This window comes from Pseudopipra pipra, chromosome Z (assembly GCF_036250125.1).
Source record: "Pseudopipra pipra isolate bDixPip1 chromosome Z, bDixPip1.hap1, whole genome shotgun sequence".
NCBI classification, from domain to species: Eukaryota; Metazoa; Chordata; class Aves; order Passeriformes; family Pipridae; genus Pseudopipra; species Pseudopipra pipra.
In genome coordinates this window covers 23788547-23889767 of record NC_087581.1, presented here as the reverse complement: position 1 = coordinate 23889767, position 101221 = coordinate 23788547, and the positions used below count along the sequence as shown (strand labels likewise).

The following is a 101221-nucleotide window of genomic DNA, read 5'->3' as shown; positions in this document are numbered from 1 at the left end:
CCTGTACCATCTGCAGTATTCTTCCTTTCCCATTAGCTTTAGAGATATTTTGACTACAGCTGGGTGAAAGCAAAATGAGTGAATTCCAAAAAATAATGTGGAATTAAAAATGTTTCTAAGCAAAACACTAGGAGATGCAATTCTGAAGAATGAAGTCTTACTACATGGTTCTACATGAATGCTTGCTGATGTCTAAGTAAGTAGAAATTTGTTTTAGGTACTAGAGATCTGTTACTTGTCCCATGCCCAACAGGAAAAAAAAGAAAGGGGGCCATTGCCTTATCAGCAGTCTTAAAATTTGTCATTTTGTTTTTATTAAAATATATGACTTTGGAGTTTGTTTTTGAAAGAGCTGCAGAAGGAGACAATCTTTTGCTGTCAGGAGTTGGTGTTTCATTTGATTAAAATATTTGTCATGTTCTTAACTAAGATAGAGCTCTTCAGTCTCCCTGTGGATATGTTAGCAGGCATGACTTCATTCCTCACATTGAAAGTAATTTTAGATAGCTTGAAGTAATTTCCAGAAACTATTTTCTCTAAACTAAAGCAAGGTAAAAATAAAGAACAACCTGCTTACAACGTTCCTTTCTGTTTAGCAGAGCTTGGTGGCATTTCAGTGAAGTGGGTATATTTCTGAGTGATACTGTGACAGTTTACCTTACCAATTGCATCTCTTAATTTTGGAAACTAATACATGTTCTCACACTGATATATGTTTTGGACTGCATAAATGACAATCCTGCATGAAAATTTGTCAAATGATTACCATCAGTGTTATTGACTGAATAATAAGATCGTGTATGCGTAAAATTATGGATAATGCATTTGTATTTTTTGCTGTTCTTTTTAATTCTCCCATTTGTCATAGGGAAAGTAATCAAATACCTTCTATCTTTAGCAATGCCTCATGTAATTGAAGAACTCTGTTCTCTTTAGAAAGATTAGTCTCTGAAATGCCCAGCTATCATTAACTTTCTGTTTGAAAAAAAGTTCAGAGATTTAATAAGAAGAGCTTCAACCATGAGTCATAAGGGCAAAAGCCACTGTCATATTTTAGATGCTTATATTTTAATATTTACTTGCCAGCCCAACACTCCAACACACTCTAAAATTCCCACAATGACTGTCAGTACACTGGGTTATTTTTTTGTTGTTGTTGCTGTAGTGGGGCATCTCTGCAGCTGGAAATCTGTATAGCTCATCTTGATGCTACTCTTTCTCACTCGGACTTTACCTGCCTTGCTTGCAAGTGGTAGTGTCAGAGAATCTTTAGTCAATGTGCACAGCTTTGTCTCTGCTTGTCTCTTGTAAACTGCCTTCATATTTCCAGGGATCCCTTGGGATGGAGAGCAAGCAGCTCCCAGGCAGGGTGGGAGTATGTACGCCTCTTGTACTTGCTAGCTGACAGGAGGCCCAGTGCTTTGTCTTCCATTCTCTTGACACATAATGATACTGGTGTCACAGTCAAAGGCCTCACCTTTATCCTCTTCTCTCAAGAAGACCACTGTTTTCTTTTCTGGCATTTTTGTTTACCAGTGTTTTCCGGTCTGTTCTTCATGTCCAGCCTGGGGTCCTAAGTCTTGTTTAGCATCATGCCAAAACAGAAAGAGGAGGAAAGGTAAATGACAGCAGTAAAAGCTGCCTGCGGTGAACTGGTTGCAATATTTGTGTTACTGGGAGTTATGTCAAGGATGCCCTTCTCCAAGGAACTGGAATTGGTTTAAGGTGAGAGTGTGCAGGAGTGCAGGAGGCTGGAGGGGACAGGTTGGCACCACTCAATCCTGTCCTGAGGTTGTGGTGGCATGGTGGGGCAGCTCAGGGATGCTCAGGATGGGATGAGGAGGAGTCTGGTGAGGAAATGCGTTAGTATTTCTCCCCTTGCAGGTCCTAAGAGGGTCATAGCAGGGAGCAAGCTGAACCTTCTCCTAAAGAAGTGGTGGCCACCCACACCTGGGTTTACTTCCCAGCCAAATAACTCCCAGGATAATAGTGGTTTGTGCCCCTCTACCAAAACACATGAAGTAATAGGTACAAAATGATCTTGTCAACAAATCACACACATTTTGTTGCTTAGCAGAGGCATTTCTGTCCTAGAGGCAAATTGCAATGATTTGATAACCACTGTGTTTTCAAGAATATCAAATGTCTACAGAAATCAACTTTCCATAACAGTGTTTTTCTCCACAGTATTCTACTTTCCACATGTTTTTGTAAGCTCTATTAAACGTGAAACTAACAGAAATGTTGCCCTTTCACTAACTCTTGTGCCATTTGTTTATATCACCTGTTGATTTTAATCTTCAGGAATTGCCCAAGGAGATGGATGAGGTTTAATTTTTCTGTTTTATTATGCCCTTTAAAATTTAAGCATTTCTGAATTTGGTAGATTTGGCACTAGATTCTTACTTTTTAATCCTTATTTATAACCTCTCATTGCACTGGAGCAGGTTGTGCATGTCCCATCCCAATCCCTGTAGGCAGGATGTGGCTAGAGGAGACAGGAAAATTGGCGTTGGGGTCCCAGCCTCCTGCTGTCCCCATGAGCCACCCTGTTTTTCTGCTGCTGTGATCAGCCCAGGTGCCCTGCAGAGCCCACAGCAGCAGCACCTGCCTCCTCTCATGGGACACTCCTGCTACCAGGAGTGTTGGCCCAAGCAGTGTCCATTGTTTCTTCTTCCTCCCTAAAATCCAATTGGGCATCATTTTTTGTATGTTTGCTACCATGCTTTGCTGATCCTGCACTGTTCTGCAGCTTCACACTGCATCCAAATTTACTATATAAGTTATATATACATTATATACACTATATACAGGTCCCAGTCTGCACTGTTTGTAGGTGAATTGTTTATAACAGTGGCATTCCAGTGCCTGTGCCCCTTTCTTACTCGCCTCATGCCTGTACTCCACTACACCAGGTCCTTGTCTCTACTTCTGAAGGCCACTGATACTGTATCAGTCGTGTTTCTCTATCCTGCTTCATTGCGTTACAGCCATAAATACCTCATCCTACACAGAATGGCAGCTTATTACTGCTAGCTGTAAAAAACTACAGTTGTAACATAAGAATAAAAAAGTAAAACACATTAGCAATTTATCAACGGCCAGTTAGAGAAACTGCTGTCACAGTTTCTCTTTGTCACACAAAACTTTAGGCAGGTCAAGAAAAGATTTGCCAGACCAGATGTGACAAACCTCAGCCCTGATGTGCTGCACACTCAGTTCAAAGCTTATGGCCTGTTACTGACAGTGGCAGTGGCATACTACATGATGACAAAGTAATACCCCAATGCCCTACATGTGGTCCTTTGTTTTGCCAGCTGTGAACATGCAGGCAAGGGGAACAAAGAGGAAGTCCAAGTCCGGCTGTGGCCAGCAGCTTCACAAAGACAGCCTGCTCGAGGCATCAAGGCTCCAGTGCACCATGATCTCAGTCCTGCATCCACCAACATCCATAGAAATTTTGTGAAAAGAATGCAACTATAACAGATCAAGCATCAAGCAGTCTAGGATGAGTATTGCCTGTTAAGAAATGAAAAAAACCCACTTGTTGCTTGTATTTACTTATAAATATTGGTCTAAAATGTGGTTTGTATAACAACTTAATGCCATTCTAATGTTATAACAAGATGAAGGGACCTGATTGTTGTAGACTGATATTGCTGTCATCAATGTATTGGGGGCTACCTGAACCAAGACTGGACATTCATGTGACATTTAAACTGTATTTTCCAGGAGGACTCAGTTATAACCATAGAATCACAGAATTATAAAATAGTTTTTAAAAGTCATCTAGTCCAACCCCCTGCACTGAGCAGGGACATCTTCGACTAGGTCAGGTTGCTTAGAAATAATAGCCTGGATAAAGCAAGCTGCTTAAGTCATAATATTTTTATTTGCCTCTTTGTAAAAATTCTGCTACTTGTTCCCAAAAACACGCCTGTGGGATCAGCATTTGCCTTAGAAGGAATTGGAGGAAGATGAGTAAAAATCCAAACTGACGCAGTTTCTGGAGTTCCGGTTTGCAAACAAGACTATCAGAAAGCCTAATATCTCAGAGGACACCTCCTTGAAAGTTAAGACTGTAAAGCCACATGTTACCTGGGCTAAAAAAGAATTTACTACCCAGTAAGTAAATTTTACTCAATGAAGAACTGTTGTCTCCATGAGAAACAGAATTTGTTTCCAAATGGGGATTTATCCCAGCACCTCCATTTCTTTGCCTGTTTTTGCCTTCTAGTAATCGATCTGCTCACAGGTAGGAAAATGTCACAGTAAACGGATATTTGCTGTCATCTAGTGGTAACATTTATTTCAGCAACTGTTTGTTAGCTTTGCAATGATGTGGATTTAGTCTTCTGGGAAATTCTTTGTCTGATTTTCATGTTATGCCCTTTCTATATAATAAAGGATTTATGAAGACTAAAAAAACCTGTATCCCTTTACTGATGGTTCAGTCTAAAATTACAGTGAGATTTTTTTCCCTGCAAATTCTTTCCCCTTTCTTCTAAAATAGAGAGAATACTGACTACATTTTTTGAAGGACTTCACTGACATCATTACAAGATTGAATTTTGATGTCAAAGGTGCCTGAGAAAGTAAGCTTTAGCTTTCCACACCCCCCACTGCAGGAAGAGGGATAACTTTAACCATGTTCTTTAAAAACTGGACAGATGCTTCTCTATAGCATCTTTTTAGTTTATTGTTCTCCCCACTCTCCCCAGTTATTCCTGATGCTACAGGATGTACAGTGGCATATCATCTGTAATCGTCTGTACTCTCATCTGTAATATACTACTCATGATGTAGTGGTTTATAGCTCCTGTTGTTTGGTTTAGCTTTGCATATATCAATAAAGCTGCATCAGCTTATGCTCTTTGAAGAACTGCCAAATAAAGCACCCCTGCTTTGCACCAGTTAAAGGCAATTACACTGACAGAATCAGGAAAATCACAAATGTTAAACCTGGGATGCTGCATTCTACCCAAGGTTTGGCATGCAGGAAAGGATGCATACAGTGCTGCTGTGAAAGGGTAGGATGGATGAGAAATTATGCTCTGCCATAATGCACCCTTGATTTAGAGATTACACTAAGAAAATGTGTATGGGGTCCTCAAAGACCCAATTCCAAATTTATGTGAGCCTCTTTCCAACTATTTCTAACAATGGCTATTGTAAAGAAGAAATTGTCGTATGTTGTTAAGTATGCTTCCAGCACCTTCCACTTGAATGTGATCTTAGGAATACTGAAAGACAAGCTTGTAAACTTTGGCCCAAATCATGCCAGAAAAATTATTGTGTCTTGAGGCAGGGATAGCTTCAACACTGGAGAAAAACTAAAAATAAAGGCCCAGAAGCCCCAGTACATTGCCAGTCTAGTAGGTGTTTGCTCATTAATCATGTGGCCATGGAAGAGACTAGATGGGAATTGGCATTATCGACATAAACTGATTCAAAGTAAAACCTGACAGGCAACAGGGGTAGGGTGGGGGTGGGGGGTGTGCCACCACAAAAGGTCAACAAGAGCAAGTCAAACCAGCACCCTTGGTAAAAGAGGTAGGTAGAAATAACCCTCCACTTCTGGGCAAGAGGAGCATCCTGGGAAAAAGAACTGGTAGTTCTAGAATAAGTAAGCCAGCATGTTAATTCCCTAAATGCATTGTGGTCTAAACATGACAGACTCGTTCAAGCCAGTTCCATGACAGATTCATTTTTGCAGCAGTAGGTACTGAAGACTTCGACACAGGTGTGGACTACAGGTATAAATATATACATTAACTCAGTGTCTCTGGCAGTCTAAAGGAAATGCCCTACTTCACACCTGCAATTTATTATTTTACTTTAGCTATCTTTTTATTGCAACTGCCAAGTACAGCCACACTTATTTTCCACAGCACATAAAATTTTTTTTTCCACTTTCATGGAATATAAGAATATAAATAAGAAAATCTGAAGTTACCCTGGGTTTATCTGAGACTAGATGAAAGGTTAGGCAAGACCAGGAATGGAAGACACACCAAAACAAAAAGCTAGTTTGTCTGACAAAAGTTTCCAAAGGTGAACATTCAAATTATTATCCCTAACTGTGGCAGTAAATCTGCATTATATGAGAAACTGTGGTTTAAACATGTTTCAAAATGGCTTTTTGTATTTCTGCAAAGTCACTGCTCCTTCTTCTCAACACCCTCTGTGAAGGACTCTTATCTCCCATGCAGGAGTGCCCTGGGAAGATGTCCTGAGATGTTTCTCATTGGCCTTTGTTAACCCCTTCCTATTGGCTGTTAACTCTTTACCTGATTGGTTTTTCTGTAAGACTCTGAACCTGTAATTGGTCCCCTTTTAACCCTCCTAAAAGCCTTATAAAACCCCTATCCCCACAATAAACTTCCTCTTTTGTCCGTCTCTCCCTGGTGGTCTGTGTGAGCTCCTTATGGAATCGCCGGCCCATGTGGTGGTGGCAGGAGGGAAGAGCATTCACATCCAAGTAATGGGCTGGCACCCAGAGCCTGAAGGCTCCCCCTCCAACTAATCCGCCGTACCTAACCAAGCACATTTCCTGGCTTGCAGATAGTGAGAAGAGAGAGCAAACTTCTCAGAGATGAGCCAGAGGATATGGTACATAAGCGAAAATGAAATAAGTCTTTTCCTGTGGGCAGAGCCTCAATAGAGGTTGACGGAGAAGATATCCCCACAGAAGGAGACGCTGCTCGACCACTTTCCACAGGTCATGGTGGCACCTGCAGCCACGTGGGGTTTTCAGCTGCAAACCAGGGCTCAGACCCAAATCTCCCGAGGTATCTGGAAATTACATCTTTGACTCATTTTGTCTGATTTTTGTTTGGACCTTAGTTAGTAGTTCCTTTCGGATTATTTGTATAATTTTGAAGCACTGCTTTTATGTCTGTCTAACCTCATTGGTGGCCAGAAACAGACTCACTTGAATGTGGAAAGGTTATTAGCAGATATGGTGTGTTGCTGTGAGAAATTTTTCTTCTTTTCATCAGCTATTGTCAGAGGATACAACAAGTTCCCTGGCAAAATCAATTTCTCATGTAGAATTTAGATTATGTATGCTGAAAAATTACTTGACCTTTGACATGAGGCGGAGGAGAAATCTTAAAAAGAGAAAAATCTCACGTGCTTCGTCTGGGTCAGACACAGCCCATATAGTGAAGTTAACTATTCATTTTTCAGTGGGTGCAAAAACACCCAAAGCAAACAGTTAAGCAACTATGCAAAGTGATCAAAACCATAAAATTGAAACTTTTTAAGGATCACTGGAATTCTGTTTGGGAACCTTGTTTAAAATAGGGCATTTTAATCCCAAGGTCTCAAAGTGCTTTCTAAAATGCCAGTTAACTTGATTGGTAAATTGAGGGACTTAAACATATTGTGTCTTCCCCAAAAACTCCCAAATAAAGCTACTTTTAAAATCCTCCCCCATTCAAAGGAGCTGTTTTTACATACTGCTTTGAGTTCTTGTCAGAGACACTTAGACTCAGAGCAGGGCAATGGCATTTTGCTTTACTTACCTTGCTATGTTGTTGTAGAAGCTGGTATAAGACAAGGAATCCCTGAACCAATCGTTATGTTAAATGTGTATCTTCCTTCAGATATGTTTGTGAAGGGGTGTTATGGAAACATTTCTTCCTCTGCGTTTTTAAACTTCTTATAGGCTTTGACTTAATGTTAAAATCATGGGCTTCTAAAATGGATGGACAGTAGATCTCTACTATAAATTCAGTCTCTGTTTCATGTACTAATCTGTCAGTACAGCAAGAAACCTAGCAGTTTTCCTGCTACCTTTACTACTTAGCATCCCTGGGCTAGTAGGTAGATAGACAGGATGAATTTGAGAACGAGTGTCTCATTTCTGTATTATCACTGCCCAGGCTCCCAGGATCAAACAAATCATTGTGTCTCAGATGAGATTTTCATTCAGTAATTTTCACTCAGTAATTCCACCACTGAGAAAGATAGACATACATAGAGAATGTGCTCACTTGTAAGGAGTGGAGTTTAGACCTTGAAGTTATTTGTTTGCCAGGAATTTGCAGTGCACAAGTGGGTTACGATGTGGAAGAGGTGTCACAGTCTGATGAGACTGGAATGTTTACTAAAGAGGATGAGGTATGAGATAGACCAAACTTCTCTCTCTCAGCAATTGTAAATTCAAAATTAAGGGGCTTTAATCGAGGAAGTGTGGAAAAAAACCAGAAGAAATAACAACTCTTTATTAAAAGATATATGTATGTTGGCAAAAACAGTAACAGAACACAAAAAAAACTAGACAGTAATCCTAGAAAAAAACAAACAAACAAAAGAAAAAGTCTGAACACTTCTCTGTCTGTAGCGCAGTTCTAATCACGGCCGGCAGGGGGCGCTGTTGTGTCGCTGGAGGTGCAGAGCTGCCGTTCTCTGTGTTGGCCTGCAGGGGGCGCTGTCGGGCTCTGGCGGTCACCACACGGGGAGGGGTCTGGGGGTGGTCTCGGATCGCGGGGGAAGCCGAAAAGAAAATGGGGACCCTTCCCCTAATGGGAGAAAGGCAGAAGGGAAAGCAGTTCACCTCTACGGGACTCACTGTTCCCAGATGATGGCGTTCCAAGGCTCTCACTCACTGTTCCCAGATGATGGCGTTCCAAGGCTCTCACTCACTGTTCCCAGATGATGGCGTTCCAAGGCTCTCCCCTTCTCTCCCAGCAAGCACAGACCTCTCTGATGAAAAAAAAACCCAGTAGGTCCCGGCTGGAGTCACGAGGCAGTGGCGGCGCAAGGCCAGTGGTCAGGCCTCCCCAGGGCTCCCAGGCTTTTCCTCCAGAAATGCCCGGACACAGTCCCTGTCTCCATCCCGGAGAGAGAACTCCATGATCTAACCTGTCCTCTGTCCAGGTGGCCAGCTCCCCAAATCTCCAAAACCTTCCCCTCCTCACTCCAGCATTCAATGGGCCATTAGCATGGAATGCAGCCTGGCCAGCCATTTCTTTTGTAAGGCTAATTGATTCCCTTTCCCCTTCCCTATTCGAACTCTGTTTCTCTTACAGGGAAGCAGGGAAAGAAAAATTTCTCTCTCAGATTTATAACCTATAACAAGAGGCCATTCAGTTGGCAGCATCTGTAAGACATATTTTGTCATGGTTATAGAACATGATGCCATCTGAGCATTACAGCCTGGAAGGCCAAATCATATGTCACTCTTTTTGGATGCAGTGGTGAGGTGTTGGTAGTACCTATTTCTTGCACCTCTGAAAAATCAGATCTAAAATCTGCAGGTCTGCAGCAGTAGGAACAGTCTGTAGGTTGTGCTTTGTTTTTTCCACATTATGTGCTGGAATGCCAATCATATAGATAAAGTTTCTACTCTTAACTCATGACATAATTGGTAAATAACCACAAATGGAAGTGTAAGTCTTCCACAGTGTATATGAGGTAAGTTCCTCCTAAATCAGGCCTTGACAACATGGTGCTTACTTGGCAGTACAAACAGCCTTCTCCTCCAGTCAGAACCCCAGAATAATAGAATATTCCGAGCTGGAAGGGACCCACAAGTATCATCAAAGTCCAACTCCTGGCCCTGCACAGGACACCCCAAGAATCACACCATGTGTCTGAGAGAGTTGTCCAAACGCTTCTTGAACTCTGTCAGGCTTTCTTGAACAGAGTTCAAGAAAGGAGATCATGAGGCTGTATACTACCTTTCTGTCCCTAGCCTTTTCCTTACTCATTATAACTCCCCATTATAACTCTTTCCACCCTTGAATCATGTTACTTCCCAATCGGTATTTAATTAAATGACAGCAACAAACATTGCATGTGCTGATGGGTCATCATTCTATTCTGAACTTTCTGGTATTAATTTATTTTTAATCCCCACTAAAAAAAGATTAAAAAAAACCAACTCATGTCTGTGTATAATTCACAACATAAACTCAAGTGAAAAATCAGACTTTCTTCCCAGAAGATGCACTCTGCAAATGTCCTAAGTGGCTAGTGTGAGTCCAAACAATTATACAAATTTTACAGCTCATTTGACTGATTGAATCTAGCAGATCTTAAACAAATGTTACTGAACAATACCAGGAAAAACTTGAACCATATATTACTTACAGTATTTTTATCAATTAAGCATTTATTCCACCCTTGATCCCCTTGTGCCAATCCAGATGGTCTGCCTAATGAGAAGCTGTCCAGAAGCATATCCACTATGTCCTGGAGTTCAGATATTCAGCAAAAGTCATTGCACAGCAGTGCCTGGTTTGGTCCACTTAGCCATCTAGCAAATCTAGCACATGGAGTAAGACTTCAACTTATCAGTTTTTATTTTCCTTAACCTACAAAGAATGCATAACAGTAGTGGATCTAAGCAAGCTGTGTAAATAAGCAGAATGGTGCTCTTGCTAATAAGGTGACATATTCAGAGGAGAAGCATTGCATACCCCCTTGCATGATTGGAGAATGAGCTTACTTCGACTCCCATGAATTACATTTTGTTTTCTCTCCCATGCTGGTGAGTCACATTCCAAGCTGCTGTTAAGGCAAATTAAAGAGTCAGTTGCTTGCTCCACTCATGGCAGGACTAGAGTGAGGACAGAGACCATGGCTTGGGTCCATGTTCAGATTCTGCTTCTTCCCCACATTGGCCTAGCATTCAATGCCCTTGCATGAGTATTTCTGTGGAATTACTTGTTGAAAACAAGAGTGATGGGACTGGTCTGTCAGTAGCACTGGAAAAGAAAAAATTAGTCAGTGATTCTAAGATATCTAATTTGAGTGAGCATATTGTTGTAGTTTTGAAATGGACATTGGCCTTGATTTTCTCTGCTATGCACAAATTTATCTGAATAAACTTCCCGCAGTATTTGGACATTTTGGAGGATGTTCTTTTTGCAACAGTTGCTTTTTCTGTTAGGTTAATGATTGATGATTATCCTGTCTCCCTTCCTCAGTCCCTTCCTTCCTTCCTTCCTTGTTTCTCCTGATTAGATGAATAGTAACAGGCAATTTTGTAAGTTGGACCTGACTTATACAACATCACAGAGCAGTGATGTTGACATAGCATTAAATCAATTATCAGTTATCAGAAATATGTTTTCAGAGAATTTTTCTTGTTTGAGTTTTGTAAATCAATTTGCATGCAAGTTTCTGTGAAAATGTTCCTTTGAACAATTTCACAGTAATTAGAGACTTACAACTGTAGTGGTGACTAAGTAAAATTTCCAGAAAACAACCTGAATTGTGGTATCCATGAGATCATATTTCTCAATAAAGGTCCACTACTAGGGAACTAACTTTCCTATAAAAATGTAAAATACAATTTCTCTGCCTTTTCTAACAATAATAGAAAGGCTTGCATTGAAAGACTTTTATTTGAGAGCTGAAAGACAAGATAGATCAAGTCAGTCAAAATACCTACAATTTTTTCAATTTTTTCTCTTCTACATTTTTTTTAAAGTCTAAGTAATTTACATTTTGAAACAAAGGTCATTGCAAACAAAGTATTCACATGTAGGAAATGCCTCATTTAGAAGTACTGGGTTTTAAAACTGGTTTTGCTTTTATTAGCAAAACAATACATTAATTGTATTGTAATTCTTGGAGTGGTTTAGATAAGTCAATTTACTTCCGGAAATTTTTTGCAAGATGCTTTTTTCAATAGCTCAGAATCATCATCTTATAGTAAGTATATGCCATTCTTCAAATGATAACTGCATTATAAGAGGAACTGGAATATCCTGTTCAGTGGCAGAATGAGAATTTGAACTTCAAAATACAGCACCATGGGGAACGGCTGAATTAATTTTGAGTATCCATATTTCTATCTGAAAGACATTTTACATGAAACAACTGTAGAAATATGTTTTCATCTAAAACTCAGGTGTACTATACTAGTGATGCATTATGAGCTTAATGGTTAAACTGGAAGAGCTTGCTTAGTTAACTTGCTCAGTTAATGACTCTGGTTCAGTTCTGCTGCAACACTTGCAAGCTGATACAAAATATTTTTCCTTAACAGAAAGTAAGCTTCAGGTCCACAGCAAGTTCTGTTATATTGGCATCAAATCAGAGCTGGGCTGGGCTTCCATAATCTAGCTTTAAGATCCATCAGTAACTTCTGCCATTTTGCAGAGGGGACACCTCAGATCACCAGATCAACTGAATCAGAATTGTGTGGCTATAAAGGGGTTTTGTTGCTAGGGGACAGACTTCTTTCCTTCGAGTCAACACAGGCAACAACCCATTTCCCAGTTCAGTGCATGAAAAAATTGGACCTAACAGAACAAAGAAAGACACCAGTACAGTGTACTGGTGATAAGCAAACATAAAAATTGTAGCTCTTAAACTAATTAACATTGTCTTGTTATCACAAGACAAATGAGTTATGGTAAACATTTTAAGGCTCAAGAATTAAAAGGGGTGAAAATATTCCTGAACCAGACAGCATACGTCAAACCAAGTTTCTAAAACTGGCAGTCAGAAAGGTAATTTTTTACTTGGAAATGGAACAAATTTAATATGTATCTTATCATTAAATTAAGTTATTTTTTATTTTAATAACCTCTCAAAAACTAACTCACAACACACTATGGTAATATGAAGAATAAATTTAGCTGTTGTTTTCCAACAAGACATTCCAGACTTTTAATATCATCCCGCATTGATAATTAGTCATTTGTTAGAGATACACAGCAGTAATCACTTAATGCACTGCAATACTGGCCATTTACAGAGACCTTCACTTTTTAATGAAATCTGTTGAGAGTAGAACTGCTTGTGGGACTTGAGTTGATATAAAAGACAAATTGAAGCACTTTTACATGGATCAACATAATGCTACTCTGGGTACTGGGAAACTGAAGAATTTATTTTAAAAAGTAAGAATTTTTTTCTTCTTCAGCTTTTGTACTAAAATGTTCAGGCTCTCTACACTAACTTTTTCATGCTTTGTACTGTTACTGTGAAGGCTGGTAATTTTTTTTTTAAAAAACAAAATCTGAGCTCCTCCTGAAATAGCATGACTTTATGAAACTGAATTTTGCAAAGTATTACAGAAATCACAGTGAAAGAGGGGTGACGTATACTTTTGCTTGGGCTTATCTCAAGCAGAGCTTGAGATTGAACTAAAAAATTTACAGTGCTCATTTCAATAACCCATCACACTTCTGGTAGAGCCCTTGTCAAGAGAATGCTTGAAAAGACTGTAAAACACACTTTTCCATTATTCTTCAGCAATGTTTACATAAATGATATGAGTTGAGACAAGCAGTTCTGGAAAATTGTCACTGATTGTCCCTTTTAAATGTATATTCTGGGAATGTTTTCAGAATTTTTAACATTGATTCAAACTGATATATTTTCTTCCAAATGCTGAACACATTTCCCCAATACATATGAAAAATACAGTCTACTCTTTATTCAAAGACTATTGCATTTCTTTTTACTTTGGTCATATGTTTTCCTTTATTTCGCATTTGGATCTTATAATTTGTTCTTTCTAATGTTTCTGATCTTTGTTGCTGTTTCCTTGTTGGGTACTTGCTGTGGTAGATAGCAGTTATCCGATTCTATTTCAGCTTTCACTAATGCAGACTATATGTCATGGTTTCACTGGTGGCAGTGCCCAAAATTATTTGAGATATAGCAATCTCATCTATAGCTGTGCCTTGTTTACAGTATGAATATGAGATCTGGCATTTCCACAGGGCCGATTTGTTTCCTTTTGCTTTTTAAAATTCATTCTGAATCAGTACAGGAAGCCACAATCACGACTACAGGCTAGGAGGTCTAACAAAGAGAAGAGATTACTTCTTCCCTGTACGTGCTCTGGTTCTCTGCGAGAGTATATGGCCCCATATAGGAGCGTTCTGTCAATGGAGCTAGAATTCCTGTATCTGCTTCAGTGGATTAATTTATTTAAACTTTAAACTTTATTTAAATTTTTATTTAAAGTGTTGGGCCTTGCCTACCGTAGCATGCATAGTGTTCTACTGCAACGGCAGTGGTCCTGGCAAAGGGATGGATATGTAGCAGACAATTGTATCTGAAACTGTCACACTCTGTCTGCTATGAACCACCAAAGAGTCTGTAGAAATACAGGTCAAAACCATGACTGAATTCCTCTCGTTACCATTCATCAGGTGACGCTCACTGATTCCTAATGAGCTCTTAGTCTGTGTAAGAGATAAAAGCAGTTTACCCCATGTTTGCCCAGCCACCTCCTGTCACAGAGCTAACGTGTTGTCTTATTGGGCCATGACACTCTATTGGACTTATAAGAAGTTTATGAGCAGTCTCTTTCATAGAGAGCAGAAAAATGCCTTACAAAATTGCTTGTGCCTGCTCAGGTGCAGGTGTACACCAGGGATTTCTTTAACACAAGAATGACATCGAGGTTGCATGACTATTGTTTCCAGCTCTCCAGCCAACAGGGTTGTCCTGCGTGGGTGCAGTGTGAAACTAGCCTTTGGATGGCAAAATTCTGCGGATGTTTGACAGTTACAGGCATCTGTAACAGTTACGGCCTTTATACAGGGAAACGCCAGGCATCTTCACAATCACTAGGGCCACCACCTCTGCATTTAATTAAAGCAGAATGAACACATATGTCACTGAACTAAGCTTTGCCGCCGGCTGCTCTCCATGCCCGGAGGTAGGCGGCTGCTGCGGCTGCTGCGGCCCGGCGGCGGCCGGCGGGGGTCGGGGGGACGGCCCCAGCGCTGACAGACCGTGATCCCCCCGAGCAAGTGTGTGGCGCTGGCTCGCCCGCTCCTCGCTGCCTCCAATTACATCCCTGGCAGGAGACGCAGCTCTCGGCTTCGCTTTCCAAGGTTATTTTTGGCCGGGGCCGCCGCATGGTGATGGCAGCGGCCTGTCGAGCCGCGAGCACCCTCGCTGACGGCCAGGCGCCGGCGGGGGCCCCGGCGGGGCGGGCGGGGAAGGGGCGGTGCGCACCCCGCGCCCGCCCCGTCTCCCCCGCGGCGCCGGGCTCCCGCCACGGGCCGCCGAGGGCTGAGCTGGCCCGCCCCCGCCGGGGAGACGCCTGTGGGCTCCCCTCCGCCTGGTCGGCACCCTGCGCGAGGGCTGCCGCTCCCCAGCGGAGCCACAGCCGGGCGGGCGGCGGCCGCCATGGAGCGGACCCCCATCCCGGTGCTGACCGTGCAGACAGCGCCCTACGAGGACCAGCGGCCGACGGGCGGCGGGGGGCTGCGGCGGCCCACGGCGCTCTTCGAGAGCCAGCGCAACTACCTGCCCAACTTCGTGCAGAGCCTGCTCTCCTCCGTCGACCTTCGCGACCGGCAGGGCTGCACCATGGTGGTGGGCAGCGACGGCAGGTACTTCAGCAAGACGGCCATCGAGATCGTCGTTCAGATGGCCGCGGCCAACGGGGTAAGCGGCCCCCTCGCCCTCCCCTTCGCCCCCTCCCTGCAGCGGGACCTGCGCTGTGCCCGCACCAGCGGTCCCGGCAGCGGGAGGCGCGGGGCAGCCCCTGAGCATGGGGAGAACCTTCCAGTGTCGTCACCCGGACAGCGCTCAATATACAAATAAAACTAGGAGGAACTTCGCGTGCGGCTGTTTCGGCTCTCTACCCGTCAGGTGCCCGAGCCAGCCCGTGCCGGCTCGTGTGTCCCCTCTGCTGGGCTTTGGCATGAGTGGTGGCTCCGTCGGGGTTTGACGGTGGGGATGGTGGCACCCTCAGGAGACTGCCAGCTGTGCCGTGCTGTTTCACTTTATTTTAGAATGAGGAAGGAATGGCAGTTGAAACATAGGGTACACTCTGAAGGAGAAAATGTAGCAAGACTTAAAAATATGTGCGTGGGAAACAAAGGTATCAGAAATGTATTTGCTGCTCAGGATATTTTAGAAATATTCGAGGAAAATAGTGCTATTGAGGGAAGAGGAGTTCAGCATTTTGGCTGCATCTTAAGAAAATAATCATTCTTTTCTATTGTGCACTTGCAAACAAATTACAAAATGCAAGAAGACTGCAGTCGCAGAAGCCTTTGTGGCCACATGGGATACAGATTTCTCTTCTACAGTTTTGAAAATAAGAAAGAACTTGAGTAGAAAACTGTTGTCTTCTGTTAGATACATGCGCATTCGTTTGTGGATATATATGTACAGACAGCTGGAAATACCAGATAATGTAGGCTTGAAGTTCCCACTTCAAAGCAGAACTGAAGCTACTGTCTCTTGTTATGGTGGCTAAATTGATCCTCTAGATTTGGCAAAAGGAGTGATATGATTTTATAGATCTTTTGGTAGGGAATTTAATTTTTTTCAAAAGCTCATTCTTTCAACTTTGAAATGAATCTCTGTATGTGTCCAAATTTTTTCCTGCTGATTTGTTGTCACATACAAGCTATATAGACTACCCAGTCTGATATAAATAATGAGTATTTTAAAATTATTCCTAAAGCATGTTCTCAACACACTGATAGCATCGAGCTGATGCTTAGTGATACTGGGTATTTCAGAGAGACTGTTTATGTTACATGCTGGCTTCCTTGTGCAAAATAGCCATTCACACAGGGAGTTGGTGCAGATGCCAGGGTTTATGTGGCCCTGGGTGTGAGAAGGGCTGTCAGGGGACACTGGTTAAAGTGAGGACAGTGGCAAGGGTAGTACAGGTGGGATAAAGTGCAGCATCAATTAAAGCAAGAGTCTGGTGGCAAAAACTGCCCTACTGAGGGTGAGATCCTTGCCTGTCCTTGCACACTGGCAGGAGCTACAAGAGTGGGTTACAGCTGCAGGGTGACCACAAGGACTGAGGTACTGAAAAAGAAAAGAAATTTAGAGTATAGAACAGCAGGGGCTTCTCAACCAGGTTATGCTGACTAATTTTTTCTGTCAGCCTGCTTCCTTCCTGCTGCTTCTGTCACACTCCCCATCTTGCTCTTTCTTCCTTGAATATCTTTCTGACCTCAGGAGAGTTCATTTCACATGTTTCTGGCACCTTGCTATAATAATGATTCCACTTGCTTAATTTACTGCAACTTGGAAACAGTTTCTTACTAGTGTTTTCTGAAGCCAGTCCCCAAACTTTTGTGCTCACAGTTCCCACAAATATCTGAATTCATTCATGGTACTTTTACTAATGGCACAGTCCTCACAAATTTGGTAGGCCAGCTGGTGGGGAGCTACTAATACTGAAAAGACTTCCTATTTCCATCTGCTAATGTTTCTTTCCCTCTCTAACATCTTCACCCTGGTCACCCTCTATTTCTCTCAAGCACACTATAAATGCTTAAGCCTCACATTTATTTAGTGAGTACTATTGGTGTGTTTTGGTTTTTGGCTGTTAAAATACAGCTGGTGGGAAAATATCTAAACCTCCTTGATGGCACTGTTTAGTGCTGTGCTATGTAAGTTGGGAGAGAGGAAGGAAAGACCCATGAGGGCAAAGATCTCTCCCCTTGGATCGTATTAATGTCACTAGGAGGAATGTAGGTCCTATCACAGGGGAAGAAGTGAACTGAGGTAGGCAGGATTGGATGAAATGTGTGGAAGCCTTGAAGCTGCATTGAAAACCTTAAGCCACCCTGAGTTCCAGGAGAGGGATAGCCACATATTGCTGAGAAACTGAACTTAAATCTCCTTCCTGGGAGACACATACTGAGTGTAACTGTTAGTTGTGCCTGCTGAGTACAAAAATAAAAATGGCTTTCTATTATCAACTGTAAATGTATTGCCCTTTAGAGTTGCTAGGTTCCTCTTGTTCTAACTTGGTGACTCATCCCACATTCCCCCTGTGTTAACAGCCTAGCACAATTGGCATAGGCTCCAGTACAAGGAATGAGATGAGGTCCCCTTCCCAGTCAGCTGGCAGTGCTTGGCCTGCCTTCTCCTCATCCTAGATCCCACTGGCTCATGCCATCCACCTCGGGGCTGAAGGTACATGCTCCATAGCTATAGCCTGTGTAGACTTCCACTGGTGGCAGCAGCTATGGCCTGGTCCATGCTCTGCAGTTGCAAGCAGCACATGCGCCCACAAATCTTTCTGTTCAGAGCTGAAGGTGGCTAATCAGGGTCACCATTAAATGGGGCACACAGCTGGGGCTGGAGTAAACACATTCGGGTAAGGGACTGCATGTCATGGGAGGGTGCGGCAGAGTGAAGAAAGCCAGACAGAGGTTCTGTACCATTCTGGGTTACAACAAGCAGTTTTATAAAGTAGTGGTAGGACAGCATCTGAGGCTCTGTTGCTCTTTTCACCTGTGTCCTGCCAGTAGTAGCATCCTTCAGCCTTAATGTCTAGAAGAACTGAGGTAAAAAGCTCCATCAGTTGTAATACAGTTCCTCTACAACTTAGATGCAAATATTCCATTAGACCCACCAGCTGTATAGGGTGTCTCATTTTTGATGCAAAGTTTAGGATAGGTTTAAATGAGAAGCTGCTATTTGTGAGTCCCAGTGGCAGATCAGAAGCTGACGATCATCCACTGAATATGGAAAGTCATGACAACATGCTAGAGAGATTGTAGAGTAATGCTGTAGAAGTTTGAGATGGCAGAGAGTTGAGTTTTACAGTTGTATTCTATATAATACCATGTTGTTTTTAGTTTCCATGACCTTCCATGTGAATCTTGGCCTCCTTTCCTGGCCATGTGTGATTGATTTATTTGCTTCTACATTGATTGTAGTGCTCAGTCATCTTTAGAGTAGTATAGTAAATGATAGGAAGACACAGCCCCGTGTTGTTCAGGATGTAATTTGCTTGCTTCATGTTCTTTTGAGTATAGTTGACTGAGGCATATGAGAGATTACTTGAAAAAATAATTAAAAAAAGCATTAAGTGACTCCATGACAATCAACTGAATTGTCTGAAAATGCACAGCTGCAAGCGGTAATATTGCATAAAAATGTTCTTGTAAAGTACTTGTTATTTTATTCTTTCAGCTGTAACCATTTGCTGAGGATCTTTGTTTCTGCTGTTGCTACTAAACGTAGAGTGACAAATTATAATGTGGCGTGGGGACAAAGTATTAGAAGAGACATTACATGCCTGTGATCTTGTAGCCATGCAAGTTTTTGAATTCCAAAGATAATCTTTCAACGCTATGAAACTGTCCCAAGTTTTTCAGAACAATGTTACTAAAACTTTAATTGTGAGTCAGCGTGTGGATAATATTTGGTTACTGTTTTAGCCCAGATTGTGAGAAGTCTATAAAATCTGATATTAATTAAATTGATTAAAGAATTAACTAAATGTCCATTTAGTATTTGGTTCAGAGACAAAATTAAGAGCTTCTGAGCCAAGAGAAGATGACATTCTGCATTCTTGCCACCAAAACAAGAAAGCAGAGGAAGATGGGTAGCACATTTACACCTCTAAGATCTGCAGTGTCCTCAGGGAGTTTTGTAAAAGCACTGAAGACCTTAATATAAGGTGAAACTTTATAGTAGTCACTGCAAATAAAATACCGGTTTATCATTCATGTAATTTGACTTCAAAATCCTTAATTTGAAGTACTAAGTATTGCAGTATTTCTATAGTATAGAAATTAGTATAATAAATACTTCTAAGTAGTATAGAAATGATAACCTTCTGAAAAATGCTGAAGGCAAAACAAATTACTCATGTTTATATAAATATTTGGCATCCAGAAAAATGGGTAACCTAGTTTGTGTAACTCCAGTTGAACGGGAAAAATGAAATATGGTAGGTGCTAGGTAATTTATGCATTCTGAATAATCTGAGTATTAACTTTTAAAAATACAGTTTTGATGTGCACGAAGGCAAAAACTTAAACTCACTAGTTTAGAAGTACAGAAAATGTACTCATGATAAGCCTGTAGGCAAGTATAAATGCATTTATACTTGAGTACCTTGAGATAGATTTAGTTTTGTGGTTTTCAAGCATTATGTAAAATGTTATCACTGTCATATTCCTTTTGCTTACCCATACACAATGCTGTTTTAAGAGCTGGCACCCATTTCTGACAGCTGTGTTTGGAAGATTGAGTCATTGCTCTAGCTTTCTACATGCTTCGTAGTTTAAAAAAGGGAGAGACAATATTCAAAACAAACATTTTCAGTATTTATTTTCATCATGTTTTTCTTTCCATAATATTTTTTTTGTTTCTTAACTTTTTTTTTCCCCTCTCCTTTGGAATTGTTCCAACCTGGGAGAAAAAAAGACGGTGAAACAAAACATTTTTCTAATAGTAGTAAGAACAAGTCAAATGAACCTTGAAGATTTACATGAACTGTATTTATAATTTTGATAGCTCTTCTATTTTCCAGCAACAATCCATAGGCTTCAAAATTAGCTGCAAAAACTGTGAAAAGAAAACCAGGTGGACAATCAATCATTGTATCCTCAGATCTTGAGGTAGAAATCTCAGTTAATAGAATGCATTTTCTGTGCATTTTTTAAAAATTTGAAAGCAGATCTTTTCTCAGTGAAAGAGAAATGGCTAACCATAGCCTGTGCTTTGTGAGAGCTATCAAAAAGTAACTTGTGCTTACTTTAGAGGTTGATATTTCTTTGTAGAAATCCTATTTTTTTAAACTAAAATAGTTCACAAAAGCAGGCTGAATAAATAATCTATTAATCCTTTGCTTTTCTGAAATTATTTGCAACTGCACTTTTGAGTAATTAAGTGTTTCACATGAGTGACCGGAAGGTCATCTGTATGTGAAGGAACAGCTCTTTATGGAAAGGAGAAAAGTAGCACCTCATGTACTGCTGCTTTGCCACAGAGAGCTATCAAATCTCCTTCAAACTTGAGAACAAATACTGAAGTTAAACTCCCAGTCTGTTTTCAGATGGGGAGTGGGAAGAATTCAGTGTTCTGGCTCTCTCTCTGCCCCCTCTACCCACTCCCTGCCCCTTCCCAAACTACTACTCAATAGTGTAGGGGGTGGGGTTGTTTTTTATAGTGGTGTTATTAAAAAACCCTGAACTTTAGCGATACACTTTTCAGCTCTATATGCAGCTGCATCAGTTCTCATCTGTGACACTAACCTCCCCTTCTCTCGTTTTTTTTTTGTGTCTGCCTGTTTCCCAGAAATTGGAACTCTTTTGTATTTCTTTGTAAATACATTTCTGGTTGGCTTCTAGATTATTTATGTTCAGCTGAAGCTGTAGTATCTGTGTAGGGGATGAAGGCAAGGTTTTGAAATTGGAACCTTACAGTGGAACTGCACATAATACCAAACACATTGAGTCAGTGTTTAATAACACCACCTATAAGGTCTTTTTTAACTTTAAGAATGGTGGGAACTTCCCCTGCTCAGCTGTGCCCTGGGAAACACACCCTGTTCATTTGGAATAGCCCAGGAGTCACTGATGGCTGTAAGAGGAGCAATGCTTTCTGTGGAGCAGGACATCCAATGGTGCCTTGGCAATAGAGGTGTAACTGCAAGAGACTGCCGGTCCTAGTGTGTAGTGATGCTTGTGGTTGCACTGAAAGGCTGCTCTTTGAAAGGCTATTCTCTTTCATGCTGGTTAAAGCCCCAGACCTGAAAACTGCATCGACACAGTCAGCCCTAAACTATATTGGTATCTGAGGGGGTTTGCTGATTTGTGAGGATACCTAGAAAGGTTTGATAGCAGGATCATGGCCCAGTGCTATGCTTGGGAGCTTTGAAAATCGGTGTCATGACTGTGCTCTTGCTTTACTGTCAGTACACAGGCCACTGGTGTTTAATGTGCCAGGATACAATGTTTTTTGTCAGTGCTCCAGATTAGCATGCAACCAATGCATGTATGTATATTTCTCTGCAAAAGAACATGTTCCATACTAGGACTTTACCTTCTGTACATAAATGCCCATATGTGTGTGTTTATATATTAATTTTAAAAAATGTAGTACTTTTCAGAGTACTTTGGCTTTTTTTTCCACCTAGATCGGCAGATTAGTTATTGGACAGAATGGTATCTTATCCACACCTGCTGTTTCGTGTATCATCCGAAAGATCAAAGCAGCTGGTGGAATTATTCTAACAGCTAGCCACAGTCCTGGAGGACCTGGAGGAGAATTTGGAGTCAAGTTTGAAGTTGCCAATGGAGGTATGGGTTTAGCAACATACTACAACATTGCATTTTAGTATGCTGAAAATATGCTGACAAGGATAACTAGCTGCCTTTATGTGTTTTTCACTTTCTCTGTTAAAACTGTGAAGAACACAGGTGTCTCTTTTTTCTTTTTTTCGGTAATAGGGGTGTATTTGTCTGCATGGATCTGTACAAAAAGCATTAAATCCTTACTGAAGTCCTTGTAGTAGCTGTGAGATTTCTATAAACAAGAGGTTTGCTATCCTGTTTTTACGGTATTTTATGTAGTCTCCCCGATCACTGTAACAGTTCCGTATAAAGATACTTCTATAAAGATACTTAGGAGGGAGCTCTGTTCTGCTCATATTTGTGTTGCTTGTCTTGGCATTTACTTTAAAGCATGTAATTTCAGAAATGCTGTAAGCAGTATAACTCATTGTCTTGTATGGAAGAAAGTACTTCTTATGTTTACCCAGGAAGTAACTGGTCTTACCCAGGGAAAGGGTTGTACAATTTTAACTACTGCAGTTCCACCCCTGAATAACGGAATTTGGGTATATAGCTAATGTCCTGTTTTCCAAAACTGACAAGCTAATGCAGGTAGGTATGTTACACATTCAGTATGTTTTATATTATATATCTGTGTACACCCATAAAACATTATGGTGGCAGTTGCTGACACCTTGTATACCTCATACGTATAGAGTGTTTTCTACCTGAAAAAACTGATCTGAAAGTGTTTTTAAAATCTTTCCTTCCCCATTTTGGAAGTGGGTGAACTTGAGAAGAAGGTGCTTCTCCCTTGTCCCTTTTTCAAAAAAATGTCCAGGGTTAAATGAATGAGATTTTATAAACAGAATAGGCTTGAATCCCAGAGAGATTAGAGGGACTCCGTAAGGGCATCCAGTGAGAAAGCCAGGGTCACAGCACACACATACCAGAGCCAAACTGTTAGATGCATTAGCACTCTATAAACTTTAAAACACCACATATACCTAAAATCTCTATGATAAATGGGAAACAGTTGGTGGGGAAGTCTTTTTAGTGTGCATTGCCTTTTTAAAGAGAATTCAAAAAGTCTGTTAAGCTTTATATATGAAACACTCCTCAAACAAAAATCACAACGTTCAAGTATTTATGTTAATCATTGGGGACATAAAGAAAAGCAGTTAGTTTAAGTTACAGATGAGAAAATGTGGGCTGATAATTAGGTAAGGCTTTTGAAGTAAGAGAATGTCTAGACACAGCAACAAGCTCCTAGGGAAGGTTATCATTGCTCTATGTTATTTCTCAATCTATTGATCCAGGTCAAGCAGAAGTGTTTTGTTTCTGTAGCTGTACAAGAAAACGTAGGGTGACACTGTGGGATCTCCTTAGCTGGAAATATCAATAGATAAGACATCCATCTATCAAGGATGATCTGGAGGTAATGAAATCTGTCCTCACCCTTTGGATGGGTTTGAATTAGATGAGTAAGAAATAGTATTCTAAGCCGAATGAAGAGTTAAGTGACTGTTACTTATTGTATTGGTTTGGAACATCTGGTACACTGCATCTGAGATGGAACACACTAATTTACATGGCAAAGCTACACGGCATATAATGGGAAATTAGCACTGAGAAAATCTTCAAAGGCACTTTGGCACAGGGGAGAGAACACATAAAAGAGACTAAAGGAAATAATTTTTAGAGTGAAAGCGTGGCTTTAGTATAAGCTATGCAGAGTCAGATAAGCCAGAAAGGACTTGCACTACATATGGCATAATTCATCTAGTAATTTTTGCATCAAGCCTGCAACTTTTATTTGGCTAACAGTAAATCTTTAAAAGCAGAGCCATTTTTCAGGCTTTGGCAGTGAAAGTAATTCACAAGTAAGATATGTTTTCTGTTCCTGAATGACATAATTATTTCAGGTTGAGATTGCTAATTGTTGAGCAATTAAGGTATTTTAAATTCCAACAAAGATAAATTTCATTAAGCTATTGGAGGAAAACTGCAATACAGCACCACTGTCAAACTGCTAAGGCATTTAAAAGCGATCATTTTTTCTAATGAAATAATGTGGAACACCAAACTAGCAGACCTTCAGAAGTGTGCTTTTGCAGAAAGTGCTATGAAACAACAGAAACTGCTGCTGAAGGACAGGCTTTCCTTTAATAACTACATTGAGATTCCATGAAGAATAAAAAAAAGGCAGTCTTTGAGCAATAAACTCAAAGAAAGATGACTGTGTGTTTTTTGCTTCCCTCATCCTCCCTGCTCCTGGGTAATGATTGATTTAAATACTCTACGTAAATCAAAATGCTGTGTGTAACGCACTATATTTCCATGTTTTATTTTTACAAAAAACATTTTAAGCTTATGTTGTGGTGAAAGAACGGACCTTATTTACTGTAGTACTTTGTGTTTATTCAGTACTAACTCCAATATATTCTGAAAAATGTTTGCTATAGCACTTCCTTTTAAAATAGGGAACCTTCATTTAACAGAAATGACCCACCACATTATTTTCTCTTTTAGGACCTGCTCCAGATATGGTTTCAGAAAAAATCTATCAAATCAGTAAAACCTTGGAGGAATATGCAATTTGTCCTGATCTCAGAGTTGATTTATCACGCCTGGGAAGACAAGAATTTGATCTGGAGAACAAATTCAAACCTTTCCGAGGTAGCAATGTCTGCTTTTATGCATGCTAGATACATTGAGTCTAAATATTAGTATTGCTGCAGAATTATAATGCGTAATTACAAAAACAAAACTTTTGTTCTTCAAAATGCCTTACTAAAAGTTATTAAAATGAAAGTCAGTATAGAATCATAAAATGGTTTTTATTGGAAGGTACCTTAAAGATCATCTTGTTCCAACCACCCCTGCCATGGGCAGGCACATCCTCCACAGGTTACTCAGAGCTCCATCCAGCCTGGCCTTGCACACTGGCGGGAATGGGTCATCCAGAACATCTCTGGGCAACTTATTGCAGTGCCTCACTGCCCTCAATGTAAAGAATTTCTTCATAAAATCTAATCTAAATTTCTCCTCCTTTAGTTTAAAACCCTTCCATCTTGTCCTACCACTATTTGCTTGTGTTGAAAGTCTTTGTATAAGCCTTCCTTAAGATACTGGAAGGCTACTATAGGGTCTCCTCAGAGCCTTCTCTTCTCCAGGCTGACCAATCTTACCTCTCTCTCTCAGCCTGACATCATAGGAGAGGTGCTCCAGCCCTCTGATCATCTTCATGGCCTTACCTTGGACCTGCTCCAACAGGTCCATGTCCGCTTGGTGCTGAGGACCCCAGAGCTTGACACAGCACTCCAGGTGGGGTCTTATGAGGGAAGCATAGAGGGGGAGAATCACCTCCCTTGACCTGCTGGCCATCTGTCTTGTGATGCAGCCCTGGATATAGCTGGCTTTTTTTGCTGCAAGTGCACATTTCTGGCTTGTGCCCAGCTTTTTATCCACAAGAACTCCAAGTCCTCCTCTGCACAGCTGCTCTCAGTGAGTTCTCCCAGTCCGTATTCGTGTCTGGACTTTCTGAACCTCAGGAGGTTCTCATGGACCCACATGTCAAGCTTGTCCAGTTACCTCCACTTGGCACCCCTTCCTTCTGTTGTGTCAGTTGCACCAACCAGTTTTATGTCATCTGCAAAGCTGCTGAGGGTGCACTTGATCTCACTGTCAATGTCATTGATAAAGGTATTAAAGAGCATCAGTCCCAAGACAGACCCCTCAGGGAAACCACTCCTCACTGGCCTCCACCTGGACATAGAGCCAGTACCCACAACTCTCTGGTTGTGTCAGCCAGCTGATTCCTTGTCCGCTGAATAGTCCATCCATAAAATCCATGTGTCTCCAGTTCGGAGATAAGAGGTTGTGTGGGACTGTGTCAAAGGCCTTGAAAAAGTCTAGGCAGATGACATTGTTCTGTCATATATCATCTGAAAGATCAAAGCAGCTGCTAGAATTAGTTTAACATCTAGCTAGGGAGACTTGGAGGAGAGTTTGGAGTGAAGTTTGAGGTTGCCAGTGGAGGTAGTTGTTTTTTTTTTAAATAAAGCAAAGGTGTCGTCAGCAGACTCCGCTGATCAAGTGGCCTGTAGTAGACCCCAACCATGAAGTGTCCTTTGTTGGTCTGCACCTTGATTTTCAAGCCCAGGGTCTCAGTCTGTTCATGGCTGTTTCTCAGGGACAGCTCTTCGCAATCTTTCCCTTCCTTAACAGAGAGCGCAACACCCCACCCCTCCTTCTAAGCCTGTCTCTTCCAAAAAGCTTGTAGCCCTTAGTTGCAGTGCTCCAGTCATGTGACTTGTCCCACCATGTTTCTGTGATGGCAATTAGGCCATAGTTTTCTAATTGAACCGTGGTTTCCAGCTCCTCTTGCTTGTGTCTGATGCTCTGTGCATCTATAGGTAAGTGTTGCGTTCATTTTGCACATAGGGAATCCGAACTACAAACTTCAAGTGCATCAGGCCTCAGCTTTTAGCCAAATATCTTTGCCAAATATATGTGCTTATGCTTGCTAGTAGTTAAACACCAAACAAAAACTGTTTTGGACTAGGAATGGTTTGCTTATGGAAGTCTAATTGACAGAAGAGTTTGTGAGAATGTAAGTTTATTCATTCTTTGCTCACACTTTCTGAAAAGTTGTGGCACTGTGCATCCAGTGACTCTAAATCTAAAGGGAGTGCTGAAGCACGTTTAATTTTAAGCATGTGAATCCTTTTATGCCTACACTTGATTCAAAATTATCTAACTTGAAGGAGTCAGAAGCAAAGGAAGGGGTTCTGACATATATTTCAAATTTTGTATCTATTTCATATCTATTCCATATCTATTTCCTATATTTTAAATACTGTAAAACTCTGCATGGCCTCAAAAACTTTTGCTCGTTCCTGATGCCCTAGAATTAAAGCTAGTTTTTTTTTCCACCCAAACTTTACATTTGAGAAATAAAGTTTTTCATTAAAAAACCCATTCAGTTATGTTTTGTTTTATTTGGTTTGTGTTTGGGGTTTTTTTGTTTTATTTTGGTTTTTTTTGGTGTTTGGTGGTTTTGGTTTTTTTTTATTTTATTGGGTTTTTCAGGCAAACAAAAAGCAAAGAAAATTCAGCTCCAGCACCACTCTGGAATCAGGAAATTGCCAGAATTTTAAATTTTGGTTTTTTCAAGCTTTTTAATCTCTCCAAATTGTATGTTTCTAAATGAAAATGAGACAACCCTCCCCCACATTAGTATAAAAGTGCATACAAATAGTTGCAATTTTTCTGTATGTTTTTATGTTAAAAAAACCTTTCCCACTCTTGTCTTCTAATAATACATCAACCTGAGACAGTAGAGCTACCAGGGAACCCTGCTGAAGCAATGTAATTGGCCTATAAGTGCACGAGTAAGTGTAGTTTACACAGATTTGAATGCAGGTTGAAAGTGCAGAAAGAATGAAAGTAATTTAAAAAGTAATTTATGGTACTATCTGATGTATTTAAAACTTCTGCTTTTTCTGTTGTATGAACTAATTCCTGTGAATCAAGCCTACAGAGGTGTTGAAGCAACTGAGTTGGGTTTGATAGGAGCTAAAATGATTTTTGGACTTTAATCCTACATGCACTTTGTATTGACGTGTGCGAGCAGCTCCACTGCAGATGCACATTTGTTCATATGTGTAAAGCTTAGAGCCTACTAAAATACTGCTAGGAGCAGGGCATAGAAGATATGCAATAATATCATTTTAGTGAAAGCTCGAGACTTTCAACATATACCATAGAACTGACTAATTTTCAAGTAGGTTTTAGAGATTGTTTTTCATTCTTGAGAGCCTTTTTTTGTTTCTTCCTTCAAGCATATTATCACAATCTATTCTAAGTGTTTTGCTCAGACTCAAAAAATGTCTGTGTCATTTTCATGTTACCTGAAAGAAGAGCATTAGGGCAAGGTTAGTGTTTCTGAGCAAAACTGGCTGACATTCTAAGTAATACTTTAACTTGTAACTAAAATATTTTAAGATACTTATTTAACCAGATGAAAAGACATTTTTATAACATATGCTTTTTAATTTAATCAGGAAAAATAATTCATTCCAAGATTACTGAGAAGCATGGCTTTTGACAGTTGTTTAGTAACTGCTTTCCTTATGACGGACTTATTTTCATTGATACATTTTAGTTTAATGTTTTACATCCAAAAGAACTAGTAGTGCTCTGCTTATGAATTTAAAATTCAAGTTATCAGGGCCTTAACGAAAAACAGATGTTGTATCTGAGCCTTACTTTTCTAAATCAGTGAGGCATACAATGCAAAAGTATAATGTTAGATTGCCAACAAACTGGACACAGGTATTCCTGGTGCCAGAATTTAGAAGAATAGGCTGTATATCTCTCTTGATGGAATGATGCAGATAGATACTGCTATCAGAAGAATAGAATAGAATAAACCTATTTAGCTTGGAAAGTTTTTCAGTGGCTTAGTGAATGATATATAAAGAGTTTACTTTGATAGAATGTACTCTCTTTAATGTTCTCAGTGAAATACGAACTGTCAACTTACATTATCTCTGCGGTTTTTTAGCAGGCAAAACTGTTTATCTTTTCAGCTTAATGGTTGCCACACTGAAGGCAGCAGGAGTCTTTGCCTCTGTGGGCTTCAGAGCAAATCCATGTTATGTGGAGGTTGTGTGCTCTGACATCAGTTGAGTTACATGACTGGTGGAACTGTGCTGGAAGAGAGATTTTCCCATGTGAGAACTGTAATCACTTTTTTCTGTGTAATTTTTCTAGTGGAAATTGTGGATTCTGTGGAAATCTACCTCAGTCTCCTTCGAAGTATTTTTGACTTCAGTGCAATCAGAAATTTGCTGACCGGACCCAACCAGATTAAAATAAGGATTGATGCCATGAATGGAGGTATGAACTTAAGTGGCTGTCAGGACAGAAATAGTTTCCTGATAAAAAATGTTACACGGCAATGGTTTCTTAATAACAGTACAGCATATAAAAGTCAGACTTTTATATAATGTTAAGGGTACTAAGAAAGGATTTGAACCTTATACTACCAACAAAGGCAATCTTAACAATGGGTTAGATCGCTTACTAGGCAAAGGAGTTTATCTTACTTCATAAATAAGCAAAGGCATATGTATCCAATTAAAGTTCTCTTTCTGCATTTGGAAGGAAGCAGGATGAGGTAATCTTGCCATGAAGTACGTTGCAGTATCCAGTGACCAAGGAGGCTCTACTAAGAGCAAATTCTGAATGTTATAAATCTAGATAAGTCGGAATAAATTGTACCCAGAAGCCCTTACAGAGTTGGCTGAGACCTCTGTCTCACTAATTTCAGTGTACTGCCGACAAGTTGAAAATGTCACAGAAGACAGCAAGGGGACCAGTATTAAAAAAAATATAAGCTGTGTCACTTGGGAAGACATAGATAAGCATGAGATCTATCTTAGGCTATAGTATCAAAATGTAAGTAAAAATTTCTACAGATAATGAGTTGAAGGATAGGAGCATAAGTAAGAATGTTCAACATCATCTTATGGAAAGCAAATTCCATCAAACAAAACAGGTTTCATTCTTTAATGGGATTACAAAAATCAACCAATAAAGGGAGCTGTATAGACTTAGAAAACTTACGTAAAGCATTTTAGTCTTGGCCTCTAATACAGTGTGATAATCTTCAAAATATCATAGTGGGTTCACAGTCAGTGTGAACACCCAGTTCACAGGCCATGGCCAAGGATTACAGTCTGCATCCAATCAGTGTGAACACCCAGTTTTGCCAGGCTGTGGCAAAAGGGCAAATCGTGTCCTCGAACAATGTAGAGAGAGCAATAAGAAAGGCACTGCCTGCTGTCATGTACAGTACTGGAGAGAACGTTACCCAAATGCTTCGTAGAGCTCTTAGTCCAAGTCTGTTACTGGGTGTTAAAAGTTTTTACCTGTGGTCAAAGAGATGCATAGTCTGGCTTAGGGTTAGACAAACTGATGCAAACAAAAATTTTAAAGGACTGAGTTTGTTGAGTTTGTTTCTTTTTTACAAGGTAATGACGTTTATTTACAAGCTTTGTGACCTTGCATCTTGGTGCAGTAATATCCATACTGTAATATAAAGTACACATAGATTAAGTGTATACAAGACTATTTCTTTGTACAACAAAGTAAGTTGTTGGGGTTTTTTTCTGCAGAAAAATTATTGTTCAGTCTGTTATTCCCAAAAATACCAAAAAGAATCAATAGAGAGAGAAGTTGAGTCCAGGCAAATCCAGATTGAAATGTCGCTCACATATTCATGGGTAACAGTCAATAACCATTGGAGCAATCCATCAAAGGTAGTTGGGGTTTGCCCTTCTCTTGATGGCATGTGATCAGAAGACTTTCTGGATGAGATGCATTAGCCAAAAGTGAGTTACTAGCCACAGTGTAGTGAACATTAGAGAGGACCACATATGTATGTTGAAAAGCTGTCTTCTGAAATTTGTCTTCTATTTGCACCTCTGGAATGTGTTTTTATGCTGCAGACATTGGTATTTCAACACTGGAATAAAAAAAGAGAAATTTGTCAGGAGTCTACTTTTGATAAGAACCTGAATCATGGTATGTTATACAGAGTTAAATTTTCTTGAAAACAAGGTTCTCACATGGTTTTACCTTTGGTCACAGTTGTTCCAGTTAGCAAGATCTCAGAATAAGGTAGGAGGAAGAGAGGGCATGAGAGACAGACCAGTCACTCGTATTTTTTCACCTCTGAGGCACCTGTTCACAGAGTGCTCAGTTAGTGACTGATTAGTCGCCAAATGCATACAATACTTACGGTATATAATAGAACAAACTAGGGTCTTAATTGGCCATATCTTTAACAAAAAAAAAAGAAGTATTTTGGAGTTAGTTTTGAGAAAGCTTTTATTCATTATCTGCATGGTAGCAACTAAAATATACTAAAATTCTTTGATGTCCAAATCTATTGCAATTTTCACGTGAACGGGAACATTAAGGTAGGTGTATTTCCCATTTACATTCCCCTGCTGTTTACTTTTCTTGCTATTATGTGTTAAACTGTTGTTTGCATCCCAGGACACATAGAATAGCATCTTATTTTCATGCTAGGTGAGAAAAAACCCTTTATGCATATGATAATTTCTTTACTTAATGATGGAGAAATAAAAATTTCATCTTTCCCCATTCAGTGATTACTTTTTCGCTTCCTGTAGAGGTGAACTGTGTGTTTTATACTGAATAACAAATTAATTATTTACTGGAAGAACAATCACATACTTCTCTGTGAAATAAGAGTTTGGGTTTTGTTGTTCGGACAGATGTATAGAGTTGCTATGTAAAGTATGTTTTATATCAGCTCTCCACAGTGCTGTGAAAAATTTCAGTGTCAAGCATACGCTTTTGTGATTGCATGGCAGACTTCTGTTTTTGCAGTTATGGGACCTTATGTGAGAAGAATCTTGTGTGATGAGTTGGGAGCTCCTGCAAATTCTGCCATAAACTGTATTCCTCTGGAGGATTTTGGTGGACGGCCTCCTGATCCAAATTTAACATATGCAACTGCCTTGCTGGAGGCTATGAAAGGTGGAGAGTATGGATTTGGAGCAGCTTTTGATGCTGATGGAGTAAGTATTTTGATCTGTCTTGAGGTTTCACTATCGTTGTTTTGTCTGAGGTCAGATATGGGACATGTAAGTATAATTTATTTGCTTTTCAGTAATGGATTTAAGCTGGAAGTGGTATTACTTTCAGGTACAGATGGTAGAATTTGCAACCCATCAATCAGACACATATGTTGCAATTTGCCTCTGCAGATGATTGCAAATCAAGCAGGATTTGAAGGCAGAATTATTTAGAAAGAGACAGCATATATACATAATACGGATTTGTCACAGTAAGACCTAACAACGTTAAGTCCATTTTGGTTAGCATCATAAATTAAGGGATTTTTAGCTAAATAAAGCATTAAATCATAATCTCTGTTTATTTTAGTTTTAATATCATATTATCAACATTATAAACAGCAAAGTATTACAGAAACTTTTTGCCCTGAGAGAGTGGGAGAAGGTTGAAAAGGTTCTGAAGAGCAGAAGCTGTTTTCTATTGTCAGTAAACACAAAACACCCTCCTGCTCACCTAATAGTGTGTGTCATTGGCAAAAAGATTCTCCTACACAAGCATTCCCTCGGCAGGAACAGAAGTACTGAAGTGACATGTAGGCGGCCAGAGCTAGAGGCTGATCTGGAGCTTTGATTTGCAAGGCAGGAGGGAGTGATGGTGTGATAGTGAGATTGTAAACCTGCCAGGATGATGCCAGTGAATTATTCTGCCCAAAGAGGGATGCGAGTAAGCCAAAGCCTGTTCCTTTTTTTCTCTACCTGCATTGGATCTAGTAAAAGAAATTACAGCTCCACAATACACAGAATTATAATTTCTTTTTTGAATTTCTTTTCTTCTCCAGGACCGCTACATGATTCTTGGCCAAAATGGTTTCTTTGTGAACGCATCAGATTCATTGGCTATAATTGCTGCCAATCTGTCTTGCATTCCTTATTTTTGTCAGATGGGTGTCCGAGGATTTGGCAGGAGCATGCCTACCAGCACAGCCCTGGACAAGTAAGATGAAACATTTATTTGTATCACCTTGGTCATTACTTTAGTTATCTCTATTTTTATTACATAGCAATTCTAACATTGTGAACTCTTTTGATAAGAGCTTCTAATTTTCACCAGCTTTATGTGCTTTATGGTTTTAACTAGTTTGATGACATTTTGATTTTATCTAAACTAATTTTTCCCATCTTAACTTGCATGAAAAGAGTTTAATTCAATCTGGAAAAGAAATAAATAGGTTAAATCTAATGTACAAGTCTTTGAGTGGTAATTCCTTTTCCAAAAAACTTGACTCTTTTTATTAGTAAATAATGTTTTACAGTTTATCTGGCAACCCTTCTTATGAAAGTCATGAAAGTTTAAAACAGATAAAGTACTAATTCAGTACTCAACAAGTATTAAAAAAACCAAACCCCCTCTCTAATTATAAGATGTTGAAATATATAATCTGTTAGATTACAAAATGTCCCAGAAGTGACTGCAGGCAGTCATGAAATCCATTCCCAGTTTCAAGACAGATTAAAAGTATGTCTTAAGCTATTTCTGACAAGTCCAGTCTACTCTTTAAAGATTTGCTGGATGAGCATCTTGTGTTAGCAGCTGAACTTTGAACAAGTCTCACCCGGGCCTCAATTTTCTGTAAATATCAGGGTAAGATGATTAAGCTAAATATTATTGCTGTATAGGGGGTCCCCTTGGTGGTCTAGTGGTTAGGATGCAGCGCTCTCACCGCCACAGCCCAGGTTCGATTCCCGGTCAGGGAAACTCCCCCGGGCAGATGGAGCTCGTCAGCCCTGTAAGGCCATCCATCTAAGAGAAGGTCACTCTAAACAAACCTACGTCCTGAGGACCTCGCTGCCACTGTCCAAGCTCGCTCGGCCCCGGCAGCTGAACCTTAGGATTAAAGGGTGGGCTCAGTTCAGCGCACAGTGTGTCTCACCTAAAAAATCCACTACACAGGTTAATGACCTTTCCCAAATCTTCGCTCGCAAAGACTGGCCATACCTATTGCTGTATATATTCTGTGTGAAAAAAGTGTTCGCTAAATCCATTGTGTCTCTATGTAGATCTGATTGCATAGCTTTACTAAGACAAGAGTGATCTGCTGCCCCCATTAAATGTGTCTAATCAGGAAACAGTTATTTTAAAATTAAATGTTGCTTGTATAAAAAGGTTGATTGCTCTCTCTACAGTTTGCCTATTCAGGAAGTTTCTAAAAGTTACTAAATTCAGAGCTTTCAGCATCCTCTAATACTTGACAGTGTCTTCAGGAAAATGTTCCTTACTTGTGAGTAGATCGTCTAGTTTAAGCAAGTACTGTTAGGTCAGTGTATGATGTATTTTGTTTATTCAGCTCAGAGATCCAAAAATCTCATTGTTTAAGTGACAAAGATAATGTTATATTGAAATATGATATAAAATAAATAGAGTTCATTTTGTATATGAACACCATCATTTCTTAATTCCTGTTAGACTTGAAGGAACAATGACATTTATATATTTTAGTCTGTCTTCCTGTCATGAAGTTTGATAAATATGTCAGAAAGCATGGACTGGAGTCCTCTTCAATAACACTGTGACTGTTTGAATTATGTTCTTTACAATGTTTACTTGACCTTCTGGTGCAAAGATCGTCCTGTGATGATTACTGCCTTATTTAGTTCTGTGGAGCTAAGCCTGATTATTAAATAAAACTGAGCAATTGATAATGATGAAGGGATGTAAATATTTTCCCAGCTGTTTTTACAAATATTTATTGTTGTGAGGTTTTCAGTCTGTGTCCAGGACACTTGATTTTTTTTTTTTATTTCATTTTGTGATTGTCTTTGTTTTCTTGAAGCCTTAAAGTTACATGTTGTCATGTAGTTCACTGTAGACCATCTAGTTGCAACCCCTTGCCACAGACAGGGACACCTAACCACTAGACCAGGTTGCTCAGAGCCCCATCGAACCTGGCCTTGAACACTTCCAGGGATGGGACATCTACAACTCCTCTCGACAACCTGTTCCAGTGCCTCACCATCCTCACAGTAAAGAATTTCTTCCAGATAACTAATCTAAACCTGCTCTCTTTCAGTTTGATGCCGATCCCTGTCATCCTGTCACTACATGCCCTTGTATAAAAGTTCCTCTCCAGCTCTCTTGTAGACTCCTTTAGTTGCTAGAAGGCTACTTAGAAGTCTCTGTTGGGCCTTCTTTTCTCCAGGATGAACAGCCCCAACTCTCTCATCTTGTCTTCATAGGAGAGACTAGCCCTCTGATCATCTCTGTGGTCCTCCTCAGGAACTACTCCAACAGAGCCACATCTTTCTTGTGCTGAGAACACCTGAGCTGGACGCTCAGTGAAGTCTTACAAGTGCAGTGTAGAGGGTTGACCTGCTGGCCACCCTTCTTGTATTGCAGCCCAGGATACAGTTGTTTTTCTGGGATGCAAGCACACATTGCTGAGTCATGTTGAGAGTCTCATCAACAACACCCCCAAGTCCTTGTCCACAGGGCTGCTCTCATTCAGTTCTCCGTCCAGCCTCTGTTTGTTCTTGGGTTTACCCTGACCTTCATGCAGGACCTTGCCCTTGGCTTTGTTGAACTTCAAGGGGTTTGCATGGGCCCAGCTCTCAAGTTTGTCAAGGTTCCTAGAGGTGCCATCCCTTCACTCCAACATGTAGACCACACCACTGTAGTGGATTTCTGTGGCTGGGTTTTGGTAGTGGGGGGGGCGGGGGGAGGGCTAGAGAGGTGGCTTCTGTTAGAAGCTTCCCCTGTCCGGTAGAGCCAATGCCAGCCAGATCCAGGATGGACTTCCTGCCGCTGGCCAAGGCCAAGCAAATCAGGAGTAATAGTAATGCCTCTGTGATAACATATTTAAGAACAGAAGGTTGTTGCGCAGAAAGAATTCCAGCCAGGGAAGAGCAGAGTGAGAACATGGGAACAACAATGTAGACACCAAGGTCAGTGCAGAAGGAGGGGCAGAAGGTGCTCCAGGAGCTGGAGCTGAGGCCCTGCAGCCTGTGGTGCAGACCATGGTGGAGCAGCTGTGCCCCTGCAGCCCATGGAGGAACATCGGGGTGCAGAGACCCACCTGCAGCCCATGGAGGAGCCCCTGCTGGAGCAGGTGGATGCATGAAGGAGGCTGTGAACCCATGGGAGGCCCAAGATGGAGCAGGGTCCTGCTGGAGACCTGCAGCCCGTGGAGAGGAGCCCATGCTGGAGCAGATTTTTCCTGCGTAGGACTTGTGGCCCCTGTGGGGGACTCACGTTGGTACAGCTCACGCATGAAGGACTGCACCCTATGAAGGAGTGACCCATGTAACAACAGTTTGAGAAGAACTGCTGCCTGAGGGATGGACTCATGCTGAAGAGGTCCATCAAGGACTGTCTCCCATTGGAGGGACCCCATGGGAGCAGGGGAAGGGCTCCTCTCCCTGAGCAGCGGCAGAAACAACAATTAACCATAATCCCCATTCCTCTTTCCCCTGCACTGCTGTGTGGGAGGAGGGAGAACACGAAAGGAAGGGGAAGACTTCTTCCCCCCACGGATGGGGGAAAGACTTTTATTTCTCACTCTTTGGCTCTTATCCTGTTAGTAATAAATTTAAGTACTATCCCCACTTTGAGTCTGTTTTGCCTGTGAAGGTAATCAGTAAGTGACCTCTCCCAGCTGTTATCTCAAGTCATGAATCCTTAGCTGTTTTTTTTCTCTCTCCTCTGTCCAATTGCAGAGGGAGAGTGAGAGAGTGGCTTTAGTGGGTACCTGACATCCAGCCAGGGTCAACCCACTACAACCACACAGATTGGTGTCATCATGAACTTGCTGAGGGTGCACGCAGTCCCACTGATCGTGTTGCCAACAAAGCTGTTAAGCAGTGCCAGTTCCAAGACCAATCCCCAAGGAATGCCATTTGCCACTTCGACATTGATCTATTGATAACTCTTTGAGTGAGTATCCAGCCATTTCCTTATCCTGCTGAGTGGTCCATCTCTCAAATCCATTTCTTTCCAATTTAGAGATAAGGATGCTGTGCAGGACAGAGCTCTTCCTTTATCCACTAACACTGTAACCCTGTCATAGAAGGCCCCCAAATTTGTCACGCACAACTTGCCCTTAGTGAAGCCATGCTGGCTATCACCAATTGCTTCCTTATTTTCCATGTGCTTTAGCATAGTTTCCAGAAGGATCTGCTTCATGATCTTGCAAGGCACCAAGGTGAGATTCACTGGCTTGTAGTTCCCCAGATCTTCCTTTTTTACTTTTTTGAAAATGGGGATTATGTTTCCCCTTTTCTAGTCATTGGGAAATGACTTCACCAGACTGCCATGATTTCTTAAATATGATAGGTAGTGGCTTAGCAATTTCTTTCAGCAGTTCCCTCAGGACCCATGGATGCATCTCATTTGGTCCTGTGGACTTGTACACCTTCAGGTTCCTTAAGTGGTCTTGAACCTGATCTTCTCCTACAACAGGCAGTTCTTCATTCTCCAAGTCCCTCCCTTTGCATTCTTCAACTTAGGCAGTGTGGCTGGAGCACTTGCTGGTGAAAACTGAGGCAAAAATGTCATTGAGGACCTCAGCCTTCTGCATGTCCTGGGTAACCAGGTTTTCCATTTCTTTCTGGAGAGAGTCCACATTTTTCCTAGTCTTCTGTTTATCACTGATGTATATATAGAAGCTTTTTTTGTTGCCTTTGACATCTCTGTCCAGATTTAATTTTGTTAGGGCTTTAGCTTTCCTAACCTTATCCCTGGCTACTCAGACAATTCCTCTTATTCCTCCAAGGCTACTTGTCCCTGCTTCCACCCTCTGTGGGCTTCCTTCTTGTGTTTATGTTTGTCCAGGAGCTCCTTGTTCATCCACGCAGGCCTCCTGCTGTTTTTGCCTGACCTCTTCTTCATTGGGATGCATCGCTCTTGAGATTGAAGGAGGTGATCCTTGAATATCAACCATATTTCTTGGGTCCTTCTTTCCTCCTGGGCTTTATCCCATGGTACTCTACCAAGCAGACCCTTGAAGAGGCCAAAGTCTGCTCTCCTGAGGTCCAGAGTAGTAAGCTTGCTGTGCATTCTCCTCACTGGCCTGAGGATCTTGTACACCACAATTTCATGGCCTCAGCAGCCCAAGCTGTCCTTGAACTTCACATGCCCCATCAGCCCTTCTTTGTTGGTGAGAACAAGGTCCAGCATAGCACCTCTCCTCATTGGGTCCTCTATCACTTGGAGAAGAAAGCTTTCATCAGTGCACTCCAGGAACCTCCTGGGTTGCTTGTACCCTGCTGTGTAGTCTCTTCAACAGGTATCAAGGTGATCAAAGCTCTCCATGAGCACCAGGGCTTGTGAACGTGAGGCTGCTCCTATCTGTAGAAGAGCCCCATTATAATGTCTCCTGTCCATGCCCTCCCTTTAATCCTGACCCATAAACTCTTGGTCAGCTCCTCATCCATCCCTGGATGGGGCTATGTGTTGGCTGGCTGCGTGGATACGAACACAGTAACAAGTATCATAGGCACCTTCCTTGGAGTTTCACTGCATGAATTATTGAGCCATCATGTCTTCCAGAATTCCCATTGAATCCCACTATAAAAAAACTGATTAACTTCAGGAAAAATGATTTTCTGTAAGATACACTTCTCAGTAAAATTGTAGAATATCATTGTCTGAAATCCATTATATTACTTGAAGGAGATGATAACAGAGGGGTTGATTCTCAATGTAGGTTTCAGGTTGAAGTGAATTGCAATTTCATGTGTCTGTAAATGTAAGGGAAAGTTCCATTAGTGTCAGTGAAATCTTACAGTGGGACAGTGGTGTAAAAGAATATGCATAAGACATTCATGATTCCATTCCCATGGACTAAGTAACCAGCTTGTGAGAAAAAGAAAAAACCTTTTAGAAAGACAAGAATATTTCCAGTACAGTGAAGCAAAAAGAAAAAAGAATTATCACACCAGTATATCGTTTAGTATTAAAATTCTAAAACCTCAGTCTGTACTTCTGCCATAGGAAGGGAAAACTTTTCACTTACAAAATATTATGTTTCATGGTGGACAGCATGTTGTTTCTGTGTTGGGACCTGCATGTTTCACCTCCAGTATAATAAAATCAGCATGGAAAATATTTTGTGCTCTGAATACAACATTCAGAAAACACTGCTTTATCCTACAGTAGGCTTCAGGTTACTGCTTATAAGTGTGTGCTTTAAATCTATTGTGTATTTTGTTTCTTGATCCCTTTTATTCCTTTCTAATGGACTGGTCCTATGTGCTTCAGGGACAATTATTACAGAACTGTTTTGTATATCTACCTATAAAGTTCATGATTCAAGCTCACACATTACAAAGAAAATATAAAAAAATAATTAAAAAACTGTACATGACTATTAATTCTGGCAGAAAAGAATAAAATAATCACAGAATAGTGGAGGCTGGAAGGGATGCCTGGACATCATCTAGTGCAACTCCTCGGTTCAAAGCAGGGTCAGCTAGAGTGTGTTGCTATGTCCACGCAGATTTTGAGTCATCTCCAAGGATGGATACTCCACAGTCTTTCTGGGTAAATTTTGCCATTATTTTACTAATCTCAGAGTAGAAAAGTTTTCTCATAAGTAGAAACAGAATTTGCTGAATTTCAGTTTGCATCCATTGCGTCTTGTTCTGTTACTGGGCACTGTTAGAAAAATCTGGCTCTGTCTTTGTTACTCCCCAACTCCCAAATTGGGTATTTATGCACATTGGCAAGATTAACTTTCTTAACTTTCTCTCTTTGAGATGAAAAATGCCATCTTTCTCAGTCTCTCCTGATATGGTCCAATCCCTTAGTCAACTTTGTGTCGCTTTTCCAGAACTGCTCCAGTAGGCCCAGAACTGGACTCAAACCCCCAGTTTGCCTCACCAGTGGTGAGTAGTGAGGAAGACCCAATTCCCCACACCTGTTGGCAGTGCAGTTCTAATGCTATCTAGGATATTGTTGGCTTTCTTTGCCCTAAGGGCTTATTTCTGGCTTAAGGTCGATTCCCTGTCTACCAGGACTTCAGGTTGTTTTCTGCTGTCCTGCTGTTTGGTCCCCAATATGTGCTGGTGTCAGGAGTTATTCCTCTCCATTTGCAGGGCTTGGTGGCTTTGCCCTGTATTGACTTTCATGAGGTTCCTGTTTGCCAGTTTTTTCAGCCAGTTAAGGTCCACCTGAATGTTAGCACAATCTTCTGGTGTATAAATCCTTCTGCTCTATTGTCCAGGTCATTAATGAAGACATTAAACATTGTTGGTCACAGTATTGTTCCATAGGGGGAACCCCCAATGACTGACCTCCAACTGAATTTTTATGCTGCTGACCACAACCATTTGAGCCTTGGAACTCAGACATTTTTCAGTTCACCTCTATTGTCTCAGGCTTTCTATGTTTCATCATTTTGTCTGTGAGGCCTGAGGGAGAGACAGTTAAAAGCCTTGCAAAAGTCAAGATAGACAATATCTACTGCACTCTCCTTATTCTCTGAGACAGTTAACTCATTGTAGAAGACTATTGAGTTGGTCAGTCATAATTTCGTCTTCACAAATCCATGCTGACCTCTCATGGAGGATCTTCTTGTCCTCCCTGACTTGAAAATGACTGCTTGCTTTATCACCGAGGGATAAATGTGAGACTGGTTTGTAGTTCTCTAGATATTCTTTCATGACACCCTTGGAGATAGGAATGTCTGTCAGCACCTGAGACCTCATGGACTACTATATGTCTGATTTGTTTAAGTGTTCATCAAGGTATTCCTGCTCTTCTGAGGGTAAGTCTTCTGTGCTCATCTGCCGCGGTCCAAAAAGGGGGGGGACTGTGGCACAACACGGGTCCGGGACACAAAGGTGGGATGCAGGTAGAATGCTTTATTTACGCGTGCGCCCAGTCTTTTATCAGCTCGGGAGGGGAAAGGGCCAGAACATAGGGCAGAGCATGAGACAGACAAGCGGGGGGACAAACCAGGATAGGGACATGGGCAAAAGAGGGAGGAACCGGGGAGAGAAGGGGCGAATGGAGGCTGTCCCCTCTCTGCAGCTTCTCCAGCCAATCTGCAGGAGATGCCCGGGAAATGAGCAACAAGGCTGGTGAAGGGACTGGAGCATAAGTCCTATGGGGAGAGGCTGAGGGAGCTGGGGTTGTTTAGCCTGGAGAAGAGGAGGCTCAGAGGTGACCTCATCACCGTCTATAACTACCTGAAGGGAAGTTCTAGCCAGGTGGGGGTTGGTCTCTTCTCTCAGGCACTCAGCAATAGGACAAGGGGGCACGGGCTTAAGCTCCACCAGGGGAAATTTAAGTTGGATATCAGGAGAAAATTCTTTACAGAGAGAGTAATCAGGCATTGGAATGGGCTGCCCAGGGAGGTGGTGGATTCACCATCCCTGGAGATTTTTAAACGCAGATTGGACATGGCACTGAGTGCCATGATCTAGTAAATGGACTGGATTTGGACCAAGGGTTGGACTCGATGATCTCGGAGGTCTTTTCCAACCCAATCGATTCTATGATTCTATGATTCTATGAAATACAAATTTTGGGGAAGCATACAATGTGTATATACATAATAACTGTAAAGTCTGTATCACAAAGTCCTTTCAATCACTGTATATCTTTTTCCACTTCTGAGATTTTCCCCATTCTGATTCCTGGTCCTTCACACTCATCCCTCACCTCACTCTTGTCTTTAGAAGACTCTTATGTTACATAGTGCTAGTTATAGTAGAAAGTATAATTTGTTAAGGTGAGTGAAAAAATTATCTGAGCGTGAAACCTTGTGGGTATTGCTCAAAATGGACTTCATTAAATAAATCCTAGTGAACTTCCGTGTAGTGTTTTAATGACATAAGCTGAAAGTTTTGAGTGAAATGTTAAAAATTGTCATTGGATGTTAGCTATAATCTGTCCTGTTTGCATAACTTCCCAAAACTGCGTGGCTTTTGCCTTCTTTGCAACTATTAAATAATTGGACCAGTGTGGGCTCTCTACTCAGTGCATTTTCTGTCAGAAAATATCCGCTTGCTCCACCATTGCTCTCTCCATGGGCTGCAGGGTAATCTCTGCCCCAGCACCTAGAGCATTTTTTCCTCCCCTTCCCTCCTGTCTGACCTTGGCATTCACAGGGCTGTTTCTTCCTCAATCCCCACTTGCCCTTTTAAAGTATGTTTTCCGAGAAGGGCCACCAGCTTGGCTGCTAGGCTCGTTTGTGTCCAGCTGGTCTGTTGAAGCTGACTGGAACTGGCTGTGTATGGCATGGGGCAGCCAGGGCATCTTCTCATAGAGGCCACTCCTGCAGCCTCTGATTAACAAACCCTGCCATGTAGACCAAATACAATATCTAAACCAAAAACTTTAAATACTGAAATATTTCTCTCATATCTGGCATTAATTAAAATTAGCATTTATTCCATTTGAGGTAGTAGATGCATAGCAGATCTTCATATATTCAGAGACTAAGTTTTGTTCTTATTCATGCTAGTCTATACCTGTGGGTTTCTTAGGCATGTCCCACTTACCCCAGTTCATTTAAACCTAAGTATGACAGCTTGAATTAGTCATAATTTGGCCTTTAATGCATGTTTTGTATCTTTCAGTTTCATGGAAATAGTTGTTTAAAAGTACTTTGAAAAATCTATTTTGTTAATGAATTTGAAGAAATAAATAAAGGAAAAGGACTTTCAGGCCAACTGTTATCTACATCATGTAATAGTATGGACAAGAATAACAACATCTGATTAACAACGAAGGGAAAGCATACTTCATAAACAGAGTATTTAAAAAAATTCTGCTGTGCTGTTGAGTGCTATTTCTTATTTTCTGTATTTTGTTCTAGCACTAGAAGTAGAAAAAACTGTGTTAAAATAAAGATGATTGAAAATGACATAGCAATATTTATAATAGTAGGTGCAGTAGGATAGCAGAAGTAGTGCCTAGGAAATTAAAAGAAGCTTATATTTTGCTTATTTCTCTTTCTGAAGAAGCTAGGAATTCTAACTTTAAGCACATCTAACTACGATTAAATAATACAGTCACTATATGGGAAACTAAAACAATTGGAAATCTTTTCCCAACACATGTTACTAGAATACAGAAACAGATAATGGTGGCCAAAAGTATCTTGTATGTGAACATCCCTTCATGTTCTTTTTGTGAGAAAAAGCTGAATTCTGATAGAAATACTATATTTGATAATATCATCTCAGTATCTCTGAGATAGCAGTTCTTTGGTCTTTAGAGCCCCACTATTACCTGAATGGTGTAATTTGATTTGTTGTTACAAAATGAATCTTTCTGTAGTGTACTCAGCTGTCTCTTTTGGCCTGCTTCTGGACCTTGGTAATAAGAGTAGCTCTTATGTGGGATAACTGGATCAATTCTGTCTACTTGGCTACTCTATTCTGAGATTATGGACATCTCCCCTGAAATATATGCTAGAGAGCAAATGAAACCCACCTCTTCTTATGGTGTGTCCATATTGTGTGCCCACAATTACTGAACTAGAGCTTCCTTAGCTATATTAAAGAAAAACATCATACACAGTAATTTAAAGAAAGGAGTTAGAAAATCTGATCCTTTTTCACTTTTGTGCATGATGATGTGTTGTGTAGTAGTTTTTCACGGTGCATTATTAAACAGAAGGAAGCAATAGTCCAGAGGACTCTAAATATTACTTAGGAATACAGCATGAACAAATGGAGCAGTGGATTACAAGATAATTCACTCAAAATATTTAACATTTGCATATGTTTGCTCAAAGTGACTGCTGGAATATACTAGTGTGTGCTGTAGGGAGAACATAACACTTTACAGGAAACATCTGCTTTAATATGCTCCAACATCAACAGGACTGTGGCAGCACGTCTCCAGGCTTCAATTCTCTGGCAATACGTACCCTTAGGTCGATGTTCTTTTTCTTGTGGGGAATGTGAACCTGTGTACCCTGTTCAAAAAACTGTTCTTGTTTCATATCCTTGTATTCTGATTTATCTGATGTCTGCATAACAGGAAAGGAAATGAAATACTGAGATGTTAGCTAACAGTCTACAAAATGAGAATCACAAGGGTAAGTAAAAATTGTTGCTGTAGGAAATATGAAGCTGGGTGTGTGGAAAATAGCAGTCAAGATGATTACTGCAGAAAAGAGTTTTTGAGAGAATACTGCTGTGACTAGCATCATCTGCTACCATGTTTCTACAGCTAGGTAGTTTCAACAGCATGTAGGTGCTCTGATTACACTTAGCCAGGGTAAAGCTAAGCAGTTTACTGTGCAGAACCCTGCTATTTTACATCTGGGAGCCCATCTTTTAATGCAGCTTTAATATGTCAGTGTTCTGTCTCCTCTGTTCACTCTCTGGTCATCTAGAGACAGGTTTTAAGGGGCCCTGCCTTGACAATGAGTGTTCTGAGATGTTTAAAGAAATATCTTGATGCAGTGAAGGGCAGAGATGCCATGAGCTCTAAACAATCTGTCTTGGGTGCAAGAAGGAGGTTGACCCTTGTACCAAGAAACATTTTGTCTGAAGCACACCAGGAACTTTGCTTAAATCATAGAAACATATAGGTTGGAAAAGATCGAATCCAACCACTTCTCCCAATCTTCCTGTTCTTCTTCCTATTCCTTCTCCCGCTCCTTTCCCCCACTTCCTTCCTTATCTCCCTCTTTTTCTTCCAGCTTTTATTTCTTCTACTCTTTTGCTAAACAATTCCTTGTATTTTTATCCGTCTTTGTTCTCCTTCTTATCTTTTACGTTTCTGTGTTCTTCCCCTGTTCTTCTTTTCCCATTTCTTTGCCATCCAGTTTCTCCTCCTTTTCTTCATATATATACCTCTGGCATAGAGAACAGCACACCACATTCCACTTGTGCCTTTGTGATAATGTCCTTGAATTATTATATTACAAGGCCACATGGATTTTTTTGTCTGTCTTTTCATGTACATTTCTCCTACATTGTTGATCATCTGAAGAAGTTTGTGCCAGAAGCAGGATAGGCACTGTGAATTGTTCTCTACATGTATGTCCTTTACTGTTGAGCTGTAAGGGCTTTTCCCCACAAAATTACTTCTCCAAATTATAAATACATCTTTGTACATGGTTCATACTGCATTCACTCCGTGACTGCGATTTGCTCAAGTTATGCCAGTCGTGACCTCACTCTTTTTATCTTCCTTCAGTAGGATAATTCAGTCTCACTGTCTCTTATCTGAAATAGACTTGCTGTGCATTTTTTAAGACACCTCTGTCAAACTGAATCCATGTCACATACAAGCAGTTTTTAAATTAGATAGAGCAGAAGGACAATTTATGTTCTGGAATACTGCAGAAGGACAGCTGCATAAAACCTTCATGACTGTAGTTTAACGTTTGAAACATAATAGAAAGTTCTGGAGTTTTTTCTGTATCAGCTTTCAAATATATTCTAAATGTTTTATTTACACAGATGTGACATGTTTGAGAAGACTTGTGGAGGAAAAAACAACTATCATTGCAAGGCATGAATGTTCTTTGATTAGCTGTGCCTCTTAGTTTTACAATGTGCTTGTACTCTAGCTGCTATCCTTTCATCCCTGAATGTTTTCTAAGCAGTGGAAGTGATTTATCATTGCAGATATTTTAAAGGATATCTTTAAGGAGTTGTCTTGGTCTTTATGTTTTCTTTGATGTTTGATTTGGCATGCTTTAGTGTAGTGTGGTTTATTTGACTGTTGCAGGCCCACAACATGCTTGACTACCCAGTCTTTCATTATCCTAGCCTGCACTGATGAAAACATGCAATAGTCATGACAGGCCACAATTTTATGTATGTGGGGTAAATGTTTATTCTTGATACTTTTCAGGATAGCAGCAATCAGACCCTCAAATACTTTCTCAGTGAAAGATGAGAAGTAACATATCTCAGTGTATTGCATACTTTTGAATTTTCCAGGAGAGAATTAATCTTGTGTGCAGTGGCTGCTCGTGAAGAAAAGGACAGAAAACGTGTTAGTGTCCTGTGAAATATCAGTAGGAAGCTCTGTGTTGTCCTTTATGGATGAATGGTGAGAGACATTAGGCAGTCCTGTGGATTGCTTCCTTTCACTTGGCACTCAACTTAGTTTTTAGGTCTGAGAGGGATTTACTGGCCAGTTCTGGGCCTGGAGGCAGCTGTTCCCTATTGAGAGTGGCAGGCTGCAGAGCAACCTTACACAACATACAGCTTTTACTCTCATTCATAGGTAGTTGCATTCTGGCCTGTGCTTGGAGAGGACTGCTACAGCTGCTTAGCTTAAAATGAGCAGCTTCATTGGTTGCGCAATGTGAAGGTTACAGGACTGAGCCCAGAAAGGTGTACTGAAAGCTATCTTCATTTGAGAAGAAAACAAGAGTTAAAAACTATGCAGTGCTCTGTTTCCAACTTAGGCTTTGGCTGAAAATGAGGTCAGTTTTTCAACCGAAGTTAGAGAGCGTGGGATTTACATTCTGTAAAATTGATTCACTCCTGTTAAGAAAGAAGTATGTGTATTTGCAGTTTTAACAAACAGGCTTAATGTGCTGTATCTGAAAAACTACCTGAGAAAAAGAAGCTTTTTGCAAAATCTTGCCAGCAGACCTTGCACTGTGCAACAGACAGATGTTGGGTAATAGAAAGTCCACACTTTTCTTAGAGCTGCATCTGTCTTATATCTCAAAAAGTATACAGCTATGAATAAAGAACAGGAATCCCTACAGATGTTCTCATAAATAGTCCAAAAGTGTTTTAATTAAAATACTGGAAGGAATCCTGCAGCAAGTCAGTTACAGAAGACTTTGTGAGTACTAAAGAAAGTTTGAAGGCCCCTTTTCTTTCAAGGGCTTGTGCAGTCTTGCATATATACGCTTCAACCTAGAAAGGCTCCCACATGGATTAGCGTGTCTGAACGTGTTTTGCCCATGCTGGACAGTACAGCTGGTGTCAGCCTGAGAGCAACATCTCCTATCAAAGGATTTTTTGTAAGTGGGTGACACTCAGGGAGAAGACTTCCTTCTGATTTCAAAAAAAACTCTCCTGGCACAGAATTTCCAAACAGTGTGTTTAAAATTCTGCTTCTACTCTGTATTAAAGTATAATCTTCTTACCCTTCTTCTTTACAAATTAAAAAGACAGGAGATTGTTCTTTACATTCTATGTGTTTTGAAAAAGATCTCTGTAAGACTGTGACAGAGCCAGGGTACTTAACATTATTTGAAGAAATTTGAAAGTCCTGTTAGAACAGATCTTACTTTAGGTCATAATCACTTGAATTGTTATATTAATTTTGAAGGAGAAGAAACATTGTCTTCTATTTTCTTTTATGGGGAAATGAAAGAGGCCTAAAATATTTCCAACATCAACAATTCTGTGATTCTGTAGTAGTAGTCTATATCTATGGTATATTGTAGTTTCTTCTTCTTTCTGAATTTTTTCTATTTCTATGAACACTATCATAAAGTTGTGAAACTGCTTTTTTCCTTTCCCTTCCCAGCCAAGTCTCATAATCACACAGAGCACTTATTAATTTTCAGTCTCTAAAATCCACAGAACAGTTAGCAAGAGAGAAAAAGGAGAACTAGTGTAAACAAGGCAATCCAAATTTAAATGGCATCATTAGGGAGCTGCTGGAATCAATCGTATCCAACAAACTTGGTTACCTGGATGATAAAACAGTTGAATCTGTTGATGAGGTTGGGATAGCAGATGTCCTTTACTGCCATTTTAGCAAAGCTTTTGAAACTGTGTCCCACAGCATTGTTGTACTCAGCTCAGGACTTTCTGATTTGGATGGGTGGACAACTAGGTGGCTAAAAGTCTGGTTTGATTGTCAGATTCAAGGGCCATTGGTTAATGAATTGGTAAAAAGTGGGGTACTGCAGGGTCTGTTCTGTGACCTGTCCTGTTTAACATCTTTATCAGTGGTCTGAAGGAGGGGGTGGAGGATACTTTAACCAAGTTTACAGATGACACCAAATTGGAGAGGTGCCTGTTAGTGTGCTGGAGAGCAGAGCCACCAGTCATAGAATCATCAAGGTTGGAAGAGACCTACAAGATCATCCACTCCAACCACCACCCGGCACCACCCCTGTAACCCCTCAACCAGTAAACCTTATCACCAGATCCAGATGTGTCTTGAACACATCCATGGATGGTGACTCCACCACTTCCCTGGGCAACCTATTCCAATGCCTGACCACCCTCAGAGTGAATTTTTTTTCCCATCGTCTAATCTGAATCTCCCCTGTCTCAGTTGAAGGCCATTTCCTCTTGTCCTCTCTCTGCAGGCACAGTAGAAGAGATCAGCCTCTGCCTCACTACAACCTGTTTTCAGGTAGTTGTAGACAGTGATGAGATCCCCCTGAACCTCTTATTCTCTAGACTAAACAAACCCACATCCCTCAGCTGCTCCTCGTACAGCATATTTTCTATACCCTTTATAAGCTTCTTTGCCCTTCTCTGGACACATTTCTGTATCTCAGTGTTCTTTTTGAAATGAGGGGCCCAAAACTGAACACAAGATTCAAGATGCAGCCTCATCAATGCCTAGTACAGAATGATGATCATACTGCCCTAGTCCTGCTGGCCACACTATTTTTGATACAGTCAGGGGAACCTGGACAGTTGGCAGGAGTGGATGGCAAAGACCTAGTGAAATTCAGCAAGGACAAACCACGAATCCTTCCCTTAAAAAGGGAGAGCCTTACAGTGATGCAGGCTGGAGCAGAGGAGCTGAGGAGCAGCTCTGCAGAGACAGCCTAGGGTCCCAGTGGACAGTGGGCTAGGCAAGGGCCAGCTACGTGCCCTGGAACTGGAAGAGCTAGAGGCACACTGGGATGAATAAGAATGTGGTACAGAGAGTGGGGGAAGTGATTATTCTCTGCTCACCATGTGTGAAACCACTCCCAGATACTGTGTTTGGTTTGGGGATCCCCACTACAGGAAAGACATCAGTAAACTGGAGTGAGTTCAGCACAGGATCACCAACAGAAGTGAGGGCCTTAACGAAGCGTGCCCTAAAAGGAGAGGCTGGGGAATGGAGTTTGTTCAGCCTGGAGATGGATGGCTTTGGTGGGACCCAACAGCAGCTGTGCCTGCAGAGTGCCTGTCAGGAAGCTGGAGCCAGACACTTCACTGCTGCACATGGTGGAAGGATAAGAGGCAATGAAATTTGAAAGAGGGAAGTTGTTCAATGTCCAACTAGATAAAACCATGAGAAACTTCATCTTATAGTCAGGAGGTTGGACAGAGACCTCTCATGGTCACTTCCAATCTGAATTATTAATAGTACTGCGTTCCTATGAAGAGACCTGTGCTGAAAAGTCCTAATGCTACCAAGACTGTTGAGCCTGCCTGCACCCTTGCAGTCTTGTAGTTACTATGTAACAGAAAGATGATTTATAGAAAACGTTCATGTTGCCTTAAATTGTTTACATTTTAATTTTCTTTTAAACTAGGAAATTACCATCTGGAGAAACAGAACTGTTTTTTCCTAATTGTCTTCATTCTCTGCATGAGAGGATGGAAGTAGTATTATAGGACTTGAGCAGTGAAGGAGAGGCTGTGGAAGCAACCAGTAACTTCTGATATGTACCTATAGCTATTCTTTCTATTCAGACAATTCAGAGTACTGATAACGCAATTTGAATTGCTGTCAATATAAAGTTTTGTAGCACATGTGGTGATTATATTGACATCTGGCTTGCATCTTCGTCTGAGCACAGGCACAGTGAACCAGCTGACCTCATTGTAATATGCCTGAAAAGGCTAACGATTATGAACTGTATGTACTCCTGAGTTAATGGAGGGTCTTTTCCCTGTACTTAGTTCATAGGATTATTGCATTTCCTGAAAAAGACCATAGGTCTTGCCACCTTTAGTTATGACACTACTGAGGCTCACCTCAGTAAGTATCTGCAGAAGGATGTAAGGAGAATACCTCTTTCTTTATTACACCTCGTAAATTATTATGTCACTTTTCTGGTATAATAAAACATTCCTCACAGTTTCTATAGAATAGGAGAACCTAAAAACGCTTCCTCCTTGCCTTCATAGACCATTTTTATTGCTGCAAAACACATGGGCTCTGTATGCAGCAGTACTTCTGAAGAACTCAAGACCAGAACACAAAGTATCCCTTTTCGAGGGTGGGAAGATGTGAAGGCTTTAAATGTTGGTTGTTCCTTGTTCAAGCATTGAACTTCCTTTTGTTTTTCTACAGTTTGCATGCATTACAGTCCCTTCTGTTATTTCGTTGTTGTACTGAATACGAAGCTTTTGCCAAATCCTTAATTGGACAAAGTCCACTGCTGAAATAAATTTGTGTCATTTTGTGGTCAGGTGTGTCTTATGTTAGTAGGTAAGCTTCACTTTACAGGGACTGGCTTGCTTTAATCTGCTTGAGTCTTTCTGTTTGTTTCTGTTGCTTCCATGCATTTAGAAAGTTGTTCCCCTACTTGCCTTATTCAGTAAACCAACCATAAGTCAGGCTGTTAATACAGCATACTACAACATAGTATTGATATGTGTTCTTCTGGATGTATATTCAAAAAATCCTGACTTTGCTTGCACAGCTGAGCTAGTCACAGGTCATTCTCTTGGGAATGGGGCAGACTGTCTAATACAGTTAGTTGCAGTCATAAAAAAAAGTGGACAGGATCTTTGTCAAAACAAGGCATAATCTTTCTGCTGCCGAGCCATGGCAGAATTTGGAGGCTAAAATAAACTTGTAATCTTTACAGGAATTACCTTTGTTAGGTAAAAGTTCACAAAGTGGTAGAAGTCACCATACCTGATCACCATGCATTCTCTTGTCCTTTAATTTACTGACAAGGAGGAGTTAACTTACTCAATAAGCATATGAATGCTGAAATAATGAAAAGAGATTCTTGTGTCTCAGCCAGGAAGGGAAAGAAGGGCATGAATAACCTTAGGCATTACTGCAGTACATCTGGAGAACATGGCCACATGCTTGCCAGATGGTTGGACTTTTCTTCATTACTATTATGAACTTTACAATCAAACCTCAAATACTCTGTTGATCTACAGTACATATGTGTGCAATTTGTCACTAGAACAGGCTCCCCAGGGAAGTGGTTGCAGCACCATGTCTGCCAGAGTTCAAGGAGCATCTGGATGATTCTCAGTCATATCATTAATTGTTAGGTCATCCTGCAAGGAGTAGAGAGTTGGACTTGGTGATCCCTATGGGTCCCTTCCAACCTGAGAAATTTTATGATTCTAATTTCACCTCACAGAGACTCTGAGCACTATGCCAGCTGGTTTTATTATTGAAAAAATTCTTTTGGGGTATGTTGCTGCCAAAGCACATCTCTCACTCATTATATACTCACAGAAATGCGTGTGTTTGCTAGTTGTCTGTAGCAAAGCAGCTTTTGTCTCTTGCTTTATCCTTACTTTTAGCACAGCCATATCTAGATACTGTATATGTCAACAGCTGTTTCTAATCATTCTATAAGAGCTCGTTTGAAGGGGACAATGAAATATTCAAAAGGCAGGGAGTCACAGGCACTCTGTCCTGAAGGTTATACTTCCTTTGGGAGATGACTCTTGAAACATTTACAAAAGAGGGTGCAAAGTTATGCGTTTTGGATCTGAATCTCAAACTGATGACTAAAGCAACATGAGACAGCATTTGGTGTGGAACATCATGATGAGTACACCTGTTAACATCCCACACACTGAGGAAAACAACCCCATAATAAAAGAGTTACACAGACTGCATTTTATGCAAAGCTTTCCAATATGTTTGTAACCAAGAGAAACAGTTGAAAACAAGGCTAGTTACTGTAATACTTTAGAAGTTTTCAGATTTGTAAGTTTGAGTTTGTGGAAAAGTACATTTCAAAGGCAATGATGGCACTTTTCATGAAATTATACATGGGGGTTGCGTTATTTATGTTAAAAAGAAGAAATGTTTCCCATATATATAGCTTATGACTGTAATGCATAAACAGTCTTTTACTCTGACTGATTTGGATAGGAGACCAGTGAGAATCTTCATGTTTTCATCACTTTTATCAGTCATATCAGTCATTTGAGTTTATGACAAGAAGTATGGGCTTTCTTGTTGATGAAACTTACTAGTGAGTTTTGCTCTCCAAGTATCATTTATTACAACATAAAGCAACATCATGAGGTTGCCAAAATGTTACAGTGTGGACTAAGCCATAGTCTGTAAATTTCCTTAAAAGATTGCTCTTTTTTTAAAATTTTGTTTGTCACTGTGGATCTCAGGTGTGGTGTGTGTAGTTATGGGTGGTTTGACTGGCCTGCAGAATCTTTCTGTGATGCCAGAGAGCAATAATATAGTTATGGCAAATGTCTCCATGCACTTACTACTGAGTTGTGTTAGGAAATTAGCTTAATCGTAAATCTGTTTGTAAATTGTAGAATTAAGTTCTTTAGCAGTTGCTCCTGACTGGCTGATCACTCACCGCTGGGTTGTTTTATCTCTGCAATCATCCGGTGTCACATTTTTCTTGGTATCTTTCTTCCCAAGCGCAGATTGATTTCTTAGAGAAGATGGGATAAGGATAGCTCATTTGTGGGACAGTCAGCATTGATTGTCAGCCCTTGGGCACACCAACTCTTGGCTCTTGAGTCTTTCAGAATCAAGAGCTAATTCTGCACCCCTCCCAGTTGGAATCTCTAACTCTCTGGTTAGAATCCTGTGTAGATTGTTCTTCAGAAACACAAGAAACTGTTGTCTAAAGTCGTATGTTCTCAGGAACACTACTGTGAGCTGATCGTTCTCTGAGATTACTTCCTCTTGTTCAAGTGAATCAAATTCCAATCAGGTACAACTCAAGCTCTCTTTGCTTCTTTTTGCCAAATCTCTGCACAAATATGGTTTGTTTTTCTCCTTCTCCCATCATTTAAATGGCTTACGATTCTTGATTCATGCTTGTTTTTACCAGTTTGAGAATCTTGTTTGCACTGTTAGCAGTGTGTGAGCTGTGTGCTCCTTGTCCATTTTAAAACTCTCTTTGCTCCTTTGCAAAAATTGTCTTTGTGATGGGCATCACTCAGGCAGCAGTATTAGAGTTAATTTATGTTCTTGTAACTCACTAAAATGAAGTAGTGGTAGATTGTCATGCTGAGTTTACTGTAATAATACTTAACTGCAGCTTGAACTAACCTGTCAGACCCTTTCTTTTCTGTCCTTGCACTACTATCAAATGCAGAATGTATCAAGTCCTACATGTCATAGTTTTCAGAGAACTTTGTTATTTGTATCAGATCAGTCAGTTCTTTGTTTCACTAGAAAGAATTGTGGAAAGCCTGGCAATATCTTTTTTTAAATTCTTCAAATGTATCATTCAGCACATTAAAAGTTTGTTGTTAATGAATGAATGAATGAATGAGAGTCTTGGTAATGCTTCAACATGTCTAAGAGTATTGCCATACCTGAGACAATAATGGGTAAGGAGTCTGTGTTTCTCCTGTGCCTCTTGGTATTAGTTCAGCAACATAATTAAGCACAGTTAACTTTTGGACTCATGAGAACTCCCAGAGATCTGAATGGAAACATGAAAGCCTTTTATAAAAGTTTATTAAAAAAATAAATTGGTGGAGAATATAGAAAAAAGAAATTTTGCACAAAAGTACTATTTTTTCCATTACTTTGCTGTTTTTTCTTTTTCTCCGTTTTGTTATGTACTCATCTCTTTTTGGCACTGACTCCTTGTATAAAACACTTGTTGTCCTGTAAAGGAGAAGTTGAAGTTGTGCTGTGACTGAGTCAGCATCCCCCAGTACAAACCTCTGAGGTTGCTTCTCTTCATAAATATCAGTGTGGGTGGCATGATGGTGCAGGGCCAAAAATATGTAAGAAGACATGGAAGGGAAAGGGTTAGGAAGAGCACAACTCAGAACATTCTGAACACTGCTCCATTTAAGGAAAATACAGTGCAGTTAATTCAGCAAAGCCTCAATTATGGCTGCTTCACACAGTGCAGTGTTTTTCATTGAAACCTGGATAAGCCCATGTGTCTTCATGGTATCATATAGAGCAGTGCAGAGATATTGTCTAGAGTCCCTCCTCTAGAGGGACTAGACACCTATGTGTTTGTGCTAGCAAAGCACCAAACTTGGTCTTTGAAGGAAACCAACTGAGGCACAGTGCCATACTGATGGGACCAGATTAACAGGTAACTTCTTCACCCTGAGGTTGCAGATACCTGAACCATGCTCAGTTGCTCCATGTGGCATACACCATTTGCACCTTAAGAGGTGCCTAAGGTGGGTGAGTATCCAGCAGAGCTTCTATCACTCTAGTCCTCTTCTCCCACAAAAATTTTGCCTACAAAATTTGTGGAGCTGCCCCTGAAAAATGCTGCACACTTGTTTCTGTTCTTCTTTCTTGTTTATTCCCATCCTGTCAGGTCTGTGTTTTCCCTCACACACAACAGAAAAGAACACTGTTGTAAATATGGCACTTAAAATAAATGTTTGCTCTTAGCAAACTCAGTCCAGATACAGGCATAGAGTTTGGCAGTCTGGGTTAGCTTTAAATACAGGGGATTCATTCTGAATTGTATCATTCAGTGGAAGAGAAAGAAAAGATAAGTGCTGGCAATGTGAGGAGTTCAAAAGGGTAAAATTATTAATAGTTTAGAAAAGGAGTTTTACACTTAACTAATTCCTGGTAAAAAGTACCTGAGAGTCTTTTCTAGCAGTTAAATGTGAATTCACATAAGACCTGGTTCCGTTGATCATAATAAGAACACAAATGCTTCATCTTATATTAAAGGTTTTGCATTATGATTAAATTAACTTTTCTTTTAAAAACAAAGGCAGGAATATTGTTTTTTTTTCTTGACCTGCTAATGTACTTATTACAGGTGAACAAGATAGTGGTTCTTAGTAGCTCTACTCATAGCAAGCACCACTGAACTAGTATTTATTCAGTTAAATTTCATTATTATTGTGTAAAAATCTATCATCTAGTAGTTGTGTCCACTTCTGATTCCTTTCTGAAGATCCAAGATCTGCTCCAAACTAAAATCTGTGCTGTGATTTTTTTTTTTAAGCTGACAGAAGGGATTTAGGTTGTTTGGTTTGTTTTTGGTGTTGTGGTTTTTTTTTTTAATTATTTTTTTATTTTTATTTTTATTTTATTTTTTTTTCTGGAGACTGCAAAGAATTGTGTTTTGTAGTCTGACCTACACTGCTTTCATGCTGACAGCAGCGTCTATACCATAATAGTCTGACTGAACAGAAACAGATGCCATAGACTTACTGGCCAGTTTCCTGTATGAATTAAGGAGCTTATGCTCCTCTTAAACATTTAACTCTTCAGAGAACTTTTTTCTTCTGTGGAATCTCATTGCCTAGGCTCTCTATTATCATCCAGACTTCAGAGAGGAACTTATAAGCCAAAGCTGTACTCAAGGTCTTAAAACTAAGGCTGTATATTGGTAAAAAGTAACTTCTTAGAAGTTCTTGTGACTTCTTAAAAGTAATTTAACTTCCCAGAAAACAGATTCTTTAATGATTCATGCTCACAAATTGAGAATGGTAACAATCTCACTGTGATAATACATACGTCACTTGCATGCCCTTGATAGTTTTAAAATTGACAGTAATTTCATGTCTTGATCATAACAACAATAACCTATTTGCAGCACCTGCAAATATGGGGTGAAAAATTCCAGCTTTGCATGCCATCTGCTTTGTGTATTTGTTAGAGGTGCATTTATCATCCCTGTTCACCAGTGAATTCTGCATCAGTGGCAGTTCACAGCAAATTAGTGAGACTAGGTTAAAGTACAGTGCCCATAAAAAGTACCTTTGCACCTCCTGCCCATAGGGGACAGGATTATCACATTAGTTTTGAAGGCAAAGGCAGACTCAGCAAGGAGCCATGCTAGCTATTTTTACTTTGCCCACTTACTCCCTGAAGAGCAGGGAGGAGGCAGTAGCATTCTGCAGCCCTTTTTCCGAGATGCAAATCAGAGCTGTGCTGCAGCTATTGGGCTACTTACAAATGCATTTCAGTTCTGCACTGCTCCCCTGGCACTGTAGCTGGCTATGGAATTAGGCACATGAATTTAGTTTTACCCCCTGAGATCGATTGAATCAGAAAGTTTTCTGTTGGGACTGAGATGCAAATTAGTTTTCCATTATTTTGTAAATGTATCAAGTACTTTTAAAAGTGCTGCCTTCTTGATTTGTTGCACAAGGTGCTTGTAACATTTGACTGAGGTATTACAGAGCCTGTGTAGGAAAACTTGGTATGAAATACAGCACTGTGTGTTCGCACCATGACCTACAGGTGACAACAAGGAATATGATTGCAGTGCCTCTCTGTGGGTGTTTGGGAGCCTAAGTTCCCTGATGAGTGTTCTGATCACCCTTGTGATGGTGCAAGCCTTTTCAAGTCTGCTCCCAAGGGAGATAGATAAAGTCCAATGAACTTGAACTGCCCGAAGGGAGGTACTAAGTTTTAAATTTGTTGGTTTAGAGATTTAAAGCCAAGCAGATGGTATTCCTCGCAGTAGTCCTTGAGTATGGTGTTCACTGTGCTGAACATGGATGTGTTCCATGTAGCTGTTTCTACTATGTATGTATGGTTGCTTTGTATTACAAGACACAAGCAAGATAGATTGTGTTTATGGGATTTATTAGAGAAACCAATGAAAGGAGAAGCATTACTGGACCTGGACCAGTGCATATGAACTCATTAGAGACGTTAAGATTGGAAGCAGCCTAGGCTGTAGCAACCATGCCTGGGTTGAGTTAATGATCCTGAGGAACACAGGCCTGGCAAGGAGCAAAGTCTGGACCCTGAATTTTAGAAGAACAAGCTTCCAGCTGTTCTGTGGATGTGATCCCCTGGGAAATTGTCCTTAGGGACAGAGGAGCAGACCAGAGCTGGCAACTCTTTAAGACCACTTTTCTTAGCACACAAGAGCTCTCCATCCCAGTGTTTAGGAAATCAAGCAGTGCAGGACAGAAACTGGCATGGCTGAGCAAGGATCTGCTCCTCAAACTGGGGAATAAGAAAGAAGTGCACAGCCAGTGGGAGCAGGGACAGGTGACCTGGGAAGAGTACAGAGATATGGTTTGGGTGTGTAGGGATGGGTCAGGAAAGCTAAGGCACAGATGGAATGGGACTTGGCAAAGGATCTGAAGAATAATAGGAAAGGATTCTATAAGAACATAGTTCAGAAAAAAAAAGACCAAGGAGAGTGTTCCCATCTTGATAAATGAGAAAGGAGAACTGGTGAAAACAGATATGGAGAAGTCTGAGGTAGTCAGTGAGTTCTTCACCTTAGTTTTCACTGGCAGTCGGGCTTCCCATGTTTCTCAAGTTCCTGAACCTCCAGGTGGGGGTTGCAGGAGTGAAGTTTCTGCCACTGTCACAAAGAGCAAATGTGAGACTACTTGATGAAGCTAAATAGGCACAAGATTATGGGATCTGATGAGATGCATCCCAGGGTCTGGAGGGAATTGGCTGATGTTGTTGCCAGGCCACTCTCCATCATACTTAAAAGGTTATGGTGGTTAGACAAAGTCCCTGGTGACTGGAAAAAGGGAAGAATCAGTCTATTTTTAAAAAATAGAGAAAGGAAGACATAGGGAGCTACAGACCGATGAACCTCACTTCTGTGCCTGGGAAGATCACGGAGCAGAACCTCATGGAAGCAATGCTAAGGCACACGCAAGACAAGGCAACAATCCAAGGCAGCCACCATGGCTTTGCTAAGGACAGATTGTGCCTGACTGGTCTGATGGCCTTGTATGACGGAGTGACTACAATGGCTGACAAGGGAAGACCAACAAAGGAAGACCATCAGATGTCATTTATCTAGTTTTCTGCAGTGCCTCTGACATGGTCCCACGTGGCATCTTATCTCCAAACTGAAGGCAATGGATTTGATGGATGGACAATTCAGTGGATAAGGAATTGGCTGGATAGATGCAGCCAAAGAGTTGTGGTCAATGGCTTTACGTCCAGGTGGGGGCTGGTGACGAGTGCTGTCCCTCAGGGCTCTGTCTGGGGACCAGTGCTCTTCAATATCTTTACCAATGATATTGACAGTGAGGTCGAGTGGACCCTCAGAAGGTTTGCAGATGACATGAAGCTGAGTGGTGCAATTGACACAACAGAAGGAAGAGATACTATCAAGGGGGGGTGTGGACAAGCTTGAGAAGTGGGCCCATGAGAACCCCATGAGATTCCACAAGTCCAAGTGCAAGGTGCTGCATCTGGGTCAGAGCAATCCCAGACATGAGTACACACTGAGAGAAGAACTCATTAAGAGCAGCCCTGTGGACAAGAAATTGTGAGTTCTTGTGGATGAAAAGCTGGACATGAGCTGGCAATGTGTGCTCACAGCCCGGAAAGCCGACTACATCCTGGTCTGCATCAAATGATGGGTGGCCAGCAGGTCAAGGGAGGTGATTCTCCCCCTCTACTCTGCCCTGGTCCCACATGAAGTACTGCATCCATCTCTGGGGTCATCAGCACCAGAAAGATGTGGACCCATTGGAACGGGTCCAGAGGAGGGCCATGAAGATGATCAGAAGGCTGAAGCACCTCTCCTATGAAGTTAGGCTGAGAGACCTGGAGTTGTTCAGCCTGGAGAAGAAAAGGCTGCGGGGAGACCTCATTGCAGCCTTCCAGTACTAAAGAGCTCTTATAAAAGGAGTGAGAGCAGCTTTTGACATGGGCAGATAGTGACAGGACAAGGGTGAATGGTTTTAAACTGAAATACAGGATGTTTAGAATAGATATTAGGAGGAGATTCTTTAGTGTGAGGGTAGTGAGGCACTGAAACAGGTTGCCCAGAGAAGTTGCGGATGCCCCATTCCTAGAAGTGTTCAAGGCTGTTGGACGGGGCTTGGAGAAATGCGATCCAGTGGGTGGCATCCTTGCCTAGGGCAGGACTGCTGGAACAAGATGACCTTTAAGGTCGCTTCCAACCCAACCCATCCTGTGATTCTATGACTGTGATTCTATAACTTTGCCTTTCTGCTAGGGTAATTTTTAGTTTTTCCTGTTGAAAGATTTCAAATGTAGAGAAAGGCCAATGTGAGACTGAGCAGCAGGAGACAATATTGGAAAAGTTAGTTGGCACTGCAGTTATGTTACATGAGTGCCATGTGACTCCATTGATAGTCCTCATTAGAGGACTATAATGAGGACTTCAAAGTCCTCATTAGAATCTAATGATGATTTCTGCAATTATTATTAATGCCTAACTGTCTGCAGAACTATTGTCATCCAAAAAAATCCATCTAAAGTTACCAGTTTTCAGGACAGAAACTACTCCTGAATGCCAGAGCTTGATTCAGCATACCTTCAGTCCAGCTGCATAAGTACTTTAGTTAAAGAATTGCAGGGGTTGGAAGGAAGCAAAACAAAAAAAAAGCTAAATTTTTTTGATCCTTTATAGTTAAATTGCCTTCAGATGCTTTTTTTAAATTGATTTCTGATTTTAATTGATTTTTAATTGTTCTTTGTGAGATGTAGCATACTAGAAAGCAAAAAGTAAAGGCATTTGTTTACTGCCTATTTTTTTCTGCCTTATGCTCCTGACAGTCTCTCTGCCAAACATGATAGCTTAGTGGTGTGTCCTGGTTATCTGTGTTGTGTGCAAGGGCTTAGCATTCCACTGCTTTTTTACTTAATAAATTAAAGACTGGGAAGGAGTAACACTGTAATACTTGACCATATAAAGGAGGTGGCTGTTTTAGCTCTGCTCCTTGCACAATATGCAGTTGAAGCCTTTTAAGGGAAGGTGGTGCAGACAGAGTGAAAACATCCAGAAGCAGAACATCCATTTCACATTATACTTGGTGCCAGTGCTGGTGCTGTCATTGCTACTGCTGTGAATTTCTTAGTCTATTGGAGTTGCACAGATAAAAAGGGAAGACTTACAGATGGGATTGAAAATAGATGTTATAACAATTTAGTTCATGACTCTTGCATCTTGAGAAATAATAAGAATGAAGAGAAACTGACCAAAGGTGAGCTGAATTAGACTTCAAAAGTTGAAAAACGAAGTGGCAAAGAGCTCTCAAGCATCAGGAAGAACAACTGGAGACGTCATGCAGTGAGAGTGGGCTAGGTACTTGATGACTAAAAGGGCAATTAATATGGTGTCAATAAAGTTAAATATTTTTTTTAATTTTTTTTTTTTTTTTGCAAATGAAATCTAAATGTTGAAGAGGGTACTCCAAAAGAATGAGCCCATTAAAGTTTGGGTCTGGTTGCAAGTACACTGAAGGAAAAGTCTATATTATATAGTTAGAAAACAGCCCAAACAGATTTTTATTAAAGGGATGGAAAAATAACGTAGGCAAACATAATCAGTTGTGTCGATCTCAGAAGTATCCAGAGTGTTAGAAAAAAAATTCAAGCAATTCAGGCAGTAAAATGTCAGATACAAAGATTTGTGTGCTAAGGCTAGACTGTGTGAAGACTTATTTTTAGCTAGAGAAATTATTTTCTTGATAAATCAGATGTGGATCCTTACTTGTGATACCTTTAATTCTTTTCCTGAAGAAAAGAAGAGGAAAGCAAAACAAGTTTTCTTAATTTCAGTCAAATCATAGTCTTGTCTTTGAAATAAAATATTCAGACCTTAAATCAAATGAGGCTTTTATCGGCTGGAGATTAGATAGCACAGGCTACTTCAGTGGCTAAGGAGAGATTTAGAAAAAAAAAGGGAAACCTTTTTTTTCCATAGCCGTAGTAACTCTGAAAGAAACCTTTTACAGAGGTTTGATCTCTTATTGGATGCTGCTGCCACACACGACCCTTCAGTGGCCCTCATGTCTGTCCCACAAATTCCTTCAATTCCTTATTATTAGGGCCTGACAGGGCTTACCCTTCTGCAGAGTAAGGCTTGCTGGTCTTTAAGTTACAGCACCTTGTCTTCCTTAGTGCTGGCATCACAGAGAGGAGTAGGATTGAAAATAATTGTGTCCACAGAACACCAGTCTTTGTTTTGAAGCCTATTCACCCAGGTGTCTGTGAGCATCTTCCACATGTCAGCTGATACTTACAGGCGGTGTAAAGTAGGAGACAAGGGCATGCAATAGCTGCTTCTCTAGTGGTTTTTTTTTTTTCATTACTATTTATTTCTTCCTCCAAGTTAAGACTCCAAAATTAATGGATTGCTGCAGTTTACCCTAGACAGTTTATCCCAGTTTACACTGGCATTTCACCTGCAATGCAAAGCTCTGGCCAGTCATTTGCATCATGAGGCCTGTCAAAGAAAGCTCTTCTCCCAGTGTTGTGACCTTTATCTTTGTGATGAATAGGCATCACAACTTTGGCAGGATAGTTTTGTTCGATTGATGCATCTAGTCTTGGAGTTTCACTGGGCACAAGAAAGTCAGCCTGCCACAGGCCATTTATTTTATTTGAATGACTTGTATTCATTAGGAGGTTTTTGTGGCATTATATAGATTAGGTTGGAGAAAACTTCCCTCTGACTTTTGTTAATGTAAGTCAGGGTAATTCTGCTGATTTCAGAGATATTTTGCTAGTGCAAAGCCACGGTGTCTGGGAGATACTCTCAAGGACCACTTTGCTTTATTAGCCCACCTGAAAAAAATAGTCTCTTGTCTCTACTGAAAACTAAAAGAAAGGTATCACAAGGATATTTCTTTAACACTTGTAAATAAAAGAACATTTTTTTAATGGAAAAGTATCTTTTTACACAGCTTAAGCAGGCTAGTATTTTTACTGTAATTCAAAGGAAAATAATGTGGACTATCAAGAGTCCTATACCCTCTATTTTGCTAGTTAGGTGACATGTAGGTGGCTATGAAGTATAAGGAAGAAGACTTGGGATATTCAGCTGTGCAGCTGTACAGTTAGTAGTTCAGTTACCTGGTGCAGAAGTGGTAATATTAGAACTAGCTGTTAATTTTTTTTTTAATCTGTCAGCAAGTTTGTAAAAATCCTGATCTTTATTATGAAGGTTATAATTAATGTTCATTATTACCTTTATTATAAGGTATAATAAGCTTATGCTTAGGTAAGACTTATTGTGGAGTTTAAGAATTGGTTTAACATTTCTGTTTTGGTACTAAACTCTCCAATAATTCTGTTTTCTAGGGATGAAACTGCTTCTCATGGTTGCATTGTATGCATTCTCCTCAGATTTGAAAGAAAAGAGGGCAGTCTGCACAGGTAGTGTGGGACTAGCTCTTCAAAATAAAAATGACAGTGAAACTGTACAGTAGGAGGGTAAATTTAACTATATAACAGTACAAGAATTTTTATTCTTATTTTAACTCATTTTATCTCCGCATTTAAAAGCATCTGCTCCTGCTTTTTTTAATTTCAGAAAATATAGTTTTAAATAATGTGTGTAATTGCAAAAAGGACAGATCACTGTTCTTTGATTTATCTTTTTCTTCTTAATTAGTATTTCAGCATACTGGGAACATAAACGCCCTTAGCTCTGATATGGTCAGAATAACTAAGGTATTTTCAGTTTAGTTTCAAGTGTAAATACTCTGTTTCCTAGTCTAGCAAGAGCTAATTAGTGCTACACACAGACTGAAGAATCTTTATTGTGTAATCTCACTGATGTAGTGAGCACTTGCACTGAAAGAAGGTAATCAAGAGGACTGTTTGAAGTCAGTCACATTAAATGCCCAAGATGACAAGAACCAGAGTGTCTGTGGTCATTTGTATTCTTTCTACATACTTCATGCTCATGGAACACATAAACACAGGTATATCAACTGTATGGTTAGACATAAATAGAATGCCTTTACTTCAAACAAGGAAAACGAATCTATTCATAGGGCATATTTTTACCCAGTTTTTATTTTAAATTGCTCTGGAACTATATTCCATCTATCAAGTCAGGCCTTTTGACAGCCAATACCTACACTCCAACAACTCAGAGCCTGAGGTTTTGCCCTTATAGGTGCACTACTGCATCAGTATCTTATACGTATATCCTTATACGAATATAAGAAAATACAAAGTTTACGCTGTTGAGTGAGACCTCTGCAAGATATAAACCCTTTGCAGTACTAGTTCCAAAACTAACTTTCTGAGAGAAGTAGTATTCTGTCTCATCAAGAGATCTCATATAGACAAAACTCTTTTTCTTAACCACTTGGTTTTCCATTTCTGATTCCCCAAATTTAGGGATTCCAGTGAAAGCTGGAAAGAGAAGAGAAACCTGAAAAGCTGTACATACATAGTCTTGTTTGAACTGTCCTGTGAAGGTACATTGCTAAAAACATCACAGAATGTAATTAATGGATCTGTGATTTGTTAATAGATGAAAATCCTTACTGTGACTTATCAGCAGTTGTTCTTGCAGAATTACAAGTTCCTGAAACCCTCATCCTAAGCATTTTTTTGCCTAACATCTATCAACCTTGTCATGAAGCCATATGCTGCATTAAATAGTGCTGGAAACTTCCAGTGTTACATAGAAACTAATTTCCAAATTTTGGTCCACAGGGATTCTACCAGTCTCAACTGGAACTTCTTTAAACAAAAACCTGACTTTTGTGACTGAAAGCTCTGATTTACTTATTTTGTCTACAAAAAAGCAGATTGGTTAAGTAAAAAAAAAAGTTTTAGTAAATGAAGGTTATATGTATTTTTTAATTTCTCTCCACTGAAGTAATACCAGTCACATTTTTTGTTTAGAAAGATGTAGATGTAGGAACATTAAAAAAAAAATCCCTCCCCTTTCCTGCATCTTATCTCTGTTTTCCCTGGCTTTGAAGATTTTGTAATTTCACAGTCACATATTAGTTTCCTTCCTCTGAGGGTGTTTTCCTGTATTTTGTGTGATTATTTGTTTGATCTGATGGAATACATTATTTCTCTGAGTCTGCAGCTTTGAGAATTTTTTTGCATCTTCCTGTGGGAACCCTTCTCATGTTTTCTGGGTGGTCATAGGTTGCATAAAGTCACATTCTGCACTTATTGAGACTTCCAGTGATGATTCTTTATTTCAATAATGTCAATAAAAAAGAAGCATGCCAACAGAAAAAACATTTGTATTTTCAGTGCTAGCCTAGTGTGTAGAAATCTTTGAAAACTGCTACAGACTCTGGAAGTTTTTGGTGCTTACTGATCAAGGTAAGTTCATTCTAGGCTGTTTATCCTCAGACCAGAGGAATACAGAAAAGTGAAAGGGAAATGATTTCCTTCTCCAAAAACAGTATCAGGATGTGGGAACATTTCTGCAAGCAAACATATTCCTACTGTATTGTTAGACTACCTCAAGAGAACTGGTTTTGTTCTTCCAGCATGTTAGCTATTGTTTTCTGGTTTATTGTTTTCTATTTTTTTGTCAGTACAGTCCTGTTTCCAGCCTGCAGTTACTGTCATACAGACATTAAATCCTTTTATGTTCTTTATTTTTTTACAGAGCCAGACAAAAACCTATTCTGCTGCACACTCTGAAACCTCCCTTATGCAGTAGCATTTCTAAGGGTCAATAATATATATAGTGCTGTATAAACACAAGGAGGTATACACCTACCTCTACCTCTAAACCAGACGTATGAAAGTTAGTTTAGGATTAACCATTTTGATAATACTTTTTTCTTCATGTACATCTTCAGCTCTTTTCAAATAAATATCAGCAATGGTTACTCTGTCTCATTTAAAAATCACTCTTTTTAGGTGTAATACGTAAGTACAAAAACTAACACCTAGGCTGAATAGGAGGAAACATAGATAGCAATGGATATTTCTTACATAAAAGAAATGTTTATTTGGGGACTTAATATCAGTGTTGGTTAACAATGTAAAGATTTCGGAGACAGTACGTAAGGGCTGAACTGTCATGTCACCATTCACTTACCATGGTGAATGGGACTGAGTCCAGTTAGTGGCCGGTCACTAATGGTGTTCCCCAGGACTCAGGACTGGGGCTGATCCTGTTTTAACATCTTTATCAGTGATTTGGATAAGGGGATTGAGTGCACCCTCAGTAAGTTCACAGATGACACCAAGTCAGGCAGGAGTGCTGAACTGCTGGAGGGTAGAAAGAGTTTGTAGACGTGTCTGGACAGGCTGGATCGATGAGCTGAGGACAATTGCATGAGATTCAGTAAAGCGAAGTGCCAGGTCCTACACTTGGGTCACAACAACCCCAGGCGGCACTACAGGCTGGGGAAGAGTGGCTGGAAAGCTGCCTGGTGGAAAAGGCCCTGGAGGTGCTGGTTGACAGCAGCTGTACATGATCCAGCAATGTGCCCAGGTGGCCAAGGAGGCCAATGTCATCGTGGCCTGTATCAGCAATAGTGTGGCCAGCAGGACCAGGGAAGGGATTGCCCCCCTGTACTCAGCACTGGTGAGGCCCCACCTTGAATCTTGTGTTCAGTTCTGGGCCTCTCACTACAAGAAAGACATGGAGGTGCTGGAGTAAATCTGGAGAAGGGCAATGGATCTGGTGAAGGGTCTGGAGCACAAGGCATATGAGGAGCGGCTGAGGGACCTGGGGTTATTTAACGTGGAGAAAAGGAAGCTGAGAGGGAACCTTACTGCTCTCTACAACTACCTAAAAAGAGGCTGCAGTGAGGCAAAGGTTGGTCTCTTCTTCCATGTCTCAAGTGAAAGGACAAGAAGAAATGGCCTTATGTTTTGTGAGGGAAGGTTCAGATTGGATATTGGAATTTTTTTTTCACTGAAAGAATGGTTAGACATTGGAATAAATTGCTGATGGAGGTGGTAGAGTAACCATCTCTGGAAACCTTGAAGTGGCCTCTGGAAGCGGCACTTGGGATATGGTTTAGGGGTGATTATGGTCATTCTAGGTTGATGTTTGATCTGTCATTTAGGTAGGTTTTGAAGGGGTTAGTGCTGACGTATTTAGACAGTTCATCCCATCTACTTTATGTGCCTAATTTAAGACAGAGTGCTGTACCGTCAGAAAACAGGTGTCTCTCTGTTGATCAGAGTGATGACTGCTTTCACCTTGACATGTAACTTCTGGGTGGATTGTATTAAGTGCATTGAATCCAGCTTTGATTGATCTGCTTTGCCTGGGCTTGACTGCAGTTAAAATTATGTAAATTTTCTTGCTTCAAGAAATGTTTGTTAGGTATGAATGTTGGAGCAGTCATAAGGTCTTTGTTAGTTGGTCAGATTGCTTCACTGTATCTCAATTCTTATTTTTCGTATTATAAAACAGTTGGTCCTGAAAATCCTAGGCACACAATGAAAACCAGCAAATATCATTAGAATCAAGAAGATTGGTAATATTCATTCTACATAAATCCCATTTTGGTGGTGAGTTCTTTAGAGTTGTTGGGTGGGTTTTCTTTCTTTCTTGTTTTTTAGTCCAATAAGGGATTTTTTCATCATAGCTTATAATATGAATAGTTACCAGTTAACAACCTGGGGAAGAGAACACACATACAGATTATATGGTAGTTAATTTTGGTCCTTGAAAATACTGACACGTCACCCAGATAGTGAGAGGGCCCATCTTGTGTGTCAGAGGAGACAGGGAAAATCAGGGAACAGTTCTTGTTCAGATTCAGTCTGAGACAGGGAAAGGTTTTTAAAGGGCATTCTGTATCATGGAAACTTCCCTGTATTGTCTTGGGCTTTGAACACATTAACAGAAATACAAGTCTTTCAAGCATATTGATTTTGACCACCTGTATTTTGTAAAGGAAGGTACTTCAATATGGTACTTTAACTTTCATTAAAAATATTAGTATAACAAAACCATGTATCTAGAGTTAACTGTTTCTTGCTCAGTAAGAAGAGAAAGATACTGGTAAAGCCTATTGAGCTAACATCCTACATTTTCCAAAATACTACACTTAGTGTATAAACGTACCTGGATTCTGGTTGAAGTTGGGTTCTGAGACAAGGATCAGTTTTGAATGGTGTTGTTGATCTGTTCTTGTTTGTTTTTTTTTAACTTATAGCCCAGCTGTCAGGAAGTGTAGTGAGACCTAGAATATTCTCCAAATGACCTCATATCATACGTAAGAAAAGCACTGTCTTAATCTTGTGATGTTTTATTCCAGAGTGGCCAAAGTAATGAAGGTTCCTGTGTACGAGACACCAGCAGGATGGAGATACTTTTCCAATCTCATGGACTCTGGACGTTGTTCACTTTGTGGAGAGGAGAGTTTTGGCACTGGTAAGTAATACATACTCTAAAATTGCCACAGACTTTTATTGACAACTTTTAATTTTCTGGATGCCTCAAGTCAAACCCAAAATAATCAACGAATTAACTGTTTTGTGCTGGAGAACTGTCCGTTGTTCACATTTTGAGGGTCATCTTTCAACTGTGCTGTCCATCACCTCCACCAGAGGTGTGAAAAATGTAGAAGACAGATGTTCAGAAGTGACAGGCAAACTTATTACTGTGCAGACAGCTTTTGGAGGTGCCTGGCACTCTCTTCTGACTTGAACATAATGCAGAAAGGTTTCACTGGTTCCACTGTAATAGTCTTTTCACAGACTGCAACAGCATTTGGAAGGATTTTGCCCATATGGAAACCACGTGGTTTTTCCTAATGTGATTAGGTATACAAAGTATAAGGATTGGTATTTCCAGTGGTGTATCTAAACAAACCTGTTACAGGCAACCCTTTTTGAAACATCACAATTACTCAAACCTCAGATAAAATCATCATTAGAAGAAATTCAGTTACGTATTACCATCTCTGTTTTCCCTGGGTATTTCTCCCTTATCTGTCACAAGAACCAGTCAAGCAACAGAATGCAGAATGAACAACAAATTTGAGTGATCAGAAATATAGTGCTGACAGGAAGCATTAGAGCAGACAATTAAAATATGTAGTCTGTAAATCTGCACAAATATGGCTTTAGTTTATGAGAAAAACTGAATAAATTTCAGAATGGGTCTTTTTTTTCTTTTGCTGGATTCTGGCACAGGATCATGTACCGGAATAACTTAACCATATACCTGATTAATAGTTTATTCTATATTTTGATGTGAGTTCCATGGAGTTCTTTATTTTGAATGTGAATTTCTTTGGCTGCAGCTTTTTGTAGAAAATTATTTACCATGCAGTGAAACTTGTTACATTTTTCTCTAATTGAGTTAAGTCAAGTATTTGTTTTGTTGGTTGAGGTCAATTAGAGCAGAATGCTACTTCTTTAAAAATGAGGATACCTTTAATCCATAGACATGCCACTCTATGTGTCATTTACTGTATAGATCTGAATGGACTATGATGGAAGAACCAAAAATATGTTAGGTTTCTTTAGATGTCTGTAAGTAAGAAGGAAGAGAATTTAAATTAATAATGAATGTTAATTTTCTTTTTGTTGTGAATGGTAACCAATGTCCCATGATTAGCAACCTGGATGCCTTGACTAATCGCTGTGAGTGGCGCAGGTTTGTATTGCCTTGAAGTATCTTTTGAATAGATACTTTCTCTACAGGGTGTTCTGCAAGGTCACTGAATGATTTTTAATTTGAAGAGAAGGGTAGGAAGATCTTGATCTGTCAGAATATACTGCTATTTGTTGTGGTGTGTTGTTGAACTCTGCCTCTATTTGCTCATGAGAGGTGTGAACTGGGAGTTTTCAACTCTCACTGCTTTTTGATGCTTTTTCACCAGGCCAGTTCTGTACCTCTTCCCTCTAAATATTTGAAGTTCCTCCTGCTCATGCAAAACCAGATACTTTCATGAAACTTCAGTGGGTTTAGAGGCACCAGTATGACCTCATTAGCACCCCAATTATTTTGAAAAAGTATCCTACCGTTAACACCATACTGAAGAAAGGGAAGTGTGGGTTTTAACTGGAAGGAACTTGTATGAGTTTTGATGGTGAGTTCCCATAGGCTGAAGTACATCTAGATACCTTAGCCCACAGAGTGCAGCATATCCTGCTTCATGCAGGTTTATCTGTAGAGGTATGTAAAACAAGCAGGGGGGTTGAGATCTTGATCTACTGAAAAGTGAGGACATTGTGATCTGTATTGGCTAAGTTTATTATCCTCAGTATCCGATAGTGGTTTAATTTAGGAAGGGAAACACTCATGGAGGTCAAGGAGGGGCATCTGGGGTTTGTCTGTTCCACATAGGCAATAAAATTCCCCTAACTTCCCTCTGTTCTTACCCTTGACTTTTTCCTTTGCTTATATCTTTCTGTAGGGCCCTAAAACAATTGCATTTTGTACTATAGCCTCTCTTCCAAATTTGCAGCTCCTGTCTCCTGATCTCAGACCAGTCTCTGCATTCCTAGCACTCTCTGTATTCTTGTATTAATCTGGTGCTCCTATCCTGTCGTTAATTCTTCAGATTACTGATAAACCCTGTCTCTTGTGAATTCTAAGGGTTCTTGAACAACGTATTGCTGCCAGCACGGAGAGCTGTTCTACAGCAATATCTCTGCATCGCAGTATGTTCTTGTCAGATGAACTTTATTGTACCTGCAGCACTTCAGTGCAGAAAGCCTTTTGACCTCCAATTTAATCCAATTCCATCTAAGGGCAAATCTGGACCCTCAAGATTCAATCCCATGGGCATCCAGAGAACTTGAGCATGTAAATTCTTCAGTGCATGTGTAGTTGCTGTGTAAAAAACACAGATGACAGGAAGAGAGTTCCTCAAGAGGTTGTGGAGTCTCCCTCACTGGAGACATTCAAGAACTGTCTGGGTGCAATCCTCTACCATATGCTCTAGGATGACCCTGCTTGAACAAGGAGATTGGATCAGATGCCCTACTGTGGTCCCTTGCAACCTTACCCATTCTGTGGCTATGTGACTATGTGATACTTACATAGGCAATTATGCAACGATTATGATGCCTAAAGTTTGTTTTTCTCCCTGGCTCATTTTCCTTATCATCTTTCAGTTCAATGCAGCTGTCTGAAATGTGTCCTCATATGCCAGCAGGTTTATTAGTAAAACATAGTCTGGTTTGTAGATGACCAATACTTTAGCAATGTGAGCTATTTTTGGCAGCAAATATTTACCTCATTGCGAATCTTTTAATAATGTCCTAAGCTGTGTGACCCTCACAAGTTTCTGCCAGTATTGGGCATTTGAATCAATTTCACAGCTTCTGCTCAATCATATCTATTTAGGGAGTTGAAACTTGGCAGTTCTTCAGCTTTCAGCATGGAATATTTATATAAATGTACCATATAGTGATCAGAGTGGGAAACTTGGTGCTCTGGGCAAAAGGAAGGAGTTTTAAAAAATCCACATTCTATCATCAAACTGCATTGGAAAGCGATTGCTTGTGTACCCAGGTAATTTAGCTCAGCTGGTATTTCCAAGTAATACAGAGCCCTGGTTTTATAACACAAGGGACTTTGCTCCGACAAGTAAATAAAAGCAAATTTTCTACTATAAAAGGACAAAAGATTTTGAAAACATCTCATAGAGCTGTGTTTCCCAAACTTGTTTTCTGGCAGCTGATCTTGGAACTCAACCAGTGCTTTAAAAACTTCTTCCATTTTTGTAGCAGTGTGGGGACCTTGTCAGATAAAGTTAGTAGCTTTCTGGTTCTATGACTAATGCCCAGCATACAGTTCAAAGAGGGGCATGAGTAGCAGCAATTAGTTTCTCAATTTCATCAGAAAACTATTAATCAGGATTAGGAGAGCTGATTTATCTCTCTGCAGTTTAAACCACTTAAGTAATTGCTACAACTTCTATAAATTTGCTTGCTTCGTTCCAAATTTCTAGATTCTGTTAACATCAACCACCTTTCCCTGAAAGATTATGCAGAAGAAGAACTAGTGGGGAATATAATTACGTGCTGTTGCTAAAATGAATGAAAGCCTCCAAAGAGCTCTTTGGTATCTGTTACAGTAACACAAATCTAAAATAATCTCATTAACTTGAATAAAAGAAAGGATCAGAATGCTCCTAAATTTTCATTTGCCTAAAATATCAAGTTTCAAATTGCTGGAAATTGAAGGACTCAAAGTGTGTGCAAACAACATTATTTACTGTGTGTTTGTGTACTCCTGTGATTTTCCTTGTTTTAAAGTCACATTTATAAAATGCAATATGCTAGACAGTGATGACTAAGTTAGGGAAAAGCAATTACATTTTATTTGTGCATATGGCCCTCAGGGCTTGCTGTCCCTATCAGAATTGGATATCTCAGATATCTAAGTTAGACGTAAAAGCCAGCATATATGGCCAACAGCTTTCAAAGAGCAGAAAAATCATAATATGAACATATTTGCATGAACTTACTTTGTTTCTCAAGCTACTGCCTCTGAAAACTTTTTTTCCGTTTAAGCCTGTGTAAGCTGAGTACTTCTTTATGAATGGTAACATGCTCTGAGAATTTTTCCCAGGTTGTTCACTCTGAGTCTGGACATAGCAATTGACTGTTGCAGCAGTAAAAAATAACTTTTGCTTTGTTATGTGGAGAAATAACAGATTAACTTAAAAATAAATTGTTGAAACAGGTATTGCAGGTATAATTTCCCTGAACAATGACAAATTACATGTAATAGTTAAATCAGAAAAATGAATGGTTGACTCCTGTTTTCCCTTTTTACTTCAGCTCATTAAACACAATTCATTAAATCCGTGGATGTTTCAATTAAAAGTAGCACTGAGAATCACACTGATACTGAGAGCCTTCAGCAAGTTGGGAGGGATATTACTATTTGGATTTCAGGAATACATAGTTGCAAGGCACCTCCTTGTTCCCTTTGCGCAGGTCAGGTCTACCTCTGCAGATCCACTGGATCTATAAAGCACAGAATGGTGTTAGCTGAACTGAGACAGAGGAATGAACTCCCTCCCTGGAGTTTCTACAGTGTGAGCTGGGCTGAAGGAGCAAGATTCAGGACAGGAACAGTTCCAGGCATGGAGAAAAACATACAGCAATTGACAGGATTTTATCATATGGACCTTACAGTTATTATACGGACTTTACTGTTATTATGTGGTTTCATTGTATTCACACTACACAGTGCACAGCCTGGACATGCCCAGGCTTGCCATGAGTTTGCCTGCTCCTTGCTTCCCTCGCTCCTCCCCCTTTTGCCCGTGTCCCTATCCTGGTTTGTCCCCTCCCTTGTCTTTCTCATGCTCCGCCCTATGTTCTGGCCCTTTCCCCTCCCGAGCTGATAAAAGACCGGCTGCACGCGTGAATAAAGGACTCTACCTGCATCCCACCTTTGTGTCCCTGACCCGTGGTGTGCTATGGTCCCACCCCCCCCCCTTTTTGGACCGTGGCACTGGGCGGTAGGAATAAGTTAAGAGAGAGTAACCAAAGATGCTTACAGACAACTGTATGAAAGGTGAAAATAAGAGTTGACTAATAGCATTGCAGTAATAGATTTTAATTTGCTAAAAGAAGGAAGGGCAATAATTACAACAGCATGTGTGCATACAGTAACACAGTTGATGGATGTGCTAGTGAAATAAAAGAGGAGGAATAGACTAGTGCTGAGAAATCTCAGCTGTCAATTTTCCTTCTGTTAAGACTGATGAACTGAGACACTTCCTGGGCACACATACTATACTCATGTCAGGCTAGCATTTTTAATTGGTGACTTTTGATTCTGAAACACTTGGGTTGTTTCCAGCTTTTCCATCCAGACTTTTGCCTTTGGATTACTTTCTCCCAATCCTTTCTCTTTCCAGAGAAGCAACAATTTATGTCCTCCTGAAGGACATGCAAGGACAGACCATATGCCAAAGCTCCTAAATTGATTAGAAGAATATTATGTGTATACATTCAGCCCTCCTCATATAGATTTATGAACTTAAGGCATGTCAGAACAAAGTTCAGAGATACACAGTACTGTAGATTCACAGTAGAGAGCCTTCCAGAAATGCTCCTGCCCATGTTTCATTGGAACATTTTGGTTCAGTGAAACATATTCAAAGTGTTAGTTAAATCCAAATGCATTTCTTTGGTGTTCAGCTCAGCCCATTGCTCAGTGGTCATGATGTATAGACCATTTTGCTGAATGACTGCTGTGCCTTTCACTGTATGATTTGCTGGCCTGCAGTCTGTAGAGTGTTACACAATGGGAGAATAAATGGTCATTTACCTTGGAACAAGTTGCTAAGGGGTTAAGCTTAGTGCCATGTCTCCACTTCTTGCTGGTGTCTGTTGAGACACTTAAGCTGTTTAAGCAACAGAGATGACTTTTTAGGTGAAACAGAATTTTTCAGTGCTAAGGATGAATGGCTGAAAGGAGAGGTAGGCAGGTTAAGAAGGAAAAGAACAGCCATGGTGGGGTGAGCTTGCTGGGTGACCTTGCTGTTACCAGTGTCCTGCCTGGCCCCCTGGGGCTCCTCCGCTGCCCAGGAGCAGCACCCAGGCTGTCAACCCCAACTCCAGCAATGCTGCAACAGCTCCCCACAGCCCTGCCATGCCTGCCTAAGGCCCTCCCCAAGCCAGGCCTGCCCATGGCCCCACATCCTGGCCTGGCCTTGCCCTATCCCCATCCCCAGCAATGTGCCTGATGCCCGGGGCTGGGGTTTGCCCTGGTGCACCTGGCTGCCCTGCTCCTGGAGCAGCAGGATGGGCCCTGGCTACTCCTGCCCTGCTGGCCTAGGGGAGCCTCCGGTGCTCCCAGTCCCCTGAGTGTCCCCAGCCCCTTGGGTGACCTGATGACTTTTCCTGCTGTTACCAGAAGAACGATGTATATGCTGAGGGGGAAGTGACAGTTCTCTTCTAGATTTCTCTTTTGGTGGCAGGGGCAGAAGCCTGTACCTTTATCTTGGATATGGTACTAAGGACTGTGACTGTGCTGTCTGCTTTGCCTATAAGGCAGCTGACATTATTATCCACAGGACATACTGCTGGCATTGGTGTAGAAGATATCTTCAAGCTGATCTAGCATGTTACTGCAAGGAGGTAGAAGAAAAGGTGAGGGATGACGTTTAAGGTCCCTTCCAACCCAAACCATTCCTTGATTCTATGACCTGACTGTCTGAAGGACTGACTTCCTGTAGAGGGACATTTGTTTTCCTTTCTTATCTGAAGCTATTTGCAAAGCTTTGGGAGCTCGTAAATAACACTGCCCTTTTTCTTCTGATTGATTGGCACTCTGTGCCTTCACAGCAGGTAGGGCTCACAAGCAGGGAACAAAGCGAGCTGTAGCTCCTCCTACAGCAGCTTCTCGAGGATCAGCCCTGAACTCTGGCTGTTGCAGTAGGAGACTGCTGTTGTTCCAGAGAGCTCCCAGATTACAGTTCAAGACAGATAAAAAATAGCACAAAGGAGGTGCTCTTGCTATCATGACAGCCACTTTGCAAATGCAAAGGGACGTTACTGTCTCAGCTCTTAAATCTTAAATGCCCTTTTCTGTAACACCTAACACATAGACACAAACATAATTTATCTTCATGAAAGTCTTTCTCCATGTTGCAAGTGTTCAGTAACCATTCCCATACAACTTGGATATTGTGCTGAATAGAAATTTGCATTTATTTAAGTGGATAATGTTAGATTCAGGGTGTTGAGGTTGAATGTAACACAAGAAGTGCAAGTGCCAGTCAGAGCTGTGGCAGACCCAGGACAACAAGCTCTTAGCAAAACCATATGAGTAGGGACTGCTGTCCTGGTTGTTGATCTCTCCTAAAAAGTGGGACTGCAGGTTCAAGGCATCAGGAGTGACTGGAAGACTGAACCCAAAGAATCACCCTGTGGCTCTCTGCACATCTTGTTATTTTCCTTATATACCTTTAATATTTTAACAGTTTTTCACAGGTTTAGCAGCTTCAGGGAATCAATTTACATTATGGGAACTATGTCCTCTGCCAGTAGCAAAACACAGCTGACTGTGTGGACCTTGCAGGCTGTTAAGTAAAACCACAGCACTGCAAAGCAGTCTTGCTGCAATAGGATTTTTGTGTTTGAGGAAGGAGGATACTTCGGAAAACAGATTTTCAACCTAAAACTGTTTAGATTCTTCTCTGGAGGATTTTGCTAAGTATCTTTGACACAGACAGTTCAACTGGTTGCCTCTATAAACAGTAGTTAATTAATGGAGAAAACAAAATGGAGAAAACGTCTGAATTATTGCACTTGCTTTGTACTCAGGATTTCAATAATGTGCATCTAGACGGAAAACCATAAGGTTGCAGCTAACAAACTTCAGCCAAATCTAGTATATTATGCCAGAGCAGTGGCCACATATTTGATCTCTCTTCAATTTTCATGAGTCTATGAGCTTATATAATTGTCTTCATTACTACTGAATGTCAGGGATCTTGGATCTTGATTGGATCTGAGACTATATGCTAAATCCTATGGGATATTGCAAAATTGTTGCTGGTCTTCACTGTTGGAATAACTTCTCCTGAAATATAAACCTAGCAAGGGGTTTAGATCTGGGCATCCAAACATCTTTAGATGGTATAGAGAAATGTAGAAAGGAGAAAAAGTGCCATTCTCTGGTTTGCTTTGGGGTTTTTTTGCCAGAAAAATCTTTTCAAGCTCTTGGATTTTGTCCTGATGGGAGATCATGAACATTCTGAAAATTCTTTCACTGCAGCTTGACAGATGAACATCTGCAGAGATAAGAAGATGCTGTTGAACATGACTCTGAACACAGAACGTTCTGGTTCATGGCTAGGTTTGCATATCTAGCCCCATTCTGGAAAACAGTACCAGAGGTGAAAACACCCTTCAGTGAGGAGGAATCATGGCTAAAATTGTTTTTCTACTACTGCTGTTTCTTTTCAAATACTTGTACATATTTTTATTTAACCTGAGAAATACGGATTTTGTCATGTATTAATAAATCATATTTTAAACTTCATTTCTGATTGTCTGACTGGAATATATTAGAGGTGCTGAGATTAGTACTATTGATGACTGTTATGTGACACAAAGTTAAATTAGACATCTGCCCAGCTTCCTTACCTTGTTTTCTGATTTACAGTGATACCAAATAATACACTTTATGTCTGTCTCTTTAGGGTCTGATCACCTTCGAGAGAAAGATGGACTGTGGGCTGTGCTAGTTTGGCTTTCAATCCTAGCAGCCCGAAAGCAGAGTGTGGAGGAGATTGTCAGGGATCACTGGGCAAAATTTGGCCGGCACTACTACTGCAGGTGAGAAAAATGAGGAAAAGGCTCAGGAACTTATGCAGTTGATAGGAGAATTCTGCTACAGTCATTGTTTGTTTAGATATGCTCAGCTGCACTTAGGTGTGCATTTGCTGAATGAAAATCTGCCATGGATTATCACTGTTCTGTAGGCAGGTTTTTCCTGATGAGTAAGTGGCAGAAGAAAGAACAGCATATATATGTTGCTGCTAGTATATGGGTAATTGAATTTTCTGATATTGAATGGCAGAAAGATTTTAATTATTTACTTGTGAAATATGTAGGTGTAGCTTGTTACATGACATTGAAAAAAATCAATCCCAGTAACATTTGCTCCTACATTTTTTTCTGCCAGTGCTTCCATATGACAATGTTTTAGTGAAAACTGAAACTATGCCTACTTTCAATTTAGGATAATTCCTCCAAGGATCCAAACATTTACTTATTTTTATTAAGGTCTCAAAATGGTGAATTCTAGCTGTCTTTTACATTTTAGCTTCTGCCCCTCTCTTAATCCAGACTTAATACAGAGGAGCTTGCAATTTGTAAGGTTTTTTGCATGTAGCTGTCCCTCAAAACTTGTAGCAAAGTTTTCTCTATCTCCCTTGTCTGTTGAGCACTGCACTGTGTCCTTAATTTTGGAAAGCTAGCTGTGTATCAGTGATGTTTTCTATGCTACTTTAGAAACTATGCATCTTCTAAATTATTTCTGTTGACTCAGAGTCAGGTGGCCAGTGCAGAACTGTGCTGCACACATGTAATACTCAGATTGCAGAGGACTTGCACGTGTGTGCTGGTTTAATTGCAATCAGTACTTCATTGGTCCACCTCTGATTTTTGAAGTGAGCAATAAATTGCTAATTTTGAGTATATAGAGTTCTGTGAAAGCAGAACTGTCTTCTCTGGGGCTCTGAGGACTTACTTCTTGGTTCTGCCTTTTTTTTGATATATATGCAAGGTTTGATTATGAAGCGCTGGAACCCAGAACAGCATATTTCATAATGAGAGACCTGGAAGCTTTGATCACTGACAAATCATTCAGCCATCAGCAGTTTGCTGTGGGTAACAATATCTACAGTGTGGAAAGAACAGACAGCTTTGAGTTCGTAGATCCTGTGGATGGCACTGTGACCAAAAGACAGGTATGGCTGTAGTGATGGAGTAACAAGGTTTCGCAGTTGTCATGTTGTCTCCAACAGTGTTGTTTCTAAAGTTCAGCTGGCAAGATTGTCCATTTATTTATAGGATGATGTTTTCTTTGCTTTGATAGATACTGCATTTTCTACTTAAGATTAGCTTGGTCTGGATAAGATAATCCACCTCTGGTTTAGCTTGCACTTGCTGTACATAATTGGAGACAGTAGTGTCACAGTGAACATAGGATGGGATGAAGTCTCTGTTGACAGCAATGCATGTATAGGGAGGGTTCCCTTTCCGGAACAGTGGAAAATGTCATATAAAAAGAAGATCTTTCCTTTTTCTATTTTCTATCTATATGCATGTATTACAAAAAAAGTTAGAATTTTCTTGTTCTTGGTGACCCACAGGATCTACATAATTAAGGTAAAATATCTATTGTAGCCAATAGCATGCAGAGGACTTTAGTAGATTGTACTCTCTGTGGGCACAATTGACTTTTCTAGTCCAAATCACCAGTTCCTTCTGGGCTCTGCCTGTACTGGATTCCTTAGCTATCAAGAACTGCAGTTCAAACTGAGCCTTCAGTGTTTTGAAACTCATTATGTGCTCAAGAGTACCCATGCACTTTTGCCAAGTGTAAATGTATATTCAAGTATCTTGAATATGAGCTATGACTCTTATTAAAATTTGTCCTGATTTTATGTTATTTATATTTTTTGTCCTGGTTTCTCTGTTTTTTTAATTACTTGACCTCACCAGACCCTAGCAAATGATATTACAAGCCATTAAAACTGTTGTCATGCCATTCTGCTGAAAGTCTTTATAGTTTACATTCATTGTTGCATCCAGAAAACATAAGCAGCCCATCTGCCACTGAGCTACTCTCTCTGTGTGTATTACTATTGAAACAAGATATGAGGATATTGTCATATCCAAGTCCAGTGGAAAATTATAGGCATGGCAGACTTGTGACCTGTGTACTTTAAAAAAACAGCTTGAGGATTTTCATTGCACTTTTCTCTCCCTTAATTTTCATCCAGAGCCCTTGCTCTATATTGGAATATAATTGCTAATTCATGTCACTGTGTAACACAAATAGAGAAACATGACTTGGCCTGTTTTCAGATGGATTCTGAAAAGGAGACCATAAAATCAGAAAGCATGTTTTGTCACAGGGAGAAGCTCTTAATTATTCAGAGTACAGTTCAACCAGTTTGCCTTTTGGCAAGGACACATTCCTAGCTCCATGTGTCTGCAGCCTCAGTGGGATTCTCCAAGCATGATAAAATAGGAGAGGACGTGTATCCATGCCAATGAAACAAGAGTTCACTGCTACCATTCTCCTCAGGTAGTTTGCTCATCCTCTAAATGCAGATGCCTCTTCCAGACTATCCTAAGCTTCATGTGGATTTTCCAGCTATGTGTGCAGGAACTTGTTCCAAGTTTTGTTCCCTGGTAGGTAGGGGAGAGCACTTTATATTCAGTGAATGAAAAGCTGGCTACATGCTAATTAATCAGTGTTAATAAACTACATATTCAGAAAACAAATACAGCAACAAGAAAATAGGCCGCAAAAGTACACTAAGATTGTAGCTTCTAATTAATTTTGTCTGTTGAAACACAGGAATATCACAGTGCAGTAATAGGGCATAACATTAAATTAAACATTTTGCTGCTCTTGAAGACTGTTTTTATTTTTATTTTATGTGCTGTTGTGCTAGCTTTTGCGAATACAAGCACATAACAGTGCTGCTCCTGAGGATCCAGCAAGCCAGGAATGGAACCAGTTGCATTTTTGTGTGAAATTTGAATTATAAGGATGAAAGGTACAAGTTGCCCATTCACTAAGAGACAGAAGGTTCCAGGGAGACCTTATTGTGGCCTTTCAGTACTTAAAGGGGGCTTGTAAGAAACGTGGGGACAATCCTTTTAGCAGAGCCTGTTGCAACAGGACAAGTAGTAATGGCTTTAAACTAAAAAAGTAGACTCAGACTAGGTATAAGGAAGACTTTTTTTTTAGTGAGGGTGGTGAAATACTGGAATAGGTTGCCCAGATTGGTGGTGGGTGCCCCATCCCTAGAAACATTAAAGATCAGTTTGGATGCCACTCTGAGCAACCAGATCTTGTTGAAGATGCTCCTGGTCATTGCAGGGGGATTGGATGGGATGACCTTTAAAGGTCCTCCTTCCAACCTAAACCGTACTATGATTCTGTAATTATCAACCAAACAATGCTTTATATGGTGCTGAAGATGTTTTGGCATATAACTGAGAAAACAACGGTTTTACTTATTCTTTAGAATATTGGAGCACTGGGTTTCTAACATCAGTGTCTTCTCAAGGTGCTGATAGAACTGGAAGAACAAAATGCATCTCTTTTAATTCTCTTCTCTCATTTTTTAATGGTTTACTGCCCTTTAAACAAAAGTAGCAAGGGTCTCAGTTTATGCACTAGGCGTTTGACAACAGCAGGACTAAGGGAAACTAAAATTCAGTGGCAAAGCAGAGGTGACACTTAGTCTGAGGGTACCATGTACAGTTCTTCATATTAGTGCAGAACCGGTAGAATATTGCAACACTGTAACTATTCGTCTGTGCAATTTGGTTCTCTGGCCTGAAATGGCCCCCCTGTAGAGAAACTGTGGATCCAGGTATATAAACTCTGGTTTATATATGCTGTACAAAATGGGGAAGGAAGAAAGAAAAAAAGAGGTGAAGATGGGAGCAAAGAGCAAATTCACAGTTAATTAATAAATTAATCAATCACTTTTATTATACACACAGTTAATGTGCATTAATTAGTGTACTTGAAATTAATTACACCTAAAGTTTTCCAAGTTGTACTACAAACTTATTGAAATTCTTGCAGTCAGATATTAGTGCATGGTCTTTGAGGGCCAGCAGCTGATTCTGTCTTTTGTACTCACTGCTGACAACTGGTTTTTGATCCCGGGATTCTGTATTTCTTAGGCCACTCATCCTTGGAGATATTATACCTATTTCTCAGGCCACTGATTTTGCGCTCTGCCACATAGAACAAGAACAAATCAGGTCAAGAAAATAAAAACAGCAGTAAGAGAGTATTTGTTATGAAGAGTGGGAGGGAATGTACAACATAATTTCTAGTCTTTAATGGGGAAAAAGAGGAATGAATGAGTTGTCCAAAGTGCATCCAAATGCCTCTACCTTTCACTTTTTATTTTAAAGCAGTGAATGGTGATTTGTAAAGTTACTACCACCCTACATATATGCTGTTTCTTCTTCTCTCATAGGGGCTACGGATTATTTTTTCAGATGCTTCCAGGCTCATCTTCAGAATGAGTGCTTCAAGTCATGTGAGAGCTACTCTCCGGATCTATGCAGAGAGTTATGAAAAGGATCCTAGCCAACACAATAAGGAACCACAGGTAATGGAATAGGATTGTAGTACGTCAGTAAGTAATGCATTACCTCTGTAATAGCAGTGGCTATGGGTTCTCATCTTTAATCAGAAGTAACACTCAGTGTTTGGACTGGTTTACTGTGTTTGTAGATGATTTTCCTAGTCTTGTAAATGTACTCTGAGGCAGGAACAGCAGTTTTAATATATGTTTGTGTAATATCTAACACAACAAGAAGGCACACTAATATCTAGCACTCTCAAGGGCTGAAATGCCTGGTGATGAATTCTGGGCAACGACTCCAGGGCTGTTAAGAGAAGACATTCTAGTTTGAATTTTTTTCACTATTTTTTAAAGGGTCATAATCCAAGTTCTAGAACAATATTTTAAAAATAAGATGACCATTTTTCAAGAAGATTGTCTGGAAGTCAGGGCATCCCAAGGATTCCTCATGGTGAGACTACAGTTAGGAAATATGGATGCCAGATGCTAAACAATGTAGAGATTCCTTTTAAGGGAAAGACTTGCAGTTGTCTAAGAATTATATCATAATCAGATTTTTTCCTAAGAAGAATGAATGTTGAAAGCAAGTTGCTGTAAAGTCCAGCAGATGCCTAGAGCAATTAATAAAAATCATGTTTCACACACTCAGATTTTTCTCAGGAAACCACCTTTATGCTGTGATATACAAGAGAGGACTAAGGATGTTTCATGGAAAAGAGGTTAAGCATTTGGTTGTGGTAAATCAAAACACTGTAGTTTTAAGTCCCGTGTAGCTGTGTGTTCATGACTGGAATGCAAATGCAAATGTCCCAAAACACAAAAGCTTTCAAATGCGTTTGAACCCTAGGTAAATGTTTGGTGTTGCCTTTTCACCAGAATCTCACCATAAACTTAGCAAGTTTCTTATTGTGCTGTTAAACATTGTCTATCAGTCACAAAAAGTGCTTCAGTTTTTACAGAAATGTTGCAGACTCCATGCCTGCAGATATGATCTATTAATTTTATTTGCTTTTGTTTTTAAGTAACAGTTTGCATCCTCAGTAACTTCTTGGATAGAGTACTTATAATGTTAAAGCTCTAACAGAGTGAAGGACCTTTTTTTAGCAATTTTATTGGTTTTCTGTATATCCAGGTTTACCCAGCTAGCAAGATCATTGATGTATTTTGACTAGGGAAGAACGCTGCTACAACCCCATTTACAGCTGCTACTGTATTGGATTTACATGGCAAGGTTTTGATAGCAAGGGGGCTACAGGGGTGGCTTCTGTGAGAAGTTACCAGAAGCTGTCTCCTTGTCAAAAAGAGCCAGTTCCAGCTGGCTCCTAGATGGACCCACCACAGCCTCAAGCTGAATTCCATTTTTCTTGTAGGCTCCCTTCAGGTACTGGAAGGCCACAGTTAGGTAACCCTGAAGCCTCTTCTTTTCCAGGCTGAGCAAATCCAGTTCTCTCAGCTTTTCCTCATAGGTAAGGTGCTCTATCCCCCTGATCAGCTTGATGGTCCTCCTTTGGACTCACTCCAACAGATCCATGTCCTTCTTGAGCTTAGCACCCTCGAAGCTACAGAGTACTCCAGGTAGGGTCTCACCAAGAGCAGAGTACAGGGGCAGAACCACCTCCCTTGACCTGCTGGCCACGCTACTTTTGGTGGAGCCCAGAATACATTTTGCTTTCTGGTTGACAAGTGCACATTGCTGGGTCATGTCCAGCCTCTCATGCACCAGAACCCCCAAGACCTTCTCAACAGGCCTGCTCTCAATCTGTTCATCCCCCAGCCTGTATTGATACTGAGATTTGTCCCGACCCAGGTGCAGCACCTTGCTCTTGGTCTTATTAAACCTCATGGGATTCCCATGGACCCACTTCTCGAGCTTGTCCAGGTTCCTATGGATGGCGTCCCATCCTTCAGGTGTGTCAACTGCACCCCTTGGCTTGGTGTCATCTGCAGATTTGCTGAGGGTGCACTCGATCCCCTTGTCTGTGGTCATTAACGAAGATATTAAATAACACTCATCCCAGTATGGACCCTTAGGGACACCATTTGTCACTGACATTCTTTGGGACTCTTAGCTGTTGACCACTACCCTCTGGATTCCACCATCCAACCAATTTCTCATCCATCTAACAGTCCACCCATCAAATCCATCTCTCTCCAATTTAGAGAGAAGGATATTGCGGGGTACCATGTCAAAAACTTCACAGAAGTCCAAATAAGTGACATCTGTAGCCCTTTCCTTGTCCACTGCTGTAGTCACTCCATCCTAGAAGGCCACTCAGTTGGTCAGGCATGACTTACCTTTTGTGAAACTCTGCTGGCTGTCCCGAATCACCTCCTGTCCTCCATGTGCCCTAGTATAGCTTCTAGGAGGATCTGTTCCATGATCTTCCCAGGCACAGAGAGGAGGCTGACAGGGTGGTAGTTCCCAGTGTCTTCCTTTCTATCATTTTTAAAGATGGGTACGTTTCCCCTTTTCCAGTCACCTGAGACTTCACCTGATTGCCACGACTTTTCAAATATCATGGAGAGTGGCTTTGCAACTGCATCAGCCAACTCCCTCAGTCTTGTGCAATCTATTTTGGGTACTCCTTAAATGAGATGCAGTGAATCACAGATGTTGCAACTACTTTTGCCGAAGACTAGTAAAGAACATGCTTCTTAGCTACAGAATCATGAGATTAGCAACAGCCAGGATTTTAGGACATGAGTTGTTTATTTGTATTTTAATTGGAAAAGGCAAGCTAATTAAAAAAAAAGAAAAAAAAAGATCAAAAATATGTCTTGATCATCAAACACTGAATTTCCGAAACGATTTTTGAATGGCAAGTAGCAGAGGAAAAACCAAACTGATTTGCATGTGGACCTTGTTTGGTATGTGAAAATATTGTGTTACATATGGTTGTATATATGAGTGATTATATAAAGTGATTGATTGTGGTGTGAGTTTATCCAAGAGCTGAGAACTGAAATCAAGAATCCAGAAGTCCTCGCGTCCACTATCACTTAATAGGGATAAAATGAAAGGAGTCTATATGGTTCTGTCAGGACATTGATACAACCTTAAGCACAAGCTCAGTTTACTAGAGAATTATTACCTCTCTTTACTTTTGAAGCATTGAGTCTTTTAGCATGGCTCTGGTCAGCTATTAAAACATACAATATGGTCCAGAAAAATCATATAAAGTTGTTCTGGTTTTGTCTGGTTTAGTTTTCTTCTTAGTAGCTGGTACAGTGCTGTGTTTTGGATTTGGTATGAGAATAATGTTGATAACACAATGATGTTTTAGTTGTTGCTAAGTAGTGCAGTAAGTATGTTAAGGACTTTTCAGTTTCCCATGCTCTGCCAGTGAGGAAGTGCACAAGAATCCAGGAGGGAGCATAACTTTGACAGATGACTTGAACTGGTCAAAGGGATATGCCATACAACAGGATGCCACATTCAGTATATAAACTGCAGCGAATTGGCTGTGAGGGGCTGATCACTGTGCAGAGACAGGCTGAGCACAGTCAGTGGGTGGTGAACTGTTGTATTGTGCATCGCTTGTGGGGTTTCTTTGCATTTTATTCCTCTCTCTTTTTCCTTTTATTATTCATATTATTATCATATTTTAGTTTATTTCAGTTATTAACCTGTGCTTATCTCAACCCACGGGTTTTGTCTTTTCCAATTCTCTGCCAATCTCACCAGGGGCAGGGGAGTGAGCAAGCAGCTGCGTGGTACTTAGTTGCTGGCTGGAGTTGAACTACACTATACAGTGAACAAATTTTAAATCATCTGAGACTGCAATGGAAATAGATCATGTGAGAGTAATTATAAAATATTTCACAAATCAAAGAAATTAGTTCACTAAACCTGATCTTTGCTCATAGCTCTTTGGACATACTAGAAAAGAACTAATCTGTTGCAAACATAGATGTTTCCATGTAAACCACTTGGTTTCCGTGTAAACCACTCGGTTTACATTTTCTTCCTATCTGTTTCACCCATCATGCCTGGCCTCCTCTATTCTAGGGGCAGAACTGACTTTCCAACCTTTATTATTATTTTATTTGAGTTGACCGGGAGACCTCTCTGAGCAGAGAGGTCAGTTTCCTTTTTTCCTGTGGAAAGTGTGCTGCTTCGTGGTAATAAACCTCACCACCGGTGCTGTGGATATTACAAAGTAGGTTCAGTTTGTTCCACGATGAACATCTGCATTGCTTAGATCTTTTAGGACAGGTTGCTGTGGCGTAAACCTTTCCGAAGACTTCTGGGTTTTTTTGGAATGCAAGGCCAAAGCAGCCTGAGCTGAGCTGCGTGTTGAGCCCCTAAGGCAGAAGCTCTGCAGGAGGTACAGCTGTGGTGCCAGACGTCAGTGAACTGCTAAGCTCCCTTTGTAGTTGTTTCATTCCATTATTTGTGTCTCTCGAATCACTTTATTGTTGCTTTGTAAGTGTATTGGTTTGACTTTTAAAATGTATTAAAGCCGAAGGAAAAGCTCCTTCTGATAAATAAGGCCGTCAAAACGTGCTTTGGGGGATTTGCCCCTCTCTTCTGCCTTTGTTTTTCTTTCATTTAGTTCATATGATAGTGATTCTGTTGCCTAGGTTACAGAGCGCTAACAACAGCTTTAAGCGGTCACATGAAGCAGGGGAAAATGATGTGTAAGCAGGAAGAGGTAAGAAAGGAAGGAGTTATTTCTCAGTTTCCCTGTGTCCTTGTTCTAGCTGTCTCGTTACCCTGACCTGTCTGAGCAACCTCTCGTGTAATGTTTAAATGATAAAAGGAGAAGAACTGAGAATTAATTTAAGCGTTAGGAGAGAAAAGGATTTCTAGCCCATGTCTGAAATGTCAAGGCTTATCATGATTTATACAATGATAACACCACCTAGCAATTACCGATGTTGTTGAGTTCAAAGCATTCTGCAAGTATGTTTTTCTCAAGGCTGCCATTATAAACTAGAGAACTACTTTAATTGATACTAAAACTGATAGACAAACAATTGAAGATATAGAATTTGAGGTTTGATAGCAGTTTTTAGAGAGAGAATATGCACAGATGGTAAAGACTGGGCACATCTTTTATCATGACAGAACACCAGGAGTTAAACTATAGCCCTTTTTTGACAACTTCATTCTGTACTAACCCACTTATTTATCTTTCTTTAATTCTGAGCCATTAACAATTGTTCCAGGGAGATGCATTCTTCTGGAACATGGAGTACTATGCCAGCACTGCTTAGAAATCTGTCACAAGGTCTAAATGCTTGATCTGAAATAATTACTTTCTGTATGTGTCTTTTTGACTATTAGTATTTCAGGTGCCTAGGTGTCTAGTCATACAAGGTTTAACCAATTGTTGCTGAATCTTTTTCCCCAGTAGGACACTCTTTTAAGACTGGCTAATTCAGATGGCCTTACATTACTTCTCCATGTGGATACAAGGAGTATGTTGTTTAATGTTTAATGGTTTTACAAATAATAACATACATACAAATATATATACATGCATACAAATATAATAACTTTGATCCTAGTGTTCCACTGTGTACCTTCACTTGTGTATATGTAAAGCTGAGAGAGCCCAGAAGAGCACTGCTGGACACGATGCTGAATGCAAAATGCAGATGGCTGCAGTAAGAGAAGACAAAGCAAAAGTTTGAGAACAATAAAAGAGAGTTGTAGTTACCTGATGTTCACTAAAACATTTAGATCCTATTTGAAAGTATTACCATTCCCTTAGTGTTTGTTTGTTTTATTTGTCCCAGATAAATTCTGCGGAATTCTGTTCACTGATGAGACCGATGGGGCAACTTGTTTTTGAGACTGTGAAAAGTGAATTTAAGAAAATGTCTGTGCATAGGCTGTGTAAAATTGCTTTTCCTAATAAGACTGAAATTCATTGCAGGCTTGGGGAGAAGCTAAAGAGCCTCATGGGCTTTCCAGGCTAAGCCTGGACAGCTGATTTTGCATCAGAACTGCATGAACTTGTGATGAAAGTTGGCAGGTTTTAGCATAAAAGCTACACATAGAAGGCTTTCACAAGGTGTTTCTTGACATATAGATGGCATTTATGCACCTATTCTGAGAAAATTATTTTCTTAAGCCAAACTCCAGAGACATGCAGAGCTTTTAACCTGCAAGCAGGTACATTTCAGCCCTGCCTAACCCTTGATAAACCACATGCATCATGGGACAAATCTTATGTGAGACTTTGATTAGAAGAGCGTGAGTTGTATGGAATTTTCTTGCAAGATCACAGAGAGAAAAAACACTACGTGAGCCAAGCAGGAATGATATGCCTCTGACAGCTCTGGTACAGGTTATTCCCTAGGAAAAAGCTTTTAATCTTTATTTGCCTGATGTTAGATATCTGCTTGCTTGATTTATTTTGTGGTACAAGTAATCATTGCTACCAGTTATTTTTTTAGAGATATAACTTCTATCTGTGGTTACTAAAGTAAAATTCTGATTAAATCAGTTCTGTAAATTTTCAATTCTTTAATTTTGTCTAAAGGATAAAATGCCATATCTCCTAAAAAGTTGCCAAGAGATAAATGCGTTATTTAACGTACTGAGTGATTGCAATTATTTTTTGAGCTGGCATATCAATCATAAAGTTTTACAATTTCTTAAGCAGAAAGAACCATTTGAAAAATATTTTTAAATCAAGATCTCTTTGAGATATAGAAGGCTTTCTAGAGTCATATTAATGATAAGTGATTGCTGGCTGGGATTTATCTGTTGCAACTGAAGTGTAAATTATTCATGGCAGAGGTAAAGAAGTTTTGAAAAGGCATGTGCAGTTCTAGTTCCTTGTTATTCTGTCCTGCTCTTGCCATTCCAAATATAATGCACTTTCACTTTTTTGTGTCTTCTGGATGAAGAAAATAAATTGAAGTATGAGAAGACAGAATTAGAGAAGGACTTTCTCTGTTGAGAAGCGTGATTGTGACGAGAAGAACATTTAGTAACAAGTGAAATCATTTGGCAAAAGTGCAGCACCTAAATTGTTTATGCAAATGGATGTCACATAAACTCATTTGATTTTGTGTTTTGTTCCAGCATTGTATAAAGTGTTGCTTGGTTTATTTTTTAATTTTAATGTTGAATGCCTTTGTTGCCTAAGAAAGCAGAGTCTAGGGAAACTGGTCAGCAGGGTTGCTTTTTAAATTTTCCCTTTGTTTTAGATTACATAAGGAAAAGGTTTCTTAGAGGAGTGCCAGAGAAGTTCATATGCTTTGGTGTCATCCAGACGTTATAGATCGGCATATTTTAATATTTACTTTTGCAGCATTTGCTCACAGATGTGAATTTGTGTTCTGCATATTAATCTTCTCTAAGTATGTTTGACTTTAATAGACTTGTGTTCTGCTTCAGTAATTATTCACTAGATAGATATCTACAAATATGGAGCTTTTTTAACAATAACATGTCAGACCACTCATGCTTGTGCATTACTAAGTTTAATCATAAACTCACTGGACACCAATGGGATTCGTGGTGTTACTGCATGAATACTTGCACAGCTAGTCTCTTCAGTCTTTTGACTGAACCATCTGACTGCTTGTGTAAATAAAGCAAACACCTCGTCCTGTCAAAAACTGTTAGGTGGCTGAAAGAGATTAAAAGTATTGATTATATTAAGGTTATAAAAATATATCTGTAAATTTAAGCTCTCCAGAATTACTGTTTTGTTTCATTTCTTTTTCGAACCTGAGGGGTTTGAATTAGTTTATTTGAAAGGGGCATCCAGGGAAATCTCTTAAGAGTCAGAGAATTAACTCATTAGTTTGGTAACCAAATATACAATTCTCTGAAAAGTAGGTTTTCACACAAAACTCAGCTGTGTCTATCTTTGTGTATCATTTAATTAACTGAAAGAAGATTCAATTGCCATTTGAAAAATTGTATTTTACTTGGTTTTCACATGGTACTATCATAATAGTTACTTGCACTCACCCATCTGGGCATGTGTATGGCCATTTAATAAGGTCTGTAGCCTGAAACTTGAAAATTCATGCTCTTCTGTTGGGATTTATCCTATCAACATGTGATATTACTCAAAACACACTTCTGTGAATTCTATTTGGGTAGTTGTTACAGTACCTTCTGACCTTAAGCTTCACAGAGTAAGTGTGTTTGGGAGAAAAATATCATCTCTCTGGCTTCCACTTATCAGAATGGAAACAATTCTACTTTTGTACAGTTTTTTCTAGTTTTTTTGTACAGCAGATTTCACAAGAGCTCCACAATTCCTGTGACATAGAAACATTATCAGTACAGTGTATTTAGTGGTTTCTCTTTTCTGCATAGCTTAGGTATAGTCAGTGTAACACTTCACAAAACATGCTAAACATGATACTTCGTTATGCCAAGTATAACTATATAGACATTATGGCTGTCAGTTTTTCATATTATTAAATTATTTACTATTATTATATAATTCTACAGTTAAAAGAAGGATTTATAAATGTCTGATGTCTTTTGATGTTTATGCTTCATGTAATTCATTGTATTTCTCCCTCTTTAGGCTGTGCTGAGTCCTCTTATAGCAATCGCACTGAAAATATCTCAGATTCATGAGAGGACAGGACGAAAGGGACCCACTGTCATTACCTGAAGCCACAGAAGATTGTTAAACCAGGGCCAAAAGAGAAACAGCAAGGAAGAGACTGAACCTTGTTAAGACTTGTTAGCCATTTGTGCCTTGTATGATTTTAAAAGTTTTCTTGGGGAGAAAGGCAGGGTGGGAACTAAAATTCAATATAACATTGAGTATAATCACTTGCATTGATCTCCAAATGCAATAGTATATTGACTTCTTTGTTTTACCTGCAATATCTTAATTTCAGATAACAATATAACCAAAGAGGCCTTAATCTTCAAATGTTGTCAGCAGTGTGACAACTGCTTGGTTTTGAATGCTGTGATAAAAGTTGGAGAAATTTCAATTATGGAGAGAGGGGGAGGAGTTGCAAAGCAAAGACATACTTGGTGAATATTGTTTGGGAATATTGTCACTTTCTTGTCAGTTTATAAAAAGCATACAGAGCATGTATGAGCATGTCATAAGGGCTGTATACTGAACTATGTATTTCGTCACTGGACAACTATGCCTCCTCTCCTGCCTTTCCTGTTGCTCACAGATGCACACTGACAGCAGTGTTGTATACACATTTACACATGCTCCCAAAGAAGGGGTTATTCCGTATTTTTTTTACCCCTGCTTTTAAAACGTATCAATGTGACCTGTGCCTTTAGATTTTCCAGATTTTTTGACTCTTTGGTTGTTTTCCTCCAAAGGGAGGCATTTGTGCTATAGAGCTGATTTTATCCTTCCAGCGCTATGTTGGCTATGGGATCTGACTGTCTTTTGAAATATTCCTCATGTCAGGAGATGATACTGGTTCTTACTGTGTTTGAAAGGTAATTATTGCAAGTTCAGCAATTCTTTATGAAGGAGTTACAGAAGTCTTTTAAGTCTTTGGAATACTCATGCTCCACAACTACAAAGTGAAATAAGTGAACAGGGGATTAAAAAAAACTAATAAATTAAATAGAAATACTTGATTGATTCACTAGCTGAACATGGTTTCTGTTAGATTCTTAGTGACAGTGGATCATGGAATAAAAATTTGGGGAGTGCAAAAGGCGTCTCAGCATAGATCTGAGAAGGCTGTTGGGGATATGGACATCAGCATTTTTCTGCTTGTGAAATGATACTGTGGTTCTAGCTACAATACTGTGCCCTGAAGAAGAACACAAACACTTTGCATGTCATTTGTTTCAAAGCTTTGCTTTGTTGTTCGCTTGTATCATTCATCAGGGTGGCTTTGTGCAACTTGCCTCTTTACAGTGTATTTTAATTCATTGTGGTTGTCAAATTTTAGTGCAATTTATATAACATTGCAGCAAAGGAAATTGTTTTTATTTCTTTCAACACTTCTGTCAAAAAAAGGCTATGGCACTTAGTACACAATAAAGAGTAATGCTGTATATCTGTCTTAATATGTAATTGTGGACAAGACACACTGCACTTTGAAGCATCCTAATAAAACTGCCTTTAATACAGTTACATTATTACTTAATTGAATCTAAACGAATGAGGTACTAATGTTGTCACATACTATCCTACCTTACCATTACATATTCCCATAAACCAAATGAGATTTTAAGACTTTAGTTCTTTTTATAAAGATTTTTCTCTTATATGACGATGGCATTCTCACACAGTTTGGACATCTGTTTTTGAGAGCAAGAGTATTCATCTTTACAGAAACCTTGCAAAGAACATTTCTGGAAGAAACTTGGTTTATCTAATATTTTATATTTATTATAGATCAAACTCCTCTAGGTGCAAGATAGTAAGCTCCTAACTAGTAGATCACACATAGTCACACACTCTGGATTATGACAGTTCAAATTACTGGGTTGTATGAAAGAACGTTCTGAAAGGGAGCTCACTAAGACTTGTAAAATCTCCTACATGTTCTCTGACAATGAAATAATTTTTGATCACATAGTGAGCTAGCTATTTATACTATGGAATATCCCATTTGTCAAGCTTTTCTGGGATGGGAACAATGCACTTTGAAAAGTAAGATGTTCTGAAGCCAGGTGTCTTTTCAGGATGCAATGGAAAAGACTCACAAGGAACAGATGAGGACTGTGGAGAATCACACCCGTGCTTTTATCAGAAAGCTATCACTAGAGCTGCAGAAGATGACAGTCTGCTTTCCTGAAGGCAGTCATGATAAACAAAGAGTCATGATAAACAAAGAGTATATTTTAAAATCTTGATATTGACTTTGTCTTGGGCTCCAGGTCCCTTTTTTTATAAAGGTGGGTGATACTGATAAAAGGTAATTACTTTTCTCTGCAAGAAAATGAATAAAACTTTGTAAGGCTGAAGTACAGTGTATATCTTTATATCTGATGCATGTGGGGAAGGACTGTAGCCATAGTCTCATAAAGTGTGTTGCATTTCCTGAGGTCTTTTAATTATTAACATGAACGATGAATGCTTGGAAAAAAAGCAACATATACAAAGTTACACAAAAATGCAAGGCTCCTAAAAACTCCCCATACATCTAGCAGAGGGAAAACTGTTATTAATTCTGTTCATCTTATCACAGTGTCTAGGCGCTGTGACAGAGACCTACACCCTTCTGTGCTATTTTTGAATAAGCAGTTTCCTCAAGTCTGGAAATTGCAAGATTCCTTTATTGTTCAGCTGTGATTGCACTAATATTTATTTGGACATAATTCTGTTTCCCAAAACCTCGTATTCTCTCTCTGTTCAGAGACAATTTGTAAGGCAGTACTACTCACCTGAACCACAGAATTACAGAATCCCTGAGTTTGGAAGGGACCGCCTAGTTCATCAGGACTAAAATCACCTAGTCCATGTCCCAGCTCACAGCAGGATCATGTAGAGGAAGCTGCCCAGGACCATATCGAGTTGGGTTTTGATTATATCCGAGGGCTGAGACTCCACAACCACCTCAGGGCAAACTGTTGAAGTGACTGACTGCTCCTGTAGTGAAAAAAAAAAAAACCAAACCCAAAACTTCCGTGTGTGGTCATATGGAATTTTGTGCGATTCAGTTTGTGCCCATTGCCTCTTGTCCTGTCATTGGGCACCACTGAGAAGAGCCTGGGTCCATACACTTTTTTCTTTACTATCAAGTATTTACAGAAGGTTCCTTACGAACCTTCTGTCTTACGGACTAAACACTCTTAACTCTCTGAGTCTCTTGTCATATGACAAATGGTCCATTCCCTTCATCTTTCTGGCCTTTTGCTGGAGGTGCTCCAGTATGTCCATGTCTCTTTTGTACTTGGCAAGCTCAGACTCAGCCCTTCAGTTGTATCTTACTCTTACTCTGCTGAGCAGAGGGAAAAGATCACCTTCCTCCAACTGCTGGTGATGCTTTTCCTGACGCAGCCCAGGACACCATTGGCTGTCTTTGCTATGCAGGTGCGTTGCTGGTGTGTTATCAGCTAGTTGACCGCTGGGTTCTTCTCTGTGGAGCTGTTTTCCAGCCCACTGGCTGCAGCATGTACTGGTGCTTGGATTTGTTCCTCCCCAAGGGCAGGACATCACATTTTCCTTTGTTGAACTTCATGAGGTTCCTGTTGGCCCATTTCTCCAGCCTATATAGATCCCTCTTAATGGCAGCACATCTGCCTGGAGTGTCAGCTGCTCCTTCCAGTCCTTACAAAACCACTGAAGATGTGCTCTGCCCCGTTATCCACATGATGCCAGTATTTGCTCCAGGATTGACCTCCGGGTTACGCTGCTGGTGACTGGCCTCCAGATGGACTTTGTGGCAGTGATCACAACCTTCTGGACTGGCTGTTTAGCTGCTTTTCAATTCATGTCACTGTCCACTTATTTAAATCATATTTTGTCAGTCTGAAGATGTTTTTTGATATGGTGTCAAAAGCCTTACTAAAGGTGAAGCAAACAACATTCAGTACTCTCTCCTTATCCGCTGCTCTCTCCTCATCCACTAAGCCACTCATCTCATTGTAGAGGGTCATCAAGTTGGTTAAGCATCACTTGCTCTTCATAAATCCATGCTGATTGCTCCTAATCACCTTCTTGTCCTTCATGACTTTGACAAGGATTTCCAGGATTGGTTATTCCATCACCTCCCAGAAACTAAGGCGAGGCTGGCCAGGCTGTAACTTCCCAGATCCTCCTTCTCTTACAGACACGAGTGATATTTCCTCTCTCAGGGGTCTCTCCCAGTCACCCACAATCTTTCAGAGGTAATGGAGGATGGCCTTGCAATGGCATGACTCAGCTTCTTCAGCTCTGTGCATGCATTCCATGTGCTCCCTGACCTGTTCTTGCTCCACCCAAGGTAAGTCTTCCTTGTCTCAGATTTTACCTTTGGTCTTGAGGGCCTATAATGCCTGAAGGCTGGTTTTACCAGTAAAGATGGAGACAAAGAAAGCTTTGAGCACTTCAGCCTTTTCTGTGCCCTCTTTCAACTTATGTACATGTAGAAACTTTTCCCATTACCCTTCACGTTCCTCACCTCATTCGACTCCAAGTGGGCTTTGGCTTTCCTGATCTCAACCCTGCATGATTGGATAGACAGTGTCAATCATGCAGTTGAGATGCATGTTGTCCTCCTGGTTCAGTTGTCCCTGCTTCCACTTATCATACATTTCCTTTTCACATCTGAGTTTAGTCAGGAGCATGCTGTCCATCCATGCAGGCCTCCTGCTGCCTTTGTTTGATTTCTACATGTCAGAATGGACCATTCGTGAGCTTGAAGGAGGCAATCCTTGAAAATCAAACAGCTGTCCTGGATTTATCTCTTCTCCAGGGCCGTAACCCATGGGACTCTTCCAAGCAGATCTCTGAAGATGCTAAAGTCTGCTCTGCAAGCTTTGGTCTCGCCTTTTGTCATTTTTGCTCCTCTAAGAATTCTGAATCCATTGTCTCATGATCAATGCAGCAAAAACCTTCATGTGCCCACCCACTTCTTGGTATTGTGATTGTGAGGACAGCAGCATCTTATTGGCTCCTCAGTCACCAGTGTCAGGAAGTTGTTTGTCAATGCACTGAAAGAATCTGTTCTGTTCTGAAGCCTTAGTTTGACTGGTTCTGTCCTTCTGCCCAAAGAAAATTCCTTTTAACTTAAAATTTCCAGCTGCTATTCTTGGCAAATATGACTTCATGCTATTAAATTTGATCAAAAGCAAACTGTTTAAAAGCCTTTGCTGCTATTTTTGAGCTCATTGCCCATGCCATTTTTCATTAAGTTCATAATCAAATAGTTCATTACCTGAAAAGACAAAGTGATTGTATCAAAATACCAGATTGTATCAAAATATTAGGTATTAACTTTAATGTTCTTTTTATCTCAGTAACTTTCATGTATCAAATACTTTATGGCATACTGCAGGTGGAAGATGCAGTTTTCTTCAGTTTCACGTTTCTGGACCCGTTGAGACCTCACAACATCTGCAGGGCTTTCCTGGAACTGGGAGAAAGGAAGGGAGGGTTAGCTCTTCCTGTTTGTTCATAAACTATATGGAAAGCATCTGAACGAATTTCCTATAGCAGACTGGTCCAAGAGCAAACTTCAGGGGTACTCCTGCAGTACTTGCTCTCAGTATGACTCAGAACCGTAGTCTCAGCCATTTCCCACTCATTTGGTCTTGCATGAGTAGTTACCAAGTGGAAAAGTTTGATTTCCAGTGGAGGAAAAAAAAGAAGAAGTTGAACATGCAGGACAGGCATTTTGCCATGGGATATCTCATGGCTGATCAGTCTCATTGCAACAATACTTGTGCCCACTGCCTTCAGGATCTGGGACTCTGGAATAGAGAAGCAAGAGATTTCGGGGGATGGATATGGTAGTAAGATACAGAGGTAAGACTGTAACAAGATCACTTGGCATAGTAGATCCTCACTTCAACTGGAAATAATGTGTACTTCTGGCTTTTATTGTTCTCTGTGCTGTGCTGGTTCTCAGTCACTGAAAAATCTTTATATGCTGATAGCATCTTCTATCAGCTTCTTTTCAGGGGCTCTATTTTAGACTCTGGATGTTTTAATACATTTCTCATCATCAACTTACCTTGAACTGATTTTTCTTTCTCTGTAGTTTGTTCCCCCCAATCTACTATGCTTTTCTTTTTGCTTAAAGCAACGGAAGGTTTGTAAGTTTTTCCCATAGAGGATGAAATTCTCTGAAGGACAAAACTGATGCAATTGTCAGTTCCCTGGCCTTAGCTATTGTTACCAACATGGCTTGCATTTCCAATGCATGTACAGCCATAGTGCTTAACTTGTAATTTTACAGTATGTGGGCATCTGGAAAGCGTGATAGCTTTTCTGTTTTGCTGGTGTGTAACAAAACCAAAAACAGGTTGCCCAGAGAGATGGTAGGAGCCCATTCCTGAACAAATTCGAGGTCAGTGTAGGAATAGATACATTTCTGGAAGAATTTGTAGCAAAAGGTTAGAACTCGTTTTGCTAGGAAGGCTCTCTGCCTAAATGGTAACCCTTTCTCAAAGGGAATTTTAATGCTTCCCCACCTGCCCCCCAACCTCCCCCGCATGGCAAGAGAAGTTCTCAGCCTTGCTTTCTGGTATGCAGAGAGGACAACATGTTTGCAGACATGTACAAGTCCTCTTTTGGCCAGAAAGAAGGTAGAGGAGGAGAGAGAAAAGATAAAATAGCCTTGGTGGAGGAGGGACATTGCCTTTGCCCCTGGGGCCTGATGTGTGCAAGATCAAAAAAAGAAGTGGTCCTTGCATCTAAAATAAACCTCTTTTTTTTTTTTTTTTTTTTTTTTTTTTAATCCTTCCACTGCCTCGACATTTTTGGGAAGAATACCTGCATGTGTTTATCTTAGAGTCAAGTTGGATGGGGCTCTGAGCAATGCGATCCAGCTCATTGCCAGGGTTTGGACTAGATGACCTCTAGAGGTCCCTTCCAACCAAAAGAGGAAAACTCATCTATAGTGAATGTTGCAGGTTCAAATCTCAAGGAGCCTTCTTGAAATTTTTCTTGTCGACTGGAATTACAGGTGATGGTGCCGGATGCAAATTTGCCTTCGTGATTTTGTGGAAGGAAGGGCATATATCTAAGACTGTCCTTTTTTCTGGTATTTGTTGTGTAATTATGAGGTAACTTGTGTCAGAAACAGGCTACAGGGTCCCTTTCTCAGTTCCCATAGTCTTGAGTAAGCTGCAGTGGAAGCAACTGCCCTTAGAGGTAGCTCAGAGGAGTCAGAGATAATTTTTCCTCCTGCAATTGGTAGTTTCCTCTGAGGAGCTGTGAGCATAACCAGGATTCTCTTTTTGGCAGCTAGGAGGCATATTTTCTTGTGTCCTTTTCTGGAATCATGGACCTCTTGTATTATATAAGCAGACACAAGGTATTTATTTGTTTTAATTAAAAAATTTATTCATGAAATCAACAGTAAAACAGCAGATATTTTTACCCCAAAATAAAACACAAAACTTGAAAGGCATACAATACAAAAATAATCAGTTATAAAAAATAATCTACAAATTTCAAACAAAAACTGAGTAAATAGGTTTCCCAAGTCAGCTAATGTTTCAAAACCACAAATGAAGGCTTTCGTTTGAAACTCCTTACAAGGCACAAGAGATTTAGGACTAATAAGAGCATGATGCTTCATTTATCTTGTAGTGTAAGAAACTTCTATTACCATTGATGGTGACTCCTATAAGCCTGAACATTTCTATCTCTATGGAGATTTATTCTGCTTTGAGATACTGAGCATCTTTATATATCACCTCCAACTCCACTCACACTGACAAATGGTCAATGTTTTTCCTGTGCAATTTCACCTTAAGTAGTGTACTACTTGGGATCACTGACACAAGTCTTCTTCCAGTTTTCCCTGCTTCACAGATGCAGAATTTTACTGGCTGCCCATCTCAGATGTTCTGACAGATGTTGCTCTTTCTGAGATCCCCTGGAAGTCTATATCCTGTTGGTAACTGATTTCTTGCATGGATATATGAGAATTTGACTCCAGTCTGGGGTTTGAGTCGTGGTCAGCTGTTTGCTGCTGCCATAGCTCCCGCACACATAACTCGTATGGTGGTGGCTGTTCCTGCTCATTTGTTTCACTGACGAACTCTGCACTGCTTTCATTGTATGGAGGCGGAGGGACATTGATGGCTTCTTGCTGTTTTACTGTGAAGGCAATTGACAGTGGGGAAGTCTGTTTTTCAGGATCTGTGCAGTCCTCATAGGAGGGAGGGTAGAAGTCAGGCCTAAAATAAGCAGTCCGAAAAGAAACACTTTATGGTGAAATGTGATTTATCTCACAGAGCTTGGTTAGGTGCTTTGTCTGTTGTACTTCTGAAGTTTAGATGAGGCTTAAACTATAAACGGAAACCTAAATAGGTTTAGAACAATGAGATAAATTAAAAAGGTAGGCATAGCTGGGATCTTTTCCTGTGGCTTTGTACAGAATGTTTTATTAAAACACAACATTCTAAAAGGACAAAAATTCCCACCCCTGACATACAAACACTCGTGCTCATATTTCAACAAGTGCCTGAGAAAAGTTTAATTTGAAAGAAGATTGAAATCACTGTTCAAAGTTATTTACTATTACAATAACCATTGTTTTCCACAGTGTTAAAATGCATTTTGTATGACTCTACTTATCTAACCAAAATTTGCTGAATGTTGCTTTTATAGTGCCTTTAGAGAACCCATTGTCAGTGTTTCTGGTGCAGTTTCCACAACAGTCCAGGAAAAGTAATTTGTATCCAGTGACCCTGTTAAAGGCTTTTGCAAGGCCTTATGCCAGTTTAAGAAACTCTCTCTCTCAAAGCATCCGACTTTGTTAAGAAATAAAATTGTAGGATCACAGAATGTTTTGGGTTGGAAGGGAACTTGAAGATCATCTAGTTACACACCCCCTGCCATGGGCAGGGACACCTTCCACTAGACCAGGTTGCTCAGAGCCCCATCCAACCTGGCCTTCAACACTTTCAGGCCAGTTGTGGATGGGGTATCCACAACTCTGGACAACCTGTTTCAGTGACTCACCATCCTCACAGTGTACAATTTTTTCCTAGTATCTAATCTAAACATAACCCTTCTCAGTTTGAAACCATTCCCCCTTGCCCTGTTACTACATGCTCTTGTGAAAAGTCCCTCTCCACCTTTCCTGTAAGTTCCCTTCAGGTATTGGAAGGTGCTATAAAGCCTCAGTGGAGCCTTTTCCAGGCTGAACAACCCCAGCTCTCTCAGCCTGTCTTGATAGGAGAAGTGTTCCAGCCTCCTGATCATCTTTGTGACCCTCCTCTGGACCCATTCCAGCAGGTCAATGTCCTTCCTGTGCCGAGGATCCCAGACCTGGATGCAGTGCTCCAGGTGGGGACTCAAAAAGGCAGGGTAGAGAGTCAGAATGCCTTCCCTTGACCTGCTGCTTATGCTACTTTTGATGCAGCCCAGGATTCTATTGGCTTTCTGGGCTGCTAGGGCACATTGCCAAGTCATGCTGAGCTACTCATCAACCAACAGCCCAAGTCCTTCTCCCCAGGGCTGCTCTCAATTCATTCTCGGCCCAGCCTGTGTTTATGCTTGGGTTTGTCCCAATCCAGGTGTAGCATCTTGCACTTGGCCTTGTTGAACTTCATGAGGTTCTCAAATAGGGGGGACAGTTAGACCAGAAAACTTTAGCAGGAGCCATATAATGAGCTGAAGCTCCCTGCATACCTCAATGTTGATAACTTATATAAGCACCTACCCTACAGCAGCACATCTGAAATCGTCTGTTGAGATGGAACTCGGGATGCTTCTGCATGAAGTTGGTATAGCTGCACCTGCTGCCTCAGTGTGTGGCTTTGGAAACTTTGGAAACTGTGAAACCTTCTCTGTTTCCTCTAGTAAACCTTACATTCAGTATCACTTGCATGAATTACTGCTTGCACGTTGCTCCTTGCTCCAGCAAATAAAATTTCAGACTACAGTTTTCTATAGTAAATATAAAATTTTGTAAAATTTTGTAAAAACCTTTTATTGCTCCTTTTGTCTGACAGTATGTTTGCAGAATAGCATCCCTCCCTCCCAAATCATCTGCAGCAAACTGCAGCACATACCTGTCTATGGTGCAGACACGTAGTTCTCGGTGACTGGGATTTCGAATGATGATGCCAAGGGCCCTGTATTTCAAGACTTCATGGAAAGTGCTCCAGAAAATGCCAGTAACAAGGAGAAAGAGCCCCAAAGCTACCAGGCAATAAAACACTAGCTCATTATTTCCACATCTGCACATGGAGGAATTTGTGGAAATGCAAAGGACTCCCAGACAAATAGTGGAGAAACTGAGTAAGAGCACAAAAAGACGAATGAAGGTAAAAACATCTTTTGGCATCTTTCACAGCAGACACAGCACTTTGTTCCTGTCTGCTGTTTGTTTGCTGGCTCTCTTGGCTGTACTTCTCATCTTCATGCATGGGTACTTTATATACTCCAGGACCAACTCGCCTTAGGCAATTAAGAGAAGCAGATACTCATTAACTCTGAGAGACTTATAAACTCTTTTGAGATTAATTTGTAACCTTCTACATACTTCAAGGAAGGAAACAGAAACTTCTTGAACCATTCCTTTGTTTCTGTAAACTCCAGAGTGCATACTGGACTGCTTCATTCATTGCATGTTATGATTTGCAGTGGTTTATACACTTTGCTGTTTATGAATGAGACCTGCATTTGTTAAATTTTGCTTATTTGACTTTAGAAGAAAAACAACCTACAAAAATGCAGTTCATAATTCCTCATTAAAGGTTTGAAGAGCAAATATGCTTCTTTCTTAATCATCCATTTTCATCTTTCATTGGATTTTGGTCTCCTTCTGCCTTTACCACATTATTCAACTCCCTTGATATTTTTAATAGTTCTTTGGAAAAGGATATAATTTCTAGCTTGCAATGTGTTATAGTAACTGAATTTAGTACATAAAATGAAAGAAATCAAGATTACATCATGTCAAAGAAAAAAAGGCATATAAGAAATCTTCTTTGTCTGCAGGTTCAATTGTACTCTGATTCCTTTATCATTTATCTGTTCTCTCTTCCAGCAAGTTTTGTTGACTGATTTTCAAAAGGGTCAATACTCAAAGCTATGCAGGAGCAGCTATAATCAGTTTTCCAAATAAATTTAGACATTTGAAATTCAGAGATGCTTGCTATCAACAGATTTGAGGCCCAAATATTGCTACCTTCAATACAGAAAATAGTCTTTAGGATTAGCCAAATGATTTCCTATTGGAGCATATACCCACTAGTTTTCAACAGGGTGTCGCAAACTTCAAAATCAGAACTTGACTTGTCTAAAGATGCTACCTGATTTGAAAAATTACTAATTATATTTTCAGCAATGAAGTTATTAACAAGACCTTGCCTGGGTTTGTTGCAAAATCTCCATTGCATACAGTGAATAAATCAGAACAGGGAACAATGTGAAAAATAGTTTTAGTCTCAAATCTTCACTGAAATAATGAGTTCATTGCAGGTATTGTTGAGTGATATTCAGTGAGGCAATTTACATATGGATAGAAACAAATGATTACGAAAATTTTCTGCCATTGCCTATAAAAAGGTTTCTTCCTACCTGCTGTGGACTCTTCATTTTACTACTGCAGTCTGGGGGAGCTGTGGGATTTCCGTAGTCAGTGCGATAAAACTTTCTAATACACTGCTTGGGTCTAGTATGCAAATCCTTAAAGCAGAAGTCATGTTTGATGAGATGAAGAAAGCTCCAGCTCTTCTTAATGTAGACCTTCCCTGCAGCTCTGGAGGGGAAAACTCTACACAGGCACTTTCAATAGGATGCCTGAGCTTCATATCATCAACTTAGAGGAGACAATTTTGATTTTTGACTGGTCAGGGTTCTTCAAAGTACTGGGTCTCCCGTCACTTGGTGTCCTGGGCTGTACCTGTGTGACTGCAAAACAGTACACAATCCCATGTTATATCTCACTGAAACTTTATGGTATCTCATGTGATGTTGCATATCTGCTCAACCAGCACTTTATTTTTCTGCCTCGTGTTTATCCAAATGTGGCAGATGTTCATTTACAACAAATCAGAATACTTATGAGGAAGCAGCAGTTGGTACCAAGCTGCCACACATTCTGATCAGGCACAATTTTTTTGAGCTCCTACCATCATTACTGCATCTTTAGTTCTCAAAGGATCTGTGATGACATTCTCACAGTTTCTTTTCAGTATCTATCAGAATGTCAACAATGAGAACAAATCTCATTAAACAATATAATCATTAGATAGAATTTTTCTAAAGTGGGTCAGTCTTATGTCATAATAAAAGTGAAAGTACAGCAAGACCAGCTGCTACCCTTCCTAAGGAAGGCGTTCAGGTAAGGAATGATCTGGGGTAGTCTTCATTTTAGGGCAAAACCCTGCCAAAGTTGTGATAGTCCTGTTCTCTCAGGCCTTGGCTATAGACACCTAAACATCACTAAGGAAGGATGGCACTGCTTCATGTGCAGGTGAGGCTATGAGTGAGTGCCAGTTGATCTGTGACTGATATGATAAAACAGGTAAAGTAAATTGGGTGTTTTCCACTCTGCAGTGCCTTCTGACAATTCCAACAG

The 101221-nt window shown here is 40.2% G+C and overlaps 2 protein-coding genes across 2 annotated transcripts; one reads left to right on the top strand and one right to left on the bottom strand.

The window, feature by feature from the left end:
* The first annotated feature begins 14956 nt into the window (after window positions 1-14956).
* On the top strand, window positions 14957-90155 carry PGM5 (phosphoglucomutase 5). Its single transcript, XM_064642838.1, has 11 exons — window positions 14957-15378; window positions 21845-22007; window positions 24513-24659; window positions 28761-28886; window positions 31410-31600; window positions 32437-32591; window positions 66581-66696; window positions 75452-75587; window positions 76540-76723; window positions 79994-80128; window positions 88615-90155. Exons 1-11 carry the CDS (start codon window positions 15118-15120, stop codon window positions 88702-88704), a joined length of 1704 nt encoding a protein of 567 aa, XP_064498908.1. The 5' UTR covers window positions 14957-15117; the 3' UTR covers window positions 88705-90155.
* A 5834-nt stretch (window positions 90156-95989) lies between these two features.
* On the bottom strand, window positions 95990-99080 carry TMEM252 (transmembrane protein 252). Its single transcript, XM_064642840.1, has 2 exons — window positions 98706-99080; window positions 95990-96863 (listed from the first exon to the last, which is right to left on the bottom strand). The coding sequence occupies exons 1-2, from the start codon at window positions 98978-98980 to the stop codon at window positions 96506-96508; spliced, it is 633 nt and encodes a 210-aa protein (XP_064498910.1). The 5' UTR covers window positions 98981-99080; the 3' UTR covers window positions 95990-96505.
* Window positions 99081-101221: the final 2141 nt, after the last annotated feature.

Coding starts and splice junctions, on each gene's coding strand:
- TMEM252 (XM_064642840.1), bottom strand. CDS start 98,980: ATGCCAAAAGATGTTTTTACCTTCATTCGTCTTTTTGTGCTCTTACTC. Junction 96,864..98,705: donor CGTGTCTGCACCATAGACAG/GTATGTGCTGCA, acceptor TGCTTATTTTAG/GCCTGACTTCTACCCTCCCT.
- PGM5 (XM_064642838.1), top strand. CDS start 15,118: ATGGAGCGGACCCCCATCCCGGTGCTGACCGTGCAGACAGCGCCCTAC. Junction 15,379..21,844: donor AGATGGCCGCGGCCAACGGG/GTAAGCGGCCCC, acceptor TTTTCCACCTAG/ATCGGCAGATTAGTTATTGG. Junction 22,008..24,512: donor GTTTGAAGTTGCCAATGGAG/GTATGGGTTTAG, acceptor TTTCTCTTTTAG/GACCTGCTCCAGATATGGTT.